Source organism: Dreissena polymorpha, chromosome 4 (assembly GCF_020536995.1).
Source record: "Dreissena polymorpha isolate Duluth1 chromosome 4, UMN_Dpol_1.0, whole genome shotgun sequence".
Lineage (NCBI taxonomy): Eukaryota > Metazoa > Mollusca > Bivalvia > Myida > Dreissenidae > Dreissena > Dreissena polymorpha.
In genome coordinates this window covers 71,999,746-72,126,855 of record NC_068358.1, presented here as the reverse complement: position 1 = coordinate 72,126,855, position 127,110 = coordinate 71,999,746, and the positions used below count along the sequence as shown (strand labels likewise).

At 35.2% G+C, this 127,110-nt stretch overlaps 4 protein-coding genes and 1 long non-coding RNA gene across 11 annotated transcripts; 2 read left to right on the top strand and 3 right to left on the bottom strand.

Moving 5' to 3' along the window:
* Window positions 1-14,479: 14,479 nt before the first annotated feature.
* LOC127879068 (folylpolyglutamate synthase, mitochondrial-like) lies at window positions 14,480-27,841 on the top strand. Its single transcript, XM_052425660.1, has 15 exons — window positions 14,480-14,664; window positions 15,674-15,739; window positions 16,107-16,226; window positions 17,106-17,224; window positions 17,741-17,867; window positions 18,477-18,616; window positions 19,431-19,533; window positions 19,778-19,855; window positions 20,300-20,432; window positions 20,874-20,978; window positions 21,726-21,823; window positions 22,484-22,530; window positions 23,012-23,087; window positions 26,051-26,114; window positions 26,416-27,841. The coding sequence occupies exons 1-15, from the start codon at window positions 14,656-14,658 to the stop codon at window positions 26,841-26,843; spliced, it is 1,713 nt and encodes a 570-aa protein (XP_052281620.1). The 5' UTR covers window positions 14,480-14,655; the 3' UTR covers window positions 26,844-27,841.
* Window positions 27,842-55,255: 27,414 nt separating this feature from the next.
* Window positions 55,256-58,707, bottom strand: LOC127880002 (uncharacterized). 2 transcript variants are annotated; one of them, XR_008049377.1, is made up of 3 exons: window positions 58,657-58,707; window positions 55,539-55,811; window positions 55,256-55,396 (listed from the first exon to the last, which is right to left on the bottom strand). It is a non-coding gene; the product is annotated as an uncharacterized LOC127880002 (long non-coding RNA). The 2 variants fall into 2 exon arrangements; XR_008049376.1 differs by lacking the exon at window positions 58,657-58,707 and having other exon boundaries at window positions 55,539-56,483.
* Window positions 58,708-62,705: 3,998 nt separating this feature from the next.
* Window positions 62,706-75,795, bottom strand: LOC127877934 (uncharacterized). 2 transcript variants are annotated; one of them, XM_052424259.1, is made up of 7 exons: window positions 75,402-75,795; window positions 73,040-73,165; window positions 65,766-65,896; window positions 65,229-65,309; window positions 64,958-65,071; window positions 64,523-64,641; window positions 62,706-63,346 (listed from the first exon to the last, which is right to left on the bottom strand). In XM_052424259.1, exons 2-7 carry the CDS (start codon window positions 73,158-73,160, stop codon window positions 63,157-63,159), a joined length of 756 nt encoding a protein of 251 aa, XP_052280219.1. In that variant the 5' UTR covers window positions 73,161-73,165; window positions 75,402-75,795; the 3' UTR covers window positions 62,706-63,156. The 2 variants fall into 2 exon arrangements, with proteins under 2 accessions (XP_052280219.1, XP_052280218.1); XM_052424258.1 differs by lacking the exon at window positions 75,402-75,795 and adding an exon at window positions 74,425-74,701.
* Window positions 75,796-77,187: 1,392 nt separating this feature from the next.
* On the bottom strand, window positions 77,188-81,761 carry LOC127877933 (chymotrypsinogen B-like). The gene is made up of 7 exons (XM_052424257.1): window positions 81,625-81,761; window positions 81,089-81,259; window positions 80,367-80,565; window positions 79,700-79,796; window positions 78,904-79,072; window positions 78,419-78,564; window positions 77,188-77,909 (listed from the first exon to the last, which is right to left on the bottom strand). Exons 1-7 carry the CDS (start codon window positions 81,671-81,673, stop codon window positions 77,733-77,735), a joined length of 1,008 nt encoding a protein of 335 aa, XP_052280217.1. The 5' UTR covers window positions 81,674-81,761; the 3' UTR covers window positions 77,188-77,732.
* Window positions 81,762-88,822: 7,061 nt separating this feature from the next.
* Window positions 88,823-126,513, top strand: LOC127877522 (cotranscriptional regulator FAM172A homolog). 5 transcript variants are annotated; one of them, XM_052423459.1, is made up of 12 exons: window positions 88,823-88,979; window positions 91,890-91,925; window positions 96,948-96,966; window positions 98,390-98,440; window positions 100,042-100,142; window positions 101,574-101,639; window positions 102,009-102,136; window positions 103,302-103,437; window positions 104,192-104,311; window positions 106,444-106,560; window positions 107,795-107,879; window positions 125,772-126,513. In XM_052423459.1, exons 1-12 carry the CDS (start codon window positions 88,881-88,883, stop codon window positions 126,134-126,136), a joined length of 1,323 nt encoding a protein of 440 aa, XP_052279419.1. In that variant the 5' UTR covers window positions 88,823-88,880; the 3' UTR covers window positions 126,137-126,513. The 5 variants fall into 5 exon arrangements, with proteins under 5 accessions (XP_052279419.1, XP_052279418.1, XP_052279421.1 ...); XM_052423458.1 differs by lacking the exon at window positions 125,772-126,513 and adding an exon at window positions 115,469-116,264; XM_052423461.1 differs by lacking the exon at window positions 125,772-126,513 and adding an exon at window positions 115,469-116,264 and having other exon boundaries at window positions 88,831-88,886.
* The last annotated feature ends 597 nt before the right edge of the window (window positions 126,514-127,110 follow it).

The following is a 127,110-nucleotide window of genomic DNA, read 5'->3' as shown; positions in this document are numbered from 1 at the left end:
CACAGGACCATGACATAAGCCCCGCTGGCCTCTGACCAGAGGAGCTAAAAACTCTTAACCAACGGAAAAACTATATTGTGCCTTTGTGGTTTTCGAAAAATGTTTTGACAAATTAGACCGAACCCTTATATTCCAAAAACTTATTAATGAAAACGTAAGCACAACATATGTAAACGCCGTACGGAGCATGTATAACTCCGTCAAAGCATGTGCCCGACATGAAAGTAACTATACATCACTATTTGAGTCGAATATTGGTGCAAAACAAGGCGACCAGAGCTCAACGTTATTGTTTTTATTTTTCATAAATGATATTGTTTCAAGTTTTAATGATAATATAGATGACCTTTTTACTATTGAGAATGCTTAATTATCCACACTGCTTTTCGCCGATGACGCGGTCATATTCGCTCATTCGCCTAACGCACTACAATCGCTACTTAAAGATTTAGAAAATTACTGCAACAAGTGGAAACTAACAGTTAATACAAAAAAAAGACAAAAATAATGATTTTTGAGAAAGGTAGGCATACACGATATAATTTTACATTAAATAACACAATATTAGATATTGTCGATTCATTTAAATATTTAGGGGTAAATCTTTACAAAAACGGAGACGCGAACCGTACGCAAAAACATATCGCTCAACATTCACAATTCGCATTACACAATTTGTTTACAGTATTTAATCAACTAGAATTAACTATAGACGAAAAGTGTAGACTGTTTGACAATTAAGTTGGGTCCAAATTAAATTACGCAGCAGAAAAATGGGGCTTTAATGAAGGAAAAGATATCGAACGCATACATTGCAAATTTCTTCGTAAGATACTTAAAGTTAGAAAATCCACAAACCTAGACGGATTTTACGGGGAACTAGGCAGATATCCAATGTATGTAAAACGCCAATTGACATTAGTTTAATACTGGGTAAAAATCATTGATCCGAACAACAACATACTGAAAAAATCTATTTATAATCTGCTTAAGAGCGATGCTGAACGTAATAATAATATGCCGACAAGAACTGGGCTTATCAGATTAAAGAACTACTCGAACACATTGGATTAGCTACCATATGGACGCAACAAAATACGCATGCCCCAAACGAATACGAGCTAAAAATAATAACTAATCGAATTTTGGATATATATATAAACAGACTTGGTTCTCAAATATAAACAACTCAAATAGACTGGCTGCATACCGATATTTTAAATATGACTTTGAAACGGAAAAAAATATTTAAAATGTATAAATAACCATAAATTTAGAATATCACTTACACTAGAATCTCTGCACATAATCTAGCCATAGAAAAGGGTCGTCATGAAACATACCAAAAGAAAATAGGAAGTGTATTTACTGCAATATGAATGCTATAGAAAGCGAATTTCACTTTTTATAAGTATGCCCCCTATATAAAGAAATTAGACAACAATACCTAAAACCATACTTTCGTCATTGGCCAACATTGAACAAATTCGAAACTATAATGTCATCAAAATCAACAAAGGAACTTAATAACCTATCAAAATTTGTTTATTTTGCCCTCAAATTAAGGTCAAATGTAACGTAGTATAAAATATATGCTGTTAACGCCTTCATTTTTGTATGTCTATTAAAACAGATACAATAATAAGTGAATCGTATTAACTATGATTTTTATTTCCTTTTGACTACTGTTTAAAATATTAAGGTGATCGAATGACTGTATTGGATAGAGAAGAAGTGATCAACTTGTGCGATTATTTTATATTATGTTGACTATTTGTAATGAAGAAGATCACTTTTAATGTAATTTTATTGTTATCATTATCAATCAGAATATTCTCAAGGTAATTGATTTGTTATCATTATCAATTAGAATATTCAATTTACATAAAAGAGACAGCAAACATATGTTTAATGCTAACTGATTAAATAAATCTAATCATTAATTTTTGTAATTTTAACATAAGCATTACGTAATAATGTTACTTAACTAAGTATGTGTAATTGAACAATTTGTAAATTTTTAATTGTATCCAGCATTGAAAATATAATCGATCATTTAAACAATGAGAACTTTTTTTGTAAATGAAATTCACCACCGAAATTATATATTCATTATGTAAATGACTTATTGATTCTATTCTTTGAATGATTTTGACATGCCTTTTTTATTTTTTTGTTTTACCCACTATTTGTATACATCATTTTGTGCTGTACTCCTCAAATACATGTACCATGTCTTTGCTATCTCCAACACATACTGTGTATAGGCTATAAATTTACAATATGCTATTTAATGCCGAATTAACGTTATGTTATTTAATGTTATGTTACTATTAAACTCGTGGTAATGACTTATTATATCGTTGTAATTATAACAATATACGAATTTAATGAACGAGATAACAAATGCGTGGAAACGCCGAAATCAATTAATGAAAATAACGCAGTTTGAGTTACAAAATCGTGGAAACGACATATATTTCAACATAAACATGCCACATCTGTGTCACTTTATAGCTTAGACATCCATGTGACAATGTTTAAATAAACTTTTACAGGGACAACTTCTTTAATACGGATTTTTAAGCCACAATGACCAAATTGTAGTGCATAGAAATGTGCCCCCAATGGTCCCCCATTAAAATCCAGCAGAGGTCAACACTATCTATTCATTGTTTGTTTCTATCATTTATAGATTATTATTATAAATATAATATATAGTTTTGCTAATAAATTTAATAACATAATGACACATTTAAAATGAAGAAATGTTTGATAGTTGGATATTTTGGGCTATTTTAATCCTATAAATATGTAAACATTAATGCCAGGTTATTATATGTACACATTAAAACGCAAAACTCATTTATTTATCGTGATGTATTTTGGTTAGCCGATATTAGCGACATGTTAATTGATGGGGACTTACGTAGAAAAAAATGTAGCAAAACCACAAAACAGAAACATACTCATAAAAATATATTTAAGATCTATAATCGAACCTTGGTTATATACAATCTTATAAAATGACAGTTAACTTTTTACAGCAATAAGCATTAACCATTAACACACTTGTTTTCCATAATTTCACATAATTTATTATCCAATCTGCGGTTGCACACACTTTCAAGCAATGCAAGTGCACATTTTGCAACACCGCGTTTTGCAAATTAGATTCTACATTTGAAAGATTAAATCTGTAAAATACACATAAAGTAATTCATTGGAACGAAATAATATGCATTAACCATCAAATTATCTGCAGTTTGTTTTGAAGTAGTAAATATATAATGTTTATGTCATTAAGTTAAATACTGACGTTAAAACATTTTTTGACATCGTTAACAACCACGACATACAATTTACATTTTTGCAAACCACGTCCTACGCTAAATTACGCATTTTAAGGATGCTGCACACATAAAGTAGGTGTCGGTATTCGTTCATTATGAATTCAAATAAGTCTTACTTGTTTAAGCATATCACTAAAATGTAAATTAGTATCAATTTTCTTTGTTTAATGTGTTACAGATGTTGCATTCTTTGGTGAATGTTATTATTATTTCATTATAATCACATATAAAAGAAGTGATTATAGTGACTCTAAATATAACAATTTGCATAAATGTTATAATAAATTATGAATGTGTTATTATAATGGCATAATTGTTGATGTTTTATTGAGCAAACAAAGCATGAAAAAGTAGTTATGAAAAACATATTTTTTAATGAAATTTATAACTGTACATCTACATTACCATACTAAATTGTTTAAACCAAAGTGGTTTTTCTGCATGTAAATCAACATTGATACTATCGATAAATCTAGGGTCAGGTTGCGATTAACGAGCGGTTAAAGGGGCCTTTTCAAAGATTTTGGCATGTTTTGAAGTTTGTAATTAAATGCTTTATATTGATAAATGTTAACATTAAATTTTAAAAGCTTCAGTAAAAAATAAAAAATAAAAATTTAAAAAAGGAAAAAAGGAGCCCGCGGCAGGACTCGAACCAGTGACACCCGGAATCCTGAAGTAAAAAGGCATTAGCATTAGCCAACTGAGCTATCCTGCCAAACATATATAACATGCGCATTTCATACGTTCTATAAGCGTTATATCTTCGTAGTTTCACAAATTTAAACAACAACAACAACAGAACTCTTCAAATTATTCAATTGTTTCGCGTTGCAACGCTTTATAATTTTATAGGTTTTTAAATCGTCAAAAGATGCAATAAAATGACTATATTATACCATGGCAAATGTTCAGTAATACTGTTTCCTCACAAATATCATAACTAAACCGAAAATTTGCGAATCTGAAACAACTTTTTTCAATTTTGTCAATTTACCAAACCGTGAAAAGATCCCTTTGAGCTAAAGTTTTTGTTTAAGTGTTAAACACAGTTAAGCCCCGGTCAGCGAACATTTGCTAACATGCGTTTGTCCAAAATGCTTCGCTTGCAAAACAAACACTTTATTGTAAGTTATGAATTACTGTAAACATTGTGTTGGACATCATGTACAAATGGCGCGAATAGTGCATGCATGTATTCTCTATTCAGTCGATTACTGGTTTGTATCTGTAGATTAAAACTAACATGGACTGTGCAACTAATGACGTAACACAAAAATGGTAAATCAAGATTTAGGTCGCGTAAACAGCAAAGACACTCATAAGCGGTAAAAGGTTATAAACATTGCATCAGAATTTTCAAACCACGAGTTTTGTATAGTTAGATTAAAACGCTATCAGAACTGGAAATAAGTCTCGTCTTGTGTATTGTTATTAGTACAACGAACACGGCTACTCAGAAACAATTTTATTTTTCTTTATTATTTGTTTGATTTGTTTTTTTGAAAATCGGAATACGAACTAGTATTTGTCAAGTGTGGTTTTCCGATTTGCCAAGTGCTAAACAAAAAAACGAAAAAACCGTACATGCACGGGCCAGTATTGAAAAGGTGCTTCGTGTACTGTCGCATTTTCATAGAAACGGGAACGCAAAACATGTAAAAATGAAAAAGATACATTTGGAGGAAACGAATAACATAACATAACATATGGTTTATTGTAATTCAAGGCCTCCGGCCCAAAATACAATTGTTCAATTATCATCCAATGGTGGTGACAGAGATATGTTAATTAATAATTATATTATAAACGAGCAGAACATGTAAAACAAAGACATAAGCATGTCATATATATATAACATATCATATCATATCTTTGACAAGTACGTAATTCAAGTTATATGTTTCATAATAAAAGTAATTATCGCGTCAAGAAACACTTTTATATTCAATTAAGTATCAAACAAAAACGTCTTCCGAGTAGTAAACGCATCGTGCATATATTTTGCCATAGCAATTACACTCTTTCTGTATATTCCGACATCATTGTATAAAACAGATTAAAAGTCATATACTGGTTTCCAATAATGTCCATTAAATATGTATGTCTTAACTCATCATATAATGGGCACACTAAAACGAAATGGAATTCGTCTTCGATTACATAAGCATTGCGTTTTAAACAAAAGTAACAATATCTATATTCTCTATCTATATTCATATGTCGGCTTTTCAATTTGTAGTTCGTGGCTTGAACAACGAACATTTGATAACGTCCTTTTTAAAATATACGGTAAATCCATGATTAGGTATCTCTCTGTATTCAGGAGAGTTTTGAAGTATTTATAATGAAGTGCTTTTGGAGATGTATTAATACAATCATGCATCCTTTGAAGCGCGCAATCTTTAAGTCTTCTTTTATAGAGTTTCATAAAAACATTGACGAAATACCTGCATCCTTTGAAGCGCGCAATCTTTAAGTCTTCTTTTATAGAGTTTCATAAAAGCATTGACATTTCGTATTTCACCGGCTATCCATGCAAACCCGAAGCCATTTTCAAACAGAAGTTGTTTAACTCCGGTGGCCCACGTTGCCTTGCCGTCGTGCCGTCGGTGTCTTATTTACGTAGCATCAGGTAACACTTTTTCGGATACCTTTGGTCTTCCATTCGAGTCAGCTTTGTCCAATACTTCACGCAACGCGACATATAAGTTACATTTAATGGGTGCCGTCCACATTCACTCAGAGCGAGGAAGTTTGATACATTTCGATTTAAACACGCCACGTATTTGCAAAACCGGGAGTGTACACGCTCAATAGTTTCATTGTATCGAAATCACCATATCTCAGAGGAGTAGCATAAAATTGGGGTCACCATTGCATCGAATAGTTTAAAAGCATCCTTAGGTTGGAAGTATCCAAATCGTTTTTGAAATCTGTATATGTTATCCACCGCCTTCGAAGCTTGTAGACTTAATATTTCCTGGGTTTTGGTCCATGACAGGGTTGGCGTAAAAAAGGCTCCCAGGTATTTATAATTCTGCACAACTTTGATTTGTTCACCGTTATAAAACCACTTTTCATAGGATCTTAGCGCGCCTCCGTTGCGAAACACCATAATTTTTTACTTTTCCACATTTATTTTCATCCCGGTTAGGGAGCAGAATTGTTCAATACAGTTTATTTGTCTTTGTAGGTTTTGTTTTGTATCCGCCGTGCTGGCTATATCGTCAGCGAAAAGGAAGGCATATATGTCATCAGTATTATTGATTATCGTTAATTAAGACTCCATTTTCGCATTTCAGCTTCAGCTAGTCTGCTAGATCATTGATAAACAGTGAAAAAATCAAAGGCGAGCTGACACAGCCCTGTTTCGTTCCGATCGAGCAATTAAAGAACCTTGTTAAGCCATCTTTTACTTTAACACACGACCTTAAGTTGCTATACATAGATTTAAATATATTCAAAAACTTGCTGTCATCTTTGATACCTTTCCTGATCAAACAACCCATAAATTGACATGAACACACGAATCAAATGCTTTAAAGAAGTCAATAAAAAAACACGTACATTCTCCCACTTTTCTTACACAAGTATTTTTGAATAACAGCCTGCAGGTTAAATATATTGTCCTCCGTAGAATAATTTCTACGAAAACCAGCTTGAGATTCAATAATTACATCAAATTCTTCGCACCAACTAGTCAGCCATTTATTTAATATATTTGTAAATATTTTACTTACACTACTTATAAGCGATATGGCCCTATAATTACTAGAATTAGGCTCGTTTCTACTGCCCTTTTTGTGCAACGGTACTATTATACTTTTGCTCCATTCCGCGGGAAACCTTCCTTCGTCGTAAATAGCATTAAATAAGTCTTTCAAACAAGACACACTGATTTGGTAGGCATGTTTGAACATCTCAATACATAATCCATCTACTCCCTGGGCTACAGCTTCCTTTTAAAGAACGAATGCTCACTTCAATTTCGTCGGCAGATATCTTACGGTCCAGTACGTCTGCGTTTATGTGGGTGGCCAGTTCTGCAAACTCGTTCTGTTTAACGGAAGCGGATGTATTGTCTGCCAAGTAAAGGTTTTCGAAGAAGTCCACCCATGAACTTGCAGAAATACTGTTGATACCTTTTTTTGTAATATGATCACCATTCTAATATTTTACTTGCCTCCAAAATTCCTTTGGGCTATTACGGGCCTTTACCAGGTCGTCTCTTCTACTTTTTTCTAAACCTTTTTTCTTGCTACATAAGTTTTTGAACTCGTTTCTGGCATGAATATAACCATGTAAATCTTCTCGAGTGTCTGTCATTCGAAACCGACGTAATAGTTTATATTTATTTTGATTTGCCACCTCACATTCGCGGCACCACCAAACCGGCTGTTTACCCGCAGATTGCCTTGCTGTACACATATTTCCACTTACACGCATTTTTGAGTCCGCAGTTTTGAATACAGTGATAAAGTCATTCAGTTTTTCGAGGGTATTTGTTGTGGTGACTGTATTGCTGAAAGCTCCATATAATCTCAAAATCATTCACAAATTCTTCTTTACCCTCTTCCCGCCATTTTTATTTTATGCATGCATGTGTAGCAGACATATCATTCTCTTCAGTATGCATATGATTAACATTGTCATTACAATACAAAGCACAGTACACTAGAAAATGATCTGAGAAATCAATACAATCAACACAAAATGAGGAAATAATATGAAAAATATCAGTTGACGCTAAGACATAATCAACAGTACTATGGCTGTCATTTGCTACACATGTAAAATTGCCGTCTTTATCATCGAACAGTCGACCATTTAGCATATGTATATCATGCATACAACCAGGTATACCTGATACAACATAGTTCGATTAGAGAGTAACCAAACTTATTTATCGTTAAGTCTTTCGAATAACGCTGAAGGCAAAAATTATCACCTGGGTAGTCGGTTTCTGTGCTATATATAAATAAAATCAACATCGTCTTGGGGGATGTAGTCAAGCATATTACAATTCAGGTTGTTAAGCAATTGTTAAAATGTAATAACTTTATTACAATTGAGGTTGTATGAGAACATCTTTTTTTGTCATTCATTTGTCGTTTTGCCCTATTAATATAAATTTTATATACATGTATGCGTTATATTTCAAGTAATCTGTGTTTGAAAATGCGATCAGATGCAATGTTAAGCCAATAAATAAGTTTATTACACTTTCGGGCGTTATTACAATTCAGGATGTCGCACAATTGTAATAATATAAAGAAGTGAAACTCCAGCTGCTGGAGCAGTATTGAATTTTCATTAAAAACAATTAGTTGGACCTTTATTTAAGGCAAGTGACCGATTGCCCAAACAGTACAAAACAGCACAATACAGCACAATACAAACCAACATAAACACAAAATATGAATAAAGCTGGGGTCACCGCCTTGGAACGGTCAATGCAAAGCATTGGGGGTTTAAACCGGTTATAGAGCGCTCAACCTCACACTTGGCCCAACAATATTCATAATACATTTAAGTGTAAATAAAATTTAACGTCATAGCATTGTAACTCAAATCAAACAATAATAAAAGGGAATTAAAACGCATTCAATTTAATTACAATTTAATTACTCAATGGTATTGAAGATACCAGAGCAACAGAGTTACAACTTTTTGACGAACGATAAAATGAAACTACAAACAAGTGTCAACTACATTCCTTCTTTATAGAAAAAGATTTAAAAATATAGCGTCATTGAGTTAATAGTTCAGATAATCATCGCGCAAATACAGGAAGAAGCAGCAATAATGGGTGTAAAAATTCCATATTACATTGCTTGGTTGTTTAGGTGACTACTAAAAATTAAATTAATAATAATTAAATCAAAATGTAATAAAGTGTATTACAATTCAGGTTGCAATATAGTATACAAATGAGGAATGTTGAAATATAATTGTATTGTAGAATCGATTTCGCTGGCGATGTAATTGTATCTTACGTGATACTTGACTAACGCTAGACAATAATGACAATTATACACTAGTTTTCATGGTTTGACAATATTAACTAAATAGCATTGGTACAAATTTTTTCCTTTTTATTTTAGTAATTATTTCGTTTAACTTTTAATGCAGCTTTAATTAAATTTGACAATATAGAGCAATTTTACTCGCAAAAATCATTTGCGTACATAACGGAGGGTCGTTTCATATCATAATTAATAAAAGTTAAATTAAATTTTTAATTAAACTAATATAAATGTCAATGCTATAAGTTAAAGTCAGTAATATCTATTGTACCATCTTATCCATCTAATTTAATTATTTTAAAATAAAAACGATATAATAAACAGGTATAAAAAACGATCCTCTTATTATTATTGTTTCGATTTGTTTATGTTTCGTTTTATTTCGGTTTACGATACAAGAATGAGTAATGCGTTTTAATGTGTGCATATCATAGCCTGACATATCCTTTAAAGTAATGTCTTGTACACATATAAACTAGATATGTAATAAAGCAAGTATGATTTCCATTCCTTATTTCTTCACATGTGTATGCAAACAAAGCAACAAGTCAATGTGCTGCCAGTGGCTTTTTTGTGAAGAAACTATTAAAATGGTAAAGTTTGTATCGATTGCATTAAGTCAACATGAAGTATCGACGAAGTATTAACTATGCTGACGTTATAGAAATGACTTTGTTTGTTAGCGGTTGTGTTTAAATATTTTCTTGGAATGAAGGCCAGATACTAGTTTCGATCTTGTAAGTTCAAAGTTCGTGTGTGAGTTCAATGTGAAAAACGAAAAGACGGTATTAATACTGTTCAATACTGGATAAATCAACAAAATTTATCTGAATACAAAAAAGTACAGACAATTTGATTCCATATCATATTGACCCCCGGCACCATTGCCTGACCTCTCGAACCATGGTTTGCTGTGATTTTATTAGGTTTTCTTGTATTAGGTCCAAAATAACGTCCCAATTTTAAAAATAAAGCATGAAATTAATTGCTTGCTGATTTCCTTTGTAACAATGTCAGAGGACATGCTTAATAATATTCCTCTCGCTAATTGCGCAAAAAGGAAGTCATTTTCAGTGATGAATTGCTGGTGTGTGTACTTATGACATTTACAGCAATTAAATGGTGAGGTTGCCGCGCAGTTACGGTTGTTTTTAAAAAGATAAATATACGGCGGTAACATAATAATTTCAATTACTGCGGTAATCAGGTTACTACAGTTTTTATTTAAAACGGTTATACAACTGGCTGCAGCTCAACATCTTTTGCAAAACTGTGTCATGATTGGAACTCATGCTCTGCCTCTCTCCGTGATACAAACAATGTATTGATTTACCACTCTGCTCTGGTCAGTCTTTACTACTTAACCCTTAGACAACATCATGTCTGCTCTCACCTCAATACAGCATGGGCTTCACTGAGACACTGAGAGTCGTTTAGTTATATGAAGGGTCTTGCCCTAGCCACAATAAATTCGTCTACAAATGATGACAAAGGCAGTTGGAGTTTCCCAATTTTCGGTATACATGTACTCGACTAGGACTGTGAGACTTGGTGATAGTCAATCATATCATCGAATTGTTTAGACATAAATTGGCATCTATTTCTGTAGATATCGTCAAACGTGTATCGTTAAACTTGCTCTTCTCGCCATTGTTTTTAAAGAGCTACATAAACGTGTTCTTGCATATTATACGTTTAATATATAAATACATATCATTTAATTTACTAGCACGACACCGATTTAATATCAAATGTATGGAGATGGAATGTCCGATTCGAAATAATACTGATTCATCCACAATAATTTCCGCACGGTTGGTAATGTGGTCGAAAAACACCTAAATAATTCGATCATCCGTCAAATAGATTTCAACACATTTTTTTTATCTCATATGTCACAAACCCAACTGTGCAGAAACCAATGAATATGCCGTAAACAGTGCGTTAAGTTAAAGCTATAAAAAGTTCATCAAGTAAACGTTGAAATACGCAAAGAGATTTATCATTTAAATGTAAAATTATATTAATCTATCAGGCTTTTAATGGTATGCAAGGCGCCAGACCGGCTCCGTAAAACCCGATATTAAACATTTAAAAAAAATAACAACGAATCCCACTTTAAAATCGAATAAATATAATGTATGCGGTTTGTGAAATTAAAATTGTATTTCTGCTTTTGTCATTGTGGCGTATTTCGTTTTACTTCGACTGTGACATCATGTTTATGTGCATGAAAAATAACCTATTAAGTTGCAATGTGCATTTATTAACTTATTTACTTGTAGTATGAAAATGATTTTGCATAACATATTTTTTAACCTATCGTTTGTATTCATAGAATATTTAACGTTTTTCGGCAAATGATATTGGATCAATTCATTTGAAAAAAAAATTCACAAAAGGTGGGTCTAGAAGCGATTTTAAGTCACACAAAAAATTCATTGAACAAAAAAGACAAACAGCGAAGCAATGACCACTGTAAAAAAAATCAAATTTTATTACGTTAAAATCGAATAGTGGTACTTATTTCTGATTGGTTTTATCAAATAATGAGCTTTAAACTAAGACAATCTATTAAGTATTAGGGGAATAGTTAATGTCGAAGAGTCTACTGATCATTGCTAAAGATGTTTTCTATTGCTTGATGTATGCATTCTTATAAGTGAAATCATTAACTTGTTAAGAGTTAATTAAGTTAAACATAGCTATCCAATTTATTGGATAAATCGTGTAGCGTACACAGATGCAAATGTGGTTTACAGTATGTTTTATACCGTCACAAACATAGTTATAACTGTTCGAAATTACATGACCAATATTATAAGAGATTTACATAGGTCATGCCCATTTTCCATACATAAAATACCATGTTATAAAAAGAATGGTGTATTGCAATTCATCCATTTTCTCACGGAGGATTGTCCGTGTCCCCAAGAGCATATAGATATACAAGGGAATCTGAGCATTTTGATGTCATGAATGTAATCTAAAGCGGTATTACTTCAGGATTATCTCATCTGATTTTCAAATGCGGGTGCAGTTTTGTATAGATAAGCATATTTTATATCACAGCCTGCTTTGATTACAAGTGTCATAAACAGATCGTATTTGTGAATAAATACGTGTAGCATGTGAAAAGCTAGTGAATAATATATGATTTTCTGTTATTAATATTCACAAAATGATGTTCAATAGACCAGTATGGAATGTAAACATCATTGAAGTTTTGATAAAATCTTAAAATGTCGCATTTAAAATAAATTTCCCCACGATTATAAACATGACGCAGGTTATATTCTTCCTTTAATAAAAAAAAACATCCATGATCCGTCGACGTATAATACATTAATAAGTAGCAAATAAACAGTTGCATACGTCATTAAATTGAAGGCTATATACTTAATCATGGCTCGTCTTATATGTTTGGGCTCCCCTTTAATAGTTCGGTGATGTGTTCGCGGTTATACTCCAACATGTGAACGAAATGATGCGATACAGACTTCATTTTTCATGTACTACTACTACTGACTGACACGTTTTGTGATTTTGCGACTGTATAAAAAATTATTGTTTAAGGAATGCAAACGCACAATAATGTAGTAATGTACACCAATAACTAGTGCATAATTTGGGTATCGCACGTTACATGTAAGTGTTTATCTATGTATACATACGTGTTTATCAATTTTTACTTTCTAAGAGGCGGTAAAAATAATATAAGTTATCAACATGGTTTCGACATTGACTCTAAAACTTCTATAATTGAAATAGTCATAACAATATTTTCGTCAAAAACTGTAGTGATAACAACGAATGGAGAGTTATGCGTAATCATCTACTCGTCGCGAAATACATGGCACCTACTTAAAAATTAAGAATTGGTGATTATACCATCAGGACGTTCTGATAGTTTTTGTATCTTTGTTTTGGTGAGTTACAACGATCACTCATGATTTAGCAAGACAAGGGAACGGACTTATTACACATTCTTGCCCTTTTAACATTCAAACAGGTCTGCGATGTATATGTTTGGCAAAAATGCAGTGTTTTACGCAAGAATCTGTTAAGGAACCCATCCATTTGTGTACAAATCAATATCGTTTAATAAATAAATCGCCATGACTAAAATGCCCCTTTTTTCATACCTCAAAGATGACTTTTTATCTCACAATTGTGTGTATCATTTGGATATAATCAATGAATTATTAAAGTAACACTCGTTAGTATGTGGATAAATATGTGGATGCATAAGTGGTTGTCAAATGTTTATCGATTGATTGAAATCAAATGCAGTGTTCAAAGCAATGTGACCTCAAAAAGAAATTAGGGATGATCTTACAATTTAATTATTTTTTCTCTTGGCCGTGAAGAAGTATTTGCGTATGTTGAACATACATATATTAAACGAAATTAGTGAACGTGTTTCATCATTCCTTGTTTTATCAATAAATCGAGCACGCAAGCAAGTAAGTAAGCAAGCAATCAAACAAACAATCAAGCAAGCATGCAAGCAATTAAACAATCAATCACGCAATCAATCAACCAATCTATCAAAATACCCACTTTATCCACACCTCATCTACCCCTCTATCCACCTACCAATCGATCAACCGAGTTATGTCTATCGCCATACGGGAGACGGGAAACACATAAAGATCATTAAACACGAAAGAAACAGTCAAACAGTAGTTGCATCAGCTAGAAACTTACCTCTAAGTGTTGAATAAATTAATCCGATATATTTTGTGTACACAAGTTTAATCGTTAGCAGCACAATATCCAAGTGTCAAAAGTTGGGATTATTGCAACATAATTATTATAAGCTTTAGGACAACCCATTTTTTAGCAAAAATAATTATTTTTTGTGACTCTTAATTTTCGGACACACGCGTTTTCGTCCATAATTAATGTCTCTTAGTTTTCGGACAATATATTTTAAAGCGCTATGTTACCAAATTTCGGTCCTGTTTTCGATATCTAATGACACTTTGATCACGGGGTTTTAAAACCAGATTAACATCATAAAACATGTGGCAGGTCCAACGGACCATTACATTTGTGTTATGGAGTAAATAATCTTGTAAACTTTACTCGTCTCTCTTCAATAGCTTACGAAGTGAATGCTATATGAGGTACATTTGGATTGTTGTGTCAAAAGATCTGCTTACTTTGTCAAACATTTAAATTTTGTTATAAGGTATTAGTGGTTAAAATGCTCAGGCATTCTAGAGAAAATTAATTTTGGAATCTAGGTTAAAAGAGTGATAGTTTCAATGCGTCAGGTAAGTTCTTTTATGTAATTTAACACCATTTAGTGGTTTTATCCAAGTTAAGAGTCAAAATACTAAAATATTCATGAACAATAATATAAAATACTATAAAACATTTTACAATGTTATAAAATTTTATAAAATGGAATAATTTAACATAAATAAACATAAATTTAACCTTAATATAATATATTATAATGTTATTATAGCATAATAATAATACAATTATATGAGAAAACCAATCGATTTGGATAAATTGGCTAAATTAAAGGAATGCAAATATACTTTAATCATTTACGTATACCTTAAACTAGTGATTTCTTGCGGAACATATAAAGAGGTGCGATTCTTGTATTGTGCATTATCATTAAATGTACTCAACCAATGCCCAAAGTGTTGTAATACATTCTATAGTTAATGAGTACTACTACTACTACTACTACTACTACTACTACTACTACTACTACTACTACTACTACTACTACTACTACTACTACTACTACTACTACTACTACTACTACTACTACTACTACTAGTACTACTTCTACTACTACTACTACTACTACTACTACTACTACTACTACTACTACTGATACTACTACTACTACTACTACTACTACTACTTCTAACTACTACTACTACTACTACTACTACTACTTCTACTACTGCTACTACTACTACTACTACTACTACTACTACTACTACTACTACTTCTACTACTACTACTTCTACTACTACTACTACTTCTACTACTACTACTACTACTACTACTACTACTACTACTACTACTACTACTACTACTACTACTACTACTACTACTACTACTACTACTACCACCACCACCACCACCACCACCACCACCACCACCACCACCACCACCACCACCACCACCACCACCACCACCACCACCACCACCACCACCACCACCACCACCACCACCACCACCACCACCACCACCACCACTACTACTACTACTACACATGTGTTTATATAGGTAGTTAACTACTTTTGTTTTGATTAGGGATTGCGTGACGTATATTCATCAAAGCACAAACCGACCATGGCAGACAACCAATCGGACTATGAGGTAACACCTTCAAAACACGTTTTTTTAGTGTTAGCGTGCAATATCAAGAATATAAGCTGATGTGTTTACTTGCTTTAGTATAACGAATTAAATATAGTTATACGAAGTTAGTTGTACTGCCAGTAAATAAATAATTTAAATGTGTCAAAGACAAAAACTAGAACTAGCTAGCTACATATGACTGTCGGAATAATTCAACAATAATTCCAATAAATACCAATACATTTTAAGGAGTTTACTGCTCAATATTGTGTTATATGTAAAAAGCTTTTTATGAAAAGGGTTTCAAATGTCACATTATATGTTGCTGCATTAATGTAAAGTGTTTATGAAAACGCATATTTAATGATTTATAATGGACTTGTAGGCAGCGGTAACGATTATAAATGCCACGAACGCACTAGATGGTCGGGAAATAGACTACAAAGCGAGGGACGAACTCAACATGCTTTGCATGCAAAAGTACCTGTCGGATTTAAGAATTTCGGTATGTTTTCTTTGTTTTCACAAATTTATAACAGTGTGTTGAAGAATTAAAAAACTGGCGTGAGGAACGCTTTGCTTTTTTTTATGTTTACGTTTTTTTATTGTGAAAAAAATGTGTATTTTTTTAACCCATGCTTAATCATTCATATTGTGTTTTTTATTTATTAGAACTATTTTGTAATTTTCAATATGCAAATGTTTTCCAAATCATTTCCTTGAAAACTAGACAAAGCTTTAAAATTTGAATGACATTTTGAAAGGAATATCAAAAACGGATGCATTATCCCAGAGAAATGTATTAAGATCGGTAGATCGTGTATGTGAATTGAGTGAAAACCAAACATGGGTTTGGATTGAAATGCGTCAGTTATTTAATAAATTATCAATGAACCGAAACATTTATGTAAACAAGTAAACTTTTGCTTTAAATGACTTAATGGGCGGCAAAAAACATTTAACACGAAACCGATCGTTAACTATCAAACTTGCAGGCTATAATAATTACAATCCATCTATGTACATAAAATTAAAAACTTCATGAAAATAAATGTGTATGCGTTCGCTAATTTTTGTTATTTTTGTTATTAAATGGCTATAGATAACAGTTGTACAGCAGAAACAATACAAATTCTGAAGCCTCGGGGTGTATGGATTATTATCTTGTTCTGCTATCAAACACGCACTTAAAACAAATACCTTACAAAATAAATCAACAGTGTTTTTTTTTATAACGAAATTGACAACTAGCACAAACAATTCAAGATAAGATTAACCAGAAAGTAGTTGAGTTCTGAAAAAGAATGCTATAACTAGTATTAAAAGACATTGAAACCATCTCTGTATTGCCGCATGCAATTTTAATTTTTGTTGTTTTCAAAAGGATAGTGACTTGTCCCGCCTGAACGTGATCCACGTAAGTGGCTCAAAGGGCAAGGGGTCAACATGTGCCTACTGTGAGAGCATACTGCGTCACCATGGTTACAAGACTGGATTCTACAGGTGAATGGCGCAACTGTGTTTCAATATAGATTTAGATAGAATAAATAAAACAAAGGTCAAGGTCAACATTTTTGTAAAAATCAGAAAGTTTTAGCAGCCGGTAAAATTGTCCTAGACGAAGTTAATTATTTATGTATTCTAAAACTATGTTGCTACGACCAAAAGACGGATTTAAGAACGCAACGGATATTACCTATCTCGTCCTGAATAGAGATGTATTATGAAAAACATGGATTGGATCACGCAAACCGAACTTTTCCATTACGGCAAGAGCTATGGCCAATGAGCTCGGCCCCATTTTAACTTATAGCGATACATTTTGTTTCTGGTAAATTAATACGTTACTTTTACGAACGGGATATTCATGACGTCAATGTCAATGTTGTAAGCCTAAAATAACATGTGTTTTCAATATTGAACGAGTATAATGAGTTATTGATTTTAATCACTTAATTGCCTGTAACGTTCCTATTTACTTATACTGAATTATTTCTCATATCATGGTTCTGTTTACAGTTCACCGCACCTAATGGAGCACCGAGAACGCATCAGAATTCAGGGACGCATTCTTGAAAAGGAGACGTTTGCTAAATACTTCTGGGAAGTTTACACTACGCTGAAAGAAAACGAGAAACCAGAATTGGTAACCGTTGCATTTGGCATGCTTTGCATTTGACATGCTTTCTCATCACAGGAACTTTGTCTGAATGAAAACAACAATACCTTGGTATTGCTCCCTGATATGTCCAAATCTCTAAACACACACTACAAACTACAATCGACTCCTTATGGCTCGAAGTTGTTTGTTCATATTTTCTTGCTATCTCGAAGTCTCATTGAAGGGCATATATTTTTTCATTATAATTATATACATTTTGTGCTTTTGGCTCGAATTCACAAAATGTGTAATGCATTGAAAAATATGTTTAATATAACATCAACGTGTTTGAGATAATGTATTCCAAATATATAGAATATCACTGATGACTTTGCGAATGAAGACTACGGCTATACGCTTACAGCCAAATGTTTAAACTTGCTTTTGTGCGGATGCGTATTCGTGTTGCGCGACGTTAGGACGCCCTTACGGAACATGCTTCTTAAAAGCGCGGGTAAACGCAATTAAACATGTTGTCTCGCAAAAGAAAATTAAAGATGGTGTTAACGAAGCATTTAAAGAATCATACAGGTTCGGGATTTTACTTGTTCCTCAATGAATACGTTGATGATGTATACATTCTTTTCAACACAGGAAGGACGAGTTGGTGGTTCAATGACGTATTTCCGACTACTGACCGTTTTGGCATTGCACGTGTTTCTTAAAGAAAACGTGGATGTCGTCATTTGGGAGACTGGATTAGGAGGAGAATACGACTGCACCAACATCGTCAGGTCCGTCAAATCTCAGTGTTTTGATTGACAAACAGATTAACTCTATGTATTTCCGTATCGCGTTGACCGTTGTGGGCCTCTGTACTTGCTGTTTGTACTTTAAAGCCATGTTAAGGAATTTATTCACAGATTTTCGTATGTTTGAAAAATGTCATGAAATAAATTTTACCAAAAAACTTTAATATTTTGAATAGTTTGAACATTTACAATAATACAGAAAACGATTTAATTAAAACTATGCCGAGCGTGGGGTTCGAACCCGACACCAGAAAAAGCACAACCTAACGCTCTAAGACAATACCAAGCTAGCTTTTATACATGAATGGATATTAAAACGTTAGATTGGTATTACAAGTTTTTGCTTAATTATCCATAAAAATAAAAAAATTACTTTTCCGGTTTAGCATGATGACTCGAACATATATTTTTAAAAGTGTTCTTAGTTAGGAGTATTATTTTGCATAAATTATTATCTTATTTTGTTTTTGTGTTTTAATTATTATTTTCTTCAAAATGTAAACAAGTCCCTTTTAAATAATCGATTAATAAGTTACATTGATAATGCGTATATATAAAAGCTTTGTTATTCTTTTGTTGTAAAGAACACATATACAACATTGATTGTTTATAGAATTTTAATTGAACATAAACAAAAAGGATTTAAAAAAAAATAATAAGCGCAATTGTAATTTGGTTGTTCACCATTGAACAGATGAAATTGTACATCTCTTTCTTCGCGAGATGTGTACATCAAATGCACTAATTTGCATAAATTAAACCACAGTAAAACATGTAATTTTACCATCTGCAACAGAAATCCCGTCGTTTGCGGCGTGACATCTTTAGCGCTCGATCATGTTAACCGGTTAGGTACATCAATCGAGCAGATCGCATGGCACAAAGCCGGAATATTCAAGGTAAGCAAGGTTCAAAGACAGTTATTGAATCGCTGATTTACCATTTGATTACTTATCTAAGAAAAAATAAGTGGGTCTTTTATTAATTGTGCTCGAAAATGTCAAAAACAATATTTATGTTCGTTAACATAAAAATGGGTCCTTTTGTCAACGGTATAGACAATAGCCAGACGGTAAGATCATGTTAAGTATAAAATACTGATTTAAAGCAAGTAGACACAGAATTGTAAACCTTTATTTTTAGCCTGGCATTCCGGCATTTACTGTTGAGCAGCCCCTGAATGCAATGCGTGTACTGGAAGAAAGAGCCAGAAACATACGGGTAGGTTAAATGAATCGACATGGAACAAATATTTAAAAAAATCCACTCATACATTGTAAGCGATTGATTGAAAAATATTGTGTTACAACAGACATGGGACCATTTTATTAACTCGTGTAAGACCAATAGTTCATATATTTTGTCTTTCGCTGTTTTGTTCTAAAGTGGTACAATTTTAAAGTATTCAAGTGTGCATATGCGATCTAATTATTGATAAACCTGGATAACTAATAAACCAAATGTTCACAAAGAAATTTCACTATACAGTTAACGATAAGCAGTTGTTCCTACAATTATGGGTAAATCTGTTCAAACGGCACATGTACATTTCGGATGCTGAAATAAAGATCAGTGGACGAATCGCCATCGGAGAAGTACTCATACTTTAGTGTATCCTTTGCCGTTCATATGAATGTTTTGGTGGAATATTCCGTGTCTTTTCAGGCACCTTTGTACAAATGCGCCGACCTAGGCAGGTATCAGCAGCAATTCAAACTCGGTATCGAGGGATCCAAGCAGCCGTTAAACGCGTCATTGGCCATTCAACTATGTAGCACATGGATAGGAAGGCATGAAGGTGTGTTTGTATATTGTGTATGGGTTAGATGACGTAATTATTTCAGCATGAAAACACAAGCATGAATACTAAAATGAATACTCAAATCATAAACTTCATTACTCACCCGGAATAGTTCCTTTAGGGACTTATTTATGATCTTTGACAGTTGTTTTTTCATTTATAAAACATGATTCGTGTTTGGACACATACGCGACAATTCGTTTGTCCTGTATTAAACCATATGTGTATATAAAATTATACGTAAAGCTTGTTTTAAAATATAATACATCTACAAAAAAGTAGATGAATCAAGAAAAAAAATTTAAAATTGATATATTTGAAATATTACTCTCCACAACTTTCCATAGTACATCACGTTATGTAATCGGTCGCTGATAATGGTCATTGGTGTTTATTAACAAAGATGAAAGTTTTAATCTTGCTTTCATTGCCATGCAGGAAAATGTAACTCCGGAAGAAGAGCGTCATTGGTCGCAACTCAAACAGACTACACAGCAGTTCAACTGGCTGAACCCGCTACAATCAATGCTAACTTTGTAAAAGGTACCACAAACACATTATTAATCGTATCACATTAATTGTCATTGATCCCATGGGCAGACCGATCTACAATGTTTAGAAACCTGCGAACACTTGACCACTCGCCTATTCACCGATCTCCTCGCCCACCTAGCCACGTGACTTTGAGATTAGAAAATAATACCACACGACATGTTCAAATCAAAAACGGTTCTTTTGATAAGCTGTTTATGAATGTTTTTTTAACATAGTCAACTTTCTGTGTTGGTCGGTCAAAATGGCGATGATAAGATACTGCTCAGGGTGTGTCGTAATTCGATAACTGATTATGTACCGCGGCCTTATCAGCTCCTTTACCTGACAGCTGGCCAGCATTCAATTAACAACTCGCCATTTGAAAGTCAACCCCATATCTCAATATCGATCGACCAATCAGCGATCGATATATATGGGAGCCGGTTAATATTGGTATGTACGCCATTACCGTCGACAAGATGAATGTCGAGGTTGAATTCATTTGTCAAAGAGTTCGTTTATTTTCTTTAAAAAAATAATTAAAAATGGTGTTATGGCATTTGTGTTACTGAAACAGTATCCAGAATGATAAGTTTGAGGCGTCGAGCAAATATCTCGCTATAGAACGTTCATGCATTTCACTAAACGCCCCCCCCCCCTTATTTTTATGCATCGGATAGTGTAAAACATAGAGATATAAATGCTCGAATATTTCTGTTTAATGAAAGACAAAGATGGAACGTCCATGATTTCTAGGTTTGGAAGAGTGTGAATGGCTTGGCAGGAACCAGATTATTGCAGTTGACGGTGTGACATTCTATCTGGATGGGGCGCCCACACACGACAGCATTCAGGTTCGTAACTTGCGACGTCCGGTTAGATTGGTTATACCTTTTAAGAGTCATACCGTTCATTTAAATTGAAATAAAAAGAAGAATACCTAATTGTTATGTTCCTTGTTTGATTTATAAGACACACTTAAGCTTCGTTTATACCATTATACCGGGCTTATGAAACCTACTGTTGTTCTTTTAATGAATTTTACTAGAGTCTTGATAATAGACCTATACTTATAATATTAATTAACACTTTGTTACTTGCATTTGTTGCATGTGACGAGTTAAGAAATAAAAACGAGCACAATTGTTGACAAACCGTTTATACGAATAGAATGCAAGCGGCGATAAAGTATATGATTTAAGGACTTCAATTGGATTCAACAAACATATGCTTTGTATACGTCTTACCTAGGGTTTGCATTATATAACCTACACCATTTAACTTTTTTTACATTTCATTTCTAAACGCACTTCGTATTTTTCTCTGATTCCATCTAAACATTTGCTCCAAAACATACCATGATTCCCTACGTTTTTTACACAACAAGACATTGAGCCCATATTCGCAAAAAACTGCACTTGGCAAATTAACCCTCAATGCTCCTTCAAGGGCTTCTTTATAAAATCACCTTGGGGAAACATATTAATCCTGCTCTTTTTGTTTGATACTTTCAGCAATGTGCGGAGTGGTTTCAAACGAAAACATCATTAGAGGATAAAGAGTATGTACTCATTAGAACTATCCTGTCGTGCTCCTTCATGACAATATTGATCATATTTAGTTTGATATTTAAGTTATATCGCCTTGAATGAATATGCAATGATTAAAAAGAAACAATATCGATACTGTTCGCGTGAGTGTTTCTAAAATTGTTGAGAAATTATGTACCTTTTTTATGTATGAGATAAATGTCTTAATAACTACACAACTAACCGCTTCTTATATATTTTGAAGAACAAAAAAAATATTTTGGCAGTAAAACATAAAATCGGTATTAATTTACAACGTTCAATTTCAAAACAGGCAACACATTTGTGTGATACGGAGTGCGAAATCACATCAGTTAAATGACGCTATTTAAATGTTTTGCAATTCATCACAAAATATCAAAATGTGTAGCGGAAAGCAAATTAAATGAAACGTATCCTTTGTTATATTAAACAAGTTATTGTCAACATATAGTGATTGCGTCTATGTTTCAGGGGCAACGTATTCCGTATCCTCCTGTTCTACTGTACTTCTGACAGAGACGCGAATGGATTCTTACAACTGCTTGTGGTAGACTCTTCCAAAAATATTTCCCACCATTTATTTAACCTGAAACAAGTTTAAGTTATAGTCTTGGTCTGTATATGAACTACTGGAAACTGAATATAAAAGCGTTCGTGGTTTTAATTAGGAACATGTGTATAACGCGAAGTGATATTGATCTCAAAACGGTAAAGGGTCTGTTTAATAACAGATTTCAAAAAAGGTAAAGAACTCTGAGTGGTATTGATCCCAAAATGAAGAGAACTTGTGTTGTTTGTATTACAAAATGGTTAAGGACTCACGGTCTGATAGAAATAGACGTTATTATGCCAAACTAGCTAAAATAATAGTAGAAGCATTACAGTGTGTACATCCATACGAAAAATCTTGAGCCATGAATATTTCGTTTTTTTTCCAGTAGTAGAAAAAAACGCTTTTATTTGAAACTAGGTGTGCTTCTGTAAAAAGTCACTGCAAAGTTATAACATCAATAACCGAACTTGAACCATAATCTACTCGATGATCATTTACCAAAATTCGTCAGTTACTGGTCACTTCAAAGACGTTTTTCTTGAAAAGAATAAAGTTATCAAAAATATAACAACAACCACCGTTGTCAGTTTTTCAGATATCCATACGTTCATGCATATTTCGTCAGGGCGGTCATGTGCGTAAACATGTTTGTTAAAATTTGTTACATGTGTTGAAAAGTATAAGGTTATATTATAGTTTGAAACTCAGACGATTATCCTTCGTTTCAATAATTACGAGCCTGTGCATACGTCTGTATTGCTTATATATTTTATCATATCATTTATGAATATGTTGTTTCCCTTCAAGAGGTATGATGCATTTCAGAGCCTTCATATTAACATAATTTACACATAAATATTATGGTATATAATGATGGTAACTAAGATAATCAAAATACAGACTTATTTCTTAAGAATTAATGTCTTTGAAATATAAACCACCGTCTAGTATTCATATGTAATATTTTAAGTTTTAAGTAGGTCTTAGCGACCTTTTGGGGGTACAGTTTAATCTTAGAAGGTCTTATAGACGATTTGGAGATACAGAATGAGTAGGTCTTATAGACGATTTGGAGAAACAGAATGAGTAGGTCTTATAGACGATTTGGAGATACAGAATGAGTAGGTCTTACAGACGATTTGCAGATACAGAATGAGTAGGTCTTATAGACGATTTGGAGATACAGAATGAGTAGGTCTTATAGACGATTTGGAGATACAGAATGAGTAGGGCTTATAGACGATTTAGAGATACAGAATGAGTAGGTCTAATAGACGATTTGGAGATACAGAATGAGTAGGTCTTATAGACGGTTTGGAGTTACAGAATGAGTAGGTCTTATAGACGATTTGGAGTTACAGAATAAGTAGGTCTTATAGACGTTTTGGAGTTACAGAATGAGTAGGTCTAATAGACGATTTGGAGATACAGAATGAGTAGGTCTAATAGACGATTTGGAGTTACAGAATGAGTAGGTCTAATAGACGATTTGGAGTTGCAGAATGAGTAGGTCTAATAGACGATTTGGAGTTACAGAATGAGTAGGTCTTATAGACGATTTGGAGATACAGAATGAGAAGGTCTAATAGACGATTTGGAGTTACAGAATGAGTAGGTCTTATAGACGATTTGGAGTTACAGAATGAGTAGGTCTTATAGACGATTTGGAGTAACAGAATAAGTAGGTCTTATAGACGGTTTGGGGTTACAGAATAAGTAAATCTTATAGACGATTAGGAGATACAGAATGAGTAGGTCTTATAGACGATTTGGAGTTACAGAATAAGACGGTCTTATAGACGATTAGGAGATACGGAATGAGTAGGTCTTATAGACGATTTGGAGTTACAGAATAAGACGGTCTTATAGACGATTGGGAGATACAGAATGAGTAGGTCTTATAGACGATTTGGAGTTACAGAATAAGTAGGTCTTATAGACCATTTGGAGTTACAGAATAAGTAGGTCTTATCGACGATTTGGTGTTACAGAATGAGTAGGTCTTATAGACGTTTGGGAGTGACAGAATAAGTAGGTCTTATAGACGATTTGGAGTTACAGAATAAGTAGGTATATACGATTTGGAGTTACAAAATAAGTAGGTCTTATAGACGATTTGGAGTTACAGAATGAGTAGGTCTTATAGACATTTTGGAAATACAGAATGAGTAGGTCTTATAGACGATTTGGAGTTACAGAATGAGTAGGTCTTATAGACATTTTTGAGATACAAAATAAGTAGGTCTTATAGACGTTTAGGATATACAGAATAATTAGGTCTTATAAACGTTTTGAAGTTACAGAATAAGTAGCACTTATAGACGTTTTGTAGATACAGAACAAGTAGGTCTGATAGACGTTTATGAGATACTGAATAAGTAGGTCTTATAGACGTTTTGGAGACACAGAATAAGTAGGTCTTACATACTTCTTGGGAGATACAAATATAGTTAGTCTTATAGACGTTTAGGAAACACATATGGAGTTGGTCTTCCATACTTCATGGAGATACAGATTTAGTAGGTCGTACAGACGGTTCGGAAATACATACCTAGTAGGCCTTATAGACGTTTTGGGGATATAGTTTGAGTGACTCTTGCAAACGTTTGGGAGATACAGATTGAGTAGGTCATTCAGACGTGTGTATATATATATATATATATATATATATATATATATATATATATATATATATATATATATATATATATATATATATATATATATATATATATAAAATTTATCTCATATGACTTGTATACCGTACGAAGATTCAGTCTGATAATCTAATTAGGCCATACATACATTTGGATGTGCCGTTTTGTCTTCGTAGATTGTACAGACTTTTGGTTAGACTACTGTCTGATTAGTATCGCTGTACCTTAATTGACAACTGTATACCATGCAGTACCAATAATCTAATGCATATGTTTTGTTCATTGTTATTTCTTTTTCAGAACTGTGGTTTCAACGCAGCCGTTTTTTGTACAAATGCAATTTTTAAAGAGCCAAAGTGCGCAGGTACCTCCTGTTTTATGTTTTCATTCGTTATATAAATGATACCCTGATACGTATTCAGGGTTACTTTATGAGCGTTTTACAATCTGAACGACGGTCGTAATTCTATTGAAAAAAATATAAAATATAAGTGAAATTAGCATGTCCGGTTGTTTGTAAATCATCAATGGCAGCTTCGTCTTTTAGGCTATTAAAGACCTGCCATTTAAAAGATGTTGCATTGAAGTTCTAAAAGTAGTTGTTATTGTCTGGTATTGTTTAGTTATGTGTATATTTATATGCATTCATAAACCAATGGCCTCAGATCAAGTCAAGAAACAGACCGCGTTCGCAGACAGCGCCAAACGCCAGGAAACGTTCGAAACGTTGCTGGGTAATAACGCGAAGTACGAAACCAGTCAACGTGACCATGGCGAGATCTCGTTTAAGTCTTGCGCAGTTATAACAATACAAGAAGCTGTTGATTGGATTATCAAACTCAGAGATGACGTCAAAAAAATGTCAAAACCACACTCTGGTATGGCTAAGAACGATCCGGCAGTTAAAGCGCCAGTAGAAGAAATGTGTGTACGGGAAGACGCAACTGAAATTGGCATCATAGACGCGGGGAATGATCAAGCGACGGACAACAATAGAAACCGTCAGAAACAAGTACACGTGCTAGTTACCGGAAGTCTTCAAATTGTTGCCGGAGTTATGTGGGTGCTCAAAGACCGGCAATCAGATCGCTAGACGAGGAGAATCGGCAACACTTTTCTAAAAGATAGTTTTCTACTGGAAAAGACATATTGTTTTGCATACTATATATTTATTCGCAACTCATAACATATGTTGTCCGAACCGTTTTTATTGTAAGCACTTTATTAATATACTAAAATATGCATACATATATTATTTATTACGGCTTTTAACTGATATTTATTGGTGCTGGTACTTAATGATGATTATTTCTGAACACGTGTACACACAAATGGACGATACATGTATGTACTTCATTTCATCCTGGTCAGAACGTAATATTTCTCTAGCACCTTTGCAACCTATTGAGTGAGTTAATTGCAATTAAATCAAGTTGATAGTCTATTATAAAGTGTTAAGTTTGATTAATAGAGCTATGATGATAATGTGCACTATGTGTACAAGTTTGTATGGGCGAAGAGTGATGTTATATTCATTAAATTATTATAATAAGGCATGCTTAATGGGTCATATAATGATGTATAACAATTAATTTAATAATCTTTTTCAGAATGCGTTAAATATGTTTAAGATACCGTTTATAAAAATCTGTTATAAAATTCAATACCATTGTTAAGTAAACTTACTTCACATCATAACTTTATGTTTTACAATATTATTACTTAAATATGACTGTAACTTAACATCTCACATTTCTTAAGACTTATAAAATGGAAAACAGTCTTCCTCAAATAACACATACGTGTCCACATGTCATAAAAACTTCACCATTTATTGTGTTATGAGGCTGATGTCATTATTGTCTATGAACAATTATGTATTAATGATCTTGGAAAATCATTAAGGTCCTTTTATAAGAAATGTGTTTGAATTAATGTTTCCTTTACATGTAATACAATAAATGTAGGCCATTTTAAAGCGAATGTATTCGATTTCAGTATCATCATTGTATTATTGCATTCGCAACTTTCAATCTAACAGTGATCTTAAATTTGTCATTAATATTATTCAAGTTCCGTTCAACAGTGGAATAATTCAATGCCTACATTACTTCAATTTTCATTCAAATACATGTTTATTTTATTGTGATCTTATCGTACGAACTATATCAATAAATACATATCAACAGCTTTATTTTATTTCTCAACCATCACCGACAATGGCGCTCTCGCGACATTTATCGAAAATGTATTCATATCCCCCCTCCGACAAATGCACACTTTAATATCAAAATTATCATAAAATGGTTTATAACCTAATAAATCATCTCCGGCACTTAAACTTTCCGTATTTAGCCGTCTATACTACTCATCTCCTATGGATGGGTTTTTCATAACGCAGTCGGAGGCTGTACAATGTATTTCAATGTGAATCTTTTGCTATGGTTGGATAGTTTTATTTAAGCTTATTATCGAGTTTTAAGGTAATTCATATATCGTATTTACGCGATTAATTTACGAAATAATGACCTTAAAGGGGCCGTCCAACAGATTTCACGTTTTGGTAAATTGACAAAATAAAAAAAAAGTCGTTTGAAATTCGCAAATTTTCGTTTTAGTTATGATATTTTGAGGAAATAGTAAGACTGACAATTTACCATGCTCTTAAATATCTATTATATGCATCTTTTGATGATTTGAAAACCTGAAAATTATAAAGCGTCGTGCGACGCGAAACGATTGAATAATTTGGAAAGTTCTTTTGTTGTCGTTTTATTCTGGGATACTACGAGGATTGCTTATATAGGTTAATCAAAGCGCTAAAGGCACTGAAGTTGTTCGCTATTGCATAATTTAAGACGCAATTCATTTTTCAAAATTAATCGCAAGTTTGAAATGAACACACGCCATTCACATTTATGAAGAGTGTGTCATAACACACGGGTCGAGCTTTGTGTGAACTTTTTATCATCCTATTTATTTCATAGAGATAATTTAGACAAAATAAAAAGAACGTGGCCTGTTTTGGACGTTTTGAAAGCATAGAAAGTATGATGAAAATGGTAGTGAAAACTAAATATAAAGACAATTTGCAATCACCATCATATTAAATGAATATTGGAATATCGAATACTTATCTCACTAAGAAAATAATTTCATGATGAAAATTCACTTTATAAAACTTTAGATTTTTGACACCATATACAAATTCAAAATATACAAGAAGATCATTGATGAAAATAAATAAAAAAATAAATCTGCGAGCAATACTTTTTACTCACGAATTAGGTAGTCATCAAGACAGCCCTGTTGACCCGTAAATTGTTGTTTATGCATTACTTGTAGCCCTAGCAGTTCACACGGTGTCAACAACTCTTACCTAAACATAGGTATAGAGCACTAATGAGCTTTTTTGGCGTAGCTGTTTTACTCAGCTTTTCATCTTAATGACTTTTACATAACGCCAGCAAACACGCATGAATATTTTCGAATAATTCATAGGCTGTTTCGAGATAAAGCCTCTGAACTTTGGCTACATTACTGTGTAAGTGCTCAGCGCAAAGGATGTAGCACTGTTCAGTGTAAGGAATTCCGGACTACTCTCTGAATGTTCAAACGACACAAATTGTGGCCCAGTAACAAATGCGCGTTAAAATATATCTAGCAGAATTTCAGTTTTGCTTTCAAGATGAGAAAACAATCATTACCAAAATAGTAGTGTCACGATAAGAGGAAAATCGTTTAATTATCCATCCACAATGTTTGCCGTACTCGGTCACCACGTCTGGAAATCGTTCCTTAAAGCCTGGATAGGCTGCCCTTATTTACAAGTATGCTATTTTGAATTCAATTTTGTATCGAAAAACATTGTGCTAAAATGTTCCATTTACAATTCGCAATGAGATCTTAAATGATCCTCGTCATGCGAAAATGGGTCTTATTCAATATGCGCCCATCATAGATATAGCCCAGTCAGCCTGCGCATCTCTCAGTCTGGACAGGAGATACGTAATGAGACCATAACATATTGAGTGATTTTAAAGCGAACAGCATCGCCTCTGACCTGACTGAGCATATGCACATGTTGGGTTAAAGAAACGCTGGCCGAAACGCATAAGATCCATTTTCGCATGACGTGGCTATGAAAGTGTGATTTAAATGTTCGAAAGAAAACTACGTTTAAATCAAATATTAACATACTATATATTTCGATAGTGAAGATATATACTCATAACAGGGCATGTGACGACACATATGATGTGCACTCCCGTAGTGTATTTTTTATCTGCTTACACTAATGTGTGGTTTGACACTGACAACACACATTTCATGCGGTGAATATGCAATTTACAAGTGAAAAAAACACAATAATTAAACTTTTGTTTTAATTTTATTGATTTATTCAGAAAAAGTAAATTGCAAACTTTATTTCAAAGTCAGCGCTTACGCCGACTACATTTTTAAAAGATTTTTCTTGTTCTATTTAGTCGTTTTCGGTTTTAGCGATTATTAAGCATTTTTGAGGTTGTCCATAATATACCTGTAATAATTGGTGAACTCATGACCAATGTTTTATAAATTGAGAACTGTGAATATAAACTAGCTTAACCTTCCACTATTGCGTTGTTATCACCCGTAAATACAAAAGATCAGGTTGAGAACAAAAGAACGTTTCCCAGAAATCCCCGCTGTAGAAGCATGAACGAGGTTACGAAACAGATCATTCGTTTTATATTTAATTGTTCCTAATATGTTTTAGCGATTATGAAGCATGTTTGTTGTTGTCTATCGTATCCCTGAAGTTATTGTTGGACTCATGTTCAAAGTTTTATAAATTGAGAATATAAACAAACGTAGCCTTAAACTATTGCGTTGTTTTCCCGAATCTATTAATAGCCTCAGATTAACAAGCGTTACCTTATACTATTGTGTTGTTATCACCCGTGCAATTGGACTCTCTTTTAATAGCCTCAGATTATGAATGAGCTGAGCAAAAATACTACGTCATGAAGACGCAGCAGAAAGTGGAATTTTTTAATCATTCATAAACAATCTTAATCATTCATTCACAATCTCTTCCGCGACACAAGTAATACAACATTGTTTATTGATTCTTTTCTATATTAGCTCCGTTCGAAACTATTACATTTAACACGATATTCATAAAATGTTTCCATTTGTGAATGAATATAGTTGAAGAACTCAAACCTGTTGCATAAATTATACAACTCTTTCTCGCGCGGATACGGCATGTGTGGCAGGTAGAAGGCTTTCCGTAGATAAGCAGAACCGACTTGAAATTTCGAGAAACAACATTAGCTGTTCGCTACGCGAACAACTAAAAATAATCCGCTCTAAGCATGAGTATGCATGGTCGAGTGGTCTAGGCGGGAGACTTTTTACTCCAGGACTCCAGGGGTCAGTGGTTCGAGCCGTGTTGATGGTTACTGTTTTTCCTTTTTGTAAATTGTATTATATTTTTTAACTGGAGATTTTTAGTTCAAATGTTTATCAATATAATGTATTTAATGACAAGCTTTAATACATGCCAAAATCTGTTGGACCGCCCCTTGAACATTTAAATAATTTATAGTGTAATCCAAACTTTAATAATAACAGTGAATTACTTGTGTTTCATTTCCGTTATTCATGTTATTCTCGTATTAACTTTTTAATTTAATACAACAATTGGTTAAACCTTGATATTATTTTCCAAAGTAAACATAAATAGAGCAGTGAAGTCAACAAGTATACCACCACCACAGCAATAATACCATTTTAACTACTAGCAGTTGTAAAATAGCATGTTTATGTGAATACAAGTGTACAGTTTAATATTCTTGAACATTGAGCTATTTTCGTGTTGTAAGTCTAAGCTTCTTACTCTCAAACTTTAAACATAGAACCTCTCGCTAATAGACGGCTTTGAGAACATTCAAAACAATGTTATATTCGTACTGCAAGACAGTGACTCTTGGGGAGCAGCAAGCAACTCGCTCTTTAAAACGATCGACAATTAATAAAATATCAGAAATACACAACTACACGATAGGCTGTTCCGCAATCTGTTGTTTTTTAGCTCTTGGAAATGCTTTTTAAAAGCATTTTATCATATAGAACCTATAAACCCTGACGATAGTACCAACAAATTGTACTATTTACATATATTTAATATATTTAATAAATGTCTTTGAAGACATGTGCACGCACAAATCGGTTTATATCGGGGATAATTTGTCGGGAAATATACACAAAGCGCCGCCTGCGAGAAATAGACATTTATTCTTAAGATCAGTAAAAAAGCAGTGTATTCAGTACACGTGTTTAAAAAGGAAAAGGAACTAAATAACACAGGAAACTGAATTAAAACTGCAGGGATTTGTGAAGTTAAGTCTATAATGTGTTTTAAATTACGTTTGTTTAAAGTGAGCCATGAAAAAAGTATTGATTTGATAGCACATCAAATAGATATGATAACATGAACTCATAGATCTTTTTTGATAACATGAACACGAAATTCCGCAGAACTGAGAGCGCATGAAAACATGCGTACTTCAATGCTGAATGTGTGAGGGCGCTATTTATTGCAAACACAGCAATAATACAACTCAAGAAGAAAAAAAAGTGTCGCGTGACTGTCAACATACAAGTTCAAATCATTCGGTCCTCAGCGCCAACTCGGAAGAAGCATCGGCTCTTTTATCAATGCATCGCAAAAAGAGATGGTGCCCGTGATTAACGACCGTGTATACACTGTATTCATTTTGTTTGATGTTAAAATGCCGCTAACTTTCCAGCCATACAAGAAAGGAAGTGATAAGCGTTGGTTCCGATTTAAAGTCTCTATTACGCTCAAAATCAACGAAAATTGCGTAAAGTATTTCGTAAAATAAAGTTAATACCTTAACAATTAGTGTTCCTTATAGCAATAGCCACAATTTCAACGCTAGATGCGGTATGATTACATAGATTTATGTAGATACAAAATGCTCGTTTTCATTTATTTGTGACCACAATAAATTCCATGTTAATTTCTTGCGAATATATCTATTGATACGACACACGAACACTAAAATGGTACCATGTTCAAACCATAATAAAAACGAGCATTTTGTATCCATAAATATCTATTTTACCAGACCACATCTGACGTTGAAATTTCGACAATGGCCATTTGGAACAATGATTTTTAATTGTTTAGCTTTATTTTACGAAATATTGTACGAAATTTTCGTTGGTTTTGAGTAGTAATGTTACTTTAAAATTCGATGTTTATCTCGACTTAACTCGCCGCGAATTTTTCTTAGTAGATCTATAATTTGGACATCCCGCGAAAATTAATGCAAAATAGACGCTAGTATCATTCTTGCTTATTTGGCTGAAAAGTGAGCGGAATAAAACAAAAATAATACAAGTAATAAAGGGTGTTCAGGCCCGAACGCAGGGTTTTGAAAAAGGGGGGTTCGAATTTTCCCTAGCAAATTTTGAAAATGAAACGTAAAATTCTGCATTCTGGTGACTTTGTATCTGTATTTAGAGACTGTAACTATAGAGCATTTTTAATTTTTCATATGAAATTTCACTTTCATTGACCATACTCAGTGACTGATGGACATGAATATGATATAGACCGTTCCATAATTTAGTCATTACATAATTATCTCCCCTGAATTCTCTCCGCGTCCGCCATTACACTGCTGCTTTACAATCGGTAACATATATAAGAGAGCACCGATTATTCAACGGATGAATTTCTTTCTAAATTCTTAGGCCGTCATTACATGGTCTTGGTTGTCTTGGAAAACTAACACATTGACACGTTAAAAAAAGCATTTAATTAAATTAAATGCAATATTTTTCATTTGATTATTTGCTTCAATCTTTAAATCGTATACGCCTTTGCATTCCAGTGTTTAATTGCCCCTTTGTTCTGCATAATCCGATTATCTCGTTTTGATCAGATATTGTCCAGACTTAACTAACCACATGATGATATAAACCACACTGGGTGGCAGATGACAATCTGGTCATTAAACACAATTGATGATGCCACCATGTCTCATCTTCCTGGTGGTATTAAAGGGGCCTTTTCACAGATTTTGGCATTTTTTAACTTATTCATTAAATGCTTTATATTGATAAATGTAAACATTGGATTGTAAAAGCTCCAGTAAAAAATCAAGAATAAAATTAAAAAAAGGAAAAGAACATTGCCCGGAGCAGGTTTCGAACCAGTGACCCCTGGAGTCCTGCCAGAGTCCTGAAGTAAAAACGCTTTAGCCTACTGAGCTATTCCGCCGAGTACACATACTTGACGTATTTTATACCTTATATAAGCAATCTTCGTAGTTTCACAAAATTTAACGACAAAAACAGAACTCTCCAAATTATTCAATCGTTTCGCGTTGCAACGCTTTATAATTTTTAGGTTTTAAAATCGTCAAAAGATGCATATAATGGCTATATTAGACCATGGTAAATGTTCAGTATTACTGTTTCCTCACAAATATCATAACTAAAACGAAAATTTGCGAATCTGAAACAACTTTTTTCAATTTTGTCAATTTACCAAAGCGTGAAAAGATCCCTTTAAGCAGTCATTTGGTAAGATAATTTACCTCCGACATACTTAACAGTTGCGTAAATAAGATATGTTAAATATTTTACAAATTAAAAGTTATGTCCAATATAGAATATCAGAAATTGTACACCGTAAAGATACTAGCCCGTTTAATTTATGAAAAAATAAAATATTTAAAAAAAAAAATAAAAATAAAACATTTAACGTATTTAGCGGGTATCGGTTAATTAAAACTACGTCATTCCGTATGAAGATTTGATGTTACGGCAATGCACGAACGATATCATAAAACAATAAATTACATTTGACACCAAAAAGAGGTAAAAAATATTTAATAAAATATATATGTATATAAATATATGTGTGTTAAAATGTTAGATATGTGTCACTCATACTCACTAGTAACGAGTTTTCAATATACATGAGTACACAGTTCAATTTGCATCATATGAAGTTGTGTTTTTTCAGTTGTATGTTAATATTCCTCAATAGCGTCATTCTTTGTACAAAACCCATCAAATTAAAATTACATGTAAATACTGTCATGTCCTTTGCTTTTAATATGGCTTTGTAGTATGTTTATTTTTCAAAGCACTCATTACACTTTCTAACACTCATTTATTTATCACACTAGCGTCCTCATGCCATTGATAATTATATTTTTATAATTAGATGTATTACTATTGTAATTTATTGAAGCTTTTCTGCAAAAAAAATATTACGGCTTATGCATAGAGCTCTTTATTGTGTCAAATTGTCGGCCTTTCAGTCTTCAGATAATCTTTAATTTGATGCTTATGCCGCGTTTTTAAAGGTGCAAATAAATGTATTAATAAATTCGTTTGGCGCTTAATAATATATTTTTGAAATATTATTTAGGTGTTTTTTTATCGGAGTTTTTTTGTGTGGATTAATTGACTAAACATTTGGTGTCGTTATCCATATGTTTTGCGTTACTTCAAAGACCTATACAATACAATTTTTAGTATTTTTAGCTTTATAGCTGTTAAATGATTCAAAGATGAAAATATAGATATATCACATAGATCGCATTCTCTTCATCTTCCGAATAATCACATAAAAGGTCGTCAAGATCAATATCACTCTCTCATGATAAAAAGCTCTTTTTTTAACGTGACAAAATTCCATCTAAAAAAATAAATATAAATCCAAACCACAATTTTTTATCTCTAATATCAGTTAGAACAAGAAAAATAATGGAAGGCGTATCAATAATATCATACTTAATATAATATGTAATGATTTTGGAATGTAGATTTTTACCAAATGAGATCAATTACAAACAATTAGCGGTAATTAATTGCGCGAGAATCTTTTATTAGTATTATTAAAATATAATCTGCTTGATGTTGCGGCTATTAAAATCAACACAACAATACATGCGTGAATTGTTTGTGAAACGTTAAAAGTAACAAGTCTAATCAAAGACATAGTATGAGCGACTGAACCAGCAAATTTTTTGCCGATGATTACCACTTGATTACAGATAAACAAAAACAAATACACGAAAGCATTTTAAACATTTTATTTGTAACAATCAATCTCAACTTCAAACAATCATTTAAACAACAAAAATGTGATAATCGCCTCACATTAATTCATTAAGTAATTTATTTATCCGACCACGGTGAAGCGGGTATTCTCTACGTCTTTGGCTTTTGGAATCGCAGACTCGCACAAGTTAGCAGCAGTGTAATGGCGGACAGTCACGTGACTGACAATATGGCGGCGGTCAATTTATCGATTATGGAACGGTCTATAACAAACATGAATTTCCCACTACCGTTTTTCAATAGCTTAAGCTTAATTTCAATAACCACCTTTTTCGACCATACACGGAAATATATTATTTTATACGGTGTTTAACCAGACACTAGAATTGCGGGCACACACTTTGTTTAACATATGCAACAACAAATTTAAAGAATGTAAAATCAACAATAAGAACAGTATAAAATATCATTATTTATTGGAACCTTGGAATCTTGAAAAAGGTGTATTTTACCATTCCAAAATTCTAACATTCTTAAATCAAGCAAAATAAAAGGAAATATTTGACTTTTTTTCAACACAATTGTTGTTACTATGGATAGTACCAGAGGCCTCGCATTGCCCTAAACGTGCGAATAGTGCATTGTACAACAAACATTTATTAACAAAACTTGGTATTCTCTAATCTGCATCAATACTAAACAGATATCAACATGGTATAACTGGTAACTTTAATTTTTTTTACTATTTTCAACCAATTAGTGTTCTATTTCTGAACGAATTTCAGAAACATATAACAAATAAAGACTTCATAAAGACCCTATAACCACAAACTGCTGGCCCTATGGCCTCAAAGTCCTTAACAAAAAGATGGACTTATTTGCCCATTATGCTCAAGATCCGTCACAGTTAAGAACATTAAACTTTAACGTCCACCTGATCATATGTCATAACGTTTTAAATTCATTTTAAATGTTTAAGAGTAGGACATATTTTCAAGTGTCATGTTTGGCATAATTAAAACATTGTGGAAAGTTCTGTATGTGGATCTTGGAAATGAATTCATCGAGAAATAAATTTTATGGTGACCTGTCGGTAGCCTATTGAAATCAATATTATTGTAACGCTTAAATACGAAGACTCACTGCATTCCGGGGAACAAAGTTGGCTGCAACTCATAGTACAATTTTTTTACTCGTCAAAAAATATTGTGTGCGAACGCACCCAACGCAACCCCCCCCCCCCCCACCTGGCAACGGGTATGGTGTTATACCAATCGGGAACCCTCGGGCAATTCCGCCATAACGGCGATCGTCTCTCGTGTGTAGTTGGTGGAAGGATATGTCCAACGTCTCTAGGCAGAAGATATTACACCGAAAATATTGTTCGGGTTACACACCAATAAATTTGCACTAAATAAACCGATAATATAGATATAGTAAAATAATGTTATTGTTTAACATTAGTTGTCATTACATACAAAATATTCAAATGTTAATTAAATGTTTAGAAAGCCAATTATATGTTTCTTGAAGTGAAAATAACAACATTATTCAAACTTAAAAGAACCAGCATTTCTTAAATTGCATTAATTACAACATTGCGGATGTTCTGCAGGGTGACAAACTTTGATATTTAATCCATATATTTAGGTTCTAAACCATAAACAATCGTACAACACTGTACAGTGGTACACAGAAAACTCTTCGTTGTAATGTAAGAAATAGTAAACTCCACTTTGGTCCCAATGGCATTATAGTGACCAGCCAGGCAGTCACAAACTGTGTATGGACAGAAGCCATATCGCCCTAAGTAGGGTTTACTATTACCAGTATTGAGACACCTTAAGGGTTTCGCGTGATGGAATGAGTGGAGAGCTCACTTGAATTTCAAAAACGATTCTTTCTGTGCATTTGATGATGGCAACCATACAGTACTTCTGGCAGATATTTTTTATATTTAAGCCTAGGAAACGTAATTGCAGATGTTGTTATTCCGGTCAGGCAACTAGCTTTTTAAAGCCTTAAACAACCCAGTGCCATTAAAATTAGCGACAGTGTAACAGTGTTCAGTTTGGTAATATTCATTTATTAAGGCATAACTTAGCTCTTGGAAATGAATTTGATTCAGAATGGCCTCTCAAAATAAGACATACTGTAGTGGAAATGTTAAAACTCAGCAGTGGTGTTGTTGAAATATATATTTATTTTCTTTTAAGAAAATTTAAGATGGATATCACAGACATGCCAATGGTTTTGGGCCTGTACTCTTTAACTGGGCAACCAAAATACTATATATGGTCGACCGTGCAGGCAACAAAATTGTAACAATTGTAAAAAGTTAGTTTCCATCCCTGACTGTCATTACTGACATGAAGTAATTTAACTGTAATATGTCTGGCAACACACTGTTCTAAAGAAAAATAATCAAAAAACACTAATATCCTATATCAGTGTTAAGGCATTATGAAATTAATATGGGTGTGACAAGTAACAAGAACCATACACATTTATATCACAGAACATCTGAGTTCTACAATTACTGGATATATACGTTGAAATATAATATAAAGAGGGTAATACAAAAGAATACACAAAAGTAGAAATAAAGACAAAACAACCAGTTTATAAAGTTAAGATCTATGCAGTTGTTGGCAATAAGAGAACAATTACCATTCTAAACTTTGAATTTTGAAAGTGTTGATACTTGTATGTAAATCAGAACATAAGAACTTTTTTCCCAGTCCCTTTGAGCTATTTAAGTGCCCAAAATTTACACTCAGTAAATTTGTAAAACCAACTTATATGTGCTTACAAAAATGACATATTTAAAATCCTTTCAAGATCACATATCACCAATAAGTATTGGAATGAACGTGGTGGTGGATATAAAGTATCAGCCCTGTTTTAGCCTTAAGTGTAAATTGGTTATTCCAATACTGTGGAGACACATACAGCACCTATAAACCAATTAAGAATTTAGTTTGTTTATGCCCCCGTCAGGGTGGCATATAGTTTTTTAACTGTCTGCCAGTCCGTCTGTCTGTCAGGCTGTCCTTCTTTCCAACAACTTTAACATTGCCCATAACTTTTGCAATATTGAAGATAGCAACTTGAGATTCGGCATGCATGTGTATCTCATGGAGCTGCACATTTTGAGTGGTGAAAGGTCAAGGTCAATTTTCAAGGACAAATATATAACTTCAAAGCGGCGCAATAGGGGGCATTGTGTTTCTGACAAACACATCTCTTGTTTTTAAATGAAAAAACACAGACATTGTTGGAATTTGCCTCATTTTAGGCATCGTGTATACATTTTAAAACTCAATTTTCAACACTATAAAACAACTTTTTTAAAGGCAACAACAAATGCTCCTCCATCCCTTATACACGCTAAACAAAGAATCAGTTTTTTATAAGAATGTTTCAAAATGGGTAAAAGTAAAGGGAAATACTGTCAAAATGCTCTTTAACAACTCTTGTGACATGCGGCTGTAGTCTATTTTCTCTGTAGATTTTATTTTACAGCGAAACACATAATGTCGTCATCATAAATGTATAGCCTAGAATTCATTTTATACTATATAAATATGTTCTGAGATCTTATTTATACAAAATAACCTGGATATTTATGAAAAAACACCATCTCGCTGTAAAGAGACAAGGCATTTGTTCACCTGCATTATGTTCAGTAAATTGAAAGCAACAAACATGAAAAATACAGTACCCCAGTCATCGAGTTAAGAATTCAACTTTGCTTAAGTAATAATGCATCAAAAGTTATGACAAATGTTTAAGTTTTCGGACGGACGGACTGACTGACGGACAGACAGTACAATCACTATATGCCACTTTTGGGGGCATAAAATTATTAATTTATTAATTGTATCGACAAATTACAAGTTGAACTTATGTGGAGCAAATTAACACAAATAATATGCAAGTGGGAAAATATGGATACATGAGTTAAAGCACTAAGCTTTTAAGTTCTTTGATGGTTGTTTTTAGGGAAGCCTCTTACAAATTTTACCAATTAAATAGATCGAATTATAATTGTTTTTATAAGTGCCTGATAGAAATTTTTCTTAAAATAATTGAGATCCTTGAAATTTTAGTAAAAGCACAGCCTTTATGTTCTTTGATTGTCATTTTTAGTGAAATAGTATGTTACAAATATAACAATTATAACTATAGTATTAATGAATTTAGATTAGATGACACCTTTAAAGGGGGATAGTCATTCATTTTACAAATTGACCCTAGTTAATTGGATTAAAAACAACAAATAACTACAGTTCCACAACCCAGCCCATGTTTACTCAAAATTAAATAATTCATCAATTGATCCTATTTAATTGGATTAAAAACAACAACATGTATCAGATACTCAGTAAGATTTTGAGAATATTCCATTTATTCCACTAGTATTATTATACCAACATGCACTTACTAATGATTTACTTGCATTCCTTAAACAGTTTTACACGAAAAAATGAATTCTTAATCCAAAGAAAACAAGGTGCTTCCTAGATAAAGTTAATCAAAGATTTCATAAGCAAAATAATCATTTTTATAATAAATCAAGATTATACTTTTAAAAAATGGGCGAAAAAGTTTTTTATGTGCCTTTAAAAAAAAATTGAAGGAAAGTATTCATTGGTGTATGCCCATCCAGAAGCATTTCTGAGCACAACAATTGGAACAGCAACATTGAGTGCATTTTAAAAAGACAAAACTGTTTCATGCACTGCTGTTGATGAAGCCCACATGATCCTTGCGTGGTAACTTTCACAATTTTATACTTATTTTATACTCTATAATCTAGCTTTTTGTCATAAAATGAGAGGTTTCATTATCCAGCAGGTTTCTTGTTTGAACCTAACAAATTTTCTTATACCCAAGTCCCATCATATAATCATCATCACAATCAGCAGCAGCATTATGATATTAATCAGCAGCAGCATTAGCAGCTGCATAATTATGTTGTATGACCAGAATTCAATACAAATACAAGCACAACCACTACAACAACTACTACTGCTACTACTACTAATTAATTAACTACTACTACAACACGAACAACAACAACTACTACTACTACTTCTATTTAACTTCTACCACTACTACTACTACTACTACTACTATTTGGTACAACAGTACTTGGTGTCCATGGAGAAAATAATGACAACACTCCCAGAGTATGGATCAAACCCACGCATTCCCAATCCTATACACCACAGTGACCAAATTAAATATTTGTCGATATGTGCAACATAATTCACCTTTATATTACAAAACAAGCGATGTGTTTGTAGAACACTATGTCCCCATATATTTGACCTTTGACCTTGAAGGATGACCTTGACCTTTCACCACTCAACATGTGCAGCTCCATGAGATACACATGCATGCCAAATATCAAGTTGCTATCTTCAATATTGCAAAAAATATGGCAAATGTTAAAGTTGGAGCAATCAAACACACAAACCAACCAACCAACCAACAGAAAGGGCAAAAACAATATGTCCCCCACTATAAGTGGTGGGGGACATAAAAATGTAAAACACACTGTTCATGTATCTTTTTATTTATACATGCATCAACTATTCTGGTTATTAATACTTTTTTTTTAATTATATAAAAAATGAGCATATAAATTAAATGGAAAACATACAATATTATGTCAAGAGAAATAAAGCTGTAAAAATCTAACCAGTTTTACTTTGATGTTGCGATAAGCACATTCAGCATTTTCAGTATCTACTGATAAATAAATATATGAAAATGCCAAATGTCCAAGATAACATGACGTCCTCCTCCAAAAGTTGAATCCTTCGGACTCCATTTTATTTCATCCCTGAATAATCCTCTCACACATAACAATGTAAGTTTCCTTGCAATGTTCACAGCCTTTTATTTTGAATCGTTAAAGTCCTCAAAATTCAGCAGGTTTTAAATTTATGATTTCAAAGATAACAGTCATTGCAACGTGTTTAGTGAATATTACAACAATAGACTGGCGTGAAAACCGGCTCCTTTTGAAGCACAAACTGCATCCAAGAATATATTATAGCTGACCCAGTTTGATGGAGCCTGTTTTTTGATAATAATTAAATACCATTTTTCACTTCCGTGTTTATTATGATTACCAGCGCCATGCTGGAAATAGTTTGTTTCTCACAATGCTTAGCGCTCATTTGCACAGATCTGAAAGATCTTTTGTTGACACATTGCCCTTAACTGGACTCGATCCACTGACCCTTGGAGTAAAAGTCAAGTGCTTAAACCAATGGGCCATCAGTGCTCACATAGTCAGTGCTTTATTTTATACTTCATATAAGCAATCATTGTAATGTCACAAAATCAAACTATAAAAAAGATCTCCCCAAATTATTTTTGTCATACAATGCTATATTCATAAATGTACTTGTAAACATTGAATCTTAAAAGCTCCAATAAAAAACAAGAATAAAATTTAAATAGTAACCCTCAACTGGGCTCGAACAATTGAACCCTGGAGGTAAAAGTCTACCGCTAAGACCACTCGGCCATCCATGCTCATACAATGAGTGATGTATTTTATACTTTATGTAAGCAATTCTCGTAGCGTCACAAAATATAACGAAAACAGTCGATTTAAAATAAATTCAATGTCAATACTGGCATCTTTAAAAAAATTACAATTTTGTAATTATGTTGTGGGAATTCACAGATCTACACTTATTATTTAAAGAATGTAATCTTGAAACAGACGAGCTACAAAAACACATGTTAATTTTTCTTCGTTACGTCGGGTTTGAACCGATGGGGCCGCCATATTGTTTTCAAAAGTAGTTCCAAATCCAATATGACGGCCGCTTCGTACATCAGAGAGACGGTGTGGTGTAGCCCACTGTCCGAAGCGTTCGGATTGGGTGTTATACGGCGAAAAATATCTGTCTCGACATGGACTTCGCCATCTTGACTATCACGTGATTCCCTATATGGTACATGTACAAGCAAAATATATGTATATTAATTAGGTATTTATTGAAAATACATTCTTTAAGTCATCTCTATGTCGAAACTACACATTTAATGGGATAATAAACGTATATCAGTTATTTGATTGGTAAATTTAATTAGTGGAGCGACTGAAAGTTAGTTATCGTTGTAGTTCACGGTTAAGTGATACTAAAATCTGTTTTTGTACGAGCTTGTGGCAAACTTCTTTTGATTTTGCTGATGCATCTGGAGCAATGAAATAGATGCCTGTGCTTCTTCAGAAACTCAATTGTTGCTTTGTGTCGATCTGATTACTGAACAAACAATTAATAGACATCTAGATGTTTATAAAATGGACAACACCAAAAGCTTATCAACAGTATGGTTATTCAACATTTCAGTTAAATAACATTATTTTGTTTAAATAAATTATCACAGAATCAAACTAACTATTACAGGAATGATTTCGCAATCAAAGTATTTTGGCAAAGGTAGAAATAAATTAAAATTACAGACACAACGGCAGGTTACTCCAAGCAAGTTAACTGCTTAGCAAATATACGCTAAGCATAGAAGAAAATCAGTCAAGCATATGTGTAAGCATAGAAACAAACAAAATAAAAATAGCCTTCACAATTTGTTACACGATATTTGCCAAACATTCACAAAACAGGCAGTCTAAAAATTAATAGAACTGTTAAAGGAGCATTTTAAATTGTGTTATTAAATTGTATTTAAGATAATTTCCCTTCTTAGAACTTATTAATAATATTATTTATTTGACTGGCATATTAAATGCAATAAAACATATCGCAGACAATCAAAAAAGTATCGCATGTTTCATTTTAACAAATAATAAATTGTACAATCAATACTAACAAGAGCTGGTCACAGTAGTGTCAAATACCCGCCGAAATGTGTTTGCTTGTATGACAACATTTGTTTTAGAGAGTAGAATAATATTTGTAAAAACAAATAAAGGGAGATAATTCATTATGCTCCAGACAAAAATTTACTTTGAAATTAAATAAAGGGATATAATTCAAACACTAAGGTAGATAGTTATGGTTCTTAGTCACTGCACTTCTCCTACGTGCCATCTGCTTAAGTTTCAAGTAAATCCCTTCAGTAGATTTAGAGTTATGCTCCGGACAACAATTTACTTTAAAATTATATAAAGGGGAGATAATTCAAAAACTAAGGTAAATAGAGTTATGGTTCTTGGTCACTGCACTTCTCCTAGTTGCCATATGTTTATATTTCAAGTTTCAAGTAAATCCTTTTGGTAGATTTAGAGTTATGCTCGGGACAAAATTTACTTTAAAGTTATATGAAAGGAGAGATCATTAAAAAACTAAGGTAGATAGAGTTATAGTTCTTAGTCACTGCACGTTTCTTACTTGCCATCTGTTTATGATTCAAGTTTCAAGTAAATTCCTTCAGTAGATTTAGAGTTATGCTCCGGACAAAAATTTACATTAAAATTATATAAAAGGGTAGATAATTCAAAAACTAAGGAAGATAGAGTTGTGGTTCTTGGTCACTGCTCTTTTCCTAGTTGTCATCTCTTTTTATTTCAAGTTTCAAGTAAATCCCTTCAGTAGATTTAGAGTTATGCTCCGGACAAAAAAAACTTTAAAATTATATAAAAGGGGAGATAATTCAAAAACTAAGGTAGTTCGAGTTGTGGTTCTTGGTCACTGCACTTCTCCTAGTTGCCATCTGTTCATATTTCAAGTTTCAAGTACATCCCTTTCGTATATTTAGAGTTATGCTCCGGACAAATATTTACTTTAAAGTTATATAAAAGGGGAGATAATTCAAAAACTAAGGTAGATAGAGTTATGGTTCTTTGTCACTGCACTTCTCCTAGTTGCCATCTGTTTATATTCTAAGTTTAAAGTCAATCCATTGAATAGATTTGGAGTTATGCTCCGGACAAAGTTTCAGCCGGACGGACGGACGGACAGATGGGCAGGATTTATTACGATATCCCCTCCGAAAAAAAATTCGGCGGGGATAATAATATAAACTGTAATTGACCTTTCCACATCCGAGACGAAACTGTAAAAGTAAACAGTCAGTGGGTCGAACGAGCTATAAGTCCATGTAATCACACCATTTATTTGTAAAACCATTTGTGTAATAGGTTGTATAAGGTGTTAAAGTGAAGCAAGCACTTGGATTTACTGAAAATGTTCATCAGCACCTAAACTTCATAAAAAAAGTGTTTGACTTTTGAAGATTCTTTAATGCCATAAAATAAAGTCGAGAAAAATATGTTTCTATATTTATAAGCTGTGTTTTGGCAACATTTATTTACCATATAGACACGTTCATTAATTATAGCCAAGTGATATGATTTCTTGCCGCGCATACAATCCCCCGCCACGTGCACTTCATAGTATGAATCAGTTGCCCATTCTATTCAGTAGACTTACAGGATACGTTCAATATTCCTCAAAATGCCTTCCGCTGATGAGAAGTTCCACATCCTGGAGCCCTAGTCACGAAGTTGAATCGCACTACACTCATCATAAAAAATAAAATTTACACATTAAGTATTTTATAATTGTTTTTATTGGTGGCTTCATCCAACTTGAGTGATAACGTTTAAATTTTGATGTTAATGTTTAGCTAATTCTTGAAGCACTTAGCAACGCAATGAATACCCAGTCTTACTCACTTGTTGGACGTTCGTTTTCACTGTCCTTTTATTTTTCAGACGTTTCGGTTTGTCTGCACAATTCTTGATACCTTTCTTTACACTCGATCCATACAAAATTGTGTTTGCGCAAAATTCACAGAAATTAACGGCGACAATGCCTGGCTTGCAAAGCCATTTTCCACATTTGTTTCACTCGTTGTCAGCCATTCCAAACTCTTATTTATTCCGAGACGTATTTTGAGATCCTTTGTATTATTATCAGAAGGTTAACAGTTCCTCAACAAATTGCTTCATTGTCTATACTATTCGCTGATTTCGATTCCGAAAACAAAGAATATTGATTACGTCTTAACCTCTACATGGGACACTTGACGACTTTTTTTTTATTTGCGGTAGTTGTTATTGTATAAACAAATAAAATACATGTGGTGTTTACTTTTATGCCGATGTGCAGTTCATAAAAATGGAAGTGTAATTTGTACATAAAATTAATTACGTAATTGACCGTCTCATTTACTGCATATAATCAATAATGGCTTTTGTCCATTTAAAATACAATCCATTGTTTTCTACAAACAAAAGGTTCAGATAATTCTGCACATTGATCAATTTATGGTCATCATATGTACTTTACAGTATCCCTTTTTTATACAAAAGAACACAATGTTGAGCTGCTGCTGCTTTTTGGATGGAAGTTCGAACGATTCCTTGATATCGATCGTCTCCTGATTTCGATAAAGTAGTTTATTGCTGCATTGTTTGCATTAATTCAGAAACTTGTTTCCTTAACCGCTCGATGCACGGTTATTTGAGGATATTAAATGTTCAATAACTGGAGGGTGTTTTAAACGGCTTTTAAAAGGTCTTTACATTCTCGTTAAATGTCAATATATTTGTATCAATATAAAATTATTCAATAGTATATGTATATTAAATATATTAACATAAGCTTCTTTAAAAAAAACATCATATACATGTTAACGTCTGCTATTTATTATTTTGTCACAGAGTAAAACTGTACTGTACTGACCCCGAAATTTTGCGAGATGGATTTTTTTAACGCGTAATTGTAACTGGGCCAAACTTTGTATCTATGGGTCGAATAAACGTGTAGAAAACAGTCTAGAAATCCTTACACACAACCATGTAACGCTTTACAGGGACGACGTGATTCGGCAATCGTTCAGGGGGATTTCTCTCGAATCAGCCAATGAAATATTCGAATGTATTCATTCAAGACCGCCGGCGTTAGATCAGGCCATTTAATGTGAAAATCTGGGTCAAACAGTTACGCCGAAGAACAGTTTTGAATTCCCACTTATTACGAACAAGAAATTGCAGCTTACTTTAATTAATCACAGTATGCTTCTCAACTTCGTCATAATCTTGATCAAAGACACATTCATATTTCCTTCGGGATGCGATATTTCCAATCTTCACTTTTGCATCCCATCAGGGAACGCGCTCATGATTGAGTGCTGTCGACCCTTTCGATTCGTAAGCACCACGACTTTGTCACCAATACAACTAAGAGAGTGCCTCATTCACACACGGATCTACTATTGACCATGTCGCGTGTCTTACAAGTATTGCTGGTGTTGGCGGTTCTTGAAATGGCAGTCACTATGGGGATTTTGCCGACAATAGACAAAAGGTAAGTTCACCTGTTGGCCGCCAAATTTATTGTCTAAGGTACTGTATTCAAAAGTAACTTTGTTAACAATTTCATGATCATCGCTTACTTATTTTGAGTAAGAACTATACATTCGGTTATTAAAATGTCTGCACGGTGTTTTGAAATGAAAATTAAATGTGTATAGATATATAAGTACAGTTTGCATGTTCATGTATATGGATTATGTACGTAACACTGAGTGTCTCGCCTAAATACATAAATAAGTACGGAAATCAAATGGTTTTTTATTCTATTAAAACTTATTAAATTTTGTGGAAAATTACAAATCATTCTACGGAAATTGCAAGTTTTCTAGATCTCACACCGTAATATACAAGATGCAGAATCAATGGGGTTTTCAGGGGTTTACACACGGGCTGGACAGAATGTAATCACACCGTTAAAAACTTTATTTTTGAAAATATCTCAAGTTATTGAAATACATTTGCAAAAATTTATGGTGCATAAAAGACAGTTTTTCTTGCAGTTTTTGCTGATATCTTAAGGTAAAAAGAATAAATCATTGAATATCTCTGAAATCGGTAATAAAAATTTACTTTGCGTGAAACATAGCCATGTCTTATGCATGCAGTCAACGACATAATTAAATTTTATATGAAAAGTTGTTTCATAGTCATTTCAATTCTGAAGGTACACACTTTTCCTCTTCTAACACCAAACTTTTGATCTTACACCAAACATTTGATCCTCATTATCTTAATCCAGAGTACCAGTACATGCCTTTACCACTACAATTATTATTTAGCTCGGCGCATTCGAATAACGTATTTTAATCTTGTTTTATCGCTACACATTAAATTTCTTCTCAGTCGAAACTCTGGAGTCTAAAATATATGGTATATCTTACCCGATTGGCTACTGATGATTTCTGTTTTCGAGAAGAATTATTTGACCTTTTTTTAAGTTTCTGTTTAACCGAATAATCGGCGCTATAACTCACTCAAATGTCGGGTTGTGGCAAGGTCAAGGTCACCGTTGCTAAAATAGATAAAAAGTTTTTACTGCATAACTTCAGGCAGCGCGCGGTAACTGTGTTTATGTAGTTTACAGGCCGATCCAGGAAATACGTTTGGGACCAGTATTGTAAAGGTCAATGTAACTTAACATTCAAAAAGTTTTTCCGTTCATTTAACTAAATTAATTGGTAAGTAGTTGAACATCTAGTTTTTTAGGATCTTCTCATTTTTTGTTTAAACTTATAATGTATGTTCAACAACTTAACTTCACCTTCAAAACCATGATAGCTAGGGACTGATTGGTTGATTGAAAACAAATGCATAGACGATATTTTTGGGACTTCATCGCAGTTTTTACAATTGCAATTTTGAAGAAAAAGTCAAATATTTTGAAATAATGTATGCAGCATATTCAAATAAGTGAAATATCATTACTTCCCAAGATAAATATTAAAGATATACCGGTAGTTAAATTAACGAATAATTATCAATCGAAATATGTAAGGACGCTTTATATCGATATTTTGCGAATATAGATTTATTACTAACATAGCTTTTGAAATGCGTTATTAGTGGCTAAAGCCCGAATGGTCTAGTGTTAATGCGCTAGATTTTCATCGAAAAAGTCCCGATCTCAAATCCGGCGGCAGGATTACTTTTGACTATTCCAAATGTAAAATGTGTGAGTTAATATATCAAATGACATTGTCCAAAGATAAGAAAATATCTGAACAGATCCCTTTTATTAAAGGGATCTTTTTACGGTTTGGTAAATTGACAACAATGAAAAAAGTTGTTTCAGATCCGCAAATTTTCGGTTTAGTTATGATATTTGTGGGTAAACAGTATTACTGAACATTTGCCATGGTCTAATATAGTCATTATATGCATCTTTTGACGATTTAAAAACCTAAAAATTATAAAGCGTTGCAATGCGTACGATTGAATAATTTGGAGAGTTCTGTTGTTGTCGTGTAAATTTGTGAAACTACAAAGTTTGCTTATATAAAGTATAAAATACGCATTTTACGTATGCTTGGCAGGATAGATCAGTTAGCTAATTCGTTTTTACTTCAGGATTCCGGGGGGACACTGGTTCGAGCCCTGCTGCGGGCTACTTTTTTTTCCTTTTTTAAATTTTATTTTTGATTTTTTACTGGAGCTTTTTAAATTTAATGTTTACATTTACCAATTTAAAGCATCTAATGACAAACTTCAACACATGCTAAAATCTGTGAAAAGACCCCTTTAATATTAGATTTACAACATAGTACGTTTTATTATGTCACGTGAGTAACAACGACGCTAAACCATGGACTCCTTATAGATGAAATTGTATTAAAAATAACATAACCAACGCGTTCAGTGTCATATCTTGACACCATGCAATAATAAGTGTTATGTTACATAGGGTCGAGCGGCGAGGATTTATGGATGCTGCGCATGCGCTTCGGGAGATGTGCGACTTGAACAACGATGGGGTTCTTAACACACCGGAAGAGAAACACTGCTACCGGAAACACACGAGCTTCTTCACCATTGGCTGATACAACAGATCTAGAGTATGATATGAACGATTTAAGGATCAGCCCGCGCACAATAAAAGTTTAGATTACTCTGTTAAGCGTGGTTAGGTCAATTGGACATTATTGTCGGCAATATTTACAATTTTATACTAAAAAGACACTGCATACAAGATCTCTATAACAATCACTCGTGTAAAAAATATATATCCACTGTCTTTAGTATCCTTTAACATTAAATTACTGATTTTATTTTCAAAATTATTCGGAAAAATAAAAATACGTATCTTATTTTGTTCTTTATTTTTTGTGACAGTACGTATCCATATTTTACGCATATGCGTTAAATGAAGTTGCCCCCAGAACGATGTTTTTTACAAGATGGCCGCAAAGTTGACCGCCAAGACCTATAAATGATCATAACTATTTAACTATACGATAAAATTTGATGAATTTGGTGTCTATGCATAGGTTGCAACGGGCAAAGAACACATTAAGATAATCAGATATTGTTAAAGCTTAAAATAGTACACGCAAATCCAACATGGCGTCCAAAATGGCCGCCAAGATGGCCGCCAAAACCTATTTATGATCTTAACTATGTAACTTTCAACTCAAGTTTGATAAATTTGGTGTCTATACCCAGCTTTTAAGGGACAAAGAACAAATTTATATCATCAGACAAAGTGTAAGTTAATTATGTTACACAGAAATCGAACATGGCGTCCAAAATGGCCGCCAAGATGGCCGCCAAAACCTATTAATGACGATAACTATGTTACTATTCACTAAAATTTGACAATTTTGGTGTCTATACATTGGTTTCAGGGGGCAATGAGCACATTAAGAATATCAGACATTGTTTAAGTTTATTATATTTATTAAGTTACACACATTTCCAATACAGCGTACAAAATGGCCGCCAAGATGGCCGCAAAAACCTATTTATGATCATTAAATATGACTATGTAACTATCCACTCAAATTTGATGAATTTGGTGTATATACCTAGGTTTCAGAGAGCAAAGAACACATTCATATCACATTTATATCATCAGACAAAATGTAAGCTAATTACACAGAAATCCAACACGGCGTCCCAAATTGCCATCGACACAATACGAAGGACCAAAAGTCCATACTTTTTTACTCAAATATTATGGTTGTTATGTAAAACGCCAAAGTTTAGGAGACAGGGAACACTTAAATCGAATAGAGGTTTACACTAAGGAGTTGAATAATCATAAAATCCAATTTACGACATTTGCAAGAGAGAATGAACTAGCACATGACTTCATGATAGGATCAGGTTTTACTAACTTATGTAGACTTCATTTTTTACCGTTGCTGAAAATCATTGAAGATTAATTACAGCCTGAATAAGAATGAGTTATTTCAAAACGTTAATATAATACACTTTGCATTCCTTTGACTATTTATTTACATCAATGTGGAAGTAGATGGTCGTATTGTCTCGTTCGGAGTAATGCCGAGTCAAGATGAGCAAATCGGTATCCTCACTCACCAACGTTGTGGTGCTACGAAGGGATCGTTATACTGTTGCTTGAACAATTTTAACGTCTGCATCCACTAAAGATAGAACTACATAGCATCCCATTTTAGTTAGAGTTATGCTGATCAGAGCAATCATGCCGGCGTTGTTTCTGTCACGAGACAAAAGGTCTTCCTTTTTTACATGAGCATTCTGTTTCTTTGCGGAAACTCAGAATACGATTCACGTTTGTTTCATCGTCTCCGGTGCGTTTTGTCTTTGTTATAATGACCGTCTTCGTAGCCATCGAACCACAGTTTCGCGTGTCCGTAATGCCTTTTTCTGAATCTACATAAGACTCGGCTATTGCGTTATATGAGTCGCCCTTCTCCATCCAGCGAAGTGCCACCATCATGCATCTGTTTCATGAATACAGTTCATCACAGCCTCACATGATGTTTCTACAGCATACTCTCAAATTGCCTGAGCGATCTGAGGCTTATCTGCTGTACAAAGTATGTTCTTGGCTTCAAAGAAGGTAGCCGGATGGGAGCTTAGTTCATAAGACAATACGACTGCAAGGGAAGGAATTCCAGATTCTGACACCACCAGAAAACGCTGGAACAGAAGATCAGGATAAAAAGCACGGTCAGAAGCCAAGCTATTCCCAAGAGCTTTGGCTCTGTATATGCTCGTGAATTTATAAGCAAAGACCGACTTTCCTATGATATATATTATGGTCTTTTTCCCAACCCCCTCAATTGCATGAACATTCACATCGGACACAGCAACTTTGACCATGTTTCTCAGAGTAGGGTCAAGCTGTGTATGGTGAGAAGGTTGTAATCTGTGTCTACATTTTCTCTAGATCAGAAGAATACCCTTTGATGCACGCATCAGTTGAGTCTTTGTGTTGCGGACTTTTAGTATAGGTCAGGTTTGTGAAATCCTGCATCGCACTGTTGTGCTCGGATGTTGCAGATAGGGTCCAAGGTGTTTGCATTTCTGGCCATTTCACTGCCTCGAGTTAGACATGTGCTCTATAAAAACATCATCAATGTTTGCTCAATGACAAGATCACGTCCTAGCCCAGCCTGGCTCCTACGAACAACGTGAAAAACGATACCGAACTTTCGATAAATGTCCGGGTGCGTTTCCTCTAGGTTACTTATTTGCTGCAGATACATGTAGTAATAAGCAGATTACAGGTAATGTACACAGCTGCAGCAAAGATGGGTAGCAAATCGGGTACTGCCTGCTAATGCATCAGCCAACACCCAGTACGATATGCTTTAATCAACACCATTGAATTGTTATTCATAAACTGATAATTCAGCCATACTATGCTTGTCATTGAGGTCTGGACAAGTTCATGTTTCTTCTTCTCTGTAACCCTCTCGAGTTTGATCAAAATCGCATAACATGTATCACCTGCTAGCGTCGTTTTGTCCCTAAGAAGGGAAGAGTACAAATCCTTGGCTTGCATGGGCGTAGGTAATGGGGCTGCAGTGCAGGGGCGGCGCGCCGCGCCGTGCCCCAATATTCCGGCTAGTCGTCGTTATATAAATAAAACGTAAAATACCAAGAAATCACCGTCCCAAAACCAGTATTTTTGTAATAACGTGTTGTCAGTGCAGATGCCATGTGTCCCCTCTCCGTCTGCTTCGCTGCTTCGAGGTTGCCAATAGTGATGTGTCAATATCCCTTGTTAGGTATCATAAACCAGGGGCCCGGGTAAATGTTATTGCGTTAATTGTTTTATTGTTCTTTTCCGTGATTGCACATCGGTGTTTTGAATAAGGACATGCTATTCTTTTAATTTTAATTGATCGCTTTAATTCAAAGGTAACTGCCACTTTTGAGTAAATATACGCATGAAAAACATTAATTTGATTAAAAATATGTTTGTTCTCTAAGTATAACAGTTATAATTTTATTAGAAATCATTGAAACAATATCATATATGTAATTGCTTAATGTTCAAAATGAGTATTCCTAATCAGCCTCTACTTTTTGCTTTTCCTAACCGTACATTCGGGAAGAAAAAGCCAGAACAGCATTCATTCAAATCTAGTTGGTTTGATTCGTATACACGGCTCAACTACGAGGAGGAATGTATATAAGTATAACGAAGTGGATGGCAGCTTCATCAGTGACGGCTTCTCCAACTGGAAAGAGGGTCCCGTGAAGTTCCGGAAGCACGACGGCAGCGAGTGCCACAAGGAGGCGGTCGACGGACTTAAAACGCTTTCCGCCACTACGTGTTACGTGGGAAAGACGATCTCAGCGGGGCACGCTAAGGAGAAGACCGACAACCGGAAGAAGCTGCTGCAAATCCTACGCAGCATACGGTTCCTCGCAAGCCAGGGAAACGTCGCTACGTGGGCATGACGAAGATGAGGGAAACTTGTTGAGATTTCTGGGTCGTCGTCGGCGGCATTGGACAAATTGATTTCATGAAAAACTGAGAGTGAGACAAAACTCCAGCATTTATATCAACATGAAAGTTCCCCCAAAACGCACCATATAAATTGTAATGGTAAACTCTTTTTGAATCTCAAACGAACCCCTGTATCATCCCAGTACAGAAACTGGACCGCCACCCCAATGTTTGGAGGTTATCTACGCCCCTTGGCCACTATCCAGCAGTGTCTGAATGTCTGGATCTTCCTGGGTCATTTCGGCTGTAAGCTGGCTGTGTATGCACTTTGCAAAAAGACGATGGTCCCGTGGAGCCCTCTGGACAGCTCTTCGTGTCACAATGTGCACGATTGCATATTCTCCATAGACCACCTCAAGTATGTTTTTGAGAGCAATTTCTTCCATTAATGATCCTTTGCCCCCCTCCCCCCCCCCTTCGAAATTTCATACGTTTATGAAACATCCCAAATTCTAAACAACATTTTCAACTTATTTGTTTTGCATCAATCATGGTTTTGGCAGCCTTCCAATACAAGTGTTGGTCAAACGTTACAATGTTGTGAAGAATGTGGCAAGGTTGCAAACTTAGGCTTGCGTTGATAGAATGCACGCTTTGTCCCCATTGTACATATTAATCATATGCAAGAATTTGACTGACAACATTCCATGGTACTGGCGTTGCTGATGCAAGATACGCATCATTCACTGCCAATTCAGTGTTGCATGAAGCTAAAAAATATCGATTCTCTTATCAAAATCCAGAAATCGCGGCAGGTCCAAACTAATGGACTTGCGGTCCTTCGTATTGTGTCGTTGGACACAATGTGAGATTTCAGTGTAACATAATTAACTTAAACTATGTCTGACAGTCGTAATGTGTTCTTTGCCCCTTGAAACCTCGGTATAGATACCCAAATAATCAAATTTGAGTGGATATTTAAATAGTTATGATCGTTTAAAGGTTTTTGCGGCCATCTTGGTGGCCATTTTAGACGCCATGTTGGAATTTTGTGTACTTTTGTAATATTATACAATGTCTGATGATCTTAATGTGTTCTTTGCCCCTTGAAACCTATGTGTAGACACCAAATTCATCAAATTTGAGTGAATAGTTACATAGTTATGATCATTTATAGGTTTTGGCGGCAATCTTTGCGGCCATTTTGGATTTGGGCGTAGTATAATAAACTTATACCATGTCTGATGATCTTTTTGTGTTCTTTTCCCCCTTGAAACCTATGTATAGCCACCAAAATAATAAAATTTGAGTGGATATTTACATAATTTTGATCATTTTGGTTTTGGCGGCCATCTTGGTGGCCATTTTGGACGCCGTGTTGGACTTGCATGTACTATTCTAAACTTAAACAATTTCTGATTATCTTAATATGTTCTTTGCCCCTTGAAACCTATGTATAGACACCAAATTCATCAAAATTTATCGTATAGTTACATAGTTATGATCATTAATTGGCGGCCATCTTTGCAGCCATCTTGTAAAAAACATCTTTCCGGAAGTCCGATTGTGGTAGACTTTTGATATGTTTTTAAGGACCTTCTATCCTACCAGGATCTGTTAAAATACCTTTTGTAGCAACTTTTTGGTGGTTGAAGGTATTTTTTCATATATTGACCCTACTACAGTTATGTACGTTTTAGATGAAAATAGCATCAATGTAAAGAACATTTATGGCCGTACACTATACAGCTATAAATTTGAAATAATTTACAAAATTACAATCAACAGAAATGAAAGTTCCCTCTGCCTTCGCCCACTCCGTCCACTGCGCCCCCGTCGGCAATGCATACCACGACTGTTAAACAAATGAAACACGTGTATTATAAAAATGTATATTTGTTTTATTTGTGTGTATATATACATAAACAATTCCGTGTTAATGTACATACAGAGTTAATAAATGTAATACAAATAATACAATGAGGAGCTTAACTTACTCCTGTGTCTGCAATACACTCCCGTGATGTCGTCCCGGGTTGTGGCTCGGGTCCTTCCGCGACCGGCGGCTCTGGTACCGTAGGGTGCACGACATAAATGTCGTCCGAGTACTGGATTAAAGTACCAGAGGTCGATGGCATGTCGAGGTACCGCCTCACTGCAATATTGAATACTTCATATGCGTTACTCACTGGCTCAGCCTTAGGCTGTCCGGTCTCCGGGTTCTGGTGCTCCGGTGACGCCGACTTCGTTCTCTTTGTAGGCGACCGGTTCTGAAATAAAAGTATGCTAATTGTTATGCTGTTATGTAATAACAAAACATAATATTACATGTGTTATAGGATTAGGTGGACGTACAGACCGATCGACGGACCGACATGTGCCAAACAATATACACCCTCTTTAATGTTATGTTTAACAAGTTAAAAACCGCTTATATGCACATTACATACTCTTGCAATTATAATTTGTAATACTCTAAAGTAACCCGAACATCAACGTAATGTGAAGCTTTGTCACGGGATATCCTGTGCAGTCCGCACTGGCTGACTACACAGGCTAATTACTTTAATACTAAACTGAACCTACTAAACAATGTAGCTTACCATGAAACCCTGAATGAGCCAATTAAATCAAATGTTATATTTATTTACAATTAACCAGCCAGTGTATCCCGCAATGGCTGACTGCACAGGCTAATTTATGTATATATTATTTAATATTAAACAAACACTAATATAAAAAAAAAACCTGAAAGAGTCAATGAAATCAAATGTTAAATTAAGTTACAATTAACTAGGCAGTGTATCCCGCAATGGCTGACTACACAGGCTAATTTATGTACATATTATTTAATATAAAACAAACACTAATATGAAAAAAAATTAAATAAACCTTGAAAGAGTGATTAAAATCAAATGTTGAATTAAATTACAATTAACCAACCAGTGTATCCCGCAATGGCTGACTACACAGGCTAATTTATGTATATATTATTGAATATTAAACAAACACTAATACGAAAAAATAAATAAAAATAAAACCTTGAAAGAGTCAATGAATTCAAATGTTTAATTAAGTTACAATTAACCAGCCAGTGTATCCCGCAATGGCTGACTACACAGGCTAATTTATGTACATATTATTTAATATTAAACAAACACTGATATGAATAAATAAATAAAAAATAAATCTTGAAAGAGTCAATGAAATCAAATGTTAAATTAAGTTACAATTCACCAGCCAGTGTATCCCGCAATGGCTGACTACACAGGCTTATTTATTTATATATTATTTAATATTAAACAAACACTAATATGAAAAAATAAATAAAAAATAAACCTTGAAAGAGTCAATAAATCAAATGTTAAAATTAAGTTACAATTCACCAGCCAGTGTATCCCGCAATGGCTGACTACACAGGCTAATGTATGTATATATTATTTAATATTAAACAAACACTTATATGAATAAATAAATAAAAAATAAACCTTGAAAGAGTCAATGAAATCAAATGTTAAATTAAGTTACAATTCACCAGCCAGTGTATCCCGCAATGGCTGACTACACAGGCTAATTTATGTATATATTATTTAATATTAAACAAACACTAATATGAATAAATAAATAAAAAATAAACCTTGAAAGAGTCAATGAAATCAAATGTTAAATTAAGTTACAATTCACCAGCCAGTGTATCCCGCAATGACTGACTACACAGGCTAATTTATTTATGTATTATTTAATATTAAACAAACACTAATATGAAAAAATAAATAAAAAATTAACCTTGCAAGAGTCATTGAAATCAAATGTTAAATTAAGTTACAATTCACCAGCCAGTGTATCCCGCAATGGCTGACTACACAGGCTAATTTATTTATATATTATTTAATATTAAACACACACTAATATGAAAAAATAAATAAAAAATAAACCTTGAAAGAGTCAATGAAATCAAATGTTAAATTAAGTTACAATAAACCAGCCAGTGTATCACGCAATGGCTGACTACACAGGCTAATTTATTTATATATTATTTAATATTAATCAAACACTAATATGAAAACAATCTAAAATAATAAACCCTTTAAGAGTCAATCAAATCAAATGTAAAATTTAGTTACAATTCACCAGCCAGTGTAACCCGCAATGGCTGACTACACAGGCTTATTTCTTTATAAATATATTTAATAATAAACAAGCACTAATATTAAAAATAAATAAACAATACTGACACCATGAAACCCTGAATGAGCCAATGCAATCATATGTTCTATTTGTTTACAATTAACCAGCCAGGATATTCCGCACTGGCTAACTACACAGGCTAATTTATTTATAATATATTAATAATAAACAAGCACGTATGTCCTGAATGAGCGAATTACATCAAATGTTTTATTCATTTACAATTAACCTGCCAGGATATTCCGCACTGGCTAACTACACAGGCTAATTTAATTATAAATATATTTAATAATAATCAAGCACTAATGTCCTGAATGAGCCAATTAAATCAAATGTTTTATTTATTTACAATTAACCAGCCAGGATATTCCGCACTGGCTTACTACATAGGCTAATTTATTTATAAATATATTAATAATAAACAAGCACGTATGCCCTGAATGAGCCAATTACATCAAATGTTTTATCCATTTACAAATAATCAGCCAGGATATCCCGCACTGGCTAACTACACAGGCTTATTTCTTTATAAATATATTTAATAATAAACAAGCACTAATATTAAAAAGAAATGAACGATATTGACACCATGAAACACTGAATGAGCCAATGCAATCATATGTTCTATTTAGTAACAATTAACCAGCCAGGATATCCCGCACTTGCTAACTACACAAGCTTATTTCTTTATAAATGTATTTAATAATAAACAAGCACTAGTATAAAAAAGAAATGAATCTTAAATTAAACGTAAAGGCAATGTTACAATATAATACAAACTTACCTCTTCATCCGAAGATAACAATATCCTTTTCTGGTCCATAATAAACACCAACTTTGGCTAATTTCTTTATAAATATATATAATAATAAACAAGCACTAGTATTAATAAGAAATGAATCTTAAATTAAACGTAAAGGCACTTACCTCTTCATCCGAAGACGACAATGTTCGCTTTGATCCATAATTAACACAGACTTTTCATGAATTTTCAGTCATTATTTTCTCTCTCACTATATATATTTCGAGCGCGGACCTAAGAGGAGCCACTCAGATGACGTATTTTGCATTATAAAAATTTTGTGAAAAAAATATATGTGTTTCTTTCTTGTCAACATGTTGACATGCTCATCGAGCGCGGACCTAAGAGGAGACACCAAGATGACGTATTTCGTATTATAAAAATTTTAAGAAATAAAAAAAGAGTGTGTTTCTTTCAACTATTATATATTGTGAAACAAGCACAGGCTGAGTGCAACACAGGCTATTACTAAATAATTTATTTAATAAATAAAAAGTTTTGTTTTTCTTGTCATTTAGAACAATATGGTTTTGGCATTTTGATTGGCTAACGGACACCAACTATTATGTATTGTGAAACAAGCACAGGCTGATTGCAACACAGGCTATCACTAAATAAATTAATTAATAAAAAAAAGTTTTGTTTTTCTTGTCATTTACAACAATATGGTTTTGGCATTTTGATTGGCTAACGGACACCAACTATTATATATAGTGAAAAAAGCACAGGCTGATTGCAACACAGGCTATCACTAAATAAATTAATTAATAAAACAAAAGTTTTGTTTTTCTTGTCATTTAGAACAATATGGTTTTGGCATTTTGATTGGCTAACGGACACCAAATATTATATATTGTGAAACAAGCACTGGCTGATTGCAACACAGGCTATTACTAAATAAATTAATTTAAAAAAAAATGACTGAAACATGAAAATACCAAGGAATGATCATATGACCAAATTTTTTGCAGATTTGTAACCGAGGAGTACGTTCCGCGATATTCATCGAAAAAAATTCAAACATTTGTTTTTAAGGTTGCACATTATAGAACTCAACACGCTCTTCCAGAATCCGTTGGAATTTTTGAAATATCTTGAGCCGTTAAAAAGTTATAGAAAGGCCTAGTATTTGCTGTTTTGGAAACCTATATTTTTGTTAAAAACGAGATTTTTTTGAAAGTGTAACATTTTTTCTTATAGAAATGGAACATAAGGACGAAATTCGTTTGAATTTCTCAGATATCTCGAGCCGTTCAAAAGTTATCACTGCCTGGACTGTTGCTAGCTGTTCAGCACTACTATTTTTAAATATTGATCTATTTTGATAATGAAACATATTTTCCAATGGAAATCAACACGCTGATTCCCAATCCGTTGACCATTTTGAGATATCTTGAGTCGTTCAAAAGTTACAAAGGTGTAAAGTTTTTTTTTCCATAATTTTTTTAATGTTGCATATTATAGAACTCAACACGCTCTTTTAGGTTGCATATAATAGAACTCAACACGCTCTTCCAGAATCCGTTAGAATTTTTGAAATATCTTGAGCCGCTGAAAAGTTATAGAACGGCCTAGTATTTGCTGTTCGGAACAATTTGTTTAAAACGAGGTTTTTTTTAAGTGAAACAGATTTTCCAATGGAAATCAACACGCTGATTCCGAATCCGTGGACAATTTTGAGATATCTCGAGTCATTCAAAAGTTACGAAGGTGTAAAGTCATTTTTTCCCATACATTTTTTAAGGTTGCATATTATAGAACTCAACACGCTATTTTTATGTTGCATATTATAGAACTCAACACGCTCTTCCAGAATCCGTTAGAATTTTTGAAATATCTTGAGCCGTTGAATAGTTATAGAACGGCCTAGTATTTGCTGTTCGGAACAATTTGTTTAAAACGAGATTTTTTTAAGTGAAACAGATTTTCCAATGGAAATCAACACGCTGATTCCGAATCCGTGGACAATTTTGAGATATCTCGAGTCGTTCAAAAGTTACGAAGGTGTAAAGTCATTTTTTCCCATACATTTTTTAAGGTTGCATATTATAGAACTCAACACGCTATTTTTATGTTGCATATTATAGAACTCAGCACGCTCTTCCAGAATCCGTTAGAATTTTTTAAATATCGTGAGCCGTTAAAAAGTTATAGAACGGACTAGTTTTTGCTGTTTTGGAAACCTTGTGTTTTTTTAAACGAGTTTTTTTTTAAAGTGAAACATATTTTTTAATAGAAATGGAAAATAAGGACGAAATCCGTTTGAATTTCTCAGATATCTCGAGCCATTCAAAAATTATCACTGCCTGGACTGTTGCTATCTGTTCAGCACTACTATTTTTAAATATTGATTTATTTTGATAATGAAACATATTTTCCAATGGAAGTCAACACGCTGATTCCCAATCCGTTGACAATTTTGAGATATCTTGAGTCGTTCAAAAGTAACGAAGGTGTACATTTATTTTTTCCCATAATTTTTTTAATGTTGCATATTATAGAACTCAACACGCTCTTTTAGGTTGCATATAATAGAACTCAACACGCTCTTCCAGAATCCGTTAGAATTTTTGAAATATCTTGAGCCGTTGAAAAGTTATAGAACGGCCTAGTATTTGCTGTTCGGAACAATTTGTTTAAAACGAGAGTTTTTAAAGTCAAACAGATTCCCAATGGAAATCAACACGCTGATTCCGAATCCGTGGACATCTCGAGTCGTTCAAAAGTTATAGAAGTTCAAAGATTGCGGCGTCTCAGATTGTACAGTTTTCTTATTATTAATCAGGGACGACATTTTCCGCCTAAACTTGATTTTCGGTAAGGAGGGACTTCCTTGAAACTAAAAATGCCATAAAAGCGGAAAGTGTCGTCCCTGATTAGCCTGTGCGGAATGCACAAGCTAATCTGGGAAGACACTTTACGCACATGCATTATTTCCAGTTTTGTCAGAACGCGACTCATTGTGATCATACGCATAATATAAACGTCTGTTCGGTCCGGTTTACACCAGTTTTACTATGTGATGAGACACTTCTAATTTTAATTAACAAGAAATGAAGGGTATTTATGGCTGAATTGCAACTTGTTTCAATGTTACGGTATTAAAGTATTCAATGGAATCACCTCCTGAAAAATCATCATGTGCTAGGGTAATATAAAGAACGCCGCTTCTTCGACGGTAAATAGTCTTTTAATACTGGATGAAGGTAGTTATGAGGTTTCAAGAGAATCACAATTTCAAGCTAGTTTATCGATGTTTTGGTCATTAAAGCTCGATGCTAATGTCTTCGTCACTAGATTTCGTGTCAAGGCACTATAAAACAGACTTGTTATTCAAGCTTTTCTGTAATTCATGGGTTAATTTAAAATCCATTGTTATGATAAGAGTTGACTGATTTCCGATATACATGTCTGCCGTAGTCAGTAAGATACCAGTAATATTATTTATGTCGTTGTAATATCGCATTTTATTACATCGACAATATTGTATTCAACGTTGTGGTGATTCCGAAAATACTGTTTTAGGAGCAGTCTTGAAGTCAAAATACGGTCACTCACCATAATCAATCAATAGCGTTTGTACATATACTTAACCCATTTATGCCCAGTGGACTCTCCCATCCTTCTAAATTGGATCAATTTATTTCCAAAAGTAGGGGTGTCTGGTGTATTTATTTCTATATTTAGAACATTTCTTACAGAAATTTCTTTAAGCAAACAGCGCAGACCCAGATGAGACGCCGCATCATGCGGCGTCTCATCTGGGTCTACGCTGTTTGCAGTGTCCTTTTTTCAGGACGCTAGGCATGAATGGGTTAATTGGTATCAGACACTGTTGATAATTAAATTACGTGTACAAATTAGCCGCGATGTTGGAAACGCTCCACGAGAGCAAAAAACACACTAGCATTAATTTTATTATGCATTGAATGTATTCGATGAAAATATTATCGTGAATATTAATCGGGGGCGACGAGAACATTATTAAGCATTGCCGAAACGGCGAAAGGTTATACAACATTTCTAGAGTTCGCACGCGGTCTGTAATTTGGTTAGGCATTGCAATTATATTATTGCCGCATTACCGATATTAGTTTGAATGTAGATGTGCATTTTAAGTACTTCGACAGACAACTGCTAGTTTCAGTACATACATACCTATACATGTAATGTCTAATTTTTTTACTTTTTAATATGAAAATATCCATTGCAAGCATGTAAAAGATCTTACCAATTTATTTAATGAGACAAAGTCACTAGTTTAAGTATTGATTCTTTTACATTTCATACAACAACCTTAATTAAGGAGCTTAAAACAATGTTCTTCAACGTTATCAATTTTGCTAATGGAGAAAGCACGCAAATAACTTACAATTTGATATATTGCCGTCATGGAATAAAAAAATTCAGTTCTCTTTGTGTATTTTAGAAATAGAAAAAGAACATCGAGCAACAGTTGTGCACGAATCTTAATTGAATGTGCTACGTGTCGTAATAAAATACGCCTGATACAAGTATTAATGTTAGGAAATAGAATGTAATCAGTGGGTAGTCATTGTACTTTTTCAAAAATTAATTTTGATATCTATGAGAGTTTTGGAATTCGTTAAAACTAAAACTCCGCTTCATACATCGGGGTTGTTGCTGCTATACAGTCCCATCAACTGTCCACGTGTTTTATCGCAGTTCCGGCATGTGCAACAATGTTTAATGGCTTGGTGGACGTTTACCGGCGGCGCGTACAACGGTAGCCGGCGCCGACGGTTCTCCTCACACTGATGCGTAAACCACTGGTCACTGTCCGTCGGCATTGACCTAAAACGGAAAAGATAACATATTATTTAATTGAGCAGCTCTATGGGAAAACGCGACCTAACGCGTGCGCGTTAGCTGATGTCCCTGATTAAACTACAGTAAACGGCATTTTGTTCTTATAAACCATTTACAACGACATGATTATGTAAAATGATATTTGAAAAGTATAGATTATACGTGGGGAACACGGGTGGTTAGCGTGTGGCTATGATATTAATTAGTGAAAACATCGTTTTGACTGATAAATAATCAAATTATTACGAACAATCAACGTTTCTGACAAAAAATTTCACTATCAAATATATATAATATAAAAATATTTGATAGTATATTTTTTTTATCAGAAAGGTTGATTTTTCATTATTATTTGATTTTTTATCATTCAAAATGATGTTTTCACTAGTTAATATCATAGCCACACTCTAACCACCTGTGGTGGGGAAAAACAAGACAACACGATTGATTGGAATTTCCAAAGGACTAATTTTCAATGGAATTTGCTGGAAAAAGTTGTGTAAATGGCGCCATTGAGCAATAAATCATACTTTAAGAAGAATTCTACACATTCGTCGATTAATTGTCGAAGAAGGCGTCATAATATAACGACCGGAAGTGTTTCTAAGCACTCCTACCAACGAAAGTAGGAAGAATGTTGAATGGCGATTAAATATGTCCTTCAAGTTCTTCTCACAGTTCATCAATCAAGTTGATACTGTCATTCAATAGCTCTGTATTTCATGACGACACTCAAAATTCATCCGTATTTTAAATTTACCGATAAAGCCATCGCGAAAAAATATCAAAGCAGCAACACATTTGCCTCATTTACAACACCCTTCACATTGTTAATATAAATATTATTCGTAATAAATTGTACAAGTATTGACTAAGTCTCCCAATTTGTTAAGAATTCTGCTAATGTCGCAAGGGCATTCCGGTTAGATTTATACTAGAACGTTCTTTGTTGGAAAAGTTCACGCAGAGGACTATACAACCATAACGATTTGAGGTCGTAAGACACAATATTTAGAGGCACTTGCGTTCATTCCTTAGTAATGCTCTCACACGGTACAAATACCCGTACACAGACTGGTTTCAAGCTTTGCACATCGTAGCTATCGTTAACCCGTTCTGACAGTAAGGGATAAAACAACTTCGAGGAACTTGACAATTTACCTATCTGTAGCGACGAATATGCCGGGAACCAGAGGCCGGACATGGGCAGCGGCAAGCTCTAGCATGTCACGTGATACCGGACGGCGCGCCCAGAAGTTCATGTCCTCGTGGAGAAGACGCTGAAATACGTTAATAAATTATAATAAAAGGTTATTTTTTTAACATTAAGTAATGTCAACTTAGGTAATATATTAAAGTCTTACAGTTGTGTTTTTGTTATTCCCATCGACACTCAAGAAGATAAAGATACATATAATAAAATGTAATCTCAATAAATAATAAAATAACAATTTTTGAAATGTTTTTTTTCAATTGTCAGATAATTCAAGAATCTCAAATGACTGGAAAGATGATGATGATGATGCTGATGGTGATGATGATGAGGAGGAGGAGGATAAGAATTACGGCTTGCTGACGCCGAAAGCAATGCTATACCTGAAGGTTTGAATTAGAGGATGGTATTGTCTGCTTGTACGTCTCGCACAGTTGTTCCAGTGTCAGTCTGCGCGCCGGAAGTCCACTTCTTTCCATGATGATTGCATGGGCGATCTAAAATGGACAACGCAACTTGTTCATGCTAGTGCATCACACTCAGTCGTTGTTGATCGAATCAGCTTAATTAAGAAAGTAGATATCCTCTTAAATAAATATGCCTGATTGAATTGGAGTATAGGTTATTATTAATTCTAACAATGATATTGGGTACCTGAGCGTCGTAGAAATGCTGGATGCTCACTGCAAACTGCTGTGACAAAGTGGTGTGGTCTGAATCACAATTAGCGAATACCTAAAATTCGTGTGTGTATTATTGATCTATTTGTAAAAGCAAAAATCATGTCCGATGAAATAGGAATTCATTTTGAAAAGTGTTCTTTACAAAAGGTGAACTTATTTTTTCAAAACATGATGCTAAACTATGGTTTTAATTGGATTTTACAACAGATGTTGCATCTAATAACTCATGAAAAATCGCAATACATATTTCAAAGGAGTTCATTACAAAGGTAAAACAATGATTTGCTCGTTCACACACCAACAAAAAAGACACCAATTACTGGCTCTACACAGGCAACCGACTCGATAGCGTTTCAATAAGAATAAGTCTTTCGATGCAATCGAGCTAAAATAAATAGGTTTACACTAAGTTTGAAAGTTCCTTTCGATGTTTTATATAAAGAGCATTTTATAAACTCATATAAACACGAAATAACAAAAACAATAACAATGGCATCGCTTACTGTACCTTCAACACTTCTGCTGACTGTAGCAGCCGGAGGAGCTGACCCGCGTACATAATGTTGGGACACTTCTGGGTGTCGAATATGTACACATTGCCGTCCCAGCATCCCACCACCACTAACGTTATGCGGCCTCCTGAAGATAGATATTACAAGAGCCTAACTAATTATTGCATGTGGCATTAAATTGAATATATCAGTGCAAATGCGCTTCAGCTGATACAGGCGGACTTTTACTCTCTAATGATACAGATATACGGTTAGAGCATCCATTCTAGCGTGTAACCTCAAGGGCCCAGATTCATAAAGCTCCTAAGGGAACACTGAAGGAAATTCATTTAAATATAAAAATCCCTTTAATTTCTAGCAATTTCGTTCTTATGACTTGCGTATAAACGATTAAATATTAATAGACGGTAAAAACTGTCTTTTTGTATTTAAAACATTTAATTTCTCATACACAAATGTAAAATTTGTATACAAATTGTAGTTTTATGAATAAATACTTACCTGATATTACAATAAGGATTTCCTTTTTCTTAGTCCGCATTTTACACTACTCCGGTTTATCCGGAGAATACACCTGATGCTTTTTCTGCGCATGCGCAGGTGTACTTCCGATTATACCACATGTTATTCAGTCTTCCTTTTCGGCGAAACTGTTCGCAAGGATAGACAAAATAATATGAGGGGAGGAGGGCGGGAAACCTGTAATATCAGGTAAGTATTTATTCATAAAACTACAATTTGTATACAAATTTTACATTTTTATTTCATACAATACTTACCTGATATTACAATAAGGATTTTCTAGATTAACTAGCAATATCCCAGGAGGTGGGTATTATTTTGTAAAATAAAGCAAGTATATAAACTTACCAGTTTAATGACTGTAACACGTTCTTTCCCTTTTTTCCACTAAACACTTTCTTGGTGACAGTGGTGACTATTCGCTTGTAGTCTAAACAAATATATACCAGAATTAACAGTCACAACCCTCCTATTTTACACATGTTTGTATTAAAAACTGCTCCTTTGCAGTTATATCCTCCTCATCGTTTCGATATTGCAGTCCGCCGAATAAGCGCACCTGTGGAAAACTCTGTGATACATCATGCTTAACTAAGCATTAAAAAAGTTAAAATTCACAAGATTCAAATAATGCTTTGTAAAAGTGGTCTCCCTTGACCAATCTGCTGCCTCTAAAACCTGCTTGAGAGATGCGCCCTTGAATAAAGCCCAAGAGGGTCCAACACTTCTTGTAGAATGTCCAGTCACCTTTCCTGAATGTTTATTCACAGTCTTGTGAGAAAATTTGATAATGGACACTAACCATCTCGATATTGTTACTGGAGTCACAGGATGATGAGGTTTATTAATTGCCAAAAACAATTTCACAATGTCTCTTTCACTGACACATCTATATTTTTCTGTATGCTTCAAGTAATATGTAAGTGCCCTCTTAGGATCCAACAATTTGTCACTAGGAAAATGAGGCACAAAAATATTGTTACTCTGATGATTAGGCCTATCAGTTTTGGACAAACCAGTTCTCAAAAACGTAACCCCATGTTTGTGAACATTTACTAACCCTTCTCCAAGAGTGAGAGACTGCAAATCACTACACCTCCTAAATGTTGTAATCGCCAACAGAAAACAGGCTTTCCAGGTGACATACTTCAAGGACGCCGCTCGCATGGGTTCAAAAGGTGGTCTCTTCAGGCAAGCTAAAACAGACAAAAGATCCCATTCTGGAACCAATCTACGCATGGGTGGACGTTCATTAAACACGCCTCTCAGCAGTCTGTTAACGTAAGGATGTTGGCCTATAGGTATATTATCAATAGGAGCAATTACTGCCGACAACATGGATCTATATCCATTAATGGTTCTGTATTTTAATCCATTGTTAAACAAAAATGTCAGAAAATCTGCACAATGCACTACAGATGCTGAATATGGATCAATCTGTTGTTTATTACACCAGCTATTGAATTGTCTAAATTTTGATGTGTAATCCCTTTGTGTACCTTTCCTCCAAGATTTGACAAGTAAGGATCTAGTGTCTTTTGAAAACCCTTTTGTAGAGAAACTTCTGTCGATAACAGCCATGCAGTCAACTCCAGAGCCTGCGGTTCTGGATGACTGACCAGACCCTTGCATTGAGTTAACAGGTCTTTCAGGGGAGGCAATTTGATTGGGCATGCTATCAACAGACTCAATAGTGTCGGATACCACAGTTGTCTCGGCCATAAAGGGGCAATCAAGATCATTGTACACTGAGACTCTTGTAAATGAGACAGAACTCTGGGTAACAACTGAATTGGTGGAAATGCATACACAAACATATTCTGCCACATTATTGACAGAGCATCCAGAGCAAAAGCTTGCGGGTGGGGAAGCCATGAACAAAACAGAGGAGTTTTTTTGTTCTCCAATGTTGCAAAAAGATCCAACTGAGGTTGACCCCATAGATTGAAAATTTTCCAAACCACTGAACTGTTCAGAGACCATTCTGAGGGACTTATTCTGTATCGACTTAGTGCATCTGCTCGGAAATTTCGAGACCCCAAAATGTGAACCGCTTTCAAATTGATTTTGTGTTTCAAGGCCAACTCCCATAGTTCCATAGTTAGATGACACAACTGGACAGACTTTGTCCCCCCCCTGACGATTTATATATTGACAAACAGTGGTATTGTCCGATCTGATCAGTACATTGTGTCTCTTCAAGCGTGATAGGAAATGCCTTAGACATAAAATCACTGCCTTCATCTCCAGACAATTGATATGCATTCTCTTGTCTTGAACAGACCACTGACCCTGGCAATTGAAATTGTTTACATGACCACCTCATCCCCACTTCTTGCTTGCATCTGTGGTTAAAGTTACTGGAAAAGACATTTTGCTGAAAAATCTGCGCTTGGCTATGTTCTGATCCTGTAACCACCAATTCAAATGCTGAGCAAGCTGTGGAGTAATGTTCACTATAAAGTTCATAGACATGTACTTTGGATTCCAGTGCTCTAAAAGATGAAGTTGTATAGGTCTCATAAACAATTTTGCATTGGGTATCAGTTCTAGACACGAGGCTATCATACCCAGAAGAACCATGTAATCTCTGGCCGTTAAATTTCCTGATAAAATTTTGGTCACAGCCAACTTTAAGCTTTTTTGTCTTACTTGAGTGGGAAAAACAAGACCCTCCTGCAGACTGAACAGGCTTCCTAAACATGTAATGGTCTGACATGGGACTAACTGAGATTTCTCTATGTTTACAATCCAACCTAGTGGAGACAAGAGGTTGAGAGCTGTGGATAAGTTTTGCAACAAAACAGCGCGCATTTTGTGTAGGCATAGCCAATCGTCCAGATAATTGGATAATCTCAGACCCAGTTTTCTCAGATGAGCTACTACCACAGAACTGACTTTTACGAATGTCCTGGGAGCTGTTGAGGGACCAAAACAGAGAGCCCGAAACTGGTAAGCTACTCCGTGTACACAAAATCTTAGATACTTGCGATGACTTTTGTGTATCATGATATGGTGATATGCATCTTTTAGATCTATCGTCACAGCCCAATCTCATATCTCGACTAAGTTCAAGACTTGAGCAATTGTTTCCATTTTGAAGTGCTGTTTTCTGAGATACCGGTTTAGAGATTTTAGATTGACTACAGGCCTCATTTCCCCAGTCTTTTTTGGCACTAGAAACAGCGTACTGTAGAAACCTTCGTACATTTGAGACTGAGGAACTTTTTCTATAACATTTTTTTCCAAAAGATTCTCTATTTCTTTTAGAATTAAATAGTGATGTTTTTTGGGAACCACTGTATGTTTTATGCCCTTGAAAATGGGAATTTGATTGAATTCCAGCTTGTGACCCTTTTCTATAATGTCCAAAACCTATTGGTCTGTAGTTATTTTTTGCCATGCCCCTAAAAAGTGAGTCAATCTCCCTCCAACAGGTATCTCTGATTTGTTTACATGTATACTGACCTTGTCATTTGTCTGTGGGTTTGTCAGTGTTCCCACGCCCATAAGACTGCCTGAGCCCCTGTCGTCGTGAGAAACCTCTACTGGACGATCTAGGGAAGCCTCTACTGGACGACGGGTCTTCAAAACGACTCCTGTACTGGACCTTTGGGATACGAAAATTATTCCAATTGGTTCCAGAGGTCTGGGGAATTGTGGATGTCGCTGGTTTGCCATATGACTCAAAACGTGGTCTTTTTGCGGTGTCAAAATCAGATGGAAATTTCCGTTTTGGACGCCTCATATCCGGGATCAAGTCATCGACCTGTTTCTTCTTTTCTTTTCTGGCCTTCAACAAAGGCTCAAGTCCAGGCCCAAACACACCGTCACCTGACAAAGGTAAATTGGAAAATTGCAAATTGTCATATTGTTCATATAGCCCAGTGTCAGTCATGGCAACTGCTCTCCTGGCAATGTGATGAAAAGCACCGGTCCGCCCTAGCTGGTCAAGCATTTTTGTTGAAATGGCGAACACATCCTTCACCTTTTGCACTATGGTTTCTTTATCCAAGTCCTGGGTTTGCACTGAAGTGAGAAGGCTACCAAGTCCTTGCTGTAGGTAACATTGCATAACAATACCCATACGAGCTGCATGCTGACCTTTGAAACAGATCTTGTCCACCATTTTGCATGGCTGTGTAAATAGCACTTTGCCTTTGTTCTTCGGAAGGAAGCCTTTTGCCCATAACGTTTTGTTAAGCATCCGTCCACCAACTCATCTAAAGATGGCACTTTGAGCGTTTTTTCACATGATTCATCCACTGGGAACATGTCAACTGACTCCTCATTGAAGGCCGTTAAAAAATTAGGCTGATCGCACCTAAAACTCGTGTTTAGAACCTTCAATTGCGAGTCATCCAAACAAATGCTTTCCTTCAAAGGTTTATGCTTTACCAATGCATCCTCGCCAAACATTTCAAAGAGACACTGTTTTGTGGTCTCAGCGAGATTTTCACCATTATCCACCGTATCCGAATAGCTATCGTCCGAATCGGCGTCCGCCAAAATAGATAAAACGTCATCTTGCAAACGTACATGATTATCAGAGTTTGTCTCTGTATGGCATGGTGCATGCCGTTTCCGACTTTCAGAGTTTGTCTCTGTATGGCATGGTGCAAGCCGTTTCCGACCATCAGAGTTTGTCTCTGCATGGATCTGTGCATGCGGTGGAGAACTGGCCACCTTGCCTAACACACGCGTAACTAATCCCTCCAGTCTATCGAACTTAGCTTCTAACAGAGAATATTTAGATTTTCTCTTTTTCTTTCTCACGTGCTCTGACTTTGTATCAGACGCCATTTTCATGATATTGTTCGCCAATGACTCGTCGAAACTCTCCGACACAGGGGACAGGTTTGTTCCATCGTCCGAAAATTCACCGTCTTCAGACATAATGACTATCCCCTCTTACGAGAAAAGAACTTTCTACTATCCTGAACTTTAAACAACTTTAAACTTAAATCTTTAAAACAACGATGCGAACTGTTTCGCCGAAAAAGGAAAACTGAATAACATGTGGTATAATCGGAAGTACACCTGCGCATGCGCAGAAAAAGCATCAGGTGTATTCTCCGGATAAACCGGAGTAGTGTAAAATGCGGACTAAGAAAAAGGAAATCCTTATTGTAATATCAGGTAAGTATTGTATGAAATAAAATTGTATGTTGTACAATTGTTCAATTGTACAATTGTCTGAATTGTTCTTCAAAGTGATTCTGAAGTTAGAATTTCTCTTAGCGTTATACGCCCATTCAAGGGGATGAACGTAAGCGATGCATAAGTAGGCCTTAAAGAGATGTTGATGTCTATGTAGTAAAGATTACGGATTTTTGCTGAACTATTTTCAAACAAGCAGTGTATTCAGATGAATACTTCATTGCAGAATCTTTTAATTTCGATAATGACTATTTAGTCTATTATATTGATTCTTCTACGACTCATTTAAACAACATATAGCTTCGATGAACCTGGTTTATTAAAAAAAATTGGATGTTGTTGTTTTTTCTACAAGTCCTACTATACACCTGATCAGATGCTGACCATATGCTGATCAACCCTCCATTCAATAAAACTTATTAGGACGCTTTTCTGTGAATAGATGTGTACAAATGTAAAAGAATTATGACGTGATAACAACTGTTAAATAAATGTAAACAAAATCCGCCATCTTACTACAAAGACATCAAAATCTCGCTCAAGCCCTATTGATGCATCCGATACGTTCACCCCTTTGCCACTTCTAACGGCAGTTAACATAATATAAACTGTGTCATGCGTAAATGGGTCTTATGTCATATGCGACCAGCGTGTTTCCAGATCAGATTGCGCTATCGGCATAACCTATCCGCAATAAAGGCAAGCACGGTTTTAGGTCTCTTAAGCGGGCAAGGTAGCTTCAGACCATATGGTTTGAATGCGCAGGCTGTTCTCGAGCTATGCTGGCCGCAAATGGCATAATGAGTATTTTCGCATGACAAGGCTTATATGGAATTGCCGTTTATTTATCATATAGCAATGTTGTTTGTACATTTGCGTTAACTGTTTTTATATAAATGCATGTACTTTAAATGTACCGATATTATCGAAGAATTTTTAAAAGATACTTTGAATTAATTTTTTTGAACAGATATTATTCTTAGCAACGACTATTGAAGATATATATGTATAACCTACATATTTGTCTATACGAGTTATTGTATTCCATCGACAAAACGTTTGATTATCAATACTTAGAGTTTATTTACACGTAATGACAAAACAGTTCAATTTGGTTTTGTCAATATTTGTTTATGCGTCCAATGCCGATACGAAGTGCAGAGGCTTATATTGTCAGTCAATGGTAAGCTATACAATAAACAAATAAGACGCATGCAATCTTTGGTTGTAAAACTATTTTTTTTTTTTTGGCAAATAACACTCATCAAGTGTGTTTAAACTTAAACGACAAACAGGCACATTACATGCAATTAGTAGGGTGTATGTGTATGAATTACACTGCACGATTATACATTACGAAATTTGTTAAGTGCTATAGAGTGTCTGCTTTACCAGTAATATTCTCGAATATATTTTAGGACAGACTTCAACTAAAGGACAGTCTATTATCATGTGAAAGCTTTATACTAAACTAAAAATACATATAACAATATTTCTGTTCCCTTTATATAATATACACATTGAAAGTATCACTCCATTAGTTATTTAGTCATTGATACACAAACTTTACAGATGGTATAATTCCTACCTTTCTCCCCCACGCAACTCCCTAGACATTTGACCCCTATCAGAGGCTGCTCACTTATCAGGATGTGGTTCACCGCCTTCGCGGCCGTCTCTTCCGTCTTTAGGTATTTTATGCGAGCCATTCCGACTGGAAATAATTATCGACACTGTGAGTTTTCGTAATGGATATTGCGTCATTTCGATTTGATTAATGTTATAGTTATTTATCTGCAAAAACGGTTGTGAGTGATGAGAGACGTTATTGGCAACGAATCCGTTCGTGCAAAAGTTCGTTTACTTTTCGACTAACAACGATAATTCCAATCCTATATAGATGATGGATATTTGTGTCAAGTTAATTTAAAAGCCATCAATATACGGTAAAGTTGTGGCCCAGACAGGATAGTTTGAATGTGCGACATCTATCTGCCCCTTCTTTGGAGGGGTGGGGGCATAAAAAGAAAATTATTTATCAGAGAACATACTAGCATGTCACATGGGGGATAATAGCAAGTAAGAGATAAAAGCATGTAACTGATGAGAAAATAGCATGTAACATACGATATTATAACATGTCACTGATGAGACAGCAAAATGTAACAGAGGAGATATTAGCATGGGCCAGATAAGATAAATGCACGCATGCTTCTATGCTAGAAGTCAATAACATATAACAGATGATATAATAGTGTGTAACAGATGATATCATAGAATGTTATATCGGAGATAATAGCATTAAGAAGATGTGATCATAGGGTATAAAAGAGGATATAATAGAATTTCACTGACGATATAATATAATGTTTCAAAGAAGCGTTTAGAAGATGAGATACTTGAATGTAACACGACATATAATAGATTGTAACATACTAGATAATGTCATGTAAAACATTGCATAAAACATTAAATAGATACGCTAAAAGCATGCAATAGAGTAACTTACAACATGCATAAGACGATATAACTGCATATAATAAGGGATATAATAAAATATATGAGACGAGATAACTGCATGTAACAGTGAATATAATTTCATGTAACAGGGGATAATAACGGCATGTAACAGAAGAGATAAAAGCATGTATTTGATGTAGTTTAAAAACTCTGTATTCATTGCACTTTATATTGTTAAGCATATAAATAACATGTAAAACATGTAAAAGGATTTCAATGTTTCTTTCAATAAAAAATCGTCAAGGAATGTTTAGTTGAACGATATAACTTAGAACTATCGTAATCACACCGGTCATTTAAAAAGCAATTTTATACACATCATCGACGTTACATTTATTTTTCAAACATACAAACTTGCGGGAAATGATAATACAGATCTTTACAATATATCGATATTTGCTTGTTTTAAAGCAGTTAATACGCGTTTGTATACAAACGTACATACATACTTACGCTACTTTAGACGCATAGGTTAAATCCTTCTTTCTTGCGTATATGTGTCGTATAATGTATGGTTTTATTGATTCCAAACGGTTATAACTTAAACGCACACATATTTATATTGAAAGTAAACCCTTAAACACGAAAGATTCGCTAAAAGAGACAGTAAAAATACACCGCTATTAAATCCTTTTTATTCCTCGTTTTGGCAATTTAAAAGGCCGATTGACTCTTTATTGCATGTTGGAGTGTACATTGTTGTACCTGTAATGCTAGACAGAAAGTGTGTATCGGCCTGATCGATTGATTAAGTCTGGTATCGACAAATTAGAATAACAGTGACAAGTTTGCAGGATTAAATGCATTAGGGTTTGTTTGCGGTGGATTTGAATATATCTGAACCACTTCATCACATCGATGTTTTAATGACACATAATAATGCACATGCGTCGAATTATAGAAATTGATACATTTATAAAGAGGATTTAATGCATGTGCGTAAAGTGTCATCCCAGATTAGCCTGTGCAGTCCAGTCCGCACAGGCTAATCTGGGACGACACATTCCGCTTTTATGATATTTTCTGTTTAAAGAAAGTCTCTTCTAATCAAAAATCTAGTTTAGGCGGAGTGTCGTCCCTGATTAGCCTGTGCGGACTGCACAGGCTAATCTTGGATGACACTTTACGCTCATGCATTAAACCTTTTTTCACAGAGCATGGCTCATTTTTTAAATCTAAAAATCAATGTCATGATTTGCTTTTTTTTCTTAACCTAAAGGGAAACCCTAGATAATCAGGAATCGTATGTAATAGGTGAATTCGGATTTTCAAAACAAATTTCTGGTTCATTTGCGACGTACGCAATATTTATCTGCATATTGCCCTTTAACCAACAACGTATAACAAAAATATACCAAAGCTTTAGGTATGAGTAAAGAAAAAAATGCTCTACATTTCACTCAATACAATATTCTATGTATTTGACATACCTCTGACATAACAATATCGCTAGCTACATGAGCTATATATCCACTGGTTTTCGTGATAAATGCCCATCCCTTAATGTAAATACCGGTAACGTGGTAAGCAGCGAAGATACATTATGTTAACCAGTTTATGTCGATTATTTATTTATACGGTACCGGATTGTGCCATTAACGCGTCTATATATGGTTGTATATTTCTATTGATTGTGGATATTTCAATGAGATTGATTAACTGTGGGGCTTCGTTTTTCATTGACATATTTAACCCATTTATGCCTAGTGGACTCTCCCATCCTTCTAAATTGGATCAATTTATTTCCAAAATCAGGGATGTCTAGTCTATTTATTTATATATTTAGAATATTTCTTACAGAAATTCCTTTAAGCAAACAGCGCAGACCCAGATGAGACGCAGCATCATGCGGCGTCTCATCTGGGTCTACGCTGTTTGCCAAGGCCCTTTTTTGTAGACGCTAGGCATAAATGGTTTTAATTTTTTTATCGCAAGATATTGATGGAAATGCGTAAGCTGTTTTAAAGCAAGTACGAATACTTCAAAAAATACCTCTATAGAAAGTACTATTACACTTCACAGAAAAATCATGTACACAACACATATTATTGATAGTACTGAATAAATGTTCTAGAATTTGGATAAGCGCATGTTTTCGAACGCCTAAATTAGTACGTTCTCATAGTGTGATATTCTTGGCTTCTTTTCCTTCCATGAACTTCCTATCCAAAAGTTTTGCCAGTTTAGCACGCATCATTTAGACATTTAACTGTGTGCACGTTATTTCACTTTTAAGTCAGATACGAATTGTGATCGTTATGTTGTAAGAATTAAGTGAAAACTAAATTATGGATTCTGCAATCATTACAAAAGTAATTTAGCTAGGTATGAAACTCGGTCTGTGGATAGAAAGCCAGATGGGTAGTATACACGCTAGTTCATGCTTTCGTCAAACCACATTTGTGGTGTCTATGGTTACATAAATATTAGAACACTTAAATCGGGATCCAATAACCAATTGATAACCAATAAGTACTTACGCAACTTTGATGAAATACGGTGTGTGCATAGAGAGGAGGGCCATTTAGGGAGTATGCACATTGTTCAAGTGTTGTTATTTTTTTTAATCAATTGTGTTTGCTTAAGATAGAGAAATAATAGAAAAATATCATATGGATCTTGCGATAACTCAATACGTACTTCAGCTAGGTTATTTAAAATCGATAAATGGGCATATTGGGAATATGCATGTTAAGTCTTTTGATATATTCACAGTTATTATTGACACGAAAAGGACTACGATACATAATATCACACACTTATAACGGCTACGTTCGTTTGCAAAACTTTCCGTTGAGTATCAATCTTCGTAACAGCACCATGTGTTTTCTGTGTAGGACCCTATTTTTTTTACAAGCCTCATGTTGACATTTTTGAAAAAAATAGTGTTAATATTCACATCATTTTGTGCACCCATCAATATTTAACTTGCAACATGAGATCGCATATACCGGTAGTTTGTGTATGTAGCAGCACAATTATATTTTGTATGTTCCGAAGGACAGGGAGGCAATAAGCATTTAACTTGTTCGTCCGTACGTACGCCCATAGGTACCGATGCTAGTTTTTTTCAACTCATCTTAAACTACTGGTTGGATCTCAATTAGTATATAACAGCTGCATGACTTGAATGTGCAGATGATCGTAAAACGGATCTAAGGCTGAACATTGGCAGAATTACAGCCCTTTGTCTGTTTTTCTAACATAAAAATCATAGTCGCCATAAGCTTTTATTTAAAAATCCTCTTTACTGAATGGGTCTTACTCAAATTTCCACGTTGGAATCTTTTTTTTGTAAATGATCGTGCATAGAGCAATTTGGCTACGACGATTTTTTCTGCAGAATTATTTGCCAATGTGTCTGTTTTTCCACAAATTTCCAAATGTGTCCTTAAATCCTCTAATTACTTGGTTGGTTTTTCCCAAACTTACACAGCTGAATGTGTTTATGATCATTTTCGAAGGAATTTTGACAATCATTATCAGTTTTCGCCCTTTGTATTATTTTTATCCATTGCAGAGTATATAGCGGACATTTGTATGTCCAAACATGCATTATGGTGGGGCATCGTTGTCTATGACACATTTTAGTGTATTTGTTACGCTTATTTTCTGCTTTGTGTGCGCGCAAACTGTACTCTGCACGCTTAATATATGGCAAATGAGAAACATTTATAAGATACCAGTATTTATGAGTAACTATAGTTTATGAAAAACTTGTTCCGAAAGTGGCACTAAGACCGCGGTATTCAGTTTGTAACTTATGCAGTGGAAGTCAGTAAAAACATGTAGGAAATCATCCAGTCGAGATAGGCGGAGATCCGCATGTACACATCCGGGTACCCTGCCGTGGTGCACGTGTAGTAGCCGAAACTCGTGACACCGACCACGTGGTATTGGCCATCACGGTAGCACACCAGCGGTCCGCCGGAGTCGCCCTGAAGAAACGTATTTATGTAATATAACGATATTAAGCATATACACGTAAACGAAAAAAACACCCAAAAGAAAGACATAGTTTTGCAATAAAGATAACCATACTTTATCATTTGTAGTATACATTTAAATCAGTATTATTCTAAAGGTAATTACGAATATAAGGTATTTAGAACATACGCATGTGATATTGTTTTTCTTTGTTCATGAATATACACGACAACAAAATTACTGGATATACGTATGTGGCATAATATTATGCATATTAATTATCATGGTGACACGCGTCTGCTAACTTAAGCTCAGCTTGTCTTTGGGATTACCTCCAAAAGGGCTTATCAGACACAGTATCTTATTGGGTTTGAATCATGTGAGACATTTTATCAATCTGTCAGACACGTATGGTGTTTTCCTAAGAACATTCAACATTCACTTCACTCGGGGATAATTAACTTGAAGATTGGTAAGCCAAAATAAGCATAAATAAGATTATATACGATGAGCGTTTTACCTGGCACGTTCCATGCGTACCGTTTCCGGCGCACACGTTTTGGACGTCACTGACGGTGGCGTATGACCTCCAGGCAGCGGAACAAGTTGACGTATTTACCAGCTGCATCGGCACGTGCTGTAAGTGTCGACTATCCGTGATATAATCTACAATAAACGTTGTCCGTAATATAAAATCATACATTTGACATCACTCGAACAATAAAGTTGTCATAGGAATGAACGAACAAGCAGAGGAAGTATATTGACTACAATCAACTTTACTTTGCATGCCGAACTTTTTTTGCATCGACGTCGTAACTATACAGACACTTTAATTTTGCAAAAATAAATAAATGAGGGGAAGCAAAACCCTCGGACCCCGTTCCTCTAAAATCTCGCGCTTAACCAAAAATATGCCTTAAGCACGACCATGCAATTTATCTCCATGTATGCAATGCGTTTATAACAACTTTTACACCCGTTTTACGAAACTGCGCTTCAAACCTTGTGTGTATCCCCATCCGGACGCAAAACAGGCGTCTGCGGAGGTCCATGTGATGTCACGGGTCCCGAGGCACGCGGTTCTGACGTAATGTCCGGTGATGTCAACGGGAGAGTTCAGCTGTACAAATGCGATGTCGTTCTCGTACGTGACAGGATTGTAGTCACCATGCTAGGAATGGGAGATAACGCATTTGTGTATCCCGGGATAAACGCGTTGTTGTTTTTTTACATTGAATAACTGCATAACGTATAAACTCTGAATCAAATTTGACTAAGTTCATGGAACGCAATGTTCGCATATTCGTTCACAATAATTTTTTAATGTGAAAAGTCCAGTCATCATTAAATAACAACGGTGTAGGCTAAAAAGGATCCTGATCCTTACTTACGAGCCTAACAACGATTCTACGGTATTCTACGGGATATCAATTGCAAGCACAATATACCATTGCGTAACTGTACGATTAAATGAGTATGCTGTTATATTTTTGATGTACGGTATCCTTATTTTATACAGTCTAACCAATCACTGCATCATTATCTCACGTTTCTTTCCAATCATTCAATAACAATTCCAATGTGTGTCTTAGGTTTTTACAATGCAGTACCCAGATGTGCGGAATTTAAATTGCGTCATAAAAGAGTCGAGCACAACGATTTTAAAGTAAGAACTTATTTCTGTGATAAACACTTTAACATGCAATTAATACACATTTCATTTTCATTACTTTCTCTACCCATTCATAACAGGAATCACTGCAACATACAATACAAGAATAATAGCCAGTTGTCGTACCTTCACTATAGTTTTGGCGGTTCTTCGAACCTCGTTGCCGGTGTGATGTGCGAGATGATGTTCACCGAGAACTATTTGAGTGTCCGCCTCAGACTGGCTGAAAATGCAGTCAAGGTGTCACTTTAACAACTACCATTTTAAGACAACGCGAACATAATTATTAAGTTCTCCGTTACGCTTCACTTTAAAGAAGACTTTTAGGCGTAATTTCTGTTTTTATTTTAACGACAATATGTTGTTGTTTTCCGTTGGGACAGACCATTTACCGCAGTCTGTTTATTTTTTATTAACTTCATGTTAACAGAAAGTCGCCATACACGCAACATGCGTTTCCTTTTTGGACAGAATAGTATATGATATTTTCCAAATGCAAATTGCAGCGGCTTCCATATGAGCCGCGCTCTCTGAAAACAGGGCTTAATGATAAGGGTAAAGTGTCGTCCCAGATTAGCCTGTGCAGTCCTAATAAGAGTTGACACTTCCGCTTTTGAGACATTTTTCGTATACATGAAGCCTCTTTTAACGAAAGTCCACTTAAGGCGTTAAGTATCGTCTCTGATAAGCGTGTGCGGACTGCACATGCATGTCTGGGACGACACTTTACGTACATGCATTTAGCACCGTTTTCCCAGAGCGAGGCTTATAGGTATCCTGAGAGACGCCCTACTCGAAGAAGCAGTGGGCCGCGGTGACGACGAACTGATCCGAGATTAGGACGCCGCCACAGAAGAGGTCGCCGCGCATGTCCAGGAAGGCCACCTGCCACGGCCACTCCCCCTCAACGGCGTCGAGGCCGCCTACTATTCTCTGCACATGCGCCGACGTTGGACGCTCAACTCGCGTTATTAAACCGCACGTTCCGTTGTCTGAAATCGTGCATAATTATATACCAGTATTTAAACCTTATTGCGTCTATGACCGCTTACAAGTTTAGTGTACATGTGCGTCTGTCATTTTCATGTAGTCGTCTTCTGTAAGTGCTCCTGAGATCAACTGACGACAGTTGTAATATGGCGAACGCGCCGACACATCTATTGATTACGTCTTGTTTTTTTCTCCATACAATGTGGACTTGTATACTAGAAAAATTCTCTAAAAGAAACGTGCATGTAAACACGCATCATTAATTGTGCATAAGACCTTTAATATCTCGTTTTGGTAACGGAATACAGGAACTCTTTGACCCGCATTTATCATGGCACAAATCTTAAACGACTATTGCAAAAAAGACATGATAGTATGTGTAATAATCCTTCAATATGCAAAGTACTATATGCAAAGTTTAATTTATAAACAAATACATGACAGTTGACCACTTGCATCAACTATGTTCCGTGCATGAAACCCTCAACGTCAGCCATTCTTTATTCAAACGAAAGAATTACTCACTGGGACGAGCAGGTTCCGGGTTGACTGTAGACGGCGCCGACTTGCAGCAGACGTCAGTTTTGCAGCTCGTGTCCAGGTTCTCCACCCACCCTAGACAGGTTCCCGGCTTCACGCACGTCCCACCTTCTGCCTTGCACAGCGCCCCCACCGGAAGCGAGGGGGCTGTGGATACTGATAAATATGTATGTTTAACTATACAACTATTCAATGAAAATCTTTTGTAAAGGGATGATGATGATGTTGATGTTGATGATGATTATGATGATGGTGGTGGTGGTGGTGATGATGATGATGATGTTGATGATGATGTTGATGATGATGACGATGATGACGATGATGATGATGATGATGATGATGATGATGATGATGATGATGATGATGATGATGATGATGATGATGATGATGAATAAAAAAAAATACCAAAAATATCCAAATGGGTTTAAATGTGCACATACGTACATAGTATACTAACTTATTATTAAATAGTATAGTAACTTAAAATTAAAACCAATGCTCCATGTGCAATATTTACATACTTAATGTACAACATCCGAAAAACAACACGGCCACGAAAACCGTTGGCATTCTATATTTGAATTCTAAACATATATCAATGAAAAAAAAATTGCGAATATTTAATACAATTTACGATTTACTTTGTTCCACATTCTTCCGTTGTCTGGATACCGGAATTCAGTGCAGACCTATCTCGCGGTAGTATGATAATTCGATGTTACAGTGCATCTTTACGAATACCGAAAATGGGGTGGCTTAACCGTAAACAAAATAAGTTATTTTAGAATGTAACCTACATTAATTATTTTGATAATGAAGTTCGTTTATTTCGCCTGATTTAGTGAAACGCATTATCTTGTAAAGCATGGACTTTTTGTACTTTTTTTCTGGCGTGTGTGTGTGTTGCCGTCTTAGAAAGTGCAGTAAACAGAAGTTGTAGTAAATATTCGTGCAAAATCTACGATACTTAATGCCCACGTGTATCGCATACATGTATATCCCTTTGATACACATGTAGTGTTTAGACAAGTATTTGATATTTGACATATAATTAAAACCAATGCTCTATGTGCATTTACGATTTACTTTGTTCCACATTCTTCCGTTGTCTGGATACCGGAATTCAGTGCAGACCTATCTCGCGGTAGTATGATAATACGATGTTACATTGCATCTTTACGAATACCGAAAATGGGGTGGCTTAACCGTAAACAAAATAAGTTATTTTAGAATGTAAAATAAATGTAACAGTGATATTGTCGGATATTTTATCCATTTTGCCATATTTCAATATACATGAATTACATTGTAAGCGACATCACGATCTTCTGTCGCAAATCGTTTTGGAACGGCCACAATTCACCAAAATCTAATCGTTACACAATATATTAGTAGACCTAATAGCCGTCATTTCTTGCTGCACAGCAATATAACTCGACCCCCCAACAACTTATGTATCCCAATTAGGTGTTGATGAATTGTGGCCCTTCCAAAACGATTTGCGACAAAATAGAATGCCAACGGTTTTCGTGGCCGTGTTGTTTTTCGGATGTTGTACATTAAGTATGTAAATATTGCACATGGAGCATTGGTTTTAATTATAAGTAACTATACTATTTAATAATAAGTTAGTATACTATGTACGTATGTGCACATTAAAACCCATTTGGTGTGCAAAATCACTGATATTTCATAAAACATACTTAATTATTATCCGAATAAACATGAAGTGAAACTCTAATTTCATCAGCAAGAAGTCATTCTCATCATCACTTAAGCGTATTTTTGCAGACAAACACTAATTAATTAAACTGGGGTCACCGTCTTGGAACCTTTAATGCAAATCATCGCATTTTTGGGGGAGGGGGTAAACCGGTTTAAGGATACCAAACTCTCACTCTTGGTCCATATGTAATTGTAAAATATTTAAGTGTAAATAAAATTTAAAATCGCGGCATCACAATTCAAATCAAACTGCAATCACAATAACAGAGAATTAGAATAAATGAAAATACGCTTCAATTAAATTCTAGTTAAAGCATGTTCGGATGCTTACCAGCAACATAACTGTACCTTTCCATGCCAGATGAAATGGAAAAAAACATATCGACCATATCTCGTTTTTTGTAATAAGTTTTTGAAGAGAACAGAAAAGTTTTGATGATTTTCAAATCATCGCCATGCAATACAACGACTAGGCCGTAATGACATTCCAGCTATGTTATCTAAATCCATCCAGGAAATACAAGAACATGAAATTGTGACCGTATCAATAATTATCAGAATTTAATTTAGATGATCAGAATTTTAATGAAGAGGACTTATTAATGCTACAGAGAAATAGAAAGTTTAACACGAGTTTGAAGAGACAGCGATATTCCTTTAATCACCTTTGATTGGTGACATTGACATTCAGCCAGCTTGACACATTCCTGCCTTCTGCACATGGTCTTCTCATTGTTGCAATGGCTTTGAAATGTTGATCAAGTTTTATGAAAATGTGCTCGCCGTAAGGTCCAGATAGTTTGTTAATAAGAAGACATGTTTGAGTGCATGATGCATATACATGTAGTTTTTTAAATGCAGTTCACACAATGTTTTGTTTTTGCATAAATTGAATTTATATTAATGTAATAAATAAGACAAACTCTATTGTACACTTTATTAAGATACTGCGGGTTTTGAGACGTCACATCTTTTTGTGTACTAAAAATGTCAGCCCCCATGTAAGTTGATGCTGGTGTGAAATTCCAAAAGAAAATGTTTTATTTTAATTGTTTTCTTTTCATAAGATTACGGCCTTAGATTCCATACTATGTACGATATATATTGGAAAGAAGCTTGGCCATGGTAAAGAATGACATTTAAAATTACAAACTAAACATATTATCAACAAGAAATGTATTAGAAAAGATATATGGCGTTGATTGTGGTTGGCGTTTGTCGCAAATCGTTTTGGAAGGGCCACAATTCATCAACACCTAATTGGGATACATAAGTTGTTGGGGGTCGAGTTATATTGCTGTGCAGCAAGAAATGGCGGCTATTAGGTCTACTAATATATTGTGTAACGATTAGATTTTGGTGAATTGTGGCCGTTCCAAAACGATTTGCGACAAAGGAGAAGATCGTGATGTCGCTTACAATGTAATATATTGAAAAATGGCAAAATGGATAAAATATCCGACAGTTACGAGTAAGAATTTCGATGAAAACGTAAAATGTGACGGATTCTTAAGAATTATCTACCGGTATATTAAGTTCAAATTTACCATAAATAATGTGTGTGTGCTCGAATAGCATTGAGCTCTTTGGGAGTAAAGGTCTACCAGTAGAGCATATTTGTGAAAATCAAAACAACTCACATGTTTAGGCTCCATTTTGACAGCTTATTGTATCTCCGGAAGTACAGCTTATAATTTTAAGCGTATCGCTATTGGGGATTCATAAGTTGGTTTACCGTCCTTGTCTTAACTGCATCGGGAAGCGGACAACGACAACGAGCGAGGCCTGGTATAGGAGAGATAACCCTGAGTTAGGGTTAGGATTAGGGTTAGGGTTAGGGGTCGGGTTAGGGTTAAGGTTAGGTTAAGGCTAACCCTCACCAAAACCCGACCCCTAACTCTAACCCTAACCTTAATCCTCTTACCATACCCCCCCCCCCACCCCCATGCGCATAAACAATACCAGGCCTCGCTCGTAGTCGTTGTCCGCTTCCAAACTGCATCACACGCAAATCGATTACGGGGTGTTACGCCAGATTTCGTGGTTTATTTCGCATTATTAGATATCAATGATCATATATCTATAGATGCAGTACAGAAATACAAAATAAGAATGGAAATGAAATGAAAACATAGATTCAACCTGCCACACGAGAATTATCCGTACATTTTTTAAATAAATATTTATATGCGCGTTCTTCGAACATACCTATTTCAATGGTTTTGTTGGACATTTTTATTTGATTCGAATGCTGATAGTTTCGGGAATCATCGCGCTCATGCTTATAAATTGCCAATATGGTGTGGAATAATTCTTGTTAAATTAATAAAAAAAATAGTATTAATCATGGAATTGTTTAGAACACATTTAAAATCTATTATTGCCAAACCATAATTATATCGCAGAATATCTTCATTTAAAATATGTCTGGTCAATCTAAAAGTCCAGTTCACCTTGTTAGCGCGACAGACTTTATATTATATAAAGATCTTTTTACTGACCGCGAACTGACCCTGATACCTTGCGTTTTGAAAGGCGATGCATTAGATTAAGGTAACGCTTAAACTGCTGGAACGACAGTTTGTTTAAAACTGTATACTTTAACGTGTTTAATATGTAATTACTAAATATGAGAACAAAGCCTTTATGTACATACTGGCGTTACAATCTTTTTTTAAATAAAGAGGCACACACACACACACACACACACACACACACACACACACACACACACACACACACACACACACACACACACACACACACACACACACACACACACACACACACACACACACACACACACACACACACACACACACACACACACACACACACACACACACACACACACACACACACACACACACACACACACACACACACACACACACACACACACACACACACACACACACACACACACACACACACACACACACACACACACACACACACACACACACACACACACACACACACACACACACACACACACACACACACACACACACACACACCACACACACACCCACACACACCCACACACACCCACACACACCCACACACACCCCCACCCCCCCACCCCCCCCCACACACACACACTCTCACACACACACACACACACACGCACGCACGCACGCACGCACGCACGCACGCACACACACACACACACACACTGTATTGATGTCGAGAGTTGAGTGTAAAACTGTTCTATCCATCAAGCCTTTCATTCGATACAAGAAATATCTTTAAAAAAAAGATATACGGCGTTGACTGTGGTAGGAGTTGGTGAAAGGTAAAGAGTTCAATGAATGAGATCAAAGATAGAGAATGTCTTTTTCTGTGCAGTTCTTAGCTGCATCACACGCAGTACGGGATGTTACGCGGAGTTTTCGCGGCTCATTTTACATTATTAAATATTGCTGGTCATAAACCTATAGATACAAAACAGAAAAACAAAAGAAGAATGGAAGAAAATTAAAACATATGAGTCAACCGGCCACACGCGAAGTATCCGTACATATTTTAAATATATATGCGCGCGTTCTTCGAACAAACCTGCTTTAGTGGTTTGTCGGGCATTGCTATTTGATTCGATTATTAACAGTATCGAGAATCATTGCGCTCATGCTTAATACATTAGTCAATATGGTGGAATAGTTCTTGTTAAATTAATCAAAATAATATTTATCATGGTACTGTTGAAAACACATTAAGAATCTATTATTGCCATACCATAATTATATCGCTGAATATCTTCATTTAACATATTTCTTGTCTAAAAGAAAATTCCAGTTCACATAGTTCACGCGATAGCGTCTATATTTTAAAACGATTATTGTACTGGCCGCGACCTGACCCTGATACCTTGCGGGTTGGAATGCAATTCATTATAGGCAGGCCGCGCTTTCACTGCTGGAGCGACAGCTTGTTTAAACCTTTATACTTTTACATGTTAAATGTTCAATTTCGAAAACAATTTAAAATGGTTTGGCCAAAACGAATATCAGGATAGGGAAAAACGATACTTTTATGAACTTAAATATACTAGTTCACAGACAGGAATATGGAAGTAATTACTAAATATGATAACATAGCCTTTAAGTACAAACGCTCTGGCGCTGGCAATCCTCTGAAAATAAAAGGTGCACGCACAAACTGTATTGATGTCGAGAGTTGAGTGTAAAACTGTTATATCTATCAAGCCTTTTCAATAGAGATAAAATTGTTTCATGCTGAACACGCAGTAAAACAGTGTTACAAAGACGCGGTCATGTTTCCAATGTTCTGGTGGTAAATGTTCAAATCAGCCAATTGAATAAATGAAGTGCATTCATTCGTATCTAGCCGCGGGAAATTTTAGTTGAATTTTATTGGACACTTACAAAGGTCATGTAAGGTGAAAAGCTGGCTTAAACAGCTACGCCGAATACAAAAAATCATGCTGATCACGCAGTTTACAGCGTTGCAAAACGCACTGTAGTATCCCTTTTCATATCCTATACTTCACAAAATAGAAAGTCAATTGAATTACCTATTACCTTACCTTAGGTTACCTTAGGTGGTTTACCACCGCAGGTCTTTGGAACCTCTGTAGTGGCCTCTTCTTCGTCCTCACTATTTAGTAGTCTCTGTGTTTTGCTTCCGGTTAATATTGTATTATAGTCACATTTATAGTCGTACATCATCGGGTGGTTGATCCAATGTTTATCCAGGCGTCTTTTGAATGTATCTGTGTTCTTGGCTGTGACGACAGCACTCGATAAATTGTTCCACATGTTTACAATACGGCTTGAGAAAAAGTTCTTGCGAATGTTACGTGTACATCTGTGTTATAAAAGTTTCAAGGGATGACCTATATTTGTGTTCAGAGTAAAAATTCCAGCTGTTGTTCTTTTGTCATAGATATTATTCAAGATCTTGTATGTTTCTATCACATCTCCCCGTAGTCTGCGAAATTTCAAAGTGGGTAGTTTAATAAATTTAAGTCTTTCCTCGTATGACATATCATTAAGGTTTGGTAACATTTTGGTTGCTCTACGTTGGACGTTTTCAATGATATCAATGTCTTTCATTTTTGATGGACTCCATACACTGCTCGCATATTCCAGATGTGGTCTAACAATGGACTTGAATAATAATCTGAAGCTTCCAATATCTAGAAATTTAAATGAACGTCTTACTAATCCCATCATTTTGTTAGCTTTATTTACTTGGTTTTGTATGTGTTCATCAAATTTCAGTTTTGTGTTTATTGTTACACCAACATCTTTTTCATTTTCAACTCTTTTTAGAGAAACGAGGCCTCCTTCATATTTTGGCATAGTGTATGATCTTATTTCTGTTTTTGTGTTGTTGATATTTGCAGTATTTTTCACTTGTCAGGGTGAAACTTTTACAGCCCTTTATTGCTCCACTCAAAAAGTTTATTCAAATCTTCTTGAAGATTTAACTGATCATCCTTGGTGGAAATCTCGCGGAATATCTTTGTATCATCAGCGAACATAAAAACGCTAGAGTTCACACATTTTGGTAAGTCATTTATGAACACCACAAATAGGATAGGTCCGAGAACGGAACCCTGAGGAATGCCGCTGGTGACATCGTGTCATTGTGAATAGCTCCCATAGATTTTTACCCTTTGTTTACGGTTGGTTAAAAAGTTCTATACCCATTTACATGTTTGTGTGCTGATACCATACTTTTCCAATTTATATATTAATCTTTTGTGTGGGACCTTGTCGAACGCCTTCATGAAATCTGTGTATATTATTTTATATATTATAATGTAAATGTGATAACTGTATGTAGATTGCACGTTTTCGGTTACGAAAAGTGTCTGGCCTACAGGCGGGATATTTTTATTAAAAGTTAATTTGATGCTTAGAAAGGTCAGCTAAGTTGAGAAGCTGTGTTAAACAGCTTTGCCGTAAAGACTTCATATTCCCATGTGTAACCAATAATAGGTGCAATGTAGCCTATACAATAATCTCGATCGCTTGACGCCCTTGTTCGGGAAAACCCACCCAAACAATTATTTCCTCATGTCATGGTGGTATATTGTCAATTGCGATCAAGCATTGCCTTCCGTTTTATATTGTTTTTCCATATATTATTCATACTTCAATTTGACAGCGCTGCTTTACAGGTTTATGTCCGTTGTTTTATATGCGAAGTTGAATGTATATGATTGCTTGATTGCATTGCTGTTCTCATTTGCTGCATGTATGAATTTAAATGGAAAACCCCAATCTGTTTTAACTCGAGTGTTTGAACACGGATCAAGTGTGAAATAGTTGCAATATTTAAACTCCCAACTATATATGACCCTCCAAGAACACTGATATGCCAGTGGAATTATGTCAGAATTATTGATACTGAAAAGAGCATTTGTATTAATGTATTGTAGCTCACAGGTGGTTAGTGTGTGGCTATGATATTAATTAGTGAAAACATCATTTTGAATGATAAATAATCATATTATAACGAAAAATTAACTTTTCTGAAAAAAAATATTTCACTATCAAATATATATATAACAAGGTATGCAACTCAAAATCAGCCCAAAACGGGGTGCATCGCTTTGAACAGCCATATCTTCATCAATTTTGCAGCGATTTTCACGATCTCGGTCTTATTCAACGCAGAAATGAATTTCCTTTCTGGAAATGTATATGTCTTGCAATATTTTTACAAATGCTGGGTCAACTTTTAAGAAATAACACGATACACAACACGCATGACCCAGTTGACAGTGATCATGCTGTCTTTAAGACTGAAATCTTCACGGAGTAAAGGGCAACTTCCCTACAAAGTTCATGTAGTTCGATACCATAATTCAATAAAACGTATGAAAAAACATTATTACCGTTCTTGTCGTTACATTCTGCATCAAGACTAACTGTCCAGCGCCGTTTGAAACCTTTGTTTACATACATTTCAACTAACTGACATTTTAAACATACAAGTGATTTCATTGGTCCAATGCGGAGGTGTGTCTTTACAACTGGAGATTTCATTCATAAAGAATACATGATCACTGTCAACTGGGTCATGCGTGTTGTGTATCGTGTTATTTCTTAAAAGTTGACCCAGCATTTGTAAAAATATTGCAAGACATATACATTTCCAGAAAGGAAATTCATTTCTGCGTTGAATAAGACCGAGATCGTGAAAATCGCTGCACAATTGATGAAGATATGGCTGTTCAAAGCGATGCACCCCGTTATGGGGTGATTTTGAGTTGCATACCTTGTTATATATATATTTGATAGTGAAATATTTTTTTTCAGAAAAGTTAATTTTCGTTATAATATGATTATTTATCATTCAAAATGATGTTTTCACTAATTAATATCATAGCCACACGCTAACCACCTGTGTTGTAGCTAACCATCCATTGCAGAAAGCATGCAAAATACTTATGCCCCAAAGGGGGTAATTTAGTATCTGCACTGTTCGTCCTTAACTGCGTTTTTGTGCCATTCTTCTTTTTTGGTTTCTGCTCTCTAATTCTACCAGTTTTCATCAGATTGTCACCAAACTTTCTAAAACTGTTAATTAGCATTAAATGAAGGCCATGTTTAATGTCCACGTTTTTTGTAGATATGGCTCTTGAAATACTGCCCCTTGTTTTTTGTTCCATTAAATGTTTATGGGAACCAAATTCCAAAACCTAAAAAAGATAATAACTTGAAACTTGATTGGTAGGTAGACCTCATTTAGGGGATGTACAGTGGACAAGAACCATACCTCTTGCCCCCATATTTTGAGATTTATTGTCCTTTTTAGCTGATCTATTTAAACAAAAAAGATTATGAGCTATTGTCATCACCTTGGCGTCGGCGGACGGTTAAGTTTTGTGTTTAGGTCCACTTTTCTCATAAAGTATCAAAGCTATTGCATTCAAACTTGGTACACTTACTTACTATCATGAAGGGACTGGGCAGGCAAAGTTAGATAACTCTGGCGTGCATTTTGACAGAATTATGAACCCTTTTTATACTAAGAAAATTGAAAATTTGGTTAAGTTTTGTGTTAAGGTCCATTTTATTCCCTAAGTATCAAAGCTATTACATTCAAACTTGGTACACTTACTTACTATCATGATGGGACTGAGCAGGCAAAGTTAGATAACTCTTGCGTGCATTTTGACAGAATTATGTGCCCTTTTTATACTTAGAATATTGAAAATTTGATTAAGTTTTGTGTTTAGGTTCATTTTATTCCCTAAGTAGCAAAGCTATTGCATTCAAACTTGGTACACTTACTTACTATCATGAGGGGACTGGGCAGGCAAAGTTAGATAACTCTGGCGTGCATTTTGACAGAATTATGTGCCCTTTTTATACTTATAAAATTGAAAATTTGGTGAAGTTTTGTGTTTAGGTCCACTTAATTCCTGCAGTATCAAAGCTATTGCTTTCATACTTGCGACACTTACTAACTATCATAAGTGGACTGTGCAGGCAAAGTTATGTAACTCTGACTGGCATTTTGACAGAATTATGGCCCCTTTATACTTAGAAAATTGAAAATTGGTCAATTTGTCAATTTGGCCGAATTGGTCCCTTCACCTTTAAAAAGAAAAATAGATGAGCGGTCTGCACCCGCAAGGCGGTGCTCTTGTTATGTTTTGTACTGAACCTTTTTTTCCCAACAGCATATCTTATTATCTTAAAACCTAAAATAGTTATCAGCTTGAAACTAGAGTTATTGCCCTTTGTGAATTTGTTTAACTAACGTGTTAACTATATTAAATTCACACAATGACACTCATTCTATGTGTCCAGTAGCATTAAGCAGTAGCATCTGTGTATGGTGGGCACTTTTTTTGTTAATATGTAGCTTCCTTATAATACATTATTCTGCTGGCAATTGGAGCTGTTGTAATTTCAAAGGTTTTAATTGTTGAAATAAGAATGAATATGAATAATTAATGAACAATAAAGCATTTAACTTTTGTTAGATTTAGAAAACTTGTTCAGACATTATAAATTTAATGCTGTTATTCATTTCCATATTCTTAAATACAATGATTTATTTATTTCCACTTTAGACTTTAAAAATGGGCGGGCAGATCCAAAAGATGAAGGTAAATAATTAAAAGCAAGAAATTGTTTTTCATTTGCTTATTCCTATGCTTGATAGGTTCACACAACTATTTAACAGAAGCACAGTTATTAGTCATATTTTACTTATATATTGCAGATAATTGTTAACATACAGTTTAAAGATGTACACAGTCTTAAGTGGCTTCTTTTCTCACCTCTAGTCTGCATTACCCTGCTTTTCTCTGTTTTCCTGCAAAGCCTGTTGTTTCATTAAAACGAGAACTTAATATTAGTTATATTTATCAGAAAAGAACCTATATATTGTTGATTTCATAATAATAATGCTAGTATTAGGTGTGCCAATTCTGGCTAATTAGGTAAGCTCAATATAGCAGATACAATGGCCCAGTGTATGAACGTGGGTGTTTGCATCTGAGCTTGAAGGGACTTTAACTTTATTATTCATGATGCAATTTAAAATAATTTACCACACAATTTACCACACATGTTCACCATTATAACACAACATGTATAATACATATCTCCCAACCTCAAAAGTCAAAGTCACAATTAGAGGTTTAATGTAACATTTGGACATCTTATCTGGACTGTAACTTTGTCTTTAATGCAATTTTTATAACCCCATTACCATTGGTAATGGGGGCTATATAGGAATCACTTTGTCGGTCTGTCCTGAAATTTCATCCGATCTTCACCAAACTTGGTCACAAGTTGTATCTAGATGATGTCTAGGTCAAGTTTGAATGTGGGTCATGCTGGGTCAAAAACTAGGTCAGGGGGTCAATTAGTGTGTTTTAAACCGAAAGTTTGTCCAGACCATAACTATGTCATTTATCGTTAGATTTTAAAATGACTTGGTATATTTGTTCACCATCATGGGATGGTGTGTCGTGTGAAAAAAGTACGTCGATATCTCCAAGGTCAAGGTCAAACTTGGAGTTCAAAGGTCAAATGCTTGTCTGGGCCATAACTTTATCATTTATTGTGAGATTTTAAAATCATTTGGCAAATTTGTTCACCATCATTGGACGGTGTGTCGTGCGAAAGAATTACGTCAGATCTCCAAGGTCGAGGTCACACTTTGAGTTCAAAGATAAAAAATGACCATAAATGAGTTTGTCCGGGCAATAACTATTTCGTTCATTGTGAGATTTTAAAATCATTTGGCAACTTTGTTCACCATCATTGGACAGTGTGTCGCGCGAAAGAATTACGTCGATATCTCCAAGGTCAAGGTCACACTTTGAGCTCAAAGGTAAAAAATGGCCATAAATTAGCTTGTCCGGGCCATAACTATGTCGTTCATTGTAAGATTTTTAAATCATTTGGCACATTTGTTCACCATTATCAGACGGTGTGTCGCCCGAAAGAATAACATCGATATCTCCAAGGTCAAGGTCACACTTTGAGTCCAAAGGCCAAAAATGGCCATAAATGAGCTTGTCCGGGCCATAACTATGTTGTTCATTGTGAGATTTTAAAATCATTTGTCACATTTGTTCACCATAATTGTATGGTGTGTCGCGCGAAAGAATTACGTCGATATCTACAAGGTTAAGGTCACACTTGGAGTTCAAAAGTAAACAAGGGACAAAATTGTTACAATACCAGGTTTTCATTGTGAAAAAAAAATCTGATAAAGGGAGAAAACTCAAACTGAACTTTTGAAATGAACAAACAAAATTAACCCCCTTTGTAAGTTTGTTTTAAAAAAAAATCTATTTTTAGTCGTGGCGACCTTGACATTGGAGATATTGACGTGATTCTTTCGTGCGACACACCGTCCCATGATGGTGAACAAATTTGCCAAATGATTTTAAAATCTCACAATGAATGACATAGTTATGGCCAGGACAAGCTCATTTATGGCCATTTTTGACCTTTGAACTCAAAGTGTGACCTTGACCTTGGAGATATCGACGTAATTATTTCGCGCGACACACCGTCCAATGATGGTGAACAAATGTGACAAATGATTTTAAAATCTGACAATGAACGACATAGTTATGGCCCGGACAAGCTTGTTCCGCCAGCCCGCCAGCCAGCCAGCCCGCTCGCATTCGCCAATCTAATAACCAGTTTTTTCCTTCGGAAAACCTGGTTAAAAATGGCCATTAATGAGCTTGTCCGGGCCATAACTATGTCATTCATTGTGAGATTTTAAAATGACTCTGTACATTAATTTTGTTCACAGTCATTGGACGGCGTGTCATGCGAAAGAATTCAAGAGTTCAAAGGTCGAAATGGCCATAACTGATAATGGCATAATAATTCTTAAAAATCGCCATAAATTAGATTCTCTTGTTTTGTGGAGACAGCATGCAAAATAGTCTGTGTCAATGCGGTAAGTGGGGGTATACGTCACGTCTGTGACAAAGCTCTAGTTTATAATTAGTTACCACAAATGTTTAGCATCAAAAGATTGCATGTCATGTGTAACATCCGTCTCCCAACCTCACGGGTAAAGGTCACAACTTGAGGTAAACGGTTAAATTAAGGAATTAAACTACTCTTTTGTGGACTGTAACTTCGTCAGTCAGCTTGCAATTTAAAAATAATTGTCTACAAATGTTCACCATGAGGAGACAATGTGCAGCGTGTAACAAACTCTACCCTACCTTCTAGTTAAAATACATCCTTACAGGTTAAAAGTTAATTTAAAATTATTTGGCAATATAACATCTTGTCTGGGCAGTAACTTTGTCATTCAGTCTTTAATTTAACGAATAACTTACACCACAAACGACCACCATGAGGAGATGGCTTGTTGTGCAACGGGCATCACCATGCCTCAAAGGTCAAGGTCACAATTAGAAGTGAAGATTAGTAAAGCAGCATGTCCCGACCATAACTTTGTTATTCATCATGCAATTTAAAAATAACTTACCTCAAATGTGTACAATCAGGAGATGATGTGTCAGGTGTAAAACTCTTGTTCAAACCTCAAAAGGTAAAGCCACTCTTAGAGTCTAAAGGATCAATATTGCCATAAAACGTCTTGTCCGGATTGTAACTTTGTCATCCATTACCTTACTATAACTTACCCCAAAAATGACTTTCATACGATGATGTCATGTTACTGTGTAATAACTGTCTCCCTTTCTAAAAGGTCAAGGTCACACTAAGATTAAAGTTCAAATTTGGTAAAAACAGCTGGTCCACACTGTAACTCTTTTGTTCATCATGTGGCATATTGAAGAGAAGAAAGCGTGTCATGTGTACCTATCACCTCTGTATGTCAATAGTCAAGGTCACACTTCAAGGTTTATTGTTGAATTTGGCCATTAAACAGATTGTCTGGACTTTAACTTGGTCATTCTTTTTCAAAATTTTACAATAATTTCTCACAAATCTTCACCATGTGGAAGTGGTGTGTCATGTATAAAAACCGTATGCCAAATTAAGAAGTTTAATTCACAATTAGAGGTCAAAGGTCACATCCGATATGAAACTAACATCAAATGTCTAATGTTGGCAAATCATTTTTTTGACTGCATCATCATCATCATCATCATAAATATGCAATAAATTATGCAATTTAAAAAACAAATTTACCATAAATGGTCACCATGTGGAGATGGCATGTTACATGCAAGTCTGGCATCCCTTCGGCCAAGGTCAAGGTCACACCACAGGTTACAGGTCAAACATGTGTATGGAAGAGCTTGTCAAACAATTGCAAATATTATTGACAATTGACTTGACAAGTTGTCTCAGGCAACCTGATTTGTATGTTTTTACTCAATTATTACAATGCCCGCAGGTACCCGGTAATGGGGTTTGTTTATGCCCAGATCAATAATTGTCTGCGTAAAATGTTAGATGTTTTTCGTATTTCATTAAAATTAAAATGTTATTACTGTGAAGTGTAATACTATGTTCAAGACTCTTAATGTGCCTTATGGTCCACATGCACCTGAGTAATTTGGCCTTGAAAAAAGCTGACAACGTAGTGAAAAGGTATTTATCAAGTTTGGTACTCAGCAAAAGTTCATGACATAAAGAATAATAGATAAATTGTGTACTTGAAATTGTTAAGAATTGTTCAGAGGGAAAGAATTACAAGGGTTATTAAGATATTTCTTGTTTAAATGAACTGTTAACGGGATGACTGAATAGAAAAACAATATGAGATAAGATCTCAGCAGCAAATCCATGTTATATTTAATTTAATTTCATATACCAATCCATACAAAATGCTGTGAAGGAAAAACTTTTACACTAACTGTTTTATCAAATATATGGAGTACATGTTAAAACACATACATCTGTTATGGTCAACACTGGCACACATGTTAAGCACTCGCCCTTAAGCTATTACTGATCTGTTGTCTTTGACTATTTGCCATGATGGACAGATGGCACACTTTCACAGTTTATGATTATTAACCCCTTATTTACAATAAAAATATAATCAAGATCAATTAATGATAATAAATAATTATAATAATATTTGACACTTTTTATGTCCCCCACCACTATGGTGGGGGGCATATTGTTTTTGCCCTGTCTGTTGGTTGGTTGGTTTGTGTGTTTGTTTGCTCCAACTTTAACATTTTGCCATAACTTTTGCAATATTGAAGATAGCAACTTCATATTTGGCATGCATGTGTATCTCATGGAGCTGCACATTTTGAGTGGTGAAAGGTCAAGGTCATCCTTCAAGGTCAAATATACAGCTTCAAAGCGGCGCAGAAGGGGACATAGTGTTTCTGACAAACACATTTCTTGTTAATGATTATTTTTTTCTATAATTGTATTCTGTTATATATAATCAAATTTGCACCGAGAATTCAGTTGAAAACCTTATAGCGTCTGCATTTTTTGTAATTTTTATCTAACAGATTTTTTTCTGTCTGAAGTGTTTATGCTTCATCATTATTTAAAACGTAAACAATTAAAGTACGCATTGTACATATGAACGTGGAATAAAATTATCTTTGTTTGATTTAATGTTTAACGCTTGTTTCACCCTTGAAGTATTTTAATGTTTTGAGGGAATGTTTTCATCATATATAATTGTTATTGTTTCTTTTTTGCAGAAAATGATTACAGGTGAAGGTATGTAAACTTCATTAGTTTTACACAGTTATTTTTACAATTCTTGATGCCTTAAAACATATCCAGAGAATGCTCTCCTAGTTGGCATCAAACTTGTGACCTCTGGATTGCTAGGCAGACTCCATATCAACTACACCATTGTGGCCTCTAAAAACAGTAAAAGTGAAAGAATTATGTTCAACTATTTATTTTGAAACGGATTACATATTAAAATAAAACATCAGGGCCGTATTCACCAAACAATTTTAAGACTTGTTTAAGAGTAAACAATATTCTTTAAATCGATATATTCAAGAGCTTCTTGAACTTTGAGTCAGACTTTGCATTAAACATCTCTATCTATATCACTCTTCATGTAGAACATAATGTTCATGCCATAATCACCAGTGAAGGCCTGTATATATTCATACACTGAACGCATTTTTTCTTGGTTCCAAGTCTATTCTTTATTCTTAAGTCTAAGAATAGGTTAATACGTGCCCAGGATGGAAATGATTAAAATGAAGGAGGCTTGTGAATTTCCTTAATATGTTTTCAGTTATGTAAAAAAAGTAATTTTGCTTTTTATGTACCTGGCATCTTGATGCAGGAGGCGTAAAGTTAGTGGCCTGTCTGTTTATTAATATTTTATCTGACCTAATTTGTTGCAATAAATGATCATGTTTCCTCTAGCACCAAAGGCAATCATAACAACTCTTTGATACAATTGCTTGTTAAGACTGTTTCTACCCACCCATACTGCCCGACCTCACTTTGACCTTGACACAATTCGGACACTATTTATATGGGCTATTTGTTGGTTAACCCGTTCCCACTTAAAAGCAAAGTCCTGTCATCAAACCTTGCTTTGACCTTCAACTTGTCAAATTATACTTTTATTCATTCACAGCTGTAGTTGCTATGAGAGTTTTCTGTCCACCCACATCACCAAGCCTTTTCTTTGACCTTGACTTTGGCTTAGAAATGGGCAATCCAGCACCTATTGTCAGCATGTATATTTGTTGAACATAGATTCTTATTTTATTTATTTTCTACCTGATCTAGCCTATAGATTTTGGATTAGTTATGATGATTCACTTCTTATGAATATCTTATGTCTTATATGATTGAAGAATCATGCTGGGTAGCATTATGGGAAAAACACATTACATTATGAAAAATTTATTTCTTTTACCTCTGAACACTTTGTATTTTTGCATTTAAGTAGAGGAACAATTTGTGCATATTAATGCCAGTGCCTCATTTTTCTTCATAATTCACGTTGTGCAAAAAATGGTTGTTGTTCCATTTGCGGTTGGCTTAGCTCTTGATCAGCCTGCGCATCTGCCTATTTAGCATGACACAGCTCATATGTTAGATGTATGGTTTTATTTTAAACATATTAATAACTTGGTTCCTTATTGTATTTTTTTTTTTTTTTCAGAGCCTAAGTTTCCAGACACTCTAGAAGGGTTTGGCTACCATTTTGACAAAGGTACCTGCAGAATGAGATTGACTGATTTACTATTGCATAACATGATATGCATTAAAACACTTATAACTGGATTATATTATTTTTTACTTTAATTGTTTTATTATAAAATCAGATATCGTTCCTCTTCTTAGTTTATACAAATCATGCCCTTGTAGTCCTTAACCAGGGTTCTCGAGTATTTTACCACTGAGGTACAGTTTCTCAGGTGAGGGTTCAAAGATCCCAAGTGTCCGTTTGCTTTTATGATTAATGATAATTTTTTCATTGATTAAAATGTGAGCATTGTCAGCAAAAATTGTATTGTTATACCAGAAAATACTTTTTTAGCTTGACTATTATATATGAAATATATATAGTTGAGCTATCCTACTCACCCCGGCGTCGGCGTTCCCGTTAGCGTTCCCGTTAGAGTGCAAATATTAAAGTTTGCGTACTACCCCAAATATTTCCTATGTCCTTTGACATATTGCTTTTATATTTTGCATACTTCTTTACCAACATGACCCCAATCTATAAACAAGAGCAGACAACTGTATCAAGCATTTTGACAGAATTATTGCCCCTTTTATACTTAGAATATGCATATTATTGATAAATCTATGTTAAAGTTTGCGTTCCACCTCAAATATTTCCTATGTCATTTGACATATTGCTTTTATATTTTGCATACTTCTTTACCAACATGACCCCAATCTATAAACAAGAGCAGACAACTGTATCAAGCATTTTGACAGAATTATGGCCCCTTTTATACTTAGATAATTGAACATTTGCTTAAATTGCCATAACTTCTTTATTTATGATCACATTTGATTCATACTTTGACAAAACAACACTTACCTGACATACCACAATGCACTCCACCCATCCCCCATGCCCCACCCCAGAATCCCCCCCCCCAAAAAAAATTTTTGTTTTTGTTTTCCTTATTTTTGAAATATCATATATTAAATGACCACACACCCACATTATACCCCCCCCTCCCCCCTTTCCATGATGGCTAACGTTATACTGTCAAGCACTCGAATAGTCGAGCGCGCTGTCCTCTGACAGCTCTTGTTGTTATACTGCTGCAGTTTACTGGCATACATGTAAATTATCGTGATTTATAGTCCAATTCAATGTTATGAAATTCTCTGAAATGTTCTGTAGCAGACAAATTTAATCAGGGACAACCATTTCCATTTTTATGTAATTTTTCATTTAAAACAAGTCTCTTCTTAATGGAATTCTTGTCTGCAAAGGCTGATCGGGGAGACAATTTCCACTTTTATGTTATTATTGTTTTAAGTAGGTCTCTTTTAATGGAAGAACAGTTGGCACGGAAACCTTATGTGCAGACATGAAGCAGGTTTACCGAGAGTGAGGCTGAGGTCTGCAGTTGGTTGCTCTGGTAGTGAAGTTCATAGGTAGTGAAGTTCATCGGTAGTGAAGTTCATCGGTTGTGAAGTTCATCGCAGATAAGAAAGAGAAAATGGCCTCCTTACTTAAACCATGGTTAATATAACTAATGGTTAAAATTTTGATCAACTAAGATCAGCAGCACTATTAAAAAATGTCCTTTCATTTGACATGGTATTTTGTCCATATTTGTATTTCAGAAGGGAGAATGCGTTCAATTGAGAAGGGAGAACCGTTCAACTTTGACGTGAAAGCAGGCGATGGGTCGTACAACCAGAAGCACTACAATGCCTTGGGAGAGGTAAGGACCAAGTCTGGAAACAATTAATTTTAACAATATCGCAGCAGTTTGAATTCTAAATACAGAACAGCTATTGTAAATTGTTAGATTAAATACCAGGAATAACAAATACAGCTTGGACAGATCTGATGTGACATAAATGAATAACAATATCAAAACAATGAAGAGTTTTTGCATAACAATTGTCCTATGCAGCCACAGTAGCTGTCACCTACAAAGTCACACAGGGTTTCGTGGTCTTATTAGTTGACATGGACATTAACCTTTTCAAAGTTAAATATTGACTTGACTTAATCCTGAGTTTATTTGTCATCTGCTGCGGGATAAGTCCCAGTAGCTGGGGTAGGCAGCAGGCGGCAAGAGCGTCTAACCCCTGATTTCAACGCTCCTCTGTTCTGTGGGTCTGTGTGTCCCATGCCACAGGTGTGCAGGTCATCCTTAACACAGACCACAATTTTCTTGGTCTCCCTCTACCTCTAGCACCAGGAATGGCCATCTTCGTGATTGAGTTGATACAAAAAGTGGCACGCTCGACATGCCCATACCACCTCAGACGTCTGGCTCTCAGTGATGCCGTGACTTATGGTTTCCCTAGTTTACCATACAGGGTGTCAGTGTCAACTCCGTCGTCAGGTTTGATGCCGCAGATCCAGCAGGCCATTGCTCAGTCATTTCTAGGAAGTCGTTATAGAGCAGAAGCAGATGGTGCCCACGCTTCACTACCATGTAACATGGCAGAACGGACACAAGCATTTAACACATTGCTACGGGTTTTAAGGGAAACAAGCTTCGACGTCAGTATTGGTAGGAGCTTCTTAAACTTTCCCTAGGCAGTGCAGCATCTGATGATGATGGCAAGTTCGCAGCCTCCCCCAGCACATAGCGTGTCACCCAGATAGCAGAAGCTGGCCTCAACATCAAGCTGTGAGCCATCAACGACCAACAGAATAACTGGTCTTCCATCAATTGGACTTGCCTGGTCCAGGTATCTCGGACATACATAGTCCGGGATGCTGGTGATTCTTCCCTTGATGCCACTGCACTTTTTGTACACCCACAGTTCAAACTGGGTACACTCAATCGAGTTCACTCCCACTCCTGCAGAGGTATATGCTCCCACGTCATGCAGAAGGTTCAGTCCGGGACCGGTGATCAAGAGATTTGTCTTATTCATATTGACCCTCAGCCTCTTGCTTTCCATACATGTAATAAAAAGAAAATACCAATTTATTGTGTGCAAAGCATTGCTACTTAGCATTTTTTATTTGCTAGCAACAAAAAAGTCAATGCAACTTATTCACAAAAAATCAATGCCTAGAATTATTTTTCATGCTGTTGTTTAAGAAACTTTACTTACGCAGGTTCATTGAAATGGATTCTATTATGAGAGAAAAATGTGTTTCATAATTCCATGTTTAAATTATTATGAAGGTTATCACCAATACAGTGTATGAAATGCTGGAAAAGGAGTACAAGCTGCAGAGGACCTACCTTCCTGTAAGTATGTTTTATGGCAACAATTTTAAAAGCTCGCTAAAGCAACACTGTTCTCAAATTTCTACTTATTGTGTTGTCAACTTACACATTACAATAATCCTTCATAAACATACTTCCACTACAAAACTTGTATTACAGGCATTCATGCAGATACAGTAAAACTTCATTTTTAATACCATTTTTGTGAATGTTGACCATTATATGTTGAAGTAATAGAACTGTTAAATAAAGATGCATACCATTATTTTATACACCATTAATGTAAATGATAACAAATATATAAATATAAACATGATTTATTTGTCATCACTACATGTTTTGTCATGAAACAGATTGTTTACTAGTTTAACTGGAGGCTTTTTAATGCAGGCGCAAGCAGAGCGCGACCAGCCTCGGTCGTTTGTGTTTGTCAGTGGGGACCTGTACCACAACTCAGATAAGCTGCTAATCCTTATCCATGGCAACGGAGTGGTGCGAGCCGGCCAATGGGCTCGCAGGTATTGGGTTACATGTTACTGGACTCGTATTGCCATAAAGGTCCTAAGGGAATTCCTTGAACCAAGGAAATTTCTTAACATATATAGACAGCGGAGGATTATTGTGAAATTAAGAAAAACTGCTAAAATTATGTTACCTTTACAGGCTTTTTGTTCAGAAAAACAAAGCTGCAAACCAAATCAGTGTATTTTGAAAATTAAAAAAGTTGTTGGTATTTGACCCATTTTACGTATTAATCATGCCAACAGTAGTTTGATTCCAACAATAATAGTTGATACAGCATAACATTTTTTTATTTTTTTTAAATTGATCAGCTTGGTTTTAACCTGCAGATTAATCTAGATTAATTCTGGTTTTAGTTTATTTCTTTACGCATTTAATATGAGGAATAATAGTTATACCGTTAGTAACTGACGGTGTATGGTATATACACCCTCAGTAATTTCATACCATACGAGAGCGAATTGGTATTCAATTACTGAGGGTGTATATCCCATACACCGTCAGTTACTTATGGTGTAACGATTATATCTCAACCGACTACTCGATTACTCGGGTAGTATGGAAATTACTCAGGGTGTATGGAAATTACTCCATGGGCACGTGACCGCTCTAAGCCAATCGGATAAGGTCATTTTTGTAGGAGGAGAGATATTGCCTTATACAAGCCCTATATTTGATGTATCTCAAAGTGCTTGATGATAATTATTGAAGTAAAGCCACTACTACCAAGTTTTGCATCTAATTCAATCATCTAATTTACACATATTGCAGATTAAGTTTGTTGCACAAAAGTGTATAAAAAACTTTTTTAAATTGTATCTATTGATTTCTGAAGTTAAATAACAGATATTGAAAGTCAAACCAAACATCCTCTATATGAGCCAGATTCCGAAAAACTGGGAAAAATATCATTGCAGATTAGCCTGTGTTCACACAGGCTAGTTAAAAACAACACTTAATACAATTTTTGTTTAAACAAGACTTCCTAATTAAAACCGAAAATTCCATAAAAGCGTGTCGTTCCTGATTAGCCTGTGCAGGCTGTACAGGCTTATCTCGAATAACACTTTACCCACATGCATTAAGCCTAGTTTTTCATGAATACTACTCATATAGTCTTACCTAACACATACTTCACCAAGGTGACACTATTGTTGTCAGGTTGATAATGAATGACTGCCTGGACAGTGGCACCCAGTTCCCCTTCATCAAGTGGGCCAGAGAGAACGGTTATGCAGTGATCGTGGCCAACCCTAACCTGAACGTCGACGAATCCAGCAAACCAGTGCCTATTAAGGTAAAATTTACTGGTAATTATAACCCAGCAATGATGAGGTATATAGGAGTCAGTGTTGGTGTGTCCCTCTGGATGTCTATCGCTTGAGGAGGAAACTACCTCCACATTTCTAAAGCAATTAAATTTAAATTTGAAATATGCCGTGAAGTGATGGGCAAGCCTCTTTTTCATCTTCAGTGATCTTCACATGCCTGAGTTAATTGTCCTTGAATATAGATGGAAAAGTGGTTTGTCAGTATAAGGCCACAAGAATTCGATCTGTTGTATGATGGAACTTTGCACCTGAACCTGAACGTTTGAACAAGCAAGCACAATTAATATGTTTATCTGTAATGCTTACTAATGCATAATAAATATTTTATGATAACATAATAGTGACAGTGGGCAATGTATTAATCAGGCAAGTTATTGATTATTTTCAACTCTTTAAAGCTACCTGTACATGACACTTGGCAATATGTAAATATGGCTATTTATTTTAATTATTGCTTGTTGTGGCTTTTCATAAGCTACATGCCTTTGCTTAGTAAATATCCATCAAGCTGTTTCATCCAGAAAGTGGTTCTTATGGTACATGTGGCCATCTAAGCTTCAGACTTGCCTGTGCATCATAGCTCTATGGTTAGGAGCTACCTGTTCCTCTATAACGTGATACAACGTTACTGGTCTGGAGCTACACTGGCTGCATATGGCACAAGATCAATTTTTGCATGATGTGTATCCATTTGCTTTTGAAGAATGTTGGTTATTTCAGGGTCATTCAACACCGGAAGAGCATGTGGAGTCCATGTGGGTGGAGCTTGTACACAAGGCCAAGGCCAAGCACATTGCAATCGTGGCCCATAGTTACGGGGGCGTGTCCACTGTAGAACTGGTAAGTGGGATAAATATTTAATACTAGAAATAATTAACTGTTCCAACAAAAACAGCATAAGATTTTTTACATTATTTTTATGTCCCTACTTTAGAGCAAGATAGAACAACATAAGATTTTTTACATTATTTTTATGTCCCTCATTTAGAGCAGGGTAGGCATATATATATTTGCCCTTCTCTGTCTTCCTGTTTTTTTATGCCCCTGGATCGAATGATCGGGCATATTGTTTTTGGCCTGTCTGTCTGTCAATCTGTCCCAAACCTTTAACCTTGGTTAAAGTTTTGTGATAACTTTTGCAAGATTGAAGATAGCAATTTGGTATTTGGCATGCATGTGTATCTCATGAACCCGCACATTTTGAGTGTTGAAAGGTCAAGGTCAAGGACATCATGGTCAAAAGTAAAAAAATACAATCCAAGGGAAGTAAAAAGCTTTAAAAGGGAGATATTTTCTAAACCTGTGAAATGATATATTGAAATATTATTTAAAAGTGGGGCAATAGGGGGCATTGTGTTTCTGACAAACATATCTCTTGTTTTTTGTATAGATATTTGTAATTTGAAAGGCAAAAAGTATAATACATGTTTCTAGCGTGATGAACCTTCAGTTTCATTTAAACCAGCATCTGAATTTATGCACTTCTGTACATAGGTGCATTTGATTTTAGCATATCAAGTGTTTTGAGACAACAGTTGAAATATTCTGACATATTTCTATTTTATAATAAAAAATCACTAAGGATTTAACAATATGTGTGACTAGATGTATGCATTTGTTAGGTCCAGATTAGCAGTATGTGAATTAATGTAGTTTGAATATATACACCAAAAGTACACATTGAAACTGGTAATTGGTTAAAGAATACTAAGTTCAAACTATTTGTATACAAAACATATAAAACAAAAATGTAAGAATTACAATTTTCCCAAGACTTTTTCTCCTTTAAACTGGTTTAAACCCCCAGTTCTTTGCATTGGCCGCTCCTAGGGAGTTGTGAGTGTTGTTTACTACATCTTTTGTGCCTACTTGTTTAGTTTAAACCTATTTTTTAGCTTTATGACATTGAAAGCCTTGGGCTTGTAAAGACACTCTCAAGTTTGTTTAGGACAGGACCAGTACTCTGTGTGTCTTTGGAAAGATCTTGAGAATGCTCCCTAATTGGGGATCAAACCTGCCATCTCCTGTTTGGTAGGCACACACCATATACATGTTCACTGAAACCTGGCAGGCTCATTGTGTGGCTATTGGTTCCTTGACATAAATAAAGGACTATGTTGTGAAATAAGGCTTTTCATCTGCTGGTGTTAAATTTGTGTATATAGCCTATTAGCACTCTACAAAGGCTATAACCTCTGTACCAAGGCTATTGCCTCTTTACTAATGCTATTTCCTCTTTACCAAGGCTATCTCCTCTTTACTAAGACTATTACCTCTTTACCAAGACTATTTCCTCTTTACCAAAGCTATTGCCTCTTTACCAAGACTATTGCCTCTTTACCAAGACTATTTCCTCTTTACCAAGACTATTGCCTCTTTACCAAGACTATTGCCTCTTTACCAAGACTATTAACTCTTTACCAAGGCTATTGCCTCTTTACCAAGACTATTGCCTCTTTACCAAGACTATTTACTCTTTACCAAGGCTATTGCCTCTTTACCAAGACTATTGCCTCTTTACCAAGACTATTAACTCTTTACCAAGGCTATTGCCTCTTTACCAAGACTATTAACTCTTTACCAAGGCTATTGCCTCTTTACCAAGACTATTGCCTCTTTACCAAGACTATTAACTCTTTACCAAGACTATTGCCTCTTTACCAAGACTATTGCCTCTTTACCAAGACTATTAACTCTTTACCAAGGCTATTGCCTCTTTACCAAGGCTATTGCCTCTTTACCAAGACTATTAACTCTTTACCAAGGCTATTGCCTCTTTACCAAGACTATTGCCTCTTTACCAAGACTATTAACTCTTACCAAGACTATTGCCTCTTTACCAAGACTATTGCCTCTTTACCAAGACTATTAACTCTTTACCAAGGCTATTGCCTCTTTACCAAGGCTATTTCCTTTTGACAAAGGCAGTTTACTTAAAGTGAGCCTTGAAATAGATCAATCCTATGTTCTAGGCAAAGAAGAGGCTGAGGGAATTTGAAGAGCGTGTTTTTGCAATTGCACTGACAGATTCTGTCCACAGTCTTAGGGAGCAGAAGCCCCATGAAGACTTGGAAAAATTCTACAAGAAGGTTGGTAGGAACAAGGATTTCAATAGGTTTTGAAGTCTGATGTCAAATGACACAGTGCCTGAAAATTTCTGGTGGTCATTCTATTCTTTTTTCTGCATATCTATCAAATCCTTTGTAGCTTGGTGTAAATTTGAAAACAAGGCAAAATAACACCAACAACTACTTGTGGTTTCCGTCTTGGAAATATTCTTAGCAAAATTATGCTCGGCAGATGAGTTTCTTGACTTAAACGTTAGGTAATTATAATTAAATTATTGAATAAAAAATCAGGATTCTGGTTCAACAAAGATCCTTGATAAAACCGGTAAATGGTAGTTCAGATGGTATAAAATAGCAGGTAAAGTCATGTACAAATTGTAAGTTATCAGATGGTATTAAATTTAAGTCAAGGTACATACCATGAAATAGTAAGTCCAGTAGTGGGATAGTGTTTGCTTGTATTTTAGATATTGTGAATATATTAGGTCAAAGGACTGTAAAATGTTGGATCAAGTGACTTTGGATTCTGGCTTTGAGAAAATGGGGCTTACTGCATGTGTGCAAAGTGTTGTCTCCAATTAGCATGTGTATCTTCACCGTCTAATCAGGGACAACACTTGCCGCTTTTATAGAATTTTAAGAGTAAAGTATGTCTCTTCTAAAAGAAAATTGAGTTTATGCAGAAAGTGTCATCACTGATTACATGTGCAGACTGCTAATCCTGTTTTCCCATAGTAAGGATCAATTAAAAACTGTCAACTGAAAGTCTACATGAAATCAGTGGAACTGTTTATTAATAGCAGACCCAATAATTGTTATCCTGGCTCAAAATAATTTCGGAAAAACACACACATTAAAGCCAAGAGGTAAACCAAATCTGACAACATTTATAAAACACTTTGTTGGGAATTTGGCGCGCCGTCGTATGACGCCGCCGTTGGCGCGCCGTAGTGTGACGCCGCCGAATAATGTCATATACATGCACATCATATTGTTATTGTTGTTTCAGTTAATATATTGTTATTATTGAGAAAGGACGACATTAAAACGTAAAACACAACGCTATTCTTACTTACGGTATTCACTTCAAGTAGACACACTTATAAATCATTGGTTGATCAACCAGATACGGCTGTAGTGTGTGATATAAAAAGATTTTAATAGGTCAGCTAGGTTTGTAACTGCAAATCAATGACGTTTTTGAGAAACATGCACATTTGTGACATGTTGTTTAATACTGCATCAATGTTTTCAGTGTGTGATTAACTGGGCGTCAGCATTTGATCCCTTGGATGCCCCGCTGCTGACAGACAATGACAAGGTGCCAACAGTGTCAGCAGGTAAAACATGTTAGATTGATTTTATTCAGCTGAATCATTATTCACTATTTTTAAGTCCTGCTTAAAAGGTTGTTGCGTATTGTTTCTTTTACAGCCCTGTCAACCTAAAAGGGATGCAAAAGCACAATATGTTGTTTATCTCATATCTATTGATCCTGTTTTGGATATTCAATATTTGTTGAAATCCCAGTGAAGCCCCAGACCAGCCTACTCGCGCCGTCTTTTCAAGAACTACTTTGCAGGCTGGTCTGGAACTAGGCCGGTCAAATATTGCACGAGAGCAATTTTCACATGGCCTGGTTTGTATGTACATAATTAACTAACTTAAGCCCTTATCAACACAACAATTAAAGTGTTCACTATTTTTATGTCCCTCAGTCTATACTGGGGGACTTATTGTTTTTGCCCTGTCTATTTGTTGGTTTGTTTGTTGTTTTTTTTGCATCAAACTTTAACATTCGTCATAACTTTTGCAATATTAAAGATAGCAACTTGATATTTGGCATGCATGTGTATCTCATGGAGCTTCACATTTTGAGTGGTGAAAGGTGAAGGTCATCCTTCAAGGTCAAAGGTCAAATATATCGGGGGGACATAGTGTTTCACAAAAACATCTTCTTATAGAAGCTTTGGCTTAGTCATACACATATTAGAAAGTATTGGGGGTTATACTGGAATCATCATGGGCATCTGTCCAGCTGTACAAACTGTACCACCACAAACTTTTCAGGAGGCATTCTCATACACTTTACATTTAAAGTTGACAATTTATAACATTTTGCTACTAATATGTACATGCAATGTCGGGGAGTAGGATATATTGGGTTTAAAATGGTATTTAGTTTTACTTAAATGTTAAATATAATATATAACATATGGTCATAATCCGTATGAGAAGGATGTATTTACTTTTTAAACCGGTTATGATCATTAACACATAAATGATACATTTACATATATAGGGAATAATAGGTTAGTGTTGATAAAAGATCAGGTTTATCATGCGAGGCTTAGAAAACAAAAAGCACGAGCCTTGGCGAGTGCTTTTTCGTTTTCGTGCCGAGCATGATAAACCTGATCTATAATCAACACTAATCTATTATTCTATTTATCCCACTTTTTATTTTGTTAACCTTTTTGTTTGAACAAAATTAGTTTGACTTGATAATGTTGCTGGATTTATGACGTTATTTCGTCGAAATATTGACGTCATTTCCTGCCGTTGATTATAAATGATATTTAATCAACAGGGCTTTAATGAACCGAATTCGCTGTAAAAGTGGGATAAATATATATATGGGGAGCATATAGTTTCCAGTTTGTCCTTACTTCCGTCACCTTTTTTATGCTCCCTTTCGAAGAAAAGGAGGTATATAGTTTTCGCACTGTCCTTCTGTCTGTAAGTCTGTCTGTCAGTCTGTCACACTTTTCGTGTCCGCTCTCTAATTCAAATAGTTTTCATCCGATCTTTACGAAACTTGGTCAGAAGTTGTATCAAGACAATATCTAGGTCAAGTTTGAATATGGGTCATGCCGGGTCGAAAACTAGGTCACAGGGTCGAAAAAACAAATCCAAGGGAAGTAACAAGCTTTAAATGGACATAATTATCTGACCTGCCAAATTATATATTTTTGTTAAATAAATCAAAGCGGCGCAGTAGGCGGCATTGTGTTTCTGACAAACACATCGTGGTAAAAGGTCAAGGTCATCCTTCAAGGTCTAAGGTAAAAAATACAAATTCAAGGGAAGTAATAAGTTTTAAAGGGAGATAATTATTCAATATTGAACATAGCAACTTGATATTTGGCATGCATGTGTATCTCATGGAGCTGCACATTTTGAGTGGTGAGTCTACAGTCATGGTAGTTGCTTTTAATTATTTGCTACTAAAAATAGAGATTTGTTAGCGACAATTATTTTAAAGGGAAGTAATTTATATAATTATAAATCTCAGATTATATATTTCCTTACCAAGAATTTAAGTTCTTTCCACAGTTACTGTACATATTTTTTATTTTGATTATTTATAACTCAAATGATTGATTTGTCAAAGGTTTTTTTTTAATGATATAATTATCATTTCTTTCCTGTACTAATTTGTGAATGGTAGAGTTGATAACTAACCTGTGGACTTATGTCCATAGATACATGATGAACTCTGGCAATGATCTCTTTGATAAACCACAGGCCTTGGTTGTCAGTGATGTCTGACTTGGTAATTTTTGACTGTCTACAGTATACAGACCCCCTCCCCCCTGGTATGATTGGACAAAATCCAAGGGAAGTAATAAGCTTTAAAGGGAGATGATTTCTATACCTGCTAAATGATAAATATAAATTTTATTTCAAAGCAGCGCAGTAGGGGGCATTGTGTTTCTGACGAACACATTTCTTGTTTGTTACAGTTTCTCATAGCGCCTTCAACATTTTACCGATCTCTTACATATTTGGCATGTATGTACCTTGCATGAAACTCTACCTTTTCATGAAGTTTGAGGTCCATGGGGTCAAGGTCACTGAGGCTAATAATATATTTTTTCCTTCACACTTTTCTTACAGTTTCTCATACTTTTGTTACAGTTTCTCATAGCGCCTTCAATATTTCACCGATCTCTTACATATTTGGCATGTAGGTACCTTGCATAAAACTCTACCTTTTGATGAAGTTTGAGGTCACTGGGTTCAAGTTCACTGAGGCTAATAATAGTTTTTTAGCTCCACTGGCCAAAGGCTTATGTCATGATCCTGTGTGCGTGAGTGCGTCCATGCATTAACTTTTTCTTTAAACATCTTCTCCTAAATTACTGGTCCAATTCTGATGAAATTTCTCAGGAATGTTCATGTGATATACCTCTTTCAAACTTTTTCAAATGATGCCCCTGGGGTCAAATTTGATCTGCCCCGGGAGGTCAAAAAATAAAAAATTTGCTTATATAAGGCCTATTTTGTGCAAACTTTAAAAATCTTCTTGTCCATAACCATTGGGCCTAGGGCTACCAAATTTAGTATGTAATGACATCTTATAGTCCTCTACCAAGTTTGTTCAAATTATGCCCCTGGGGTTAAATTTGACCCTGCCCCAGGGGGTCAACAAATTGAAAATTTGCGTATATAAGGCCTATTTTGTGCAAACTTTAAAAATCTTCTTGTCCATAACCATTGGGCGTAGGGCTACCAAATTTAGTATGTAGTGACATCTTATAGTCTTCTACAAAGTTTGTTCAAATTATGCCCCTGGGGTCAAATTTGACCCTGCCCTGGGGGGTTAAAAAATTGACAATTTGCTTATATAAGGCCTATTTTGTGCAAACTTTTAAAATCTTCTTGTCCATAACGATTGGGCCTAGGGCTACCAAATTTGCTATGTAGTGACATCTTATAGTCCTCTACCAAGTTTGTTCAAATATGCCCCTGGGGTCAAATTTGACCCTGCCCCGGGGGGTTAAAAAATTGAAAATTTGCTTATATAAGGCCTATTTTGTGCAAACTTTAAAAATCTTCTTGTCCATAACCATTGGGCCTAGGGCTACCAAATTTGGTATGTAGTGACTTCTTATAGTCCTCTACCAAGTTTGTTCAAATTATGCCCCTGGGGTCAAATTTGACCCTGCCCCGGGGGGTCAAAAAATTGAACATTTGCTTATATAAGGCCTATTTTGTGAAAACATTAAAAATCTAATTGTCCATAACCATTGGGCCAAGGGCTACCAAATTTGGTATGTAGTGACATCTTATAGTCCTCTACCAAGTTTTTTCAAATTATGCCCCTGGGGTTAAATTTGACCCTGCCCCAGGGGGTCAACAAATTGAAAATTTGCGTATATAAGGCCTATTTTGTGCAAACTTTAAAAATCTTCTTGTCCATAACCATTGGGCGTAGGGCTACCAAATTTAGTATGTAGTGACATCTTATAGTCTTCTACAAAGTTTATTCAAATTATGCCCCTGGGGTCAAATTTGACCCTGCCCTGGGGGGTTAAAAAACTGACAATTTGCTTATATAAGGCCTATTTTGTGCAAACTTTTAAAATCTTCTTGTCCATAACGATTGGGCCTAGGGCTACCAAATTTGCTATGTAGTGACATCTTATAGTCCTCTACCAAGTTTGTTCAAATATGCCCCTGGGGTCAAATTTGACCCTGCCCCGGGGGGTTAAAAAATTGAAAATTTGCTTATATAAGGCCTATTTTGTGCAAACTTTAAAAATCTTCTTGTCCATAACCATTGGGCCTAGGGCTACCAAATTTGGTATGTAGTGACTTCTTATAGTCCTCTACCAAGTTTGTTCAAATTATGCCCCTGGGGTCAAATTTGACCCTGCCCCGGGGGGTCAAAAAATTGAACATTTGCTTATATAAGGCCTATTTTGTGAAAACATTAAAAATCTAATTGTCCATAACCATTGGGCCAAGGGCTACCAAATTTGGTATGTAGTGACATCTTATAGTCCTCTACCAAGTTTGTTCAAATTATGCCCCTGGGGTCAAATTTGACCCTGCCTTCGGGGTAAAAAAATGAAACATTTGCTTATAAAAGGCCTATTTCGTGAAAACTTTAAAATCTTGACGTCCATAACCATTGGGCCTAGGGCTACCAAATTTGGTATGTAGTGACATCTAATAGTCCTCTACCAAGTTTGTTCAAATTTTGCCCTTGGGGTCAAATTTGACCCTGCCCTGGGGGTCAAAAAATCGAAAATATGCTTATATAAGGCCTATTTTGTGCAAACTTAAAAAATCTTCTTGTCCATAACTGTATGGCATAGGGCTACCAAATTTGGTATGTAATGACATCTTATAGTCCTCTACCAAGTTTGTTCAAATTAAGCCATTGGGATCAAATTTGACCGTTCCCCACGGGGTCACAAAATTGAACATATGCTTATATTGGGCCCATTTTGTGCAAACTATAAAAATCTTCTTGTCCATAACCATTGGGCCTGTTTCTACCAAATTTGGTAGGTAGGGACATATAATAGTTCTCTACTTAGTTTGTTCAAATTATGCCCCTGGGAACAAATTTGACCTTGCCCCAGGGGTCACAAAAATGAACATATGCTTAAATAAGGCCTATTGTGTGCAAACTTTAAAAATCTTCTTGTTCTTAATTATAGAGCCGAGGGCTACTAAAGTTGGTATGTAGTGATGTCTAATAGTCCTCTACCAAATTTGTTCAAATTATTCCCCTGGGCTCAAATTTGACCCGGCCCCGGGGGTCACAAAACTGAACATTTGACGTTTACCAGTAGAGATTACTGCGGCCGTTTGGCTGTGACCAACAACATCAACATCTTGTAAACATGAGATAAAACCCTGTCACTTAGTGCCATTTTAGGTCAGATGGTGACTGCTTACAAAGGCATTGAAGTAAGAACATGTGTTATGAATGTTTTTCTTACAAACTGAAAAAAGTCGGGTTTTATTTAAATATGTCGAAAGTGACCATATATCCGGATGAAAATATTTTGGATGACATGTTAATTTCATGTCTTTTTTGTAGTGTTTAAACCAGTTTAATAATATATTATTGATTTTAAAAACACAACTTTCATGAACATAATTATTTCAAGAAAAGTCAATATATGATACTGCACGGTTAACTCAAACTTTGTATCCAAGAGAAGGTGTTGAAATTAATGAAGTGCAATGTTCTTAACTATCGTAGATGCTGCTTTTTAATAACTAATGATTCATTGTTCCATTTGTGAATCGTGACACATGAATTGTGGATATGATTGTCAATTGCTCAACAATCCATATATATTTCTGACCATTTTATAATTTTCTTAATATAAGTTATGAATTGATCTTAGAAGTCAAATGTATTACTTAATTAAATACATTTATAAATATAAAGAAATAATCTTTAGATTATCATAATATTCTCAGGCCTTTTGGTCTTAGGGATGTGTGGGTTGATGAGCAATTTCTCCTTTTATCACAATTATTTCTACCCTACCTGATCATTTCCTTCATATTCCATTTTAATTTAATTGACGTCTGCAACCTCTTTCAAATTAGGAAAGTCCATAATGTGTCGTTTGGTAAAGGGTTAAGGCATTTTGATTCCTATGGTTCTTGTGAATCTGTTTCAAATCAAATGCGTAGATTTGATCTTCAGCATCTAAAAATATGTGAAATAGAGAAAGAATGACAATATCTTTTGGAGAGATAAATGTACCTACGTTATAAGCAAAGGACCTGTGCAACAATTCCCAGGCTTTTAAGTCTGTTTAGTTAACACGGTAGTAACTTTTTCCATATATAAAGATGCTCACCCTTCCAACTTTAAACCCCCAGTGGGACGAGTGATAGAAAGAGAAAGTCACATGCTTGAGTACATTTCAACCCATGCGCATTGCACGTTTTTTCCCCAAAGAAAAAACAGTGCAGCGATACAGGGGCATCATGGCCCTCTTGTTTTCTTCACACTTTTCTTACAGTTTCTCATACTTTTGTTACAGTTTCTCATAGCGCCTTCAATATTTCACCGATCTCTTTCATATTTGGCATGTAGGTACCTTACATGGACCTCTACCATTTCATGAGGTTTGAGGTCACTGCGGTCAAGGTCACAGAGGATAATATTATATTTTTTACATCACTTTTTTCATACACTTTCTCACAGCTCCTTCAATATTTTACCAAATTGTTACATATTTGGCATGTAGGTACCTTGCATGAACCTCTACCTTTTGATGAGATTTGAGGTCACTGCGGTTAAGGTCACCGAGGCTAATAATATATTTTTTCTGTCACTTTTTTATAACACTTTCTCACAGCGCCTTGAATTATTTAGCGATCTCTTACATACTTGGCAAGTAGGTAACTTGCATGGATTTCTACCTTTTGATGCGGTTTGATGTCACTGCGGTCAATGTCATGGTCATCGAGGCTGATAATAGATTTTTTTCTGTCACACTTTTCTTACAGTTTCTCAAAGCGCCTTCAATATTTCACCGATCTCTTACATATTTGGCATGTAGGTACCTTGCATAGTCCTCAACCTTTTGATGACATTTGAGGTAACTGCGGTCAATGTCAAGGTCACCGAGGCTGATAATAGATTTTTACCGTCACAATTTTCATACAGTTTTTCACAGCGCCTTCAATATTTTACCGATTTCTTACATGTTTGGCGTGTAGGTACCTTGCATGAACATCTACTAATAATAGAGTTTTTCCGTCACACTTTTCTTACAGTTTTTCATAGCGCCTTCAATATTTCAATGATCACTTACATATTTGGCTTTTAGGTACCTTGCATGGACCTCTACCTTTTGATGAGGTTTTTAGTTACTGGGGTCAAGGCCTAGGTCACCGAGGCTAATAAAAGATATTCTCAAGGTCACACTTTTTCCTACACAATTAATCCATTTATGGACAAAGCATGATTGGGGAGCATCTATCAGTTTTACTGATATCCTTGTTTTTAAACAGTACTGGTATATTCAGTGCTTTGTCAATAAATATACCTTTAATTTGTGTTGGAAAGATTTTTTATTCAGATGATGAAAACAAATAATATATTATGTGTGGTTTGAAAAAACTTCTCTTGAAACTCAAATGTAATGGTTTTTTATCACAGGGACAGACAAACATGAGTACACCAGCTTTAGCAGCATGAAATCAATCTTCAAGTTCTTTAATAAGCGCTATGAAGAAACCTTACATCCAGAAAAGTCGGGGGCAACACAATCTACTGAGCCATCTGGGACTTTGAAAAAATTGAATTTGGGGGAGGGAGATGGACAATTGGAAGAGCAGAATTTTGACTCAACCAATCAGGCGCCAAGAGACAAAAGTGGTTCAGCCAATAGCGATGCAGATAAGAATGGAAACAGTCATGAAGGCACAAAAGTGGATGTTGACGGCCACAATAGCGATTTAAATGTGCAAACTGATCCACAAGAAACAGTTGAAAGAAAAGAATCTCCAAAAAGTGAATTATAAAGACACACATGTAAAATGTGTTTCACTTTGAGCTGATCTGACTGGCCCAAGCAGGTTGAAGAGCATGTATCAGTTACATGTTTAAATACTATAAACATGTTGTGAGCTAATTTTATAACATATCTTCGATATTGTGTGACGATTCGTGTACATATATGTAAACTATTGAATGTTCTCTGTAATGACAGATTTTCTTAAAGTATCCAAGGTTTCAAAAAATGAATTACCAGTTTGAAATCGTTGTTATTTCCTTATAACAGAAACGCATAAAATATACGAAGCTATCACATTTCCTCTTAATTATGTCTGCTTTTATTGCGATGTGCAGATGTGCAATGGGGTATTATATATTATATATGCATATACATTTTACTATATATGAATGAAGTTAAAGTCTTTTTTTGTAAATAAAAATGTTACATAAACAACAATCAGCTTTTTTGTTATTTTATTCCAAACTGTGTATTTTGAATACAACATGCTCATGTGAGTTTTTCTGTTATTACCTTTAGTTCATTTTGCATCATCAACATTTAGATTGTCGTAATTCCTTATGTCACATTAATTGCCCAATCCTAATGAGACTTGGTCAGAATATATGTCCCAATGAAATCTCTGACACATTTATCATAATGGCATCAATAAGGGCCACATACAAAGTCACTCATTCGAGAACACTGGAAAAAGTAAAATGTGTTGCCCAGTTTAAATAGTAGGTTACTTGGTCAAACTGAAGACGGTGCTTGTGAGCAATTTAGACAACTCTTAAATCTCTACAGTAAAATGTTTAATGAAGGAGTAGTACTTTTAATTCCAGTTTGAACATTTAAGGCTTAAGGCCTTAAACACTCAATGATTGGAAAACGTCAAACGTTTGTGCAATATTAAAAAAGGAGACGTTTCTATTCCCTCGAATTATCGCCCAATTTCACTTCTGAATACCATGGAAAAAGTACTAGAACGGATTATTTTTAAACATGTATTTAACTTTTTTCGTGATACTAATTTTTTCACAAGATTTCAATCCGGATTTATGCCTGGTGACTCGACTGTCAACCAGCTCACATACCTTTACAACACGTTTTGTTAAGCTCTAGATGACGGATTGGAAGTAAGGGTGGCTTTTTCGATATAAGCAAAGCATTTGATAAAGTCTGGCATAGTGGCCTTTGAATGAAACTGAAACTCGCCGATAGCAACGACAAACTTTTGAACTGGTTTTCTAACTATCAGTATCAAAGGCATCAAAGGATAGTGGTTCCAGGGGCCTTATCTTCCTTAGCCGAAATCAAAGCTTGAGTTCCACAGGGCTTCATTCTTGGTCCCCTATTATTTATTGTATATATTAATGACATACAAGCTCATATATGTATTTAAAGACGACACTAGTTTATTCGTGGTTGTTGACAGTCCAAATTCTGCAGTCGCCGTTTTAGAACCCGATATAGACAAAATTGCCAAATTGACCGATATATGGTTGGTAAAATTCAATCCATTGAAGTCAGAATAACTTGTTATATCGCGTAAAAGGGAGAAACCCTATCATCATCCTGTCCATATGTACGATACTCCGATTCCCGCAGTGAATTGTCACACACATTTAGGCGTTATTCTTTTTAAATTATGGCATCAACATGTGGAGTGTATTAAATTAAAGGCCTGGTCACGAGTCAACCTTTTAAAAAAGCTTCGTTTTCACCTTGACCGAAGATCACTTGAAATAACTTTCTTCACGTGTATTCGACATATTCTAGAATATGCAGATAGTGTATAGGATAATTGAACGATGTATGAAAATAATGAGTTAGATACAATTCAAACTGAAGCTGCCCGCATTGTTTCCGGCTACCCGACTTGTGTCCTTAAGATTACTTTCTAACGAAATTGGCTGGGAAACTATTGGCACAAGAAGGTCCAAACACAAACTCATTCTTTTCCTTAAAAATGGTCAAAGGTCTTAGTTCAGAAATTTTGTCCTCACTGTCCCCACAATCAGTTGGCGGGCGATCTGCAACATCATTACGTAATTCATCCCACTTAGATGGTGCTCGGACAAGGACTTCTCTGTTCCAACATTCCTTCTTGCCCTCAATAATTGCTGCTTAGAATTCACTTCAGGACGAAGCAAAGCTTGTTGATAACATATCTGATTTTAAAAAGGCCCTGGATCTTAACAAACCTCGTAGTAATCTCGTGTTCTGTTCTATTATGGTAAGCGACGACAGCAAGTGCTGCACACACGTCCAAGAACTAACTGTAGTTCTCACAATAAACACTTATTTGATAGAAATCTGGTTCCATCGCCACTGTGTCAATGCGAAAAAAAAGACACTCCTCACTTTTTACTGGTCTGTCCATTATATGCAGCTATAAGAATAACTTTTATAAGAACTATAGAACAATACACGGATATATCACTCCGCACATTACTGTATGGAGATGATAATCTTTCCATCAGAGATAATTTTGCAGTATTTAATGCAGTCCAGTAGTTGCATCGATGGCTCAGGAAGGTTCACAGTGGTATAACTATCGGTTCTCTGTGTTTGCTCATCTGTTTTTACAAACAATTTCTTGGATTATAATTTTACCAGCAATATATTTTTTCTTAAGTGCATTGTTTCAACATTTTTTAACAACTTTGATTCCAACCATACTCACACACTTGTTTAGACTCGAATGATTATTCAAATGTTTTGTGCTTAAAATGCAAATACCGCCACTATGTTTTAAATACATGTATACTACTGAGGAAAGAAACCCTACTAGCCTAGCTATCGTTCCAATCCTATAAACTAAAGATGCGTTTATTCATGTTGTAAAACACCTTGTTGAATAAATATGTTTAAACCAAACACTCAATAAAGCTCAATTGGTTATTGTTGGCTCTGGTAACTTAAATGTACCCCGAGTCTCTAAGGTATACTTAAATGTACCACGGGTACGGAAAATATACTGAAACGTACCCGGGAATTCTACCACTAAATTGGTTGTCGTCAGCTAATTTTTCCAAATTAATTCTGTTTATATTCATGTCAATATTCTGTAAAATGACCTCAATATTATCGAAACTCCTACTCAAAAAAGCATGTTGAGACAGACTTTGTTCAAAGATATTTTTTTTAGTATTCCGTTGCTTGTTTTACATCGGATTTGGGGCGGGAATTAAACTCGGGTATAGTCTAAATTTGCCGGGTATGAGTATTAGCTCCGTACCCGGGGTACATTTAAGTATTCTTAATAGTACACAGGGTACATTTAATCAATACCTGAGCCGACAATGACCGATCCAGCCTTAATAAATCCCCTGACCAGACTGGGATTGCTTATTGTCGAGATGTTTGCAGTTGCTTGAAGGGTTTCAGATTTGTTTCACTTTAGTGTACTCTAGCAACTTAAAGTTTGTAGTCAGGCCAATATACACTTTGACCCCCCCCCCCCCAAAAAAAAATTGCCACAAAAAAGTATTTTCACTGATCGTGGTAGGGTAGCACGTACTTGATAACATATCAAAAGTTAACCGAAATGGGACTGCTGGAAAATTGTTTTGTTTTTCTAGATGGCCGCCAAAACCTATTAATGAGCATAATTATGTAAATTTCCACTCAAATTTGATGTTTTTGTTCTATATCCAGTTTTCGGGGACCAAACACTTTAAGATCATCATACATAATGTAAGTTTATTATGAAAAAAATAAATCCAACATGGTCTCCTAAACTAGCCACCGTCACAATGAGAAGGATCACAAGTCCATAACTTTTTACTCACAGGTGATAAGTTTTATGTAACACGTCATAGTTTTAGAGACAAATAACGCCTTGAATGAATTGTTGAAATCATTAAGCAGTTGATTCATCCTAAAATCCAATTGATGTCATTAGCTGTTCACTATCACCTGATACAGAATCTGTATCCTCGCCGATTAAGGTTGTGTGGCTAATGGACCGGATCATTCCACTGTTGCTTTAACAATATCAACGTCTGCATCCCCTGGGGTCACAAGGACTTAACATCCCCTATACTGATCAGAGCAATCATGACTGCTTTGTTTTTGTCACGAGAAAAAAAAGTCCTCATTTTTGCATGATCAATCTGCTCTTTGTTGAATCTCGTACTCGGGTTCACCTGTTTGTTCTCATCTCTGGTATGTGATATCTTTGATATAAGGACCGCCTTCGTAACCATCGAATACCGCTGTTGCCTGTCCGTGGAATCTGCATTATACTCGGCTATTGCGTTGTGTGTGTCGCCCATTTTGCATGGTAAACGATGAAGCAAAGAGCCACCATCAAGCACATAACAATCTGATTCAGGAATAGAGTTAATCCCAGCCTCACTTGATACGTTTACAGCTTGATCTCTCATTGACTGAATGATCTGAGGCTTGTCTGCTTTACGAAGTATGTTCATAGAGGGCAGGTGGATATGGACGTAGTTCATACGACAATATGTCTTCAAGGGAAAGATCTCCAGACTTTGACACTACCAGGAAATGCTGAAACATGAAGAGCAGGATAAATAGCACGGTCTTTAGCTATCTTAACAGCTGTTCCCATGATTTTGGTGTCTGTCTTTTCTCTTAGACTTATAAAACAAAGGTTGACTTTCCTATGATATCTCTTATGATCTTGTTCCCAACCTCCTGAAATGCACGAACATTCACATCTTATCCAACCACTAACCAATTGACAATGTTTTTCGAAGAGGATCAGCTGTGCAGGGTGAGCAGATTGTAATCTTTTCCTGCATTTTCTCGAGATCAGAAGCATCTATTTTGATGCACACCTCAGTTGAGTCTTTGTGTTGTGTTGACTTGTAGAATAGGCCAGTTCTGTGAAATCCTGCATTGCACGGTTGTACTCGGATGTTACAGGTGCAGAAAGGGTCCAACATGTTTGCATTACTTCGTTGTACCCACTGCCGCGACTGAGACAACCTGTGTTCTTAAGAGACCTCATCAATGTTTGCTCAATGGCAAGATAACTGCTTAGCCGAGCACAGCACTGATTGCTCCTACCAACAGCGTGAAAACCATTAACGAACTTTCGATAAATTTCTGGGTGCGTTTCATATAGGGTGCTCATTGGCTGAAGATAGTTGTATCAGATCACAGGAAATTGAAGTTCCCAGCTGCAGCAAAGACCGAAAAACAATTTAATACTGCCTGTAAATGCATCATCCAACAACCAGTACAACCCGCCTTGATCAACATCCTTGCCTTGCTAACTATAAGGTGATAATTCAGCAATAATTGGCTTGTCCTTGTGGTTTGGTCAAGTTCATGTTTCTTCTTCTATATAGCTGTCTCGAGTTTGATCTTAATGTCAGAACATAAAGCATCTGCGTCGCCTCGCTCCTAAGAATGGAAGAGTACAACTCCTCTGCCTGATCAGGCAGTATCTGAATCTCGGTATCTTCCTGATATGAGCTGGATTTGTAGGCACTTGTCAACACGAAAATGACCCCACAAAGCCTCTGGAATGCTTTCCCTGTCATAATATGCACAATAGCATTTTTCCTATAGACAGTATCAGTTGTTTTTTTAGACCGGTTCCTTCAATGATGAATCCTATGGCCCCCAGCAAGTTCATAATTGTGTGAATACAACCCAACATCAAAACAATACTTTCCATGTAACTACTTTGTGGCACATCAATGATGATTTCGGCAGCCTTCAAGGGTTTGTCAAACGTTAATATGGCGGGAAGGTTGTGCTTCATGGCAAGATTACAAACAGAGTCTAATGTTGACATAATGCACGACTTATTCTAAGAATATAAATTATTATAGGCAAGATGACTGACGACTGCTTAGGGTGCTGGCTTTCCTTAGTTAAAATATGCATCATTCCCTGCCAATTTGGTGTTGCCTGGTGAAGCTGAAGAAGACTTCTCACAAACTATCGACCTTCTTGTTATAATCCAGGAATCGCGCCAGGTCCTCGAAAACTACATCAGTACAAGCATGTCTTGCTAACTGGTTCTCCAAGATTTTGTCTTATTTCTAGTGTTCAGCTCTGTGGCCTGTTTTGCGCAATCAGAAAATTCGTCAGTGAAATGGGAGGGGGGGTTATAGATGTATTGACACCCATTCCATGAAAAGTAATTTGCCGTCAATGGTGATAGTTTTGTGATCAATACTATCTGCGACAGGGAGAACATCCCCGACAAATCTATATCACTGGCCATTATATCAGTTTTCACAAAATCCGCCTCATTCGACAATTAGGTACCTTCGGACGATGTAGATGATTGATTTGAACGGCAAGTCACACTTGTAGTGGTGCATTGGCAGCTTGTGAACGAACTGTTCGAATAATAGCATGTTCAACTGCCGCAACCTAGCGCCTTGTGTCTTTTCCATAGAAAAACCAAAACATCTGAACGGGAATCACAGGCCTCAAAAACAAATTGGTCAGTACGTACCCAGCCAAAATGACCTGTGTCCGATTTAACCTTACAACCACAGAGTATGCAGTCTTTATGACTTTCAAAACCTCCACTTGATTGCCTTGTGGCTCTCCTTTGCAGCATTACTATTAATGTTTTTATCTTTTGTGTACTGCTGACGACATTTTTATGTACTTTAGTGCCAGCCTCAGTTACAAGATAATACTTCCGCTTCACACTAGCTTCATTTATTTCCTTCATTCCCTTCCACTGAATAGCACTTCATATTCTTTAAACCTCAATGTCCTCCTTGCATATTGAACACAAATCTTGCCTGGATGTGTTTGCACTCATAATTTAACCATTTATGACAAACAGAGATAATACTAACTTGTTTAATGCTCTGATTTAAAATGCTGCAATTAACACAGAAAGGGCTTAATATAATTACATTGTTGTCGCAACCCTAAAAATCAAACAAGCATGAGGCAGTGTTTAGCACACGCATGTCTGATATGTTTATATAATGGTGGTCTGTTTTTATATTTTGTTGTTTATGACGTTTGAGTTTCAATAACGGAAAACAAGATTATACTAGGAGTAAATATTTAAAACAAAACATGAATCTATTTATTATTAAATTGCAATAAAACAATAACACGTTTGAGTCAATAGTTATGCACTTGCAGTCATTGTATAAGCGGTCATTTGGGCGCCATGTTGGATTTCTCTGTTACGTAATATACTAACATTTTTTATTATCTTAATGTGTTATTTGCCCCCAAAATCCTATGTTTACACACCAAAATAATGAGTAAATAATAAAAAAAATTGAGTGGCATTTTTTAATATAATGACCCGACTAATAACACTGATAGTACGTAAGCGTATATTGGGCTACCTGATAATATGAAAATAGTATGAGTAGCTCTATGTCGTATTTTTCGTGATAACATGTATATAGTTATTACGGTATATGGTGTGCCGACATATTGACTTATTTCTATAAAAAAATTAACATGTATTAACACGTCAAGTAATTCACGTAATAGCGTGATATACGATAAAGACTTGCTGAGATGTTTTGTCGAAATCATGACTTAACTTTTGATGACAAAACTGCAGATCTTGTATCACCTCTACCAAATTTGTTCAAATTATTCCCCTGGGCTCAAATTTGGCCCGGCCCCGGGGGTCACAAAACATTTGACGTTTACCAGTAGAGATTACTGCGGCCGTTTGGCTGTGACCAACAACATCAACATCTTGTAAACATGAGATAAAACCCTGTCACTTAGTGCCATTTTAGGTCAGATGGTGACTGCTTACAAAGGCATTGAAGTAAGAACATGTGTTATGAATGTTTTTCTTACAAACTGAAAAAAGTCGGGTTTTATTTAAATATGTCGAAAGTGACCATATATCCGGATGAAAATATTTTGGAAGACATGTTAATTTCATGTCTTTTTTGTAGTGTTTAAACCAGTTTAATAATATATTATTGATTTTAAAAACACAACTTTCATGAACATAATTATTTCAAGAAAAGTCAATATATGATACTGCACGGTAAACTCAAACTTTGTATCCAAGAAAAGGTGTTGAAATTAATGAAGTGCAATGTTCTTAACTATCGTAGATGCTGCTTTTTAATAACTAATGATTCATTGTTCCATTTGTGAATCGTGACTCATGAATTGTGGATATGATTGTCAATTGCTCAACAATCCATATATATTTCTGACCATTTTATAATTTTCTTAATATAAGTTATGAATTGATCTTAGAAGTCAAATGTATTACTTAATTAAATACATTTATAAATAAAGAAATAATCTTTAGATTATCATAATATTCTCAGGCCTTTTGGTCTTAGGGATGTGTGGGTTGATGAGCAATTTCTCCTTTTATCACAATTATTTCTACCCTACCTGATCATTTCCTTCATATTCCATTTTAATTTAATTGACGTCTGCAACCTCTTTCAAATTGGGAAAGTCCATAATGTGTCGTTTGGTAAAGGGTTAAGGCATTTTGATTCCTATGGTTCTTGTGAATCTGTTTCAAATCAAATGCGTAGATTTGATCTTCAGCATCTAAAAATATGTGAAATAGAGAAAGAATGACAATATCTTTTGGAGAGATAAATGTACCTACGTTATAAGCAAAGGACCTGTGCAACAATTCCCGGGGTTTTAAGTCTGTTTAGTTAACACGGTAGTAACTTTTTCCATATATAAAAATGCTCACCCTTCCAACTTTAAACCCCCAGTGGGACGAGTGATAGAAAGAGAAAGTCACATGCTTGAGTACATTTCAACCCATGCGCATTGCACGTTTTTTCCCCAAAGAAAAAACAGTGCAGCGATACAGGGCCATCATGGCCCTCTTGTTTCCTTCACACTTTTCTTACAGTTTCTCATACTTTTGTTACAGTTTCTCATAGCGCCTTCAATATTTCACCGATCTCTTTCATATTTGGCATGTAGGTACCTTGCATGGACCTCTACCATTTCATGAGGTTTGAGGTCACTGCGGTCAAGGTCACAGGGGATAATATTATACTTTTTTCATACACTTTCTCACAGCTCCTTCAATATTTTACCAAATTGTTACATATTTGGCATGTAGGTACCTTGCATGAACCTCTACCTTTTGATGAGATTTGAGGTCACTGCGGTTAAGGTCACCGAGGCTAATAATAGATTTTTTCCGTCACTTTTTTATTACACTTTCTCACAGCGCCTTGAGTTATTTAGCGATCTCTTACATACTTGGCATGTAGGTAACTTGCATGGATTTCTACCTTTTGATGCGGTTTGATGTCACTGCGGTCAATGTCATGGTCACCGAGGCTGATAATAGATTTTTTTCTGTCACACTTTTCTTACAGTTTCTCAAAGCGCCTTCAATATTTCACCGATCTCTTACATATTTGGCATGTAGGTACCTTGCATGGTCCTCAACCTTTTGATGAAATTTGAGGTAACTGCGGTCAATGTCAAGGTCACCGAGGCTGATAATAGATTTTTACCGTCACAATTTTCATACAGTTTTTCACAGCGCCTTCAATATTTTACCGATTTCTTACATGTTTGGCGTGTAGGTACCTTGCATGAACATCTACTAATAATAGAGTTTTTCCGTCACACTTTTCTTACAGTTTTTCATAGCGCCTTCAATATTTCAACGATCACTTACATATTTGGCTTTTAGGTACCTTGCATGGACCTCTACCTTTTGATGAGGTTTGAGGTCACTGTGGTCAAGGTCTAGGTCATCGAGGCTAATAAAAGATATTTTCAAGGTCACACTTTTTTCTACACAATTAATCCATTTATGGACAAAGCATGATTGGGGAGCATCTATCAGTTTTACTGATATCCTTGTTTTTAAACAGTACTGGTATATTCAGTGCTTTGTCAATAAATATACCTTTAATTTGTGTTGGAAAGATTTTTTATTCAGATGATGAAAACAAATAATATATTATGTGTGGTTTGAAAAAACTTCTCTTGAAACTCAAATGTAATGGTTTTTTATCACAGGGACAGACAAACATGAGTACACCAGCTTTAGCAGCATGAAATCAATCTTCAAGTTCTTTAATAAGCGCTATGAAGAAACCTTACATCCAGAAAAGTCGGGGGCAACACAATCTACTGAGCCATCTGGGACTTTGAAAAAATTGAATTTGGGGGAGGGAGATGGACAATTGGAAGAGCAGAATTTTGACTCAACCAATCAGGCGCCAAGAGACAAAAGTGGTTCAGCCAATAGCGATGCAGATAAGAATGGAAACAGTCATGAAGGCACAAAAGTGGATGTTGACGGCCACAATAGCGATTTAAATGTGCAAACTGATCCACAAGAAACAGTTGAAAGAAAAGAATCTCCAAAAAGTGAATTATAAAGACACACATGTAAAATGTGTTTCACTTTGAGCTGATCTGACTGGCCCAAGCAGGTTGAAGAGCATGTATCAGTTACATGTTTAAATACTATAAACATGTTGTGAGCTAATTTTATAACATATCTTCGATATTGTGTGACGATTCGTGTACATATATGTAAACTATTGAATGTTCTCTGTAATGACAGATTTTCTTAAAGTATCCAAGGTTTCAAAAAATGAATTACCAGTTTGAAATCGTTGTTATTTCCTTATAACAGAAACGCATAAAATATACGAAGCTATCACATTTCCTCTTAATTATGTCTGCTTTTATTGCGATGTGCAGATGTGCAATGGGGTATTATATATTATATATTATATATGCATATACATTTTACTATATTTGAATGAAGTTAAAGTCTTTTTTTGTAAATAAAAATGTTACATAAACAACAATCAGCTTTTTTGTTATTTTATTCCAAACTGTGTATTTTGAATACAACATGCTCATGTGAGTTTTTGTGTTATTACCTTTAGTTCATTTTGCATCATCAACATTTAGATTGTCGTAATTCCTTATGTCACATTAATTGCCCAATCCTAATGAGACTTGGTCAGAATATATGTCCCAATGAAATCTCTGACACATTTATCATAATTGCATCAATAAGGGCCACATACAAAGTCACTCATTCGAGAACACTGGAAAAATTAAAATGTTTTGCCCAGTTTAAATAGTAAGTTACTAGGTCAAACTGAAGACGGTGCTTGTGAGCAATTTAGACAACTCTTAAATCTCTACAGTAAAATGTTTAATGAAGGTGTAGTACTTTCAATTCCAGTTTGAACATTTAAGGCTTAAGGCCTTAAACACTCAATGATTGGAAAACGTCAAACGTTTGTGCAATATTAAAAAAGGAGACGTTTCTATTCCCTCGAATTATCGCCCAATTTCACTTCTGAAAACCATGGAAAAAGTACCAGAACGGATT

Coding starts and splice junctions, on each gene's coding strand:
- LOC127877934 (XM_052424259.1), bottom strand. CDS start 73,160: ATGGCTCGCATAAAATACCTAAAGACGGAAGAGACGGCCGCGAAGGCG. Junction 65,897..73,039: donor GAGTTGCGTGGGGGAGAAAG/GTAGGAATTATA, acceptor ATCTATCTTCAG/GAGGCCGCATAACGTTAGTG. Junction 65,072..65,228: donor AGCATTTCTACGACGCTCAG/GTACCCAATATC, acceptor TGTCCATTTTAG/ATCGCCCATGCAATCATCAT.
- LOC127879068 (XM_052425660.1), top strand. Junction 17,225..17,740: donor TACAAGACTGGATTCTACAG/GTGAATGGCGCA, acceptor TTCTGTTTACAG/TTCACCGCACCTAATGGAGC. Junction 20,979..21,725: donor CAATGCTAACTTTGTAAAAG/GTACCACAAACA, acceptor CATGATTTCTAG/GTTTGGAAGAGTGTGAATGG.
- LOC127877933 (XM_052424257.1), bottom strand. CDS start 81,673: ATGCCAACGGTTTTCGTGGCCGTGTTGTTTTTCGGATGTTGTACATTA. Junction 81,260..81,624: donor TTTCGGATGTTGTACATTAA/GTATGTAAATAT, acceptor CATATTTATCAG/TATCCACAGCCCCCTCGCTT. Junction 79,797..80,366: donor GCGGCCCACTGCTTCTTCGA/GTAGGGCGTCTC, acceptor CTGCATTTTCAG/CCAGTCTGAGGCGGACACTC.
- LOC127877522 (XM_052423459.1), top strand. CDS start 88,881: ATGGTGGTATATTGTCAATTGCGATCAAGCATTGCCTTCCGTTTTATA. Junction 98,441..100,041: donor TGGCTACCATTTTGACAAAG/GTACCTGCAGAA, acceptor TTTGTATTTCAG/AAGGGAGAATGCGTTCAATT. Junction 101,640..102,008: donor TGCAGAGGACCTACCTTCCT/GTAAGTATGTTT, acceptor TTTTTAATGCAG/GCGCAAGCAGAGCGCGACCA.